The 144,179-nt window shown below is 44.3% G+C and overlaps 1 protein-coding gene across 3 annotated transcripts; it reads right to left on the reverse strand.

Annotated features, from left to right (window-relative positions):
- Nucleotides 1–6,015: 6,015 nt before the first annotated feature.
- Nucleotides 6,016–94,200, reverse strand: PDE7A (phosphodiesterase 7A). 3 transcript variants are annotated; one of them, XM_038766436.1, is made up of 13 exons: nt 94,032–94,200; nt 51,685–51,745; nt 44,004–44,087; nt 24,997–25,148; nt 23,755–23,818; nt 19,067–19,162; nt 16,461–16,561; nt 13,079–13,210; nt 12,765–12,856; nt 12,094–12,238; nt 8,775–8,871; nt 6,787–6,867; nt 6,016–6,429 (listed from the first exon to the last, which is right to left on the reverse strand). In XM_038766436.1, the coding sequence occupies exons 1-13, from the start codon at nt 94,167–94,169 to the stop codon at nt 6,221–6,223; spliced, it is 1,452 nt and encodes a 483-aa protein (XP_038622364.1). In that variant the 5' UTR covers nt 94,170–94,200; the 3' UTR covers nt 6,016–6,220. The 3 variants fall into 3 exon arrangements, with proteins under 3 accessions (XP_038622364.1, XP_038622365.1, XP_038622367.1); XM_038766437.1 differs by lacking the exon at nt 94,032–94,200 and adding an exon at nt 59,613–59,734; XM_038766439.1 differs by lacking the exon at nt 44,004–44,087.
- Nucleotides 94,201–144,179: the final 49,979 nt, after the last annotated feature.

A 144,179-nucleotide genomic window follows, 5' to 3' on the forward strand; every position in this document is an offset into this window, starting at 1 on the left:
GGGCTTCTCTGGTGGGCAGGTCGGGTAACATCCAGAGCCACGAAGGAGGCTGGTTTTATAAAGCTAAGACAAGACGTTTCTAAAATTACATCCTGTATAACCAGCCGCCCCCAACACCACGATGGAAAATAGTGATGCTCTAATCTCTCCCACAGTGGGACATGACATCAAGAGGGGGAAAAAAAAAATTGGTTGTCAAATCTTGCTTGCCCTTTAAAAACGATTAGGTGTCCTGTCAGTAACTGATGAGTATTTTTAAAAATCCTACCCAAGTGTCTTTGAGGCAAAGATCCAAGGAGTGCTTATGGAGAAGGTCAGGGATAAAAAAGAACTGAGAGCGAGGGGGGCGGGGGGTGTTCCAGAATAGCCCCCAGACCTTCACCCTCAGGGCAAAAAGTTTGTCATTCCACTCCTCCCTACTTACTGTGCCAGGTACCGTCGTCATCTATCTCAGAGCCATTAATTGTCTGGATTTACAGTAGGGTTGGGCCAGGACTTCCAACTTTCCATTCTGTCAGCACCACGCCGCCTCTTACAGGCTGGCTCCACCCTAGACTGGGCTCTTTCCCCAGGAATAACAGGCTGCCTTAGCTCAGCACTGAACAGTACCACAATTTTCATCCATTCCTTTTCTATTGTATTAAGTGCTTCCTATGTGCCAGGCACTGCACTAAGCCCTGGGGTAAGATACAAGACCATCCATTATCCCACATGGGGCTCATAGCTTTAATTCCCATTTTAAAGATGAGGCACGGAGAAATTAAGTGACTTGTCTAAGGTCACACAGCAGACAAGAGGCAGAGCTGGAGTTAGAACTCGGGTCTTCTGAGTCCCAGACCTGCACACTCTCCACTAGGCCATACTGTGTGATTAAAACATGAAATAGTTTTTATTCCTGAATTTTTTAAAAAAATAGTATTTGCTAAGCGCTTACTATCTACCAGATACTGTTAAGTGCTGGGGTAGATACAAGGTAATCACAGTCCATGTCCTGCATGGGAAGCTCACAATTTCAATCCCCATTGCGCAGATGAGGTAACAGAGGTCCTGAGAAGTCAAACGACTTGCCCAAGGTCACACGGCAGACAAATGGTGGAGCCAGGACTACAACTCAGGTCCTTCTGCTTCCCAGGCCCGTGCTCTATCCACTAGGCCATGCTGCTTCTCTGAATTAAGAGAACAAATTTGGCATTATCATCCCTCACATTCCTGTCGGTCTTATTTCACAATCCAATCTGAAACAGAGACAGGTGTTTTGGCATTTGCAGCTAAATTAAGAATAAAACCTTTATGCCAAGGAGAGTTTCTGCATCTATCTCGTAAATAATTCTACTCCACTCTTTATAAAAAACTCTTACATTTTCCTTAGTTTTGCTGAGTGATTAAGGGGTCAAATTATTTAAAAGAATATCTGAGAGCAGTCAGAAGGATCTGGGTTCAAATCCCAGCTCCGCCATACATCTGCTATGTGACCTGGGGCAAGTGACTCAACTTTTCTGTGCCTCAGTTACCTCATCTGTAAAATGGGGGTTAAGAGTGTGAACGCTATGTGCACAGGGACAACATCCAACCTATTTAACGTGTATCTACTCCAGTGCTTGGAGCAGGGCTTGGCACAGAGTGAAGCGCTTAATGGACACCATTATTATGGTCCACAATGACCGCATCCTACCACTACCACCGAGAACAAATCCAAACTTCCAGCCTCTTATTTCCCATTCTGCCACCACAGTAACCAGTCAGAATTTTGTATCACCATCTTCATGAGCCTCTGCCGTTCCTCATTTAAGGGACAGTGATTTCAGTTAGGGTAACGGCCAATCCACGTATCTAATGTCACTTTCACCGCCTGCTAGTTGCCAAGCCTTACCAAATGGCCATTTGGAAACGGTCGGGATGCCACTCCCGAGACGAGGTGTTGGGTCCTGCCAGCCTAATACTCCACACTAGGGAGTGACAGTGGTGGCTTCCTTGACATCCAACCACATGGCAGGAGATGACCGGCCTACCTCAATTTCCCTCTAATCATTTATTCTAGGCCTCTTGCCCACCTACCTATTTAGATTTAATTGTTCCTACTAACATTTCAACCGCAAATCCATTTGCTCCACTAAAGAATGTCACCCAACCTCCCCGCATTATCTCCCTTTCTCCCATATTTCCATCTTCAAAACCACACCCTGCCAAGCTCTCCTATGCTGTTCTATATAATCCTCCTTACCAATCAATCATATTTATTGAGCGCTTACTGTGTGCAGAGCACTGTTCTAAGCGTTTGGGAAGTACAAGTCGGCAACATATAGAGACAGTCCCTACCCAACGGTGGGCTCACAGTCTAAAAGGGGGAGACAGAGAACAAAACAAAACATACTAACAAAATAAAATAAATAGAATAGATATGTACCACATTTCTAGCTGCCACTGGCCCCTCCGCCGCCGCCTCCTGACTTCCTTTCTAAAGCCTGTTTCTCCTCAACGGCACACACTTTTCCTTCAGCCTGGAGCCTCATGGGCACTTGAAAACATCATCACCGTCAGGCTACTGACTGCTTGGGCCCCGAACACCAAAAACAGAAACCTCAGCAGCTTTGTGCAGATTTTGTACATATTAAGCCTCTTTATCCTCCAATAGGCAAGTCATTTAAACCTCATCCTCAACTCAGCAATGGCAAGAGAGGGGTCCTAACTATGGTCTGAATCAAGCAGCTCAATAGCCCCTCCCTACCAGCACCCCCACCCAAATTTATTACCAACCCTTTGTACAACTGACAATAAACTTTACCAGATGGAGATGTAGAGGGGAGGCCAAGTTAGTACAAACTAACAGGCGCTGGTAGAATTTCACAATAGATGGTGTCTGTGCCCACTTGGCAGCAGCAGGGACATCTCTCTCTCTCTCTCTCTCTCACCTACCTCCTGGAGGCCCACTGCAACCGTAACGCAATTAGGAAAGAGGTGTCATGTGGGTTCCCAAGGTTGTTAGTGTTGGCATCTCTGGCTCCAGACACAAATACACTGCTCACATTTGCAAAAAAAATACCCCACTTGATGAGGTTATTAATGGATATGGGAAAACATCCAACTCCTGCCGCTTTTCTTGCCGCCCCACTCAGAAGGGAGAAACACCAGATCACAGCAATGTTAAGGGCCCATGTTACGTGAGCAAGCTGAAGGACCCTACCCAAAGCCTAGGACTTTTTTTTTTAATGGCATTTATTAAGCGCTTACTCTGTGCAAACCACTGCTCTAAGCGCTGGCTGGGGGGACGATTTTATTTTATTTTGTTAGTATGTTTGGTTTTGTTCTCTGTCTCCCCCTTTTAGACTGTGAGCCCACTGTTGGGTAGGGACTGTCTCTATATGTTGCCAACTTGTACTTCCCAAGCGCTTAGTACAGTGCTCTGCACACAGTAAGCGCTCAATAAATACGACTGATGATGATGATGGTGACACAAGGTGATCAGGTTGTCCCACGTGGGGCTCACAGTCTTCACCCCCATTTTCCAGATGAGGTAACTGAGGCCCAGAGAAGTTCAGTGACTTGCCCGAAGTCACACAGCTGACGAGTGGCAGAGCCGGGATTTGAACCAACGACCTCCGACTCCAAAGCCCGGGCTCTTTCCACTGAGCCACGCTGCTTCTCTTGCAGCTTCTCTTCCCTTTAAGAGGAGTCCCCAAACTTACCGGCACCCCAGGGCGAGGCATACCCCTTCATCTTGTACACTGCTCTGCTTAATCAGACTGGCACAAACATTCTCTACAACCACAACTTACTCTAGCAAGGATGTCTGATCCCAGACAGGTGTGATGTAGCTCACCTCCTCCAGGAGGCCTTCCCAGACTGAGCCCCTTCCTTCCTCTCCCCCTTGCCCCCCTCTCCATCCCCCCCATCTTACCTTCTTCCCTTCCCCACAGCACCTGTATATATGTATATATGTTTGTACATATTTATTACTCTATTTTACTTGTACATATCTATCCTATTTATTTTATTTTGTTAGTAGGTTTGGTTTTGTTCTCTGTCTCCCCCTTTAAGACTGTGAGCCCACTGTTGGGTAGGGACTGTCTCCATATGTTGCCAATTTGTACTTCCCAAGCGCTTAGTACAGTGCTCTGCACATAGTAAGCGCTCAATAAATACGATTGATGATGATGATCCCCCCGATCACGCCACTGCATGATCCATCCATCGTTCCTCTCTCACTGGCTGTCTCTTCCCCTCTATTCAGAACATATTCTCATTCCCTTTTAGACTGTGAGCCCACTGCTGGGTAGGGACTGTCTCTATATGTTGCCAACTTGTACTTCCCAAGCGCTTAGTACAGTGCTCTGCACACAGTAAGCGCTCAATAAATACATTTGATTGATTGATTGATTCTCCCAACCCCTCCCACCGCCTTCCCCCAGGACACCAGCTCCGATGTTTCTCTTTTCTCTTGCCCCCCTCCCCAGAATGTCTGCCCCAGACAGGAGAGGTGCCCAACCCCAGGGTAGCTATCCCCAAAAAACAACCGGCTCTAAACCTCTTACCTTCTGCGTGCCAAGACACCACGCCGACCGTGGTCACTGGTGCACCCCCACCGCCGTGGTCTCCTCTGACAAACGCTCGGCGTCGGAGTGAAAAGATAGGTTTTTATTCATCAAAAGTTAACAGCAACAGGCACATATTAAAATGAGTGTGGCAAAGCCGTTACAAATGGCTTTACACTGTGAAGCTTTCTCCCTCAAACGGCTGTTGCGACAAACTGTAAACGGAATTAAAAACAGTCTTACAGTAAGTAACCGGGGAAATACGAATGAACTAAAAGAAGCACCAATTTCTCGTCCGACTAGATTTACCGTTGTGCTTACTGTACAGAGAACGATTGAAAACAAATTACAAAAATGGAATGTCTTCCGTCGAAAATTAGTCTTAAAATTTTGACCTACAAAAACATCTCCTTTTTCACATCGAAGGGCCCAGCGACCGGGTCGGCACGTTTCACCACGGGAGGGACAAGGAAACGATGCACTTTCAAATCAAAACAACGAGTTTGGTCACTTAGCTTTGTGCATAGTTTAAGGCCTCTGTAGCGTTTTGTTACAGCTCCCGCCTGCCCTCCCTCCCTACCCGCTCAGTCGCCCCAAGGTGTGGCTGCTCGTGAAATTGTCACATTCTAAAAGAATAAATAAAAGTTGCTGTTGAAACTCCCCTTTCCCCTCCCTCCCGCCCCTCCCCAACTCCTGCCACACGCACACACGCATTCCCTGGCCCCTTCCCCCAACACACACACACACACACACACACACACACACACACACACACACACACACAATATCTCCCTCTCTCACTGCAGCGAAAGGGGCATTGGTTTGTACCCTTTGTTGGGAAGAACACAGTCTCCCACCCCACGCGATTGCGGATTGGCATTACCCTGAGCTGATGGCGTTTGGACACATTTCTCCTTTCCTTCGCGTGTGGAGGCAGCGTGCGACGTCTCCACCGCAGAACGGCCACTTGGCCAGAGCCCAGGGCTTCCTCCCGCCCCTTCCCCCGGCTCCCAAGCGGGCATCCCTCCCGCTCGCCCTGGGGCGGGAGCTTGGCCAGGCCCTGGTGACGGCTCGGGTCCCGGTGTGAGCAACAAAGCTATGGCGAATGGGAGGCTTCTGTGGCATCCAAAGAAAAGGGGGTCGGGGTTGGGGGGGGGGGGGAGGAATCCCCCAATCAAACCGGACAAAAGCTGCAGTCTCAGACCGGATCTCAGAGATTTAAAAAAAAAACCCAACGCTAGTGGTTCCTTCACCATCGTGCTCCCAGGCAAAGTCGGAAACAACGGTTTCCAAGTCAATTTGTAAACATCGAGTCTCACCGGGGGTGGCAGAGAATGGGGCGTTTCACATTGGGCAGCCCAAAGGGGCCTGGGGAGGGACGGTTCAAGACCCCGCGGTGGCCCGCCGCCCCCTGCCACCCCCCTCTGGCCTTCCCACCTCGGAAGCCCGCACAACCCCGCTCCCGCCATCCCGCCCCTGCCCGGCGTCTTCACTGCTCCGCCCCACCCCGGGCTTCCCCCACGGCCAGATATTGCTCCGCAGTCAGGCCCGGGAATTGGAGAGTTGGGCGGCGGTGAGCCGGAGGTGGTCACCTCGGGAAAACGGGACGCCGGCGTGGTTCAGGACTCTCGGCCCGCCGCCGAGGCCGCACCCTCTCTCCTTCTCCCCAGACCCCCGCGCCGCCCGTGCGGTCACGACAGCCGGTTTTCCTGAGGTAATAAGTCAGAGTCCACCTCCTCCGCGGCAGCGTCGGCGTCTTCACCGCCCGACTGCTCGCGCTGCATCCCCTTCCAGCTGGCCTTGTTCAGGCCCACGTGGCCGAGCATCGTCTGCGAGAGCTGCGTGTTGGAAAAGCGGGCCCACTCGGCGAACAGGGGCTCCACTAGGTAGGTCATGAACCCTGTTGGAGGGGAGAGCGGGGAGGGAGGAGACGAGAGACGGGAACGTCAGGCCCGAGGGGAACGGTGACGCATTGAGATCCGGTCGCGCGTTCTCCCAAGAAGGGCTTGCCCGGACGGACAGTCCCTGCCACCCGGTTCGGCATTCCTGGCCACAACAGGACCCGCGCTTGGTCAACGGGAGGGTCGACTAGATGGGAGTGCATGAGTAGAAATGGAAATGTTCCAGAAGAAGTCCCCCGCAAACCGACGGACGCATCGTCCTCGCCTCCCGGAGATCCTCCGGCCCCTAGAAAGGTCAGCCGCGGAAGGGAGCAGAGAGAGCTTTCTCCCCAGTCACGTGCCCACGCCACACTTACCAATCTGGATGTTGGCTATGGATTCAGTCTGCCGGTCACAGAGTGGGCTCACCCCCAAATGGTATCTTTTTTCGATGTCCCCTTCAGAGAAAAGAAAACAAAAGAAGCACGTTAGAGGCATGAATTGACCTCATGGACTCATACTTGTGCAGGCCTGGTCATCTGAAAGGGTAAGCAGCTCCACTGATCCTCGCTACAGCTCAAACGGTGGCTTCCCGCCCAGAGACCCATCTTCCCCGGAAACAGTTCAGCAGACAGAAAACACTGGCAGCGGTGTCCCAAAATTGCCTCAAGCCTTTTTAAAAAGAAAAAAAAAATTCAGTAGGAAGTGGCTGGGGATAAAGGAAGAGCTCCGCCATATCTCTCCAAGAAGTGGGGAGAAGGGAAGTCCTCTGTGCATCTTCTTGGCTTCCCCTTGCTGGGGGACAAAATGATCGGAGGGCGGTGGTGCTCCATTCCTCTCCTGATGGACAGGATGGGATCTGGGGGCTTCCAGGGACTGCCGGTCCCACGTCAGCCTCTGCAAGCCCACCCCCGCCGGTAGCGTCAATCATACTGATCGTGGCCTCACCCTGGAACGCCAAGGACCGCTGTGCAGATAATAATAATAATAATAATAATAATAATAATAATGGCATTTGTTAAGCGCTTACTATGTGCAAAGCACTGTTCTAAGCGCTGGGGGGGATACAATGTGATCATGTTGTCAATCAATCAATCAATCGTATTTATTGAGCGCTTACTATGTGCAGAGCACTGTACTAAGCGCTTGGGAAGTACAAATTGGCAACACATAGAGACAGTCCCTACCCAACAGTGGGCTCACAGTCTAAAAGGGGGAGACAGAGAACAGAACCAAACATACCAACAAAATAAAATAAATAGGATAGAAATGTACAAGCAAAATAAATAAATAAATAAATAAATAAGTAAGTAAATACATAAATAAATATGTACAGCCATATATACATATATACAGGTGCTGTGGGGAAGGGAAGGAGGTAAGATGGGGGGATGGAGAGGGGGACGAGGGGGAGAGGAAGGAAGGGGACTGTGGGACTGTGTCCCACGTGGGGCTCACAGTCTTAATCCCCATTTTTACAGACGAGGGAACTGAGGCTCAGAGAAGTTAAGTGACTTGCCCAAGGTCACACAGCAGACTTGTGGTGGAGCCGGAATTCGAACCCCTGACCTCTGACTCCAAAGTCCATGCTCTTTCCACTGAGCCACGCAAAGCCACCCTGGAGCTCATGGCTTTAAAAAAAAATAACAATGATAATAACTGTGGTATTTTTTTTAAGGGCGTAGTAGGTGCCAGACACTGTTCTAAGCACAGGAACAGACGCAAGGTAATCAGGTTGGACACAGTCCCTGTCCCACATGGAGCTCACAGTTTTAATTCCCATTTTACAGTTGAGGTAACTGAAGCCCAGAAAAGTGAAGTGACTTCCCCAAGGTCACACAGCAGACAAGTGGAGGAGTCAGGATTAGAACTCAGGTCCTTCTGACTCCCAGGCACGTGCTCTACCCACTAGGCCACTCTGCTTCTCCACTTCCAAAATGAAACTTCCTGGTTTGCTCCAGGTCTGTCTTTGACGGCTGAGAACCACGCAACCTGGCTTCCCAGCCCTGAGGATTTACCACTAATAATAATAATAATAAAGGCATTTATTAAGCGCTTACTATGTGCAAAGCACTGTTCTAAGCGCCGGGGAGGTTACAAGGTGATCAGGTTGTCCCACGGGGGGCTCACAGTCTTAATCCCCATTTTACAGATGAGGGAACTGAGGCCCAGAGAAGTGAAGTGACTTGCCCAAAGTCACACAGCTGACAGTTGGCAGAGCCGGGATTCGAACCCCTGACCTCTGAGTCCAAAGCCCGGGCTCTTTCCACTGAGCCACGCTGCTTCTCTAAGACCTTCCCTCCCTACCTCGCACATGCCCCCTCCATCTAAGAAAACACCCATCCCCGCTTCCGCCTTCACATACCTTGATGGAAGAATTCCTCCGTTACTTTTTCACTCCATTGTTTGCTTAGTTCCCAGGTCCGGCATGGATTACAGATATCAGCACATTTCAGAGCCATCTAGGAAAGCCAGCACACATTAAAATTAAAATTAAAACATTAAAATCACTAGGCAAATAATAATAATAATGATGGTATTTGTTAAGCGCTTACTATGTGCCAAGCACTGTTCTGAGCCCTGGGGTAGATACAAGGTAAGCAGGGAGTCCCACGGGGGCTCACAGTCTTAATCGCCATTTTACAGATGAGGTAACTGAGGCCCAGAGAAGTTAAGTGGCTTGCCCAACGGGGTCACACAGCAGACAAGTGGCAGAGCCAGGATTAGAACCCATGACCTCTGACTGCCAAGCCCATGCTCTTGCGTCTAGACCACGCTGCAAATGAGGATGATGATGTTGGTATTTGTTAAGCGCTTACTATGTGCAAAGCACTGTTCTAAGCGCTGGGGGGAACACAAGGAGATGAGGTTGTCCCATGTGGGGCTCACAGTCTTAATCCCCATTTTCCAGATGAGGGAACTGAGGCCCAGAGAAGTGAAGTGACTCGCCCAAGGTCACACAGCAGACATGTGGGGGAGGTGGGATTCGAACCCATGACCTCTGACTCCCAAGCCCACGCTCTTTCCACTGAGCCACGCTGCAAAGCCCGGAGGCATCCTCTGCCCAACTGCCACAAAGGGCTGGTGGGCTCTGGGATGCCGAGCCGGCCCAACGATCTCGCTCAGAGCAGGGGAGCCGGCCCCACTTCACAAATCATCATCATCATCATCAATCGTATTTATTGAGCGCTTACTATGCGCAGAGCACTCTACTAAGCGCTTGGGAAGTACAAATTGGCAACGTATAGAGACAGTCCCTACCCAACAGTGGGCTCACAGTCTAAAAGGGGGAGACAAACGTGTTCATCTCTACAGTTGAGGCGTTTTTTTCACTCCGTGGCCCTGGTTCGCCATCTCAGATCTCCATTTCGAAACCTTTAACCTAACCTACTGCAGACATAACCCCTTTCAGCGTCCCTGACCGCACCTAACCTCTGCAGCTAGTGTTTCAGGGTGCCCGTCCAGCCAAGGAGACCACCCTAAGGGTTCTGGGAAACTCAACGAGGGGGAGGGAGCACACAAAACACACGCAGGAGGAGCGAGTGGTTCATCCACCGGGTCAAACACAGCTAGCTGCCACCCCATGGTGCGTCTGGGAGGCCGTGGATGGGGCCCAGGAGCCAGAAAGGAGGGAAGCCGAGGAGCAGCAGCCCCTTGCTTCCCCGAAGCCGGTGGGGGCCCTGGCCTCCACGCCACTCAGCTGTCCTCTCGGCAGCGCCGAAGCCCACTACGCTTTAGACCTGAGGAACCTCTGGTTGTCCCGCCTCCGTGAGTGCCTGGGCCCTGAACACCCCTCCCCACTCCACCGGCAACAAAGGGGTTGCAGTTCTCACTGGTCCAAGGTGGCTGGCGGCGGGGGAGGATCTTAGCTACCTCGCTTCTGTCCCAATTTAAACCCACTTCCTTTTGCCGTGGACTCTGCATGCTGCTGCCCGGATTATCTTTGTCCAGAAACGCTCTGGGCGTATCACTCCCCTCCTCAAAAATCTCCAGTGGCTACCGATCAATCTGCGCATCAGGCAGAAACTCCTCACCCTGGGCTTCAAGGCTGTCCATCCCCTCGCCCCCCCACCTCACCTCCCTTCTCTCCTTCTACAGCCCAGCCCGCACCCTCCGCTCCTCCACCGCTGATCTCCTCACCGTACCTCGCTCTCGCCTGTCCCGCCATCGACCCCCGGCCCACGTCATCCCCCGGGCCTGGAATGTCCTCCCTCTGCCCATCTGCCAAGCTAGCTCTCTTCCTCCCTTCAAGGCCCTGCTGAGAGCTCACCTCCTCCAGGAGGCCTTCCCAGACTGAGCCCCTTCCTTCCTCTCCCCCTCGTCCCCCACTCCATCCCCCCATCTTACCTCCCTCCCTTCCCCACAGCACCCGTATATATGTATATATGTTTGTACATATTTTTTTTACTCTATTTATTTAATTTATTTGTACATATCTATTCTATTTATTTTATTTTGTTAGTACGTTTGGTTTTGTTCTCTGTCTCCCCCTTTTAGACTGTGAGCCCACTGTTGGGTAGGGACTGTCCCTATATGTTGCCAATTTGTACTTCCTAAGCGCTTAGTACAGTGCTCTGCACATAGTAAGCGCTCAATAAATACAATTGATGATGATGATGACTCTGGAGAACCAGTCCCAGAAACCCAGCAGACATCTGAAGAAAGCTGACAACTCTTCAGGTTGCCCGCTTCCCCCTTATCTACAGGGCTGGTCCTCACCAGAAAGAGAAAGAATATGTTCTTCACACAGCCACGTTTGATGCTCCCTGGTCTCTTATGACCTTCTAGGTGGCTACAAATCAACTGTCGGATAGTTTATTTTCCAGTTTGCTGATGTCAAACTGGCAAACCTCTAATCCCAGGGCTCTTGGTTTTTGGCTTCTTCTGAAGTTGGCCTCAATATTTCAGACTGCCGGCCTTTCAGGAATCCCACAGACCGTAACAAGATGAACGCCGCAACTGCCAGTCCCTTCGATTCTCTGAGATGTACAACCCTCCAGGTGGGCTGCATTTTGCTTCAGATAACCACTTCGTCTCCTGTTTCACTTTGGCTTTGCAATCGCAAATCGCAAATCAGACTGACTCTGTTCTGAATATTCCCCCCACACCAAGCAGAACGCCCTGTCCCTAGCAGATGTTCAATGAATATTAATTACGATGAAAAAAGAGGAAGAGATGGGGTTATTCCGCATTCCATGCATCCTAATTGGAACATTTTCCCCTGAGGAGATTGGAAAAAGGGGGTGCATTGCCCAAGCTCACCTTCTAACTGTGACTCTCCTTCGACTCTCCCGTCTCTGTCCCCTTGCTCGTGTTTTTCCCTTGGCTTAGAACAGCTCTCCCTCCCCCTAAACCTGCCAACCCTCCCCATTTTCATATCCCTCTTAAAATCCTAATATCTCCCAAAAGCCTTCCCAGCACCCCAGTCAGTACAGGCTATCTGCCAACTCTACAACACACATACTTATGTCTACCCAACCTCAGCACTTCATTTTGTATATGTTTATTCAACTGCGCCTTCAAGCACTCATTCTGATTAACTACTTGTATATATTTTGTATATTTTTTATATCTGTCTCCCCTGTGTGGGCTCTCTGCGGGCAGGGGACACGTCACTTCTTTGTCTTCTCGGTAATTCTCGTTAAGCCGATTTTCTTAGAAATGCTAACTGTCCAAAACCTCACCTGTAAAATGAAATGACGGTGGCGAGGATCTTCTAAACACAAATCTCCTCTGTCCAGATGGGACCGGAATAAGGAGAGGTACTCGTTCTGGCGACTGATGTCTGTGGCGAGAATCAAAGCACCTATCTGGTTCTCCATTTGCTGCCTGAAGTTAAGAGGCCGAAAAAACACAATCCCCGAATTTCAAAAGGGTTTAGAAAAGCAACACAGTTCCACATTTTTCAAACTTACAAGCTTTGGAAAACCTGAAGTTTAGACTTTTAATTTTTACTTAAATAGTGGTGATGGGCAGGGGGACAGTCCGTGTTTGAAAATAGTTAATTAAAAATATACACGAAAATCATCTTGCTTGGGACTTGAGACTATTATGATCAATTTCTGGAGACCATTCAAGAAAATAATACAAGTTTCCCAAGCCAAGAAAGCCATCCAGTCTTTATTATAAAATGCATCCTCATGTCCCTCGGCTGTGTAACGAACAGCACGAGACAGTATAAGGTACTTGTGTGCGCGTGAGCACACGCACGCCTTTGTGTGAGATCAGTACCCGTCGTAAGGTTAAAACTAGGCATCCAAACCTAAAATGTACCAAACCACTTAGTTACCAAGTAATTGTCAGGCAATAGTTTTAACAAAGACATAACACTCCCTACAGTTGCCCTGCAACGTACCTGTTTTCTATTGGCAGATGTGCAAATAAACCAGATTCTCGCAATAACCCCACCGCTGATCTCCAGTGGTGATTTTCTAATACTGAGGTATTCTACAAGCAAAATCAGATCACTGAGTTACTGGGCAGAATTTGGGAGTCATTTCCAAACCAATCTCATGCTCAGCAGAGAGAGCGCCCAGGTCACACTCTCAAGGACTAAGAATCCTGCCAGTCGGTGTCTCACAGTCATAACGCTAGTCATTCGAAACATAACAGCCCTGGCTCGCGAAGGCGGATCGGCGATCGATTTGGCTGAGGAACGGTAGCGCTCACCTTGTATAAAGTTGCTAGGTAATGGTTCGTTTTAATAAGGAAAGGCTGGTTAACCCCTGGGTGATCCAGATCGTGAGTGGCAGCTGCGATTAAACTGAGCAGGACATCCCACGGAGTTACAGAATTGGCAAGCTGTAATTTGACAAAAACACAGGATCAGTCGCAGGAATTAAAGACCTGAAATTGGAATCGCTACTCTAACTAGATGTTGGCTAATGATGGGTATCTTGTCAACACAGTTGAGAGGCACGATCAGATAATTCCCCTAGAGAACAGTAACTACAAAAATTCATTTTGGATCAGCCAAACTAACAGGAAAACTGCACTCCCTTGGTACTGAGCTGCCACCTAGAATCAGGGGCAAGGCAGGCCTAAGATCCCAATTTTTCACACCATCATCATCATCATCAGTGGTATTTACTGACCACTTAGTGTGCAGAGTACTCTACTAAACACTTGGGAGAGTAAAATACACAGTTGAGAGACATGTTCCCTGTCCACAACGAACTACCAGTCTAGAGGGGGAGAGAGACGTTGATATAAATCAATAACTTAAAATCTGCATAACCAAGGAATGGTTTATATGCCCAATTTCCTGATTTACAAAGAGGCTTTCTTGAAACAAAAACTTCACGATCACAACAATGACTATTCAATGTGTTTAGTTTTTGTTCCATTACCAGCTAGAATAAAAACGGCTTTCGGAACTTTTGACATGGATCATTATATCTTTCAATTAGTTTTCACAACTTTTTCATATTAGCGACGACCTAGGGCACAAAATAGATTCCTTGGAAAAAAACAAATCTTATAACTATTCCCTGAGATTATATATGGTGTAGGTGTCTGAAAGAAACCCCATGGAGTAAAAACGGTTAACGGTGGGTTGATGAATTCTGAAGGGTTTAGACATGATTGTTCACCAAATCCACAGTACCAGGAAAAGCAAGTTGACCACCAGGTCGAGACAAACAAAAGGAGAGTATCAGGGGGTGGTCAGCATATAACCGTCCTCACCTCGGTAAGGTGGGCAGGTAGAAAACATCCATCGACTCACACAAGGTTTACATAAATTCTCAATGCTGGGTCCGAAATGGATTATTAAAAGGAAAAGTCAGGTGTAACAGGTTACTCGAGAGAAAAATCAGGGCATTTGGAATGTCCATTCCTAATGGCTAGTACGGATGCAAGAAGGACAGCTGTCCGTTCTACAATTTTGAAAATTGTACTGCATAGCATCAATAATAATAATAATTATAACAATTGCGGCATCTGGCCCAGTCTTGAGCACAATGCTTGGCATCAGCAATGCTTGGCCTCAAGACGCAAGCTCGTTATGTGCAGGGAACATGTCTGCTAATTCACTTGTATTTTACTCTCCCATTCAGTGCTCTGCACATAGTAAGCGCTCAGTAAATACCACTGATTGATCTTGTTAAGCAAATTGCCTGGGATTTAGGACACTTCCAAGATTCTAAAAATCAAGTGTTTTTGACTCAGTTATAGGGTGAGGGGAGGAGGAGCGGCTGTCTTGTGATGATCCAGATGTATGCTCCTTGTGGGCAGGGACTGTGGAAGCCAACTCAGCTACACTGTACTCTTCCAAGGACTCAGTACAATGATCTGCACATAGAAAGTCCTCAATATGACTGGTTGGTCACTGAAATTAGCTCCTCACCGTGGAAAAAAAACCTCAGAAGTTGCTAGAACAGGCAGAAACATATTCCTGAGGAGGCCATCCCTGAGGGAAAATTAATCTGTTTAAATACCAGGTAGACAGCCAACCACAGAGGAGGATTTGGATAAATTGAGGGGGAAAGAAGCCCTGTGGCCCATTTTAAGTTAGAGGTGAAACTGAATGACCCTGGGACAGGACACCAAAGGATCAACAGTAGTTTCACCCTGGCAGCCGAAAATCCTTAGAGAAAGATCCAGAAGGAGAGAACCTGAAAGCTGGAATTTATCGGGCGAGGTTGAAGAATGAGTACAGCAGGAAGATAGAAAGGATCCTGCAGTGGAAAGTGTAGAGACATGGAAGGACATCTTGGATCCTAGGTCTGTCCTTGCTATTTATTTGTTAAGATGGTTTCGATTTTCCACTCAAAGCCAATTAGAGCTCTAACCTCGGTGTCTGAATTCAGAAAGGGACTCCTGGTTGTCGGTGAGATGTGTCTGCCTGAGAAGCTGCGGTTGTGAGAAGGTGGTTTTTGCTGCGCACTTACAATATACCAGGCACTGGGGCAGAGACTGGATGATCAGGTCGGACACAGTCCCCGTCCCACACTGGGCTCCTGGTCTAAGTAGGAGGGAGAACGGGTATTCCTCCATGTTTCCTGCAGCTGGCTTCAGGATGAAGGGTGGCTGGCTGGCCCCCAAATGACCCCCTTACTGTTTGGGGGTGCTTCTCTGACAGCCATGTGGTGGTGGTACTGACCAAGGGAGTGGAGGACTACGGATTGCTTGGTGAAGGTCGTCCCCAATCTTCATCCATTCCTGGAATGGAAAAACCAGAGGGCTTTCGGGCCTCATGGACCCTGGGTGTCCAAACACTCCTACTGACTGAGAATGCCCCACCTAGTGCCATGAGGGCCTTTCATCTAGTTTTCAGATTCTTCTCCTATCTGGCTTCTCCACCATAATCCCCTCCTGCTGTTTGTCTAATTGTTCTACTGCTGCTGCAGAATAAGCCCAGGAAGGGAAGTCTGACAGAAGGAAATCAATGGTGAAAAATGCATTTTTGAATCGATTGTGGGTTTCTTTTTTTTATTTCATCCATCTCTTCTAATCAAGGAAAATCAATTTGGGTGGATGGGATATATAGAATGTTGGCATTCGCTCTGGAAATGTTACTTAAGAGAAAATAGTATTTAAAATGATAAACGTGAACATGTACAGTGCTTTGTACATGGCAGATGCTCAGTAAATATCACTGAATGAATGAACACATGACCTATATGTATATATGTTTGTACATATTTTTTTACTCTATTTATTTATTTATTTTATTTGTACATATCTATTCTATTTATTTTATTTTGTTAGTATGTTTGGTTTTGTTCTCTGTCTCCCCCTTTTAGACTGTGAGCCCACTGTTGGGTAGGGACTGTCTCTATATGTTGCCAATTTGTACTTCCCAAGTGCTTAGTACAGTGCTCTGCACATAGTAAGTGCTCAATAAATACGATTGATGATGATGATGACCTCATATCCGATGCCCATTCTGAATTCGACTGTCGATTTCTAAAATACAGGGCGCATAGCTGAAGTCCCACATTATCACAGTTCTAATAGCTGAAGACAAACCTAAGGTGCCATACATCCTGAGAAGAAACTCAGTAAGGTAAATATTCAAAAGTAATGGAGCAACATAAAAGATCCTTACCTTAGGTTCTTTTAAATAACAGTGCATGGCCTGAGTCACGTCGGCAGCGTGAACTGCATTGTGATACGGATTTTGACTGTGGTAGTCTTCTTGAATCATTACTTCAAAAACAAAAAAAAAAGGAACAGTGAATAGGTTTAGAAGGGAATACAGAGTGACAATCATAGATCTCTGACCGATTTATGCATTTCAAATGATGACAGACAGACAGCGGAAATTTTAGAAGTCAGAAATACAAATATCAATTTATATTTACTAAGGTTAAACACAATCCATGGGAGAAAAGAATATAAGGAAACAAATGCCCACATTCCCAACCACTCCCCTGAAGAACCAAGGAATAAATGAAATCATTTCCATTCTGGTTTTCTGGTGTGATCTCGGGAGCATTTCTGCCCTTTGCATTTATCCGAGAAGTGGACTAATCGGAAAGGAGAAGGAAGGTGGAAGAGATGGAAAAGTGGGAGGGGAGAGGGGCGTAAGGTGGGGTAAAAGAGGAAAGACGTGGTCTCTTATTTTGCCCTCTCCATCCTCTTTCTCCTTTGTACTCCCCTATGGCTTCAGCCCTCTGCCAGTTTCCAGAGTTACGAGTGGCGAAGGCCTCAACAACTCTGACCTGCGTTTGAATGGGCCAGGACAATACCATCCTTACTCCTTCTCCAGCTCCCCGGAGCTGGCATCAGCACGCGGGCCGAGGCCAGGGACACAAGCCCCCGACTAAGCTCCCGGGGACTATGTTTAAAATGGTTCCTGCACTGTCAGACACAGGAGCATTCACTTTCCCACCATGATAGTCTGGTATCCACCCGAGAGAAACCTCCTGCACCTCAGCCTCGGACGGCCCGCGTTGTGCCCTCTTTACAACTGTCCCGTTCCAGATGCTGAGGCTGGAACCTTCTGAGAATGGGGCAGGGGGAAGCCTTGTCCCCAAAACTGACAGAACAAAGAGGGGGGCTGGGAGTCACCACGGGTGATTGGACAGGCTACGTGTGAACCACAGCTCAAGGTCTAAGTCCCTACTTTTCCTGTGTTCAAGCGCCTCTTTGTTACCACACTTTATTTGGGAATTAAAACTTACGAGGGAAAGAATAAAAGGCTCGAGAACAATTTAAAAGTACTTTTCTTTCCTAGTTGTGAATGCATATGGGATTAGGATATATTTACATTCTTATTTCAGTGGCTTGATACACGTATCACTTGGGGACACAGAACTCCCACTATTACTGTCTTCATAATCTTGTCTGGGCTGATCATACAAGAGGGGTTGTGTGGGTGGGGTGGAGGTGGAGGCGGCCATAGTTGACCACTCTGTAGGGGTGGACTTCTAGCCTCATTCATCCCAGGTTCCTGACATCACCTCGAGTTGCCAATCAGGGCTGCAAAGACCCAGAATGGTGGCTTTCGGGCCTTTTCGCTCTTCAAAGCCTGTCCTCTTCCAGTCCACGGTCCCCCTAAAATCCCCGCTCCCCTTACGATCCCACACTTGAAATGAAAAGCTCCCACCTAGAAGGACTGCAGTTAACAGTACAGTGAAAGGCACTGCCTTTCGAGAAACCTTTCTCTGCCCCAAAGTATGATTTACAGGATACTCTATTTTTCCCAAGATGATTCTACTTACAGGTAGAGACGAGCTGCAAAGTCCTCTGGGACATGAAAAGATTGCCCTTGGCTGGGGCTGCTGTTGCTTGTCAATCTCAAGTATTCGTGTCTGATTTCAAGACCGCCTTTAGGCATCAAATAGTCTTCAAAAAGAGCAGTCCTTCTCCTGACTGCCACCACGCAGCAGGCTGCAACTGTCGCCCAGCACGCACTGCTCTCCTACCACCTTGAAACCCTCACCTTGCCTCCCCCTCTTTCACATGCCTCAGTTTCGGCTCTTCACGCAGCAACTGCCTGCCTGGGAGTCATCCTAACTTCCAATCTCAGCACCCATTGAGCCCAGGAAGGCTGTGTTACCACAAACACTGCCTCCATGCCGGTGACCAGGCAGCTGGCCGGGGCCTCCTTGCTGGGAAATCTATCTTGTCACCTGATGACCGCTCAAGTCACCAGAGGTACACCTAGGGGATTGGCCTCAGAGCCAAATAGAAGGCTGGATACTTCCTTTTTAACCAGCTTTGTCTATTAATTTCCCAAATGGTACCTGCCACTCGACTCGCTTTTCTTTTCTTCTGCCCATCCATCACGGGACGGTGCCTTGCCAACTTAGCAGAATTTCGGGACCGTGTTAAATTCCCTGTATATATGTTTGTACATATTTATTGCTCTATTTTACTTGTACATATCTATTCTATTTATTTTATTTTGTTAGTATGTTTGGTTTTGTTCTCTGTCTCCCCCTTCTAGATTGTGAGCCCACTGTTGGGTAGGGACTGTCTCTATATCTTGCCAACTTGTACTTCCCAAGCGTGTAGTACAGTGCTCTGCACACAGTAAGCGCGCAATAAATACGATTGATGATGATGATGATGATGATGAAATTCCCGGTTGCCAATGAGTCGCGGGTGAATCAAAACCTCTGCTAGTCAAACACCCTGGATACAAAAACCAAACAAGTCTCCATTGCACATCTGGTAATCACCCCCAAACCAAATAGGATTGCTCACCTAAAAATCTACGAAGTTTCATCATATCTAAGTGGAAGTATTCTATTAGTCCATGAAGACTAAACAAGTGGAAGGTTAAGCTCACTAGACTGTTTCCTAAAAAAAAAGAGAAAGATGTTGGACACAGATGAAACAGAACAAAATTGAATATTTTACATTTATAAATATACTCATTTATATTTAATCCAGCAAATAAATATGTATTTCCATAAATGAGACCTAAAAGATTGGACTACTTTTAAGTTTTTCAACTCATTTTTTTTTTTCCAGGTGTGAATCTGGGAGGAAAACTTACATCCTTAAATCTTACTTCCAAGGAAAAACCAACTTTGAGTTGTAAGTTTCTTCATATGAAAAGGGATGGAGGCAATTCTTTTTCAACACATGGCTTCCTTTTCAGAATGAGAAAGCAGCAATGAGACAGGTGGGCTCCAACAAGGATCATATTGGGATATCATTATCCCAAATTGATGATATGAATTCAGGGCAAAGTGTTTTTCTAAATTATTTTAAGTGGCACACTTAATTAGTCAAAAGCAGCATGGCAAAGTGGATAGAGCACAGGCCTGGGAATCAGAAGGACCTGGGTTCTAATCCCAGCTCTGCCACTTGTTTGCTGTGTGACCTTGGTCAAGTAAGAATTCATATCTTCCACAAATACTGCGTTAAGTACTGGGAAAAGTCTAATACAATAGAGTTGGTAGACACAAGCCCTTCCCACAAGGAAGTAACAGTATGCAGGAGAAAGAGATATTACAATCAGTTACAGATAGAGACAACTGCACAGTTTAAGGACACTACAGAAGTGCTGTGGGGCTCCGGTGGTGTTTTCATGCCAACTCAAAGCACATGTCTACACCAGGTGACCATGGCACTATCCTGGTAAAATCTGTCTATTTCTTATCAGATCAAACATGGCCTGACCCGTTCTCTTGTTAATAAATGAGGCCATGGTATTTGGAACGTTTTACGCAATTGAGCCTGAAGGGGTTGGAAATTGCTAGCTGAGGCTCAGGCAAATAAAGAAAATGATGGAAGCGACAGCGATACAATGCTTGGAGTGGCATTACGGATTAACAGAATGATGATGATGATAATAATAATAATAGATTTTTTTTTTTGAGCTCACACTGTGCCCAGCACTGGATTCAGTGCAGTAGCAGATATGAGATGATCAGGCTGGACAGAGGATCAAACCCCCTTTGGGTTCACAGTCCAAGGAGAACAGAGAACCGGAATCTCATCTCCATTTTACATTTGAGGAAACTGAGGTACTGAAGTCAAGTGACTTTCTCACGGTCACACAGCAGTCAAGTGGCAGAGCCGGGATTAGAACCCAGGTCCTCTGACTCCCAGGTGGTTGCTCCTTCCACTAGGCCACGCTGTTTACAGTATGGGGAGTGAAGACTGTTAGCCAAAAGGACCGAAGTATCACAGAAGAAGCCACTGTTGGAAGCAGGAGAGCATCTCCAGCCCACAGGAAGGCAGTAAATGCAAGAGGGAGGTTCTCCCAACTACAGAAAGGTAACTTTCTTCCAAAAGTGGCCTCTGCAGACAGGTGGAAATGGTGAGGACTACTTTCCCAGAGCCGGCTTGGGGATGTGGCAGGTGGCTTTGCATGCAGCATGTTGGTTTGGTCTGCATGGCACAGGCACCGCCAAAGGTAAAAAGGCACTCAAAATGCTGTTGCTCAGTTTCAGGGCAAAAAAACCCAAAAACTCTCAATAACCCCTTAAAGGAGTTGCTATATTTTTTTCCAAGACACAAATTTTGGTGTGTATTCAAGAGCCCAAGTTTGTGTGCCTCTGAAAGAGGAAGACATAACACAAATCAAAATAAAGAGTTTATTTACAGCAACCCTTCCTTTGAGGTATATAAGAGAGAAGTTGACTTTCTCAAAATATATGCAGAAATGACGGCATACGCGAACTGGGCTGAAATCTCGAGTATACTAAATTTTCTCATTTTCCCACTGTAAATTTGGTGATAATGAAACATTTCAAACTGGACTGTGTTTAATCTCAGTAGAGTCACCAGAGTAAGGCCCACCAATGCTTTTCAAAGGTGACGAGGGTAAACAGTGTCGGCGGCAGGAAAAGGGTGGATCTTTGAACTCGCGCACATTGGCTGTAATGACTCCAACTTCTCATGTTAAATTTGGCTCATCAGAGATATCTGGTTTTCTAAAACTCCTGCAAATACCTCAAAAGTGTCTGGCCAATCAACTCAAAGAGTGGCCAAAAGCCCCTCTAGACTGTAAGCTTGTTGCGGGCAGGGTTGTTCTATTGTACTCTCCAAATATTTAGTCCAGTGCTCTGCACACAGTAAGCACTCAATAAATAATGACTGACTGAGATGTCGGCAGAGTCTCGGCCAGTACCAGGCTTCTTTTCCAGGTTCCTCAGTGGTCCCCAGCGGTGTTCCCAACAGCCTCCATTTAGGGCAGAGGCATCAAGGCATTAGAGAGCTCGCCTTCGCAGACACTGAACAAAGCCATGATGACAAGCCACGTATGTGAAATGGAAGGTGCTTGGCTGGCAATTAGACTTTTTAAACAATTTTGTTTTTCAGCCCGGAGGAAAATTGTAGTGATTATCCATCCTCTTATTAGCATACCTCTAAAAAGTAGGCTAAAAGAAACCGGGTTACAAAGCCAGGGACAGGGCTATATTTTCCTGGGTGTTAAAAAGGGAATCCTAAGCAAACACGGAAAATTCACTTTCCCAACGGTTCTTCACGAACCCACTGCCTAGCAGTGGGCTGATCAGGAGACATTCCGATATTCATATCCGGTTATACTATTGCACTTCTGGGAAACTGGAGTGAGCTGGGCTCCACAGTGTGCACTTACTGACAAAGCATTGTCATACTGCTCATAATTATAATAATAATTATTACTATGGTATTTGTTAAGTGTTTACTATATGCTGAGCACTGTTCTTAGCGCTGGAATGTCACGGTAACGAGAAATGAGGCCCTTTAAAACACCTATCACCCACACATAGTTTACAAAAAAGAATGTTACTTCTGTTATATTGTGCTCTTCCAAAGAGTACAGCGCTCTGCACAATAAGTGCTCAATAAATACAACTGACTAATTGTAACATCAATTTTCAAACAGATGGGACTATGGGTGGCCCACCCCTTTGACAAGCTACAGCTGCACATCATGGAAATTGAGCTACAGAAACAACCAAGTTTCTTTTCAAGTGCTTTAGAGAGTACACGATTTGAAGGAAAGGAAAAGATTTCTTTTAGTAATAACGAGAATTGCAAGAACAAGGAAAGAACAAAATATTCTATCCATGAAACTGCAGGTAGGAGGGCTGACTGATCACCCACCGGTAAAAATTTATCCTTGGAAAATTAAGGCTGCAAGCTTAAATGTTTCCCTCAATAACTGCAAAATGCTAGGATTACCTAGGAAAATGTAAAAATGGTAATAGATAAAACTCTGAATATTCAAAGAAGGACAATCTGAAAGGCCTAAAGGGCACAGATTAAGAAATCAACTTCCCCAACAGAGTCTTCAGGTGCAATTCCCAGAAATGTTTACAGGACACTCAATTTTATGGGAATGAGAACCCAAGCATTACTCCATCTGGTAATATATTTGGTAACCACAGACCAAGCTCATTCCTTCAACACTGACTGAATAAAAGCATTCCATTCCCACAAATGCCACATATAAGGCCATCCATCCATCCATCAGCAAAGGAAGCAAAAACTGGGTTAGACAACAATCTCAATCACTTAATTCTATTTACTTTCTGACTCAACTATTGTACATTCAACAATTTCTGTCTATTGACTCTTCAGTTAGGTTGTAAGATCCTTGGAGGCCAGGGATCACGGCTTTCACTCCTTTGTTCACCCTGTTAAGTGCTCTGCTTACAGGTCAGGCTCAAATACTGTTGTTGATGAGGGGATATTTGTTATATAACCACAAAAAGGTATTTGGAGATTGCCAGAGTATCAGAAATTCCATCCGTTTAGAGGACCGGGTAACTTGGGGGACTTGGTCTGTGCTGCGGTCATAAGCTTGATCAATCAATCAAATCAATGGTATTTAACGAGCGCTAACTGCGTGGACAGAGGTTATAAAGTGCTCTAGAGAATATATTACAATCAGTGCTTAGAACAGTGCTTGGCACATAAGCGCTTAACAAATACCATCTTTTTTGAATACCACAGAGTTGACAGATACGCTCCCTACCCACAAGGAGCTTATAGTCTAAAGGGTGAAACGTGGCCTATCACTTGTTGGGCAGAGGGTGGACTGCCAAACTTCCAGGTCTTTGCCAAAAACGCTGCCTTGAGGTGAAAGGGCAGTCTTTTGACTATGAAGGAATTAGGCTCCCAGTTCACCTAGCTTCTTAAACATGTCCCTGACACCTCCCCTCATGCCAGAAGAAAATCTGAAGCCTCATGATGTCTTGCTATCTGTTACCTTGACAAAGACTTTTAAAGAGGGGGCGAGAAGGAAAAGCAAAAAATCTGAGACGCTCTCTGAGATTGAACCCTTGCCCTGCCACCTTTATTGGGAGGTAGACCATATTTGGAACCATTTCAAGATCCCTCGAAACCCCAGTAAGGGCACTTCCAAGAGGCAATCCACTACTATGGTCAACTACTGAAAGCTTGAACTACATTTTTAAGAGTGGGCTAAAAAAAAAGTCTTCACTTACCATTTGTTAATCTATCAAAGAGAAAGATATCAAAATTCCAGTTTCCAACTTTTTCCAGCATACACTGAAATCAAAACCAAACATTCCCATTGAAAATTACTTTAATTCAAACAACATTTTCAGGTATTTGCACACCTTTCATAGCAAAGGAAGCAGAACTGAAAAATGATTGATTTTGGTACTAAAATAGGGTACTACTACTCCAAGTTCTCTTTAGGCCATCATTTGATCTAGGCAGTTCAGAAAAAAAAAGAATCAAAATGACTCAGTGTAAAAACTCATCAATTCATTTCTTTAATTAGGGTTAGCTCTACATGCAACTTAAAGTCATGGAATTATATGAGTGCAGTCAAATTCTAGACAATTGAATGAACAGGCATAAAATATTAATATAATAGCCCTCTTCAAATTGGGAGTCTCATTTTTACCTCCTCTGATGATTCTGATCAAATGATTAACATTTACAGCTCTGGAACATTTACCACTGCGATGGCATCTAACTACAGAAAAGAACTGCAAAGACAACAGCAAAAGGTTTCGAGCCACATAGTATTTGTCCTCCAAAACAGGGATCCAACGACAATATTTAGATAGCTTTGAACCCCCTTTTCATTTTATCTTCAAGATAACAGATTGATCTGTTTTATAGCTATGTTAAGACCAGTGTAAATTTAGCATTTGATGTATCTGTAGTCGTTTCAGCTGGGCTAATAAATACTTGTGAAGTGAAACTAATCTGACGAACATGGTTTCTAGCCCCATAAGCATAGCCCAAGCCTAGAGGGTCTGTCAATTCATCCAATGGGAGTGATATAGGTGGGGGAAATATTTTTTGCCAAAATCTTTCCAGGTCATTTTACCTAATTTAAAGTTACGACAAACTACTGAATATCTGTGTCCTCCTGGCTCTCTCATTTGGGTACTTTAAGATAAGGACAGCTACTTTGTTTACCAACAACAGCAACAAATACTTTCACCAACTCTTGGGTATTAAAATACTCACACCCTCAGTTTCTGCTTAAATTGAAAACATTTAACTTGGGGATATTAAGAAGAGACTACTATGGTTCTGGTAATTACACCTTTATAAGATGCTCTAATGAAAGCAACTTCCCAGCGTGGCGTAGATTTTAAAAAAATACACGTGTTAGCAGCATCCAATACAGCAACGCACAAAGGAAAAACATTCTGACTGAATCTGTTCTAAAATTTTCCGTCAGTTCCAAAAGAAATTTTACTTACCTTGGCTTGTCCATTATAATCGTCATCTAAAATGTTTAAAGAACTTGAAACTGCAATACCGCGGAAAAAGCGAGAGGATCTAAAGTACCGCTGGAAACTTAATAGTCTTCTGATATTCCTTGCGGACACGGAGACTTCAATTTCAGAATGTGCTAGAGAATAAATAAAAAAATGAGTCAATATTCAAACTCAAAACAAGGTTTCCAGAGGAAAAACATGGCCACTCTGCTTCTACCGGTATTTTATATTCTAGGAGCCATTCTTTACTCTAACACTCTAATTAATTCTATTTATATGCTAAAACAGAGTTGCTACCTGAGGTACCTCCACTAATAGTTTAAGTTCCCAACTAGCCAAGAGACTATGTGTACTCCATCAGTTATTTTCCATGGGAGCCCAAGCGAACCACAACTTTCCAATTCCAATATCAATAGCACTACTTGCCATTTATTTACCTCTCAGGGACACAGAAGAAAATGAGATTTGTTTGTTAGGCATATTAGGTGTCTCCTTCAGCCAATGAATTAATATAAAAATCTCAAATGCATTCTATTGAACGCCCTCCCCAAATACCATGTTAAATTACATTACCAGAACAGCAGCAGCCTTTCCCCTCAACATTACAAAAGCAGCGTGGCTAGAAGTCGGAAGGAACTGGGTTCTAGTTCTGGCTCTGCCACTTGTCTGCTGTGTGACCTTGGAGAAGTAACTTTCTCTTCATTTCTGACAAAATTACTCTCCCAACCTTCAAAGCCTTATTGAAGGCACATCTCCTCCAAAGGGCCTTCCCTTATTTCCTTTTCTTCCACTCCTTTCTGCACCGCCCTGATTTGCTCCCTTTATTTACCCCACTCCCAGTTCCACAGCCTTAATTAACATATCTGAAACTTATTTATCTTAATTTCTGTTTCCTCCTCTAGAGCGTAAGTTTGCTGTGGGCAGGGAATGTGTCTGTTACAGTGTAATCTCCCAAGGGCTTAATACAGCGCTCTGGACGCAGCAAGCGCTCAATAAATGACTGATTAACAACTTCTCTGTGTCTCACCTCACCTGTAAAATGGGGATTAAGACTGTGAGCCCTATGTGGGACAGAGACTGTGTCCAACCTGATTAACTTGTACCTACTCCAGAACTTAAGACACTGTCTGGCACATTGTAAGCACTTAACAAATGCCATTAAAAAAAAATCAGCTTATCTAAGACCTGTTCCCTGGTTCAAGTTTTATCTTTCCAAAAGGAAGATTCCCCACATTTCCCTCAACAGACTGATCCAGCCAATTTAGAAGGGAAAGTTTCTTTAGCTTAGCCAACATGATAAAGCAAAACTGTTGAAAAGGTTACTATGGTAACTCTGTACAGAAGTACAGAACCACAGAGTTAGATGTCTAGGTGTCATCTTATCCATGTTTCTGTGTCCAGGCAGAAAGGACTGTCCCTAACCAACCAAGGCAGACTGTAGGGAAATTTAAAAAACACATCCAAGAAAAGTGGTTCCAAAATGTTAGTTTAAGATCTGGCATCTTAACTGGTATACTACCTTGCCCTCTAGAGATTTACAAACTAATGGAGGGAGATACGCAGACAAATTATATACAGAGAGGAGGGGAGCAGGAACAAGAACAATCACTGAATAATTAAATGAATATTCAACTTAACATCTATGTGTACGTAAGAGTGGAGAGTGGGTATAAAACCATGGGCTGATACTGAGAATAAGCTCTTCAACACAAAATGTCTCCCCAGAAGTTGGAGGACTAATTCCCTGAAGTTGGAAAAACAACACGGCTTGAGATTCACAGTTCTCCGAACACAGCAAGGCTCCTGGTCTGACTCAACTGCTTCAGACAAGAAGCTTCATGTTTCAGAGCTGGATTTGCCAACAAGTGCATGTGGACATTTTGTTGCAAAGACTGCTGATGTTGTCAGAGGGGTGTCTGTGTGATAGACGGGAAGTTGTGGAGGGCATGGGCAGGAGCCTGCTCGGCTCCTGTTAAGGCAATAACACAAATAGCTCTCCGGAGCACTAGATTAGACCCCCACCCTGCCTCCCACTCCAATCCCATACCACGAGCTCTCAGAGCTGGCTTCCTCCAATGAGCAAAATGAACTTCCCTGGGGCTCGGGACTGGAAGAAGACTCCCTCACTCAAACTCCAATCAAATCCATCAATTGAGGACCTGGGTTCTAATCCCAGCTCTGCCACTTGTGTGGGCAGGCCAAACCAATTAACTTCTCTGTGCCTCAGTTACCTCATCTGTAAAATGGGGACTAAATCCTACTTAGACTGTGAACCCTATATGGGAACTGGACTGTGTCCAACCTGATTACCTTGTATTTACCACAGTGTTTAGTACAGTGCTGGGCACATGGTAAGCACTGAACAAATACCATTTAAAAAACTGGTATTTTTTGTGCACTCAGAGTGCACAGTACTAAGCACTTGGGAAACTACAATATAAAGCCCTGTACCAAATCCCCAGCCTGCCCTTCACCAGCTGGGTGATGATCCCTGAGAAACTGCTAGCAAACCATTTATCGGGAGGCTGCCCAAGGGTGGAAGCCTGGTTTCATGCCAGGTTAGTAGGAAGAGCCATTTCTAGCCTCACATGTAATTTCCATGTTTGAATTCCATCTAAAAGGGCAGGAACTGACAAGGAGAGGAAGGGACGCAGAATAAACCGGAGCTTGGGCAGAGCCTCTCCGATGGGCTCTGATCACCTTCATGCCTGTCCTCAGATGGAGGCTATTCCCTCCCACCAGATTTTTGTGGGGAGGGCATGGAGAGGAGCTGGCAAATCAATCCACCCTTGTCTGACTGGCACACCACCGAAGGAAACCGAGTTAAGGCAAACTTAACTCAGAATGGAACTTTTGCCCGACCCAAAAGATGCACTGCAGAGCTCCGACAGACAGGGACTTTTAAAATGCATTTCCAGTATAGGCCAGGGTCAAGTTACGGTAGTTTGCCTCCATAACACTCTCTAAAATGCGGGCGTAATTTTGGACTGGCTGCAGAAGAACACGGAAATCTAAATATGGCTTTGGACAAAGTACAGCAGGCATGAGTTTTACTGAGCGCTAAACTGGAAAGTAGAAGGAACATCAAGACTTCTACATGAATGTACGCTTGACAAAAACACACTTTAAACAACATCTGGGGTGGCTACTGGGCAAAATAAACTGAGAATCTATGGCTACCTATTCACTAACGGTGTAGCTGGTTGTGTCTGAGATGAAATGCCTCATCTGACCCTTTTTAAAGAGAAAGCAGCATGGTCTAGTGGATAGAGTAGTAATAATAATAATAATAATAATAATGGCATTTATTAAGTGCTTACTATGTGCAAAGCACTGTTCTAAGCGCTGACGAGGTTATAAGGTGATCAGGCTGTCCCACGGGGGGCTCACAGTCTTAATCCCCATTTTCCAGATGAGGTAACTGAGCCACAGAGAAGTTAAGTGACTTGCCCAAGGTCACACAGCTGACAATTTGCAGAGCAGGGGTTTGAACCCATGACCTCTGACTCCAAAGCCCGTGCTCTTTTCCACTGAGCCACACTGCTTCTCTTTGGCCTGGGAGTATGGGCCTGGGAATCAGAAAGTCATGGGTTCTAATCCCGGCTCCGTCACTTGCCTGCTGTGTGATCTTGGGTAAGTCACCTCACTTCTCTGGGCCTCAGTCACCTCATCTGGAAAACGGGGATTGAGAATGTGAGCCCTATGTGGCACAGGGACTGCGTCCAACCTGATTAGAGAAGCAGCATGGCTCAGTGGAAAGAGCCCGGGCTTTGGAGTCAGAGGTCCTGGGTTCAAATCCCAGCTCCGCCAATTGTCAGCTGTGTGACTTTGGGAAAGTCACTTCACTTCTCTGTGCCTCAATTCCCTATCTGTAAAATGGGGATTAAGACTGTGAGCCCCCCATGGGACAACCTGATCACCTTGTAACCTCCCCAATGCTTAGAACAGTGCTTTGCACATAGTGCTTAATAAATGCCATCATCATTATTATTATTAGCTTGTATCTACCCCTGTGCTTAGAACAGTACTTGGCACATAGAAAGCACTTAACAAGTACCATTATTACTGTTATTATATTACATTCAATTAACCCTATTCTATGGGGTCATGCTTGAGGAGACAGGAGATCTGGAAAGCTGCTGGTGGAAAAGTTTCCTGGAGGATCAGAAAAAAATATTCTACCCTGATAAGCTACCATCACTATCAAACATCCTTGAGATTGGGGCCTCCAGAGATGCTACCATCACCCTACGGTATGCCCTGGGTCACAATGTTAGTGCCAGGCTCTGGGTGGCCACGATCTGATACATCAGAAAACCCTTCCATCCACCTGAAGATTTACATAACACAAAACAAAAAGTCATTAGTGTATTCTGGCCAACAACATGTGGCTAGACAAAGGAGAAGAAAACACAGATAAGAAGACCAGCACATCCTTTTTCAGCACACCGTCTCAGTCTTCCAACACGGGACTGAGTTTCACGGCAATCTGCCTTTCTGCATGGTGACCAAAATCAGACCTTCCCGCTGAAGTTCCCTCAGATTTCTCAATCATTTCACCAGAATTCCTCATATGCCATACTTATCTAATGACAAGCCAGAATCACAAGCACCACAATCCTAGGACAGACAGTCAAACCACAAGGAAGCAATGGCCAAAGTAATATAATTCCCCTATACGAGATGGGTGTTGAGAATGGATGACAGCAGTACACTCAAGCAGCTTCCTCATGTTAAGTTCAGACATGGTGACAACCAGGGAAGACAGAAACAGAACACATTTTAAGAACAACGTTTCAAGTGTGGCACCGCAGTAATAATAATAATAATGGCATTGGTTAAGCACTTACTATGTGCAAAGCACTGTTCTAAGCGCTGGGGAGGATACAAGGTGATCAGGGTGTCCCACATGGGGCTCACAGTCTTAATCCCCATTTTACACATGAGGTAACTGAGGCACAGAGAAGTTAAGAGACTTGCTCAAAACCACACAGCTGCAATTGGCAGAGCCGGGATTTGAGCCCATGACCTTTTACTCCTAAACCCGGGCTCTTTCCACTGAGCCACGCTGCTTCTCAAGTTCACAGCTACGGAAGCAAATGATATCTCTAAATACACACAGAATCTTTCCTTGGCACATGGCAGTAATGAGGATTCGGTATCTTCACATCCTTGCAGGCGAGGGAATTTCCAAATGAAAAATGAGTAATCTGGCATAAATTTGGGGGATGTTAAAATGTACTCAATCCAGTCAAATATATGAATTATATTAGAGGGTTTGGGTTCTAATACTGACTCGTCCAAATGCCCGCTGTATGACCGTGGGCAAGTCACTTAACTTCTCTGTGCCTCAGTTCCCTCAACGGCAAAATGAAAATGAAATATCTGTTCTCCCTCCCACTTAGATCGGGAGCTCCATGTGGTATAAGGATGCTATCGAACCTGATTACCCCAGCACTTAGCACAGTGCTTAAAAAATACTACTATTACTATTTCTAATTCAAATGAATTCGTTGTCATCCTAAGTCCAAGGACTAGCTTTTCTCAGATGGACAGGAGTAGAACCACTTGTCAGGCAAGCCTTTCTAGCTTCATAGTAAAATGAACAAGACTGCTATAAGGAGTACTCAGTCAAGTAATCAATCAGTAGTACTTACTGAGCACCTACTATGTACGGTGCACTGGACTAAGTACTTGGGAAAGTACAAAAGAGTTAAATGACACGGTCCCTGCCTTTAATTTTTATAACTGATGACCACATCAAGAAGAGAACTGAGTGGGGGGAAGCTGAAGGCTTTAGTAGGTGAGAGGTCTGTGTGTGTTCACAGAACACTGAGCACTGTAGTCTTCCAGGAAAGGAGCTATTAAAAGGTTACTTACTTACTAGATGTTGCAATCTCCTGATGGTGACTTCTGAGACCTAAATAGGACTCTCAAAATAATGTACTTGTTCTACTCCTGGGGCTTTCCAGATCAGAAGTCCACCTTCTCCATTACGGTATTTGAAAGTCTGCTGAATTGATCTATCGCTCATATTTACAGAGCGCTTACTGTGCGTGCGGAGTACTAGACTGAATGCTTGGGAGAGTACAATTTAACAGAGTTAGTAGACACGTTCCCTGCCCCCAACAAGCTTATGGTCTAGAGGACAATGGACATATAGCCTTCAAATATCACTAAAGCCCTCAAACACGATTTTACAAGCCTATGCAAAGCTTTGCTGGCCATCCTCAGAGGTAAAGAATGTCGCTGAAAAGGTTCAGGGCGTTTTGGAAAACCACTACTAGAATCATTTTGTTTTTTTACGTGAATCTACAAATTCATTCATTCATTCATTCAATCGTATTTATTGAGCGATTAATGTGTGCAGAGCATTGTACTAAGTGCTTGGAAAGTACAGTTCGGCAACAAATAGAGGCAATCCCTACCCAACAACAGGCTCACAGTCTAGATGCCTTAATGCTAAATGCCAAGTCAATATTAATGGGAATCATGCCATTCAGAAGGGATTAACAATTTTGGAGCCAGACAGAACTAGTTCTTGTTTTGACCCCATCCCGAGGACCTCATCAACACGTCTGCTTCATTGATCCACACACATATCTAGCTTTTCCGCCCCTCACAACGCAACAACGCAACCCTGTCCCACACACTGCTACTCCGGCAGGGGTGTGTGTCCTATAAGGTCCAGGGAGATGGGTGTCAGGTTGGAGGGAATGCAGGGCCAATAGGCTCTGTGGATCCGACTGTCAGTCACCTAGTCTCCAGAATCAATTAGAAGTCAAGCCAGGAAAGCAAGCTAACGCTAAAATTACCTGTCTGCATACTCCTGACTCGGCCTTTCCAGCCATGCGCCGCTGAACTGTGAGTTCTTTAACATCATACAGTACCAATAAGACATCAAGTCATCATCCATTTCAAGAAGAATTGAAAAAAGACTGTGGCAACTACTAGAGTATCTCTCAACTCGCCACTCTTGACAAAACCGAAGCCATGATCTTTCGGGACCAGTTAATATACAGCACTGTCAGTTGTGTCTTACCGATAAGCCCTGCCGCACACAAGGACCACGATTTAGATCTCAGTGTTGTACTCAAACTGAAAAAAACATTTGACACCATCAGTGAGCTTGGACCTTGGCAGTCTAAATAAGTGTGGCAACCCCAAATTTATCAAGATTCCAGAGTTACTTCAGGAAACTGGTCAGGTCTGAGTTGTTTTTTGTTTTTTTTTAGAATGATGACGATGGCATTTGTTCAGCGCTCACTACGTGCCAAGCACCATTCTAAGCACTGGAAAAATGATCCAGGCAGCAGAGGGAAGTATTGGAGAAGGGGGAGACAGAAGGCAGGGAGGTGAGCGAGGAGACCGAGGCAGTAGTCAAGGTGGGATATGGTAAGCGTTTGGATCAGCGGGGTAGCTGATGGAGAGGAGAGGGTGGATCCTACAGATGTTAGGATGGTGGAACCCACCAGATTTCTTGACATATTGAATGTGTGGCTGATTGAGAGAGATGAGTTAAGGATCATGCCAAGGCTTAGGGTTTGTGAGATGAGGAGGGATGGTGGTGTTTTCTACAGCGATGGAAAGTTGCGGGGAGAACACGGTTTGGGTGGGAGGATGATGAGATCCACAGCTCCACTTGTGGATCACTACAGAGCATCATAATGATCCACAAGCGGAGTCAGGCAGAGGTATAGATTTGATCCCTTTTTAATAAATACACTTTGCTCAATAGAGCTCCTGGATAGAACACAATATTTGAAAACTAGTGTTGTCCGGATTCAGAGCTCTGGGAAACACTCAAGGGTCATCAGAAGTTCTAGAGCAGTTCTTTAAAAGCTTTCAGCGCTGGTGTCTTCCCTCTTCAAATGCATATGCAAAGTGATGTGGAACAGATTACGGAATCACTTGATCCGCAGGAGATTAGCCTGAAGACAGCAAGGTCAGATCCAAGCCTGCACTCTGTGGGCATTCAAAATCAGAACGAGATTTTTATTGACAATAAGAAGCTAAAAGCTATCCCCAGACTCAGCTAACTCTATAGCACACTGCTGAAAAAATCTATAAAGGGAAAGAAATAGAAAATCAATTAAGTAGCAAAGCAAAGGAGAAAGATCAACGTATCCTTGAGGGAGCTGGCAGGATATGGCGCCAGGATGGCGTTGAGCTCTGGATGAAAGCTACCCCAGACACCACGGCCTGCTTCCCACGAGCATCATTTTTCTGAGCCACACTTGCCATTTAGGGGCTAGTCACCAGGATGCCCCAGAAGAGAAGTGAGCCACACTCACTGCCATGCAGTTCCACGTGAGTGACCATGTGCTCTGTACAAAATAAAGCACCTCAGGACTCAATGAACCGCTGACCGTGTGCTGCAGACAAGGCAGGCCAAAAGTGTTGTAAGGCTACGGTGAGGTACAACTTCCAACCACAGAACTGAGAAATGTGAGACTCTCTGGCTGCTCTTCAGATGGGATTCAGTTTCAGCAAAGGCACTGGGCTGCCTGCGTGGCAAAGACGCCCCGAGTAGCAACAGGCCCTGCAGAAACCAGCTCTAGCCATGGAAGCAGCGTGGCTCAGTGGAAAGAGCACGGGCTTTGGACTCAGGAGTCATGGGTTCGAATCCCGGCTCTGTCAACTGTCAGCTGTGTGACTTTGGGCAAGTCACTTAACATCCCTGTGCCTCAGTTCCCTCATCTGTAAAATCGGGATTAAGACTGTGAGCCCCCCATGGGACAACCTGATCTCCTTGTAACCTCCCCCGGCGCTTAGAACAGTGCTTTGCACATCGTAAGCGCTTAATAAATGCCATTATTGTTATTATGGATTAAAGGCAACCACTTCCATATGTACTATGGAAATGGTTGTAGCTTACACACTAAGGTTTTGCACATTCTCTCTCTCTCTTCGCCTTATCACAATATCCCTAGAATCCAACCTTTCCTCTCTGTTCAAACTGTTACCACGCTGATCCAAGCACTTATCATACCCGATCTTGACTACTACATCTGTTCCCTCGCTGACCTCCCTCTGCCTTCCATCTCTCCCCTCTGCAGGCCATACTTCGATCTGCTGCTTGGATCATTTTTCTAAAAAAACACGTGCATGTCATGCCTCCCCATTCCTCAAAATCTTCCAATAGTTGCCCATCCCTCTCCGCATCCAACAGAAATTCCTTACCATTGGTTTTAATGCACTCAATAGGCTCTCCCCATTCTACCTCACCTCACAGATCTCCTACTACAACCCAACCCGCAGACTTCACTCCTCTAACACCCACCTTCTCACTGTACTTCAGTCCCATCTTTCTTGTCACCGATCAGTTGCCACCTCATCCTTCTGGCTTGGAACATCTTCTCACATCACATCAATCAATCCAAATTTAACAACTATCAATTTCACTACATCAGTGGGCAAAACCAATTAAAATGACAATTTGGGTGACATGTGCTATGCAAATGCAAAGAGTTATAGAGCTTTAGTTGCCTAAGTACACATTCGATACCACCCTTCATATTTTTAGCAAGGAACAAGTGTAGTTAATCCACTGGTGACATATGAGAACACTCCCATGGGTGACCACTTTGCCTCATGACCATAAGCAATCACCAGATCCCAGCAAGGTTTCTCCCTACTCTCTAGTCTTTCAGTTGAGGACAGAGAACAAGGAAGAGGAGGGGTCCTCCCAAATCCACAGCCCTGACAATTCAGGAAAAATAGAATGGGAAGAAATAAGAATGGGGGAGTTAGGGTCCCTGCAGAGACCACCGATCTCCAAATAAACTCCACCTAGCCCAGGCTAACATGTGCCATTTGGATCCCCTATCCAACCTCCCCTCTCAAAGCATAAATCCACGCCCAACTCATCTTCACTCCCTCACTCTCCTTGTTTATCTCGCATCAGGAAACCTCAGCCCCATCCAAACATTCTTCCTTAAGTTGCTTCTGGGTTCTCTTCTCTTTGAAGGGCTATTTGGGGATCCACTGGTAACACTACCTAGGGTTTGGCTCCCAGGGCTGGAACAGGTGCCTGGGCAGGGAGGGACCAGGTGCTTGCTTGCTTGGTGACTGCTGTGTGCGGAGGTGTGGGCTGTGTCTCCAAAGTCAGTGGCTTCCACCCACCTGTTGAACAAAGCTCTGAGGCATTATGTTACAGGACATTATAGAGCACACAGAAAGGGGAACCCTTAATGAGAATTCTATAAAGACAAGTTATGTGCCAAGCGGGAGGTCTTCGATTGTCATCTTAAATCAAGGATTGAGAGAGAAGCTTTTTTAATGTTAAAAAATCGACCCCCGGCCCACATCATCCCCCGGGCCTGGAATGCCCTCCCTCTGCCCATCCGCCAAGCTAGGTCTCTTCCTCCCTTCAAGGCCCTACTGAGAGCTCACCTCCTCCAGGAGGCCTTCCCAGACTGAGCCCCTTCCTTCCTCTCTCCCTCGTCCCCCTCTCCATCCCCTCATCTTACCTCCTTCCCTTCCCCACAGCACCTGTATATATGTATATATGTTTGTACATATTTATTACTCTATTTATTTTACTTGTACATATCTATCCTATTTGTTTTCTTTTGTTAGTATGTTTGGTTTTGCTTTCTGTCTCCCCCTTTTAGACTGTGAGCCCACTGTTGGGTATATATTGCCAACTTGTACCTCCCAAGCGCTTAGTACAGTGCTCTGCACACAGTAAGCGCTCAATAAATATGATTGATTGATCGATTAAAATGCTTAACATTAAACATTTATGAATATTACCCTTTAGATATTACACTTCATGCTAGAGAAGCAGCGTGGCTCAGTGGAAAGAGCACGGGCTTTGGAGTCAGAGGTCATGGGTTCGAATCCCGGCTCCGCCCCATGTCTGCTGTGTGACCTTGGGCAAGTCACTTAACTTCTCTGAGCCTCAGTTACCTCATCTGTAAAATGGGGATTAAGACTGTGAGCCCCACGTGGGGCAACCTGATCACTTTGTATCCCCCCAAGCGCTTAGAACAGTGCTTTGCACATAGTAAGTGCTTAACAAATGCCAACATTATTATTATTATTTATACTGTACTCTCCCTCAAGCGCTTAGTACAGTGCTCTGCACAGAGTAAGTGCTCAATAAGTACAACCGACTGATTAGACTGATACAAAGAATCCCTGGGAACTTCCTAAGGATTTCACAGTCACTAAGTAGTTCCACTATCGACCATCAGAGGGAGCTCTACACCCAACACAACCATGGCTCATGACAGGATCCTATTTACCCTCATTTCTTTCAACCTTATAATGAAAGCAGTTCAAAGATGGTGTAAAAAGAAGGTCACCTGCTAACCATGGAAACATCACATAGTACGAGAGGCACTGGGAAACCCATTTACTAACCTCTAATCTGTTGGCTGGCTTTCTGTACCTCTCTCACCAAGGACTCCCTCTAGAATATAAAATCATTGCGGGCAGGGAATATCACTGTTTATTGTTGTGTTGTACTTTCCCTATTAGTGCAGTGCTCTGCACACAGTAAGCGCCCTATCAATAAAACTGAATGATGAATGACTTCTCAGTCCCTCCCTTCTGCTGGAAACTCCCTCCCCCTTCTCATCCAACAGACCACTGCCCCCAACCCCCCAACTTCAAAGCCTTTCTAATAATAATAATGATAGTATTTATTAAGCGCTTACTATGTGCAAAGCACTGTTCTAAGCGCTGGGGAGGTTACAAGGTGATCAGGTTGTCCCACAGGGGGCTCACAGTTTTAATCCTCATTTTCCAGATGAGGGAACTGAGGCCCAGAGAAGTGAAGTGACTTGCCCAAAGTCACAAAGCTGACAATTGGCGGAGCCGGGATTTGAACCCATGACCTCTGACTCCAAAGCCCGGGCTCTTTCCACTGAGCCACGCTGCTTCTTTCTGAAATTGTACCTCCTGCATATCCTCTTCTCTGATTAATCTTTCTTCCCCCCACCAACTTCCACATCACTTAAGCACTTGGGGACCCAAAGCATATAGGTACATTCTTTAAACACTGTTGCTTCCCTCTTCTTGCAATTTATTTTAGGATTTTGTCTCCCCATCTACAGTCTAAGCTCCATGAGGGCAGAGAATGTGTCTACTAATTCTATGGTATTGTACTCTCCCAAATAAACAGTATTGAATGATTTGTCACCTCATTTTTAGGAGAGAAACCAACCACACAACTCCCGACTTCTCAATGTGATTTCTGCACTGCAATAGAGACAGGAGGGGTTCAGCTGCTGGAGCAAGATTAACTTTGTAGTCTTATTGGTGGCTGAACCCTTACTTGGAGAACTGTAAAACAGTAAGTGAAAAACAAGTCAACACATGGCACAAGGCCCTTCTACCTCAACACCTTTAGACTGATACCTGCTGTTTCTGGGCTGCTTTTGCTTGAAGCAGTTTTAACTAAGGTTTTATATTTCGCACTAGTGGCCTGAAGTGATTTATTCAAAAGGACCACATCTTGAGAACTGAAAAAGAAATAAATTACGGGACTAGGAACACACATAGGAGTGGACCAAGGAGATTAGGATGAGTGGGACAGGAAAACTGCAGAGGTCAGAGGAAGCTGGGGGGAGTGGAAAGGGGGGGGAGGGAGGGAGGGAGAGAGAGGGAGAGAGGGAGAGGGGGGAGAGAGAGAGAGAGAGAGAGAGTGTGTGTGTGTGTGTGTGTGTGTGTGTGTGTGTGTGTGTGTGTTTGGGGGAAGAGGGTTACAGTGTAATTTTTTACTACTCTGTCATGTTCGGCCCATCACCTTGGAGCTAATTTTGGAAAGAATCCTAACTAATTGTACATAAGTAAATGGCAAAAAGTACCACACAATTAAACCCTTCACCAAATAACCACATTTACATGGAATACAACCTGTGTATTGTGACTACATTTTAACTCTGTCCTGAGCTACAATTCCACTCGATCCCAGAATCTTAGGTTGTCTCACAAAGCTAGAAATGACTTAGTTCTAAGAATAAATATAGTTCTGAACCTCACCACAGAAGGGGAATCACCAATTACTGAACCCAGGAAGAAACAGTTGTTTTCAGTGTTGGGCTGCTAGGGTTCCAGAGCAGCCTACTGTGATTCACCTTAAGAGAAAGGAAAACAGATCACTGGAGAGCTGAAAGGCAGAAGAAACATGCTCTTGACCTCTGGACCACCAAGAGATTTCTACAAGTTCTGCTCTTAGTTTAACCTTACCAACTCTTAAAAGCAAAAGGTCTGAACCTCTCCCTGTAGAGAACCACAGATCTGGGAGTTTTACCAGTTAGGACACTCACTGAACCCTGGGATAGTTAACCTGGTGGGTGGCTGATCCCTGGGAAACTAGCAGTCTTTCAGCAAGAGGAGCCAAGTGGCATCAAATGGGTGCCCAAAATAGTGGGATAGGCAGAGGAGGAGCTTTGGGAGTTTGTTTCAACTCACTGCTTTACTGTTCCCTTTATCCTTCGAGCAACTTCTCAATGCTTGGATCCCACTGCTCCAAACCCAGAATATGGAGAAAGGAGCAAAGAGAAGAAACGTAAAGAAGCAGAACTGAGGCTCAACAATGGTTGTTCAGAGATGGAAAACGTAAAGAACAACGCACAGCACAGAGCAGGCAGAGCACTTAGGTAAAAACCATCACTGTAAACCAGGTCATTGGTTGAAGCAGGCTAAATCTCCTGGGAGTTCGAAGCCAGTAGCCTCGCCCCCACAATCTTTAAGGGTAGGTGGGTGGGGAATTGAAGGGGTCAGAGAGAGGGAGAGAGAGTTGAGGATAGAGAGAAGGGGGAAGGGAAGGGAAGGATAAAGAGGGAGGGAGGGAAGGGGAGAGAGAGAACACACAAAAGCACACTCACAAGGTGGAGATAGGATGCTCTGGGAAGAGCCCCAAATGGAAGCCATGCTCTATAAGCTCCCTTATGGCTCTTATTGTGAAAGCTCAGAAGTCAGGCCCATTAGATTTCTTGGTTTGCTTGTTTTTTCATAGAAATGGGAGGAGCCCCTAGCCTGGGAGCAATTAGGCAGGGATTCTTTCGTGAAACTTCTTTTTCTACTGCCCATGGATCCAAGTGATCTTGTGCCTTAGCATGCAGAATCTAGAGCCGGCTGCCACTCCATAGGATACAAGCCAACGGAAAAATGGACCATTCAGTTGCCGGCAAGTGATGTTCTCCTGTCCCCTGGAATGGAATTTTGTGACCCCATCTGCTTTTTGATGCTTAAGTTATGTATGCTCCTCCGAGAAAAGTTATGACTTTCTGCCTAGAAATAGGGTGTGGATATCAGGGAAGCATGTTCTCAACCCTGGATTGAATTTCAGATTGCTTCATGACCTCCTGAATTGCAACTCTGTTTCCCCAGCTTGATAAAATGTTGGGCTACTTATTCTGTACCACAATATCTTTGGCTGCCAAAAGAAAAGAGACTGCAAGCTGGAGATCATTATAAAAGGTGAAGGGAAAAATTGTTCCGAACTCCAGTACTGATCCTTTGGGGAACATAAAAGGATGACAGGAAGAGATACCCGTAAACAAACCAAACCTGCTTTTACTTACGTCAGAATGAGTGAGGAGAACAAAAAAGTGATGGTGAACTACATGAGTACTCGGTGGGAACTATTCAACAAAAGCGTCTATTTAAGAATCACATCAAGATGAAAATAGCTAGAGACAAGCCCACTAGAAATTTGGGGATGGGATGAAAGTAAACATTCACAATACTTTCTTTGTCCAAAATCAGGTATATAATAAAGGATACTGAGAGTTGCTACCAGCTGTTTCCATTATAAAACTTTCAGATGTTACAGCTTAAAAAGCCAGTTATAGATAACAGAATGTTTTCAAAATTTGGATTTTCCTCATCTGAGAATTTCTACCGTGCAGCAAGGAGCCAAAGAGCACAGTGGCCTAGTGGATAGGCCTGGAAGTCAGAAGGATCTGGGTTCTAATCTCAGCTCCATCATTTATCTGTTCTGTGGCCTTGGGTAAGTCACTTCACTTCTCTGTGCCTCAGTTACCTCATCTGTAAAACGGGGATTAAGGGTGTGAGCCTAATGTGGGACACGGATCGTGTCCAACCTGATTACTTTGTATCTACCCCAGCACTTAGAACAGTGCCTGGCACATAGTAAGTGCTTAACAAATACCATAAAAAAAGATTTTAAATTAGGAGCCAGCAAGAGTCCAACCAAAACACACTCAGCTCTACCTCAGGGCGTGTTTTCACTACACATTTCGGGTGGAGCGTTGTTTGGGAATCTGACGACACAAGCCTCTTTGGGGACAGGATGCCATGGGAACAGAAGAAATGGTTGTTCCTGCGAAGTTGGAAGTGGGGGGAATACTACAGCCGGAGTTTTCCTTAACCTAGCGTGTGGCAAGCACCCAATTCCCATGCTTTAGGAGAACTGGGTGTGCCCCATTTGCAGTAGGTCTCTAGGAGGCGATTAGAAAGAAGGCTGCCAGTGCTGGCGGGAAGCAGAAGGAAGTTGTAGAAAGGGTAGGACAGGTAATGCGATGAAAGGGAACTAAAGCAAAGTTGGGTAACCTGACTCCACAAAACCCAGGGAACTTCTGTTTCTCAGTTGTGACACTGGAATGGAGGGGAACAGCAACGGGGAGAAGAAAAGTCTTGTGTTCTGATAAACACAGGTCTTGCACTAATCTGCAAGCCCGTTGTGGACAGGGAATATGTCTTTTTATTGTTATATTGTTCTCTCCCAAATACTTAGTACAGTGCTCTGCACATAGTAAGCTCTCAATAAATACGACTGAATGAATGAATGAATGCTGCTTAGATGGCATGAGACCAAAATTCAAGTCCACAGCCCTCGTCTGAGAGCCGAGCTGTGGGTCAACCACCTCCCATAAAGCCTTTCAACCAGGAAATAATAATAATAATAGTTGTTAAATGCTTACTATGTGCCAAGCACTGTATTAGGCACTGGGGTAGATACAAGATAATCAGGTCTCATGTGGAGTTCCCAGTCCTAACAGGAGGGAGAACAGGTATCAAATCCCCATTTTGCAGACGAGGGATCTGAGGCATGGTGAAGTCAAGTGACTTTGCTTAAGGTCACACAGCAGACAAGTGGCGGAGCCAGGATTAGAACCTAGGTGCTCTAACTCCCAAGCCCATGTTCTTTCCACTAGGCCATGCTGCTACCTTAAAGAAAAGACCAAGAGCCCCAGCAAATGACACTTCCTGCCAGAATAGGTGAGAGCGCTTGCCTGTCATCTACCTTAGGGGTTCTCGAGCCCCCACTTTGTATTGGAGGTGGGAGCAAGCAGGGGCCTCCAGACACCAAAATTGGATGATGTAGGTCAGGTCTAACTGAGGCCTCCAAATATTCCCCGCACACCCCCTGCCCGCTTTGATAAGTTTTGCTTTGGTGATCGAAACCCCTCCCCGTGCCACAGCTAGCCACAGCCGCCAAACTATGACCAGGGCTCTGGCCTGGCTGGCCGGGCTGCGCAGAGGGGAGATGAAGTTTTATATTTGCTCTCTGTTCCCCTTAGGGGTAGACAGGTACTCACAAAGAGAAGCACGACAGGCAGGAAGGGGAAGACAAAGGGAAGAGATTGATAAGCAGTACTCTGTCCACCTAGACCTGTGAGCCTGGTGTGGGCAGGGACTGTCTCTCTTTATTGCTAAATTGTACTTTCCAACCGCTTAGTCCAGTGCTCTGCCCACAGTAAGCGCTCAATAAATACGACTGACTGAATGAATGAATGAAAGAACAGGGATCTCTGTTGGCATTCTCTGAAGGCAAGACCTTACAAGGGGGCTGGGCTTTTCCCAGTAGTACTGGGTATGGAATGGAGGTCTGCAAACTGCTTGGCCATTTCCTAGGTATCAGTGAGCAGGACTTGGATGTGCTTGACTGAAGGTGTTGAGTCACTTGGGTTAAGATTTCAATTTCCTTTTTTGTTTTGTTTTTAATGCATTCTTACCTTAACTCCTTTTATTTTTTAATTTCCACCTAACAAGCCAAATCAATATAGTGTGGTTCCAGGAATGCCCTCCTCCCACTCTCTTGCCCTCACCGGTAGATCATGCAAAGATGAGACTGCAAAAGTTGAACCTCCATATTGGTAGCCTGACCACCACCCCCTTCTCCTCCCCCCCCCCCCCGCCCCATACACTCACACACACACACACTCCCCTAGAAGAGCGAATGGTTCACTAACTTCTCACTTTTGGTTCTAGCTCTTCAACACTGCCCCTCCCGTGTCAACACCGGTGATAGCAGATCATTCTGACAAAAGAGTAACTTAAAAACAACAGACTTCATTTTAACCCTAAGCAAAATGGTTGCCCTCAGTTGGAACTGTCTGGGGGGAGAGTTGAACTCATTCTTAGCATGATAAAAAGAGGATAAGAATGCCATTATGGAGTCAGATCAGTGAGCTAATATTCTGTCTCCGAGGAAGACAAGGGCAACACTGCGGTGACATCCACCTTAACGTCTGGAGACAAAACTCCTAATATCCCAAACTTTCTTTAGAGTCACCCATAATGGGACTCTCAAACATGAATTTTTCCCAACTCATCCTGAACCTACTATTTTCTAATTGCACCTCTTCCTGGGGTAACAAATTCCACTGTGAAGGTAGTTTGAACCATTTGAACCATTTGGCCATATCAACATAAGCCCTCTCAAATACAGTTAAAAATTAAGTGTGAATCCATGGAAAAGTGGCCTACACTACCATATTCTTGGATTCCCCACTGAATCTGGAAAGAATGAGGCCATTAAACTGCCAGTCCCTTCACATAACTGCATTATCTTACTGCTTAAAATTCAAAATGCCGTGACTATGGGACACGCTGCCATTTTCAGGTAAATAAAAGACAGTACAAAGCAATTATTTAGGCTAACATCCACCCCATTCTCTCAAAGTTTTATTTTGCAAATGCCAGCTTAATTTTTTTTGAGAGTATTTGTTGAGCGCTTACTATGTGCCAGGCTCTGTTCTAAGCACTTGGGTAGATAAAAAGTAATCAGGTTGGACATAGTCCACATCCCACTTGGGACTCACAGTCTTAATCCCCATTTGACAGGTGAGGAAACTGAGGCACAGAGAAGTGAAGTGACTTGCCCAAGGTCATTCAGCAGACAAGCAACAGAGCTAGAATTAGAACGCAGGTCCTTCTAATTCCCATGCCTGTACTCTACCCACTTGGCCACGTCACTTTGCTAAGGCCAATGAGAAGATATGGATGAATGGTTGGAAAATTCTAAAACTAGATTTGTTTTGGTGTCCAGCAGCAAACTGTAAAATTCAAGAGCTTTTTCTTTTCCCCACTCAGATGCCCAATAACATTAACTGCTTGTTCGGTTTGCGGGGGTGGGTAGAGAAGAAAAGAAAGTGGGGCTATGGGTCTTAAAATGTTTCACATAGGCAAAAAGGAAAAAACCCTGCGTATGTTTTCAAACATATGTTTGCCCCCAAACAATTTGTTTGGCCTACTGAAGAAGTCTGAGAGCTTCTTTTCCAATTATACTATAAAAGTTTGAATCCTGGCTGCTTTGTGCTGAAATAATGAAGTTCCCCCACGCCCTTATTAAATTATGCTTGTCATTGCCTGGAATCAACCCCTCTGAACTCTCTACCACCGCCGGAAGAGGCCAACTGCTGCTTTTAACCCAAGGTCTGATTAAGCTCTATTCTCCCATATTTTGTTGGGTTTAGATCAGATCCAGAAGGTTGTGTCGGGCAAGACGGCAGATGAGAATACAGAGGTGGATCACATGCATTTAATAAAAACTACATTTGGTCCTCATATTCCCAGACCTAAGTGGGTGTCTTTCCAAACAGAATCACGCTTACTGACAGAGTTTATAAAAAAAAAAAAAAATCCCCGAACACAAAGGTAGAAATATGCTTAAAGAATGAACTTACAATTTGTTGAACTGAACTGAGTGGCAAAATATCAGAGATTTACAAATTCAAAAGCTAAAACAGAAGTATCTGTGTTTCCTTCTGCTAAGAAATACTTACAGTGAAAAATACGAAAATCAATGTATGGGTGAGAACCTCTTCTTTCTGATTCAAATCCTGCCCGACTTCTTACTCGTACATCTCCTAGAAATAGGGTCAAGAATGAAATAGAAGCTTGGAAGAGCTGCAGAGATAAAATGCAATTGAAAAGAAACTGCTTTAAGGTTTAAATGCCTACCATGCCACTAAAGCTTTGAAAATCTCCACTTGCACATTTGCCCTGGAAGGTGACAAGCAAGTGTTAAGGAACCTCCCACAGTGAAATGTTTTCAAAGGAATTAATTTTAGTTTATCATTTGATCAGTTGCCATTAGATCCAAAGACCGATTATTGTCAAGCAAATGTGTATTTCAATTAATTCACTACCTAGGTGCCTCCTGAGAGAAAGTCGAGAGAAATGGAAACCGTTGAGGACTAGAAAAATGTTTTCTACTTATCTGTAAGGCTGCATGGGGGAATCTTTTTGAACCTACCCAATCTACTACTCCTTGTCTGAAACTAACACTAAACCTGCAAGTTTGAAGAGTTAAGACTCACATGACTAATTTACATCTGGTATTTTACAAAAAAGCGGACATTAACAGAACCATAGTCAACACCCGAAAGTGAACCCTACACCATTTTAACTATTTCTACATGCATTCTGTCAGAAAACAAAAAAAAACAAAACCTAAATCAAATTTTCCTTGAACAAGTTATAAAACAGTGAATAGCATAGAAAATTCCTTTTCAAAATACTCTGGCTTGAAACTTAAACTAGCTGTAACTTTGCATTAAACAGCATTTCATTCACTACTGCTTGTTTTTTATCACTTGGTATTTTAATGAGCATAACATATAAAAATGCAATAAGCAACTTCATAGTATATAGAACTGCAGCTACTCCAAAACCTGATAACTGAATAATTCTTAAGTGACTAAATTTTTTCAGCTGATTTCGAATATTCAGAAGGTGTGTGCATTATTTAGAAATACTGCCCCATCTGTGATGTGTCCGAGAAAAGAAGTGTAAAGATTTTTTTAAAAAAGCATATTAAACAGTTAATGGTAAAATATGGTACAAGTCACAGAAAAGAACATCATTTGTTTACTTACAAATCTGTGCCCTGTAAGAACAGGGAACTTATTTTCAGTAGGTTAGAGAAATACATTTCAGGACTCTCCAATTTCTATTTAAAAAATAAGACCACTGCTAAGTTACGTGTTAACTCGTCTACTGAAAACTTTCAGAATGGTATAGAGATCAGATCCAATGGTGACAAAATGTGCTAAAATCACACTATGCATTCAGTCAACTGTTGAAAGTTAGCAATGACAGTTAAAAGAAAGTGAAACAAGAATATGATATTCTCCAAAGCAAACAGGTGTCAACTATTATCATAGCTACTAAAATGCAAAATATTGTCCTGGGCAAAAACCAGCTGAACGATGGGACTTACGCTGGTCTATTTACAAAACCTGAACTCAAATAGAACATGCTTCTCTTCCTGTTACCTGATCCAAGACCCACCAGATGTTAGCTGCTTAACCCTCTGTTTAATAGAATCTCCCCACAAAGCAATTCTAAGATTAATCCAAGAATGAAAAATGAGCCTAGGTCTTCCTACTCCATGGGGGTTAAGTGCTTGCTGAGTCCCACATTAAGGACGGGTCATTTTGTAGGGCTCGATCCACATTTGATGCTATACGCACACACAAGACTTTTTTTCTTCTAACATCACATCGCACCATGTCCAGACAAACTCACGTTGTGAGAACATCCCCTAATTCTGCTGTCGCCCTCTGTCCGAAATGTGTCATGTAAAAACGCGTTCTAGCAGAACTGAGATTATCCATATGCAATAAAACATAAAAGTAATAAAACAGAGTAAAATAGGAAACGATTCTGGAAGACCAGAACCAGAGTAAACCAAGACTGGGAAGCCGAAATACCACCCCCTCTCCAGGGTGGCCAGCCTCCTACTGTAATTGCCAATGGGCCATCAGTTGGCTAGCCACAAAAAACATCCACAGGTGGGTCAGGCACCCAACTGTTCAGAGCCTCCAGGCCCATACCAAGATGCTCCAGCCACAGCAGCTTCCCTGAGCCCTGCCCAAGTCTTGGCCCAAGTCCCTGGGCCATCTGTGATCTCCAAGAAGCCCCCTTCACCCCCTACTTGGGGGACTCAGGCTAAGTCACTCTGCAGATTGATTTTGCTAGAATGCAGTTACTCTGCGTGCAGCCAGGTCTCCAGAAAGCACCACACACTGATCCACCGCCATAAGAAATTAAGGTAAAGAAACCAAAAGGTACAACGTCAAGCTTGGAGCTCTCCTAGGACAAACCATGAGACTGCTTGGGAAGAACTGTTTACACACATCCTGGGATTACCTGCAGAACGACTCAGTGGTTTCAAAAGCATCTTATATTGCAGTTTTGACTGGCACTTGTTTAAAGTAACAAGAGACCACCTTCAAATTTACACCACAAAATCAAGGCAAGAGATAACTGTGATATGGGTGGATGGATAAGGTTAATGTTGATAATAACTGGCAGGTCCCGAGTACTATTAGCATGCAATAATTTGGGACATTATAGGAAGACATGGCCTTGAAGGTCTCTAGAACAGAAGGGAGGTCGTGTTGGAGACGTTAAAAGAACAGTCGGATTGGAAGCTGTTAAGGACGGTACTTGGAGTCAACGGAGCACTCTAATCAGAAAGGAGTCTGAGAATAGCTCTTTTCATTTCAGTGTTCTGGGGCTCTATTTTGTTTACCATTGTTCTTGTCTCACATAATTTTGTCTTTGTGTGCTGCAGGCACACTCCTAGTGACCTCTTCAGACTGTAAGCCCTCTAAGGGTGAGGAACTGAGCCTCATTTATCCCTTACTGTATTCTTTCCCAGGGTTTAGGTCAGTGCTTTGCACATGGGAGGCAGGACACTCAATAAATATCACTGAATGCATGAACGGATGCCCATGAGCCCAGATTTTTTTTTCTGGTATTTGTTAAACACTTACAATAACGCAGGCACTGTCCTAAACACTGGGGTAGATACAAGCTAATCAGGTTGGACACAGTCCCTGTCCCACATGGGGCTCCAAATCTTAATCCTCTTTTGACAGATGAGGTAACTGAGGCAAAGACAAGTTAAGTGACTTGCCCAAGGTCACACTGCTGACAAGTGACATAGCCAGGATTAGAACCCAGTTCCTCCTGATTCCCAGGCCTGGGATCTATCCACTAGTCCAAACTGCTTCTCTGATTAAGAGAGTAAGCTAATTAAGCAAGCAAGCAGGCAACCATCAAGTATGTCAACTGAATATCAGTTATTTCAGTTGGCCAGCAGAGCAAAGGTTCTGGCGGATAAACATAAAATCAGACGGACACCTTAAGATAAGAGACATAGCTGGATAAAATTGTTTTTACCTAGTCAAACATCATTTATTTGACTTTTCTCAGTCCCAATTAGCTCTAGTAATTAGCTATCTGAGACACTGCCAGAATTTTCCTCCCTCGATGATGGTCCTGCAAAATAATCACATTTTTGCCTCTTTGTTCTGCTTTTACTTGGCTCACCAAATAAATGTATCAAAACCCACCAACCACCTCTTCCTGCATGGGACTCACCTCTGCTTCCTGCAGGAGTGCGATAACCCCCAGTTTCAAGACCTTTCTCTCTCTTCCCTTTACTCAAATGCCGCCGTGGCTTGGAAACTTGACAATCTTCGTGAGCCTACCGACTGGGGAGCCAATGCTCATCTCTCTCATACAGCTCCTCCTGGGCTGCGGGGCGTGTATCTACTTTAACCTTTTCTGTATTAAATAATCATAATCATAATAATAATAATGGCATTTGTTAAGTGCTTACTATGAGCAAAGCACTTTTCTAAGCGCCGATCTTGGCAGCGGGGCCACTGCAAAAACAGTTTAACCAATTTCTTTGACCCAGGCCCAGGACCTTCTGGTGTTGCAATCAATTTACCCAGTATTGCATTGCTACTTGGGTCTGTGCAGCTATGAAGCCTTAGGTCAAGAACTTGCAGGATGAAAACCCATGTCAGTAACACTGCGTTCTTGCTGGCCAACGTGTCCCAGAAGTCTCCTTTCCCACCCACCTCCTCACCTCCTGCACACCAAGACCCATCTGAAACACTTAAATTTCTGGCTCAAGCAAAGACTTCTTGACCTTCTCCTCAAACCTGTACAGCCTCTTAATTGTATACACCACAGTGTACTAGCAATCAAACCTATTTACTGAGCACTTACTGTGTGCACTAAGCTCATACTACTCTTGCAGTTCTTTTCAAAGGAAGGTAAAGGCCCAGAACCAAACAGTGATGGGCTGGATTCCAGGACTACAAACTCTGCTACTCAGGGGGACCAGGTGGGTTTCTGTTCTGGGGAAGAACTACATACTGTGGGCCCTGGAAATCATGGGAGCCCTGAAACTCCTGAACACATGGGGTTTCTCAAAACCTCTCCAGTTCGGGTGTCTCAGTCTCCCACAGGATTGGGGGGGGACACTTACCAGGAAAAATGGCACCCCAATTGCAGTCCCAATCAGGTTTTGGCCTCCTCCCACCCAGCCCTCAGCTCTTTGGCCCTTGTAGACTTCTGCCATTATATAGCCCTTCAAAAAGAGGGAGGAGACAAACTGTCCTTTATTTCTGATGAAGAATATAAAATCCACACTCATTCATCAAGCAGATAATGCACTCAAAAACTGACTTATCTCCCAGTGCGAAATTAGAACCAAATTTCTTAGAAGCTCAAATTCTAAATTTAACTGGCTTTCTACCCCTTCTCAAGAGATTGGTTTTCTTTGGTTAGAAAAAAAAATCATGTTTTTCACTTTTGTGACAGCTGAAGGAAGGCCGAAGCTCCTTTACTTTCACACAGCCATAGAGAGGGTGATGATGGTGATGATGATGATATTTATTAAGCACTTAGTAACTGTGGTATTTGTTAAAAACTTTCTATGTGCTAAGCACTATACTATAGGTGCTGGGGTATAGTCAAGATAATCAGGTTCCACGTGGGGCTCAAGTCAGTCAGAAAACAGGCACTGAATTGCCGTTTTGCAGATGAGGGAACTGAGGCGCAGAAAATTTAAGTGATTTGCCCAGGGGCACAGAGCAGGTAAGTGGTGGAGCTGAGATTAGAACCCAGGTCCTCTAACTCCCTGGTCCCATACTCCTTCCACTAGGCCACATTGCTTAATATGCCAAGCACTGTACTAAGCACTGGGGAAGATACAAATGAATCAGGTAAGACACAGTCCCTGTCCCACGTGGGGATCACAGTCTAAGGAAGGCACTGAAAACAATATAATAATTGATTCCACTTGGTGAGGAAGCCTCTCTTTACTACAGGAATTAAAAGATGACTTTTGGCAAAGTCAGAATAAGTGCATTTCTGATCTATTACTTACGGAAAAAGAATTATGTTGTCTAACAAAACTCAATAAATTTGATTTGCTTTAAAATATGAAGGGCAATCAATTTTATTACCATAAAATTTGATCTTGGCATTTCTAGACTCTCTCTCACTAGGACTAGATGTTCACAAAAGATTGTCATGTGAGTTCGAGAAGCAGTGTTGCCTAGTGGATACAGCATGGGCCTCGGCGGCAGAAAGACTGGGTTCTAATCCCGGCTCCGCCGTATGTCTGCTATGTGACCTTGGGCTAGTCACTTCACTTCTCTGTGCCTCAGTTTCCTCATCTGTGAAACGGGGATTACGTCTGTGAGCCCTATTTGGGACAGGGACTGTGTCCAACCTGATTAGCTTGTATCTACCGCAGTGCTTAGTACAGTGCCTGGCACAAAGTAAGCACTTTACAAATACCATTAAAAAAAGCAAAAAATTATCTTGGCAATGAGGGTATGTAACAATCCAATTTGGTGACCAGGGCGGTTGAAGTTTAAGGCTAGGATATGAGCCTTTCATCTTGGAATCTGATCATTTTTAGAAGCCCAGAACTCTTGAACAAGGGTTCTGTTAATCATCTTAAACCTTGGAAGAGTTCGATCACCAGTTATCAAAAAATATTGAGAAAGGAAAACTGCCACCTAGACACATTCGCAGTTGATTAATTATCCAATGAATACTCTTTCAACCCTGGCCCACTCAGGGTCCTCGAGAAGGAAATGTTTGAGCTTTGTGGCTGGAGGCCCCTCCACCCCAACCTTCAGCAGCAGGTTTAGACCGTAAGGCCTGACCTGGGAGGCTGAAGGCTACATCTGACTGTCACAGTTCCAAGGCTTGGGTCAGATTCCTCCTCCAGACATATGGGTTTCAGATGAGAGGGCAATCCTAGCACATCGCTGTGGTTGCTAGTCAGAGCACATGGGCCGGGCTCTCGTATATGGACAGATGTCCAACTAGCTACTGGGAATTAGCCCAGGCTTGCTTCCTGGGCTTAAGTTCGGAGGGTAGAACGCTATGCTCTGAGCACAGGGTGGACATATCAAAACAGGCTCCCAACAATTTCCAGCCACTGCGGGGCTTCGCCCTATATCAGTCATATTCTCTGGACCAGTCTCAAGGGGGCAGGTGAAGCTTACTGCTTTAAGTATAGATTACAGATGCTGACAGAATCGCAAGGCAGTCTGATCAGAAAACTGATGTGGGGGGGTTTGGCCAGGCAAAAAAGGAAGAGAGGCATCCATCTCTGTTGCCAGGATCTAGCTGTGTATACTTGGGCCCTCAAGGGAGATAGAAACTGTGACCATAGAGGACTGAGGGAGGAATGGAAAACCTATTCAATCAATCAATCATATTTATTGAGCGCTTACTGTGTGCACAGCACTGTACTAAGCGCTTGGGAAGTACAAGTTGGCAACATATAGAGACAGTGGGCTCACAGTCTAGAAGGGGGTTCCTGTAAACCACCTCACTTCTGGTCACCCTCTCCCTCCTTCTCCTTTCTCCTATTGATTTTTTTCACAGTTCCTCTAGGCTCATAATTGACTCACTTGCCCAAAGTACCTGGATCACTAGTATGATACTGTGGTGGAAACCAAAAGGTTTTGAAGAAAGTCAAGCATTCTCCACCTGAAAACTCTGCAGCAATGATAAAAGTCTCTTATTTATTTGGTTCCTTTAAAAAGCTACTAACCCATATTTCTGTTTTTATAAGCAATCACTTACTTTGAGGCTGTCTAGCACCCTGTTAGGAGCCAATGATGCTTAATAATAGCCTTCAGCCTGCATACTTATTTCTAGAATTGCTGGGAGAAAAGGCGTTAAAGTTCCAAGTGATAACAATTACTGTTCACAAAACAACTTCCTCAAACCACAAACTGGGAAATTCACAGTTTGAGATAAGTTTCTCTAAAAATTGTTGATAGCTAGCAGATTTTAGTCGTTCTGAAATTCTTTGCCTCTTATTTTGCATGCTGCATTCTAAAAGCACCCAAGAGAGAGTGGACATTTCTTACAAATGACTTTCCCCGAAAGGACACATCTATATCATTGCATATAAGGTTTCAACTCTCGCATCCTCTCTCCCCACTTAAATGAACAGTCATACTGGAAATAAAGCTTTACAAAGCAAACCCAATCAAAGCAGACCTTATAAGGTGATAACTGAATACATTTAATAAGTTCTTGGGTTATTTCCAATTTTCAAACCGAACCCCGGCAAATATCCACCAAAGAATTAAGGAAGTGAGAACCAAGAATTGTGATGCTTACCTAGCATACGAATGTACAACGCGGTCTGATCCGAACTGTCATAAGAAATCGCCCCACGTCGCTGCCAAAACAAGAAGAAAAATGTTATTCAAATGGGTCAGAACTTCATCTGCTTCAATATTAATGCTTTAAAACAAGTTCTGAAAATCTGAGCACCACTCACTGTACAATGAGAAGCAATTTACTCTAAAGTGACACATTAGTAGTTTTTCATTTCTTCCACTGCTTCAATAGCTTCAGTATATCCATTTCCTCTTTCAGGCTAACAACTGTGCAATAACATGTGATTACTATAATGTGAAACAAAACATTCTAACAATACACTGAAGAGGAAAGTGGACCAAAATCGGGCAGTTGTAGAGCCATTTTTTTTTGTTGTTGAGAAGAAAAGTGAACTTTGGTCGTCGGATGCATTCCTCTCGACGAGCCATTTTTCGGCCGCTGGGAAGATTTGAAATTTCATTTGATTAGGTTTTTAAGGTTATTTAAGTTTTTAATGGCATTCATTAAGTATATGGCATTTATCAAGCAATGTGTTATACAAGAGATTTATATCAGACCTACTCCCTGTCCCACACATGGCTCACAATTTTAGGAGGACTGAAAGCAGGCATCTTATCCCCATCTTTCCAGATGAGGAAACTGTGATCCAGAGAGATGAAATGACAAAGGCACACATCAAGCCAGTGGCAAAGATGGCACTCAACCCCCAAGTCTCCAGACTTCCAGTCCCAAGCAATTTCTACCAAGCCACGCTGCCTCCCGCTTTTGAGGCTTAACTCAATCTCAAGCCTTTTTCAAATTCAATAAATTAGCAGCTGATCTCCTACAGCAATGGCTCTCAATTATTTTCATTTTGCATCTTCTCTACAAACCAAGAGGACGATGGTAATGTTCACTCTCACATTCCAGAAACCCCAGCTCCTCCTCCATATAAGAAACACAGAGGAGATGCTGCAGGATCTCAAAGAGACCGCCCTCTTTACTATCTTAAAAAGAAGCATGGCCTAGTGGAAAGAGTACCGGCCTGAGAGACTGAGGACATGGATTCTAATCCTGGCTCTACCACTTACCTGCTGTGTGACCCCGGGCACGTCATTTCACATTTCTGTGCCCAGTTTCCTCATCTATAAAATGAGGATTAAATACTAGTCTCTCTCCTCCTTAGAATGTGAACCCTGTATGGGGCAGGGATTGTGTTTGGCCCAAATACCTTCTATCTACCCCAGCACTCAGGGCAGTGCTTGGCACAAACCAAGCACGTAAGTACCAAAACTTATTTTTGTTATTCAAAAGGAAGTACAAAGGACTAGACTGCAGCAGAGGCGTCTCATAGCTTCCAACTGAAAACAAGATCTTAGAGCACCACTGAACTGGCTACTAGAGAACATTACCGATCGAACGCCCCAGGAATTAAAATGTGATTTGAGATCACAGTTTGGCAGAGCGGACATGATCTTTGCAGCACCTCAGACATAGGAGAAGTACAGGGCGGCACACCAAGACTTCCAATCAGTCCCAAAGAAACCACTTGACACCACTATCAGAACTGAAAACCCATGAACTCATACCTACCCCAGCGGGTACGTAATGGGGTGCAGCGGCAGAGTGGGTCTTAGGCTCCAGAACAAGAGGTCTAGAAGCAAGTAATGATGTTTATTGAGCACTTACTGCGTGCAGAGCACTGTACAAAGCGCTGGGGAAAGTTCAATACAATAGAGGGTTGGTAAATATGACCCCTGCCCACAAGGAACTTATTACAGTCTGGAGGGAGACAGACACTAAAATAAATTTCAGATAGGGGAATGGCAGAGCATAAGGACTTGTAAATAAATGTCGTGGGGCTGAGGATGGAGTGAATATGAAGTGCTTAAAGGACAAAGCACTCAAGTACATATCTGTAATTTTATTTATTTGTATTGGTGTCTGTCTCCCCCGCTCTAGACTGTGAGCTCATTGTGGGCAGGGAACGACACTGTTTATTGTTGGATTGTACTTTCCCAAACAGTACAGTGCTTTGCACACATTAAACGCTCAATATATACAGCTGAACGAATGAATGACACAGATCCAAGTGCACAGGTGATGCAAAAGTAGGGACTAATACGGGAAGTGAAGAGACTTGGGTGCTAGCTTGGGTCCACCTCTTTCCTGCTATGTGATTATGGACAATCCACCATACCTTTGTTGTGCCTTGTTTTCCTCATATTTACAATGGAGATACAATACCAGCTTTCCCTTTCTCCTAGACTGAGCGCTACCTGGGGGCCAGGGACTGTGTCTGATCTGTATCTTGTAGATACACAGCACTGTACTAAGCCACTGGGAGAGTACAACAGGGTTGGCAGGTATGATACCGAGCTTTCAACTTCCAAGTTGGACGATGTCATGCTCCCCAGACTTAGCCTGCCCTTTCACTTTGACAGTAACCCAAACCAAGGGGCTAACCAGGCCCAATCATACAGACATCAATCGTGGAAGTGCCAGTAAAACCAGAGAGTCAGAGGCGGGGAGCCTCAATGGAGGCGTGGCTGCCCCTTCCCACCCCAGGCCAGTTCTTCCTGGACCCCACGGGGCAGAGGTCGGTTGGCAGCCAGTGACCACGGGGATTGGGAAGCTGTTATCATATTTGTTTTCTGTACCTATTATTGCTCCAGGCCACTCGGCGCTAAAAACCTTGGGAGAAAAAGTTCATCAACCTCACTTAAGGGGCACCGAATGCCTGAGAGGTTGCCTGTTCTATTCCCCACGGCCCCAGAGCCTCCTAGATTGTTTTCCTCTGTCTCCTCCTCTTCCTCCACTCACACCAAAAGGAGAATGGGTCTTTATGGAAAGAGTTCCATCTATTTTCTGGGCCTCCATTCTTGGTGTGCATGGGTGTGTGTAATAACAATAATAATAATAATGGTATTTGTTAAGCAATATGTGCCAAAGACTGGGGTCGATACAAGTTAAGCAGGTTGGACACAGGCCCTGTCCCACATGGAGCTCACACTCTTAATCCCCCTTTTCCAGAAGAGGCAACTGAGGCTCAGAGAAGTTAAGTGACTTACCCCAGGTCACACAGCACACATGAGGCTGAGCTGGGATTAGAACCCAGGTCCTTCTGACTGCCAGGCCTGTGCTCTAAGCACTAGGTCACACTGCTTCTCTGTAAGAGTGTTTGACAGTTATTTCACATCTTAGAAGATGACCTAAATTCTTTGCCTTCCACCTGCTATGAAGTGTTACCTTCCTTTGCTTAGCAATAACAGAATCCACTCGAAAGTGAGATTCACTCCTTTCATTAGAATGTATCTATCAATGCTTGTATTTATTTGTGTTTAAAGGTCTTGTCTACTATAAATACATAAAGGCCAAAGGTCTGAGGATATATTATGTATCAACAGGATTTAGACTGTTCACTTCTTGCACCTTCCATGACTGACCTATCCAATTCCAAATCCCAAACAAAACTGAATTTCTTAGACTTGTATTTTCACATCTGTGAGCAATGGAATTCTTTCAAGGTCAAATTAAGTTAGGATACAGAAATACAAAGAGAAAGGCACCAAGACAACTTCTAAAATACATGATATTCCAAATATTACTGCACTGTGATGCTGCTTCGAGTGTTTCAACTTTTTGTGAATGAATTTTTTGAGAAGCAGTATGGCCTAAGTGGACAGAGCACAGGCCTGGGAGTCAGAAGGACCTGGGTTCTAATCCTGACTCCGCCACTTGCACTTGCCTGTTGTGTGACCCTGGGCAAGTCACTTAACTTCTTTGTGCCTCAAATTACCTCATCTGTAAAAATGGGATTAAGACTGTGAGCCCCATGTAGAACAACCTGATTACCTTATACCTCCCCTAGCACTTAGAACAGTGCTTGGCATCTCATACGTGCTTAATATTATTATTATTATTATTATTATTATTATTATTATTATTATTATTATTACCATGTTGGACAGGGACAGTGTCCATCCTGATTTGCTTGTATCCACCCCAGAGCTTAGTAAAGAGCTTGGCATAGTAAGCGCTTAACAAATACCACAGTAATAATACTGTTGCTATTATCATTATTATTATTATTAGCTTCAACCAAACAAAATGGACCAGGTAATCCAATGCCAGGCTTCATTTTAAACTTGTATCATTTCTTCTGGGGTAAACCACTTTTGTCAGTTGGTGCTAAAAGCAATAAATTGCACCTGCTGTTTCCATTCCCTACCACAATGTGGTCAACATTATTAGGTTTCAGCCCCATACTTACTAATAACAGGAAAGATCCAATACTACAAGACAAAGCATGTAAAGAAAGTATTTCTTTGAATCAAATACGGTTAATCTACATTTAAAGTTCCTTTTGGCTTTGTCCTGTAAGAATGTTCAACTTTCTACCCTGAAATACATTTATTAAGTGAATGATTAATATTATGGCTGATCCGTTTTTAAATGGAGTACTACAGTTTCATATCATTATTCAATTTTGAGTCTATTCATTGCAAAAAGCAACGTTTTTATCAAGTCAACTAGTACGGAAATTAGAAACCTGACAACAGCTTCATAAATTAATTTCAACTTGTCTATTAGGACCTCCCAAACAACATTAAATCATGCATGACATCAAATTGTGAGGGATATATACAACACACCTTATGTTCAGCCTCGTTGACCTCACGTTGACAGAAAAATCACAAAAGGCCCCCCATTTCATAAAAACGAACGTCCCTCATTGAAATAACAGTGCAAATCATGTCTCCGTTTAAAAATTCCAATCAAGATTGCAGAAAGAGTGCTCCAAAACTAAGGTGGGCTATGATACATGCACCTATTGGCAGATTTTTTAAAATGCCTGACGTAGGAAAAAAAAACTATTGCTATTAAATGGTCTGCACATAAAGAAAAATAATTGGTCATCTCTATTTTTGTTGGCAAAGCAGGGTTTTAATGAAACTCTCAATCACAGCTACAGTGAGAAAACACACCCTTAGTTGTTTTATCCGCATTCTCTGCTCTCCAGTGAAGGGACATTACTGAATGATTTCCTTACCCGTGACTTTCCACACTGGGAACAGCTCATAAAGTAAATTAGCCTAGGTCACACTGTAGGCAGGGATAAGCTAATCAAAAATTACTTGCAGCTCCTGAACAAACTAAACTAGAGGTTCCGGAGGATCCCACCCAAAACTTAACAGGGACTTGAACCCTATACTGGTTACTTCGGGCAAAGTGGTAGTGGAGTTTTCCTCTGCCCCTTTGAAACCACATGAATCATCCTCCTCTTAATTAGATTTCACTTCAGAAATCAATCCAAAGAGCTCCTCTGGAAATACAAATCACCTCACCTAACACCAGAAACTGAAGACCTGAGCCGCGGAACAAACTGTCTAGACTCAAGACACTGCGAAAATGAAGTCCCTGGAAATACTGAAAGAGAAATTTTGAATAATGATTTTTCCTGAAGACAGGCTACTTCAAGTAATTTCACATATGCTTCAGAGAATGCTATCTGTGGGTGCAATGTAGTAAACATGAGGCACTCTGAAAGGGAAAAGTACAGAGACTGGGGAAACAATATTAAAAAAAAAAGGAGGGGAGCATAAAGGGAAATACAGTTTGTAGGTCTGTAGAAAGGATTAAGAAGTCCTGGCTGTGGAACTGTGACATGGAAACAAAGGTTAACCACAGCAAAATTGGGGTCTTTGTCAAAATTCAGACATCACTGCAATTTATTAAGTTCAATAAATTAATACTGCAATTTAAAAATTCCATGAAAAATAGGGCCACATATGAAAGTGGACTGAAAATTTAAACCAAACTAGACATTTAAAATGTAAAAAGCTTTCCTAAATTAACAAAGAAAACTTGATTGCCAAACACACACACACACACACACACACACACACACACAATATCTTTCTTTGGCAACTCTGCACATAAAAGTAAATTGTTTCTCAAATATAAATGAAATCCTGCCAATTAAGTCTCAGAGTTGAAATTTTTCCCATTTTGAGGCCAAGCAAGTGAGCTATAAAGGTAAACATACGCACATTGCCTAGGGGATAGGGCCCGGGACAGGAGTCAGAAGGACCTAGGCTTTAATCCTGGCTCTGCCACTTGTCTGATGTGTGACCTTGGGCAAGTCACTTCTCTGTGCCTCGAATCCCCATCTGCAAAATGGGGATTATGACTATGAGCCCCATATGAGACAGGTATGTACCCAACCTGATTACCTTGTACCTATTCCAGCACTTAATACAATGCCTGGCATAAAGTCAGCACTCAACAATTTTTTTTAAAAGTAAACATATGCACACACACATCTTTTATCTACCAGGAAATACATAAACACCCTAAAAGTTTCCATACAACTAACTTTCTGTTAACATTAACTTGACCTTCATACACTGGTCACTTAGAAAGTCCCTTAAAAAATGTACTTTCAGGAAGGTGAGCAATACTAGCTACCAAGCCAACAAAATGAAATTTTAAAACTGCAAATTCTTCATTTTAGTGCACTTTCTTTCACAACATGGTGATGAAAGAATATTACCTTAAATGCAAATAAGACACTTCAGTAATAAAATCTACCTTTAAAAATATTCTTGAAGCTATTTCTCATGACATGCTTTTCACAACAGCATTTTTTTCTGATATTCTAAGAGTTCACTGCATGATCAAATTTAGTCATTCTTAGCCCAATTAGTCAACACCATAAGGGAAAATGCCTCATATGAAACACAATTTGGGAAGACTCACTCACCACAATAATTTTAATAGCATAATTATTGAGATCTATTTCCTAATCACCAAAACAGATCGGCCTCCAAAAGGCAATATTTGGGCCTTAAATGTCCAAATCAAAAAAAATCTCACTCTACTGAATACTGACCTCGCAGTTCATCAAATTTCTTATTCTGAATGTGGCTGGGATTTAGCAAAGATTGTTCAAAACCAAAACTAAAAGAGACATTAATTGCAGAAGTCTAAAATCCTGTTTCAAGATTGTATTAGACTGGTATTATGGTCACTAATGTTAGTTCACGATTAAACAAAACCACCAATTTATACCAGTAGTTTGTCCGGTAAAACTTGTACAGGTCTAACAGCAATTGGCAAACATGCCAGATTCTCACAGTCTGCAGACAGACTGTCATTTGGGAGAAAGCAAATCAGAGAATACAAGCACTCATGGGATAGATGAGGGTCAGCAATATGAAAAAATGTCCTTTTAAAGAAAATTCAAGGAGACTACCTTTGTTTATATGAAACAGTGCTGTTTATAATGAAAATAAATTTAGGTCTTTGTTGCTGAAATCCCCTCCCCACCCCCCATAAAACTCAAAATAAGAACACCTGCAACCAAACTGTTGATTTCACAGAATTTAGTGGCGAAATTTCTGCAGCAAATCTGTCCAGACTGTGAGCCTATTGTTGGGTAGGGATGGCCTCTGTATATTGCCAAATTGTACTTTCCAAGCACTTAGTACAGTGCTCTGCACACAGTTAAGAAGTGCTCAATAAATATGACTGAATGAATGAATCTATAGGGAAAGCAAAGACGCTATTAGAATACTTGGCCAGATGATTCTCCTTGGATGTAAGACCACTTCTTTTAACAATTCTACAAAATTACAGTAGTGGGATTTCACCTGTATGAAAACATCTAATTTATTAAACAGTATTTTTAAAAATGAGTTTACTCAGCGTTCGCTCCCAGCCAAGCCTAAGAAAACTGTTGAAAATGTAAAAAAAGTACTCAAATTTCAATTTCCTTTAGTTAAAAATCAATCCTGATTTATTAAAGTAAAAAAAAAAGGAAGAAATAGCTTGCAATGCATTTAGCTACTGCATCCCACCAGTTTTACACACCACAGGTGATAGTTCAAGCCATATATGTGTATCTATATAGTCACGTGCATATTTATGAACCAGGAGCCTACCTTAGAGGTGATCCACTTGATAAGAAATAAGGCCAAACACCAAATCAATGTAATTCCCATTGGATCACCCAAAAGGCTGACGCATAATTTCTTTCCTTAACCCGGGCAGTGCTGAAAGCTGTCTGGGTATTTAGGAGCTTGATAAACAACCAGCAGCAATCCTGTGACAGAAGACAGAGGGGCACTGGCTGACTTGAACCTCAAGTAGCTGCTTTAACGCAACAATCACCTGACCTCTTTGGGAACATAGTCTGCACAGGAATGTCCTGCCTGGAGGTCTCATTACACAGCACTCACTAAACACCACACTACTGGACGGGGTAGGGGGTGGGGGAGAAAAAGATTAAATTTACCAGTGTTGGGAAGAAGCTGGACAGACGGTCTGCCTCAACTGTAGGCATCCCAGAGAACAGACAGTATCTACCTCACTCAGTTTACTTGAGCCAAGGAGGTTTTTAAACCCTTAATGGGCTTTCTGCTTAGAATCCCAAACAACAAAAATGGTTAACAACCACAGAAAAGCTTCTGAGCCTCCAAAAAATGTCAACAGACTTGAAAGCTTTCCCCGGACCTTTCTATACAGAGAATGGGGTGGAGGGATGTTGTTGCGGATAGACTCAATCAGTAGCCTGAAGAAATACAGTAAAATGAATGGTGTTTTCTTTAGGACTGGGATCATTTCTTTGAAGCCCTTAAATTCTGGATCTGTGCTAATGCGTATGGCTGAGTTAGAGGGCTGCATAAACTGTGTCTGTCATTGTTTGGCTAAAATTTCAAACAGCCTGCATTAACACATAAACAAAAATGGCAGGGAATGGACTTACACGCCAAACTTGACCAATTACTTATTCTTTCCAACTCTTACATTTGGTTTATTTTTTCACCAGTTGTCTAACCCTCATATTTTCTATCACTGCTCCGCAAGTCCTCCAACTGTTTCTTCTGAATTAATTCTAGTAGGTACAACCTTACTTGCTAGCCATACCAAAGCCCCACATGGAGCATGTGGAATTTAAAAGCTTATTAAGTGTCAAGCAATGTATTACACGCTTGGATGGACAGATGATAATCACATCGGCCACGGTCACTGTCCCCCCATGGGTCTTACAGTCTAAGTAACGGGGAGAATGGGCACTGAATCCTCATTTTACAGAAGCGGAAACTAAGGCTAAGAGAGTGATTGCCCAAGGTCACAAGGTGGGCAAACAGCACAGCCAGTATTAGAACCCAGTAACTCTGGCTCCTATACCTATGTGCTTTCCACTAGGCCATGGCTGCTTCTTCATATTTTGCATCAGCACCCTGATCATTTTGCATAACCACCACAATCAATCAATAGTATTTACTGAGTGGATTCCTCTACACAGAGCACTGCACTATGTGTTTGAAAGAGTACATTAGTTAGTGACATGATCCCTGCCCTCAGGGACTTTACATTCTAGCAAGGCAGACAGACATTAAAATAAATTACAAGCAAGGAAAGCAACGGAACTTACGTATACATAGGTAAGTGCTTAGGGAGAGAAGGGGCAGAGTACAACCAAGTGCATGGGTGTCAGGGAAGTACTGAAGTGGTAAAAGGTTTCTGTGCTATTCAACATTTTCTGTGCTGATTAGTTATCTTCCTGGTCAAGTTATTCCCTCAGCCATCCTTGGCATTTAAATGTGTGTCAATTATTTCCACATATTTATTCATTTTTGCTTATTGTTCTGTAAATCTTTATCTTCCCTCTTATTCCCACTGTAGGTACAATCAGGGTCTGCCCATCAGCTCAATTAGATTGTAAACTCCAAGGGCAGGGACCGTGACCTCAACTTTTAATGGATGCTACCATATGCCTAGTGCAGTACTCTGCCCCAGAAGGTGCTCAATAAGTTCCGATAACTGGCTAATGTCCCCATCCAGGGACTCTCCTCTGGCACCCAAATCCTACCCTTTCCCTTGCTCCAAGTTTCAGGGGCTATTTTTTAGCCTCGGGATCCTGTGATAGGGTTCAGCCTGGACTTTGATGTGGCACTTTGGAAATGTGGAAGGCTTTTTTTCCTTCATTTTGTGTTCATGTCCTATGTCAAGTACACACTCTTGACAACACAGTCAGTTCTGATGCATATTTTTGTTCCACTGGGTGATGTTCAAGATAAACAATGGTGTAGCCCTGCCTATGCCAGAAGTAGCTTTTAGAGTCATCACAATCAAAGGCCTGTGCAGTGATCTTTTCAGTCATCTCTTGGAACAAACCTTAACTACAAAACAAGTCATTTCCCTACCTGCAAATCCCTAGGCACATTGATCCCAAGAAACCTATTCTAGTGACCTAAGTTTACATCTTCAGATCCTTTAAGATACATACAGTACTCACGGGTCTATCTGTTTTACACTTATTGTCAAAGCAAAGACATACAATTAATAAGGGCAGTATTTACTTGCCCCAATCCTTCTTAGATGTTGTCACATCTCTTTTAAAATAAGCTATCTGGTTTAGTTCAATTAATGCACTCTCTAAGCAAAATTAAGCTCCTCCATTCAAAAGTAAATGAAATTTAAAACACTACCTTAGCAACCCATTATCACTTTAAACTTCAAAAGTAAGTGATTGATTATTTTACCACCATCTTGAGATTCTCAAAGGTAGGTATCAAAGTGACGCCTGCATTTTGCATCTTCCAACATACTCCTTTTCGACTTTGAAGAAAAATGAAGTATTGAAAGGTTCAAGATGCTTTTTACAGATTACAAGCATCATTACTGGCATTGGCTTAGAAGAAAAGTCAACACTGTAACTTCTGTTTGGATTAGGAGTCCACCTAGCAAGAGGGAGGTTCTGCAACCAAGCAGACTTCACATGGCAGGTGCTTGCGGGAATGAAGGGGGGAAGGGGGGCTTGTATACAGGACCATTCCTATTTTAGTGCCGTCTTGATTTCACTGAGAACACAGAGGCATGAGGGTACAGTCCCCGGACACTCTAACGTGGCCTTATTCAATACTCATATATAAAAAAAAAATCTCACATTATCTTAGCTTCAAAAAAAATGCACCAAAATTAAGAAACGCAAAAAGGACAATTCAAACAACTGAAATTCCGAAGCAGTGACATGTTCCAGGAGTTTAAAAATTCAGAAAATTGGAATCATTTCATAAGTAGACACCCTGTAGAAGTATGGAAACTACTGTATGTGACATCAATGGTTTCTGATAAAATTATTTTTTCCTTTCTTCTCTTCCCACACAAGCCCATTTTGGTGACTAAAATCTTACCTGTCCTATTTTGGATAAGGCAATTGCTATGACCACATTATTTTACCTTCTAATGCTTTATTATTTGCTGTTGAGTATTTGGGGGTCTTAGCTGGCTACAATTTTGTAAAAAAATGTTTTTAAAAATGTGTGAGGCTTCTTAAATGGGAAAGATGCTAATTCTCCTTTTTCTTAGAGAAGTGTCTGTACTAGAGTAATATTTTCCCATTTCCTCAGGTGACTCACTGTTAATAATAAGTTAGTATAAGTGCTCCCCTCTCCGCCCCCCGCCCAAAACACTTTGACATCTATGATCTCATTCTGTCCTCATAACATCCCCGTGAGGTGAGGAGGAGATCCTTACTTTACAGATGAGGCTAAGGGACTTCCATCAAGTCATTTGGCAGAATTGGGATCACAAACCTCACTCTTTCCATTAAACTACACTAAACTGTCAGCCCTGAAGTGCGAGTGTTCCTTCAGGTGTGGTTTTGGGGGCACCGGGTGTACTTGAGATGATCAAATATCCTTAATCCCCAAGCTCACTGGTCCCAGATGTTTTGCCCTTGCCACGGGGTTATCACCAGACTACAGGTCAGGAGATGTGGGTTCTAAACTTGACTCCACTACTTGTCTGTTGCGTGATCTCAGACAAGTCACTTAACTTCTCTGTACCTCAGTTTCGTCATCTGCAAAATGGGGAAAAGATATTATTCTCCCTCCTCCTTAGACTATGGGCTCCAAATGGGACAGAGATTGGGTCTGCTCTGATTCACTGAGCACAGTGCTTGGCAAAAAGTAAGCACTTAACAAGTACCCCAGTAATGCTCACTTGTCTCATAAAGCCTGCCTTATCTGGACTCTTGGAATAGGAAGGACTCACGTGCCAAACTGAAAGAATGATAGTCATTTGTACCAACTAATATTTCAATTGGCAAAATGTCTTCACTCCCAATAATAGCAGACTTGGCGAGGGTAATAAGGCAAGCCCACCTGAGTTGATTTGGTTAGCATCCAACTAAGACAACTTCAGTTCCAATGTAATAAAGTTCTGGCCAACAAAGACTGATTGTTTTGTTGACATGAAGTTCCCCAAACTTGGTTCTCAAGATGCCTTGTTTACTGAACTCTAGCTTTCAAATTATATTCGTTGTCCTCTAATTTGAGCTCTACATCACATTCTAATAGTCTGAGAAGCTTTCTCTTTATGAACTGAAGAAGTTTGTGGAACGACAGACAATTCCAAATAATAAGTGTAAACCTCAAGACAAACAAGACAAACAGCACTTGGAAAGGAAAAATGCGACTTTGTTGGGGCTTCTTTCTTTTTTAAAATATGGATCCAGGCCAAAGTCTTGAAACTTCTTTACATTAACACTTTCTACAGAAATTTTACAGGAATTATTTAGTCTGTAAAGAAGGCTTTTTTAAAAAAAATCAAAAATAATTTATCATGCTATCCCATTTAGAAGGTTTTCATTCAGCCGGTTTCTTGTTCGTTTTTCATTTTCCTTGAAAATGAAAGCAAATTCTATGTACTATGCTTCTGATATCCTAAACATGTATTCCAGAATTCCATCAAACTTCATTAAAATCATCACTTTTACACTTATAACCAGAATAAGAGTTCATTATCAAATATACAATAGATTCATCTTTAAATATGATGTGGAAGGATTTTCTTTTCAAGTTTTAAGGACAGAATCTGAAACTGAGCAGCAATACTCAAATTTATGGACGATCCACTTGGTGCTCTGCTCTCTACTAGGCACCTGGGAAGTACAAAATAACCCAGTAGCATGTTCCCTACCACAATGAGCTAACACTCAATGGGAGAGATATGCATAAAAGCATTTAAACTAGAAAAGTCAAAAATAAAACAGACATGTATACATGAGAATTATGGAGGGAGGGAATACATTTATATGAGCCAGAGTTGGCTGAAGGGGTGATATGGCTCAGGATGCTCAGAGATTAACTGGGGAAAGCTTGTTGGAGAAGGTGGGATTTGAGGAGAGCTGGAAGTCTGTTTGATCATCATCAATTGTATGTATTGAGCGCTTACTGTGTGCAGAGCACTGTACTAAGCGCTTGGGAAGTACAAGTTTGCAACATATAGGGACAGTCCCTACCCAACAGTGGGCTCACAGTCTGTTTGGTGTGTGGAGGGAAGGAATTCTGGCAGAGGACTGCTTAAGCAAGGGAACAGAGGTGGAAGAGTTGAGAGTGAGGTAGAGTTAGAAGGTTGGCTTTGAAGGAATGAAGCCAGAGAGTTGGGGAATAGCGGGAGAACAGAGCAGATGGGTAAGGTGGAGCCAGATGGTGGAGAGCCTTAAAGCCAACTGTGAGGAGCTTTTGTTTGATGTGAAGAGACACAGGGAGCCAGCAGGGGGTTTTGAAAAGAACTAAGTATTAGTACTTTGCCTACTGAAGCTTATTTCAAAAATCTAATTTAAATATGGTACTTTATTTTATTCAAAAACTGGGGGAGCGAGGGGGCAAGATTTTACCTTTGGTCATATTGTTTCTTAATGAAGCAAGAACTGAAGCAATGATAGCAGTAAATTTTATCCCTGAGGCTCCATGCCACCCACAGGACACCTGTCAGCCTTGGCACTGGCCTCTATCTGTCCATGTAGAGAAGACTTAGCATGCATGTCCCTCTCTTGACCAAATTAGGCCAACCTCATCTGCATTGACATCAGTGCCTATAATTTTGGAATCCCAACGACAGAAATAGCCCATCGCGGGCCGCAGAACGACAAATGAAATGTCCATGGAGGATGGTGCTGAGTTTAGGGAACAGTGATGCAAAATACTACAGCAGAAATTCTTCAACTGCTCTCACAAGTGAGGGTTGACCCCCTCAAAGCTCCCAGAGGTTGCTTTCATTGCAGTGAAAGAAGCAGCAATTTTTTTTAGGGGGGGGAGAGGGAGTGGGGGCACACGGCCTGCCAGAAACGTCAATCACTGCTACTGGATTCATTCAATAGTATTTATTGAGTGCTTACTGTGTGCAGAGCACTGTACTAAGCACTTGGGAAGTACAATTCTTGGATCATCCCCAGTATAAACCTTAGGATTCTGGGGCTGGTTCCAGTATCCCTCAAAATTCCTCTGTGTCAGCACGATGTTGGGGCCAGGCTCCCAACGGGGGGGGCTCTACTTCGAATCCCAGGGAATCCTTGCTTCACAGGACCTGGCATCTCACAGCTGTTCAGGCATTTTGCTTGTGAGGGTCAGAATGCTATACTGCCTTGAGTGGAAGGAGCATGGGCCTGAGCGTCAGAAGATCCTGGCTCTGCCACCTGCCTGCCAGGTGACCTTGGGCAAGTCACAACTTCCCTGTGCCTCACTTTCCTTCATCTGTAAAATGGGGATTCAATGCCTGTTTTCTCTCTCACTTAGACTGTGAGCCCCAAGTGGAACAGAGATGGTGCCTGACATGATAATCTTGCACCTATCCCAATCCTTAGTACAGTAATTGGCACATAGCAAGCACTTAAATACCACAGGTATTATTATTCTTATTATTATTATCACATCTTTAACAAGACATTGAACTTCAGCCAGGCAGGCTTAAAATATATTAACAGACTTTGTTAAAGATGGTATTGAGAGTGTACCTCCTCTCTCAAAGCCATGTTAATGGAAAACATTAAAATGTCAAGGTATAGGAAAGTAAGAAAAAGAACATAGTGCTTCTGTGAATGCTTTCACAGTCTAAAACTAGTGTGCAGGAGTTAACCTTTCATTGGAAGAAAATGTTATTCTACTTCAGACCTCTCAACTCAGCTCTAAAATCATATGTTTCATGCTAATGGCTCTTTACTACCCTCAATTTTAACTTATGACTACTTTAGCCATAGTCAAACTGATTCTTTTGGTCTTACAATTTTACTAAGTTCAAGCTTTGATCAAAGCCAAGAAATCTTCTGCTATTTTTATTCATTACAAAACAGTTTCTCCCTGACAAGTTAAAGGTAATGGTAGAACATAATGGAACGATGTCCTAACACCACCACTGCTTAGCACAATCAATCAGTCAATGGTATTTACTAAGCGTTTATTGTGTGCAGAGCACAGTACTAAGCGCTTGGGAGAGTACAATATAACAGACTTGGTAGATATGTTCCCTGCCCACAATGTGCTTAATACGCCACAAAATTAATAAACCCTTATGAACAGATAGCGAGTTTAAGAAAGTAATTTCTATTAATTAGGATACAGAAAAGGAATTAGAAGTTCGAATTAGAAAGAGGTGATCATCTCCCTCAAATCTACCCATTAAGATTTTGATGGGAGGCAGCCTGGCCTAGAGGAAAGAGCATGGGAGGGGGAGTCAGTCCAGCTCTGCACTTGCTTACTGGGTAAACTTGGGCAAATCGATCCACTTCTCTAAAGCTTTGGTTTCCTCATTTGGTAAAATTGGGACAAAACACCTCTTCCCTCTCCTTCTTAAACTGGGAGCCCTATGTGAGCAGGGACTCTGAGCTTGGCACAAGGTAAGCAAATAATGAATCCTGCTATCATCTTAACCCAGAAGGACATCTACAAAGCAAGTTGCCAGATCCAGTCCTTATTATACAATAGATCGCTTCCAAGAAGGGAGAAAAAACACTCCTCTAAGACTCTCAACAGTTTCCACTTATGGCTGACCATTTAGACTATCCGTGATGTTATGGTATAAAGGTGGAATCTTAAAGTACGCAAGGGTGGGAGAGAGCTGTGCCATTTTATAAGGCTGCCCCTCTGGCAGGTCAAAAGGCTCGAGTGTTGGGAGGGTCAGTAGGAGACGAGACAAGCCCCGTCCTGGGGTGCTATGAAGGACGCTCCTTGTCTTTTCCTCTGGTTCTCCATCCTATAAGGAGGCATCTCAATCTCTGTGGAGAGCCTTTTTTTTTCCATCTTTTCAGGGTCCACGAATACCTCATTTACTCTCATGAGTGCCCCACTGTTTTGCAAAATTTCTATATCCCAATGACAAGGGAGAAGCTACAGCATGGGGAATAAGTTTATCAATAAGGGAAGCAGGAGGGAAAAGAAAGAAAGAAAGAAAGAAAGAAAGAAAGAAAGAAAGAAAGAAAGAAAGGAAGGAAGGAAGGAAGGAAGGAAGGAAGGAAGAAAGAAAGGAAGAAAGGAAGGAAGGAAGGAAGGAAGGAAGGAAGGAAGGAAGGAAGAAAGAAAGGAAGAAAGGAAGAAAGGAGGAAAGGAAGGAAGAAAGGAAGAAAGGAAGAAAGGAAGAAAGGAAGAAAGGAAGAAAGAAAGAAAGAAAGAAAGAAAGAAAGAAAGAAAGAAAGAAAGAAAGAAAGAAAGAAAGAAAGAAAGAAAGAAAGAAAGAAAGAAAGAAAGAAGACAAAAGAATGTACTTGATACTGCCTTCTTAGATGGTGAGCTCCCTGAGGCTCAAGACTCTAATTCACACCTGGTTTTTTTAATGGTATTTGTTAAGCACTTCTCATGTGCCAGGCACTGTTCTAAGCCCTGGGGTAGATAGAAGATAATCAAGTTGGACACAGTCCTTAATCCACATTGGGCTTGCAATATTAGTCCCCATTTTTCAGATGAGGTAACAGGCACAGAGAAGTGATTTGCCCAAGGTCACCCAGTAGACAAGTGGCAGAGCCAGAATTAGCACCCAGGTCCGTGCTCTACCTACTAGGCCACACTGTTTCTCTTCCAGCACTTAGTACATTCTTCCAAGTGCAGCATATAATAGGCATTGAATGAATTAACCCCTGCTTCTCCTCTTCCTACTCTAGAGTCCCCACACCTCAGTGAAGAAACTCCCCTGCATGAGCCTGTTTCTGCATTTTGTCTGTTCTGGTCTTCCTCTTCTTCCTACCCGGGCACGTCAATGAAGAGCTCTGCCTCTCTGAACCTTACCAGCATGGGAAGCAGTGTGGCCTAATTGATAGAGCACTGACCTGGGACTCAGAGGACCTGGGTTCTAATCCCGGCTCTGCCACTTGTCTATGTGACTCTGGGCAAGTCACTTAGCTTCTCTGTGCCTGAGGTTCCTCACCTGTAAAATGGGGACTAATACTGCAAGCCCAATGTGGATTAAGGACTGTGTCCAACTTGATTATCTTCTATCTACCCCAAGGCTTAGAACAGTGCCTGGCACATGAGAAGTGCTTAACAAATACCATTAAAAAAAACAGGTGTGAATTAGAGTCTTGAGCCTCAGGGAGCTATCTATCATTAGCACAGTGTGCAACAATGACTTACTCTCTCCTCTACTGTAATTAAAGCACGGCTTTAATAAGCATATATCTCCTACTTCATTTTTGTGATCTTATGTAAATAATGGATTTGAGCATTTTCTGTGCAGATCAATCCATGGTATTCATTCGGTGCTTACTGTGTGTAGAGCACTGTACTAAGTGCTCGAGAGAGTAAAATACAAAGAGTTGGCAGATATGGTCCTTGCCCACAAAGCACAATAACAAACCATTTGTCCTCTGTATACTTCATTTCTTCATTACTGTCTACTCTTGATTATAAAATAGGGGGTGGGGGGAAAGCCCCAATATTACATTTTTTAATTTCACCAACTTCAGAAGCCCAGGCCAGATCTTAAAATAATTCAGAATGAGTCTAAATGAGGATGATTGCAAGAATCTCAAAATTGAAAAATATAAACCCACAATTCTAAAATAAACTAATTTTAACAAACCTCTCAGGAGTCCCTGGAATTGGGTATATTAGTCTGAAAGTGTTATTCTGAAACTACCTCATTTTTTAACACATTCTTAGAGACTAAGCTTGGATTTTGGTATTTTTAGGAAAAGAGTTGACTGATGTACTTTTTGCATAAGCAACAGTAGTTTCACAGTCTCCAATGGGTGGGAACAGCTGATGTAAATATGGGCAGTTGCTCAACAGATTGACAGTTGCTATCTGTGAGGTTGTTCTATGGTGAGCTGAACTTGACCATAACTTAGGACTGACTGCAATACTATTTTGGGTGACGTTACCAACTAAGAAAGTTTGACACTGTGCAGACAAAAGAAGCTCTCCTCCTAAATTAACATCCTTCATGTACATTCAGTAAAAGGCAGGGAACAAAGAAGTTTGTTTTCAACAGCTGTAACTATGATGCTTTGTTTAAACAGACAAAGGTGGGGAGGAGACAAAAATAATTTCTAAATTTGCATTGACGCACACCATACTCCTTGTTCATCAGAAGTGCATTTGTAATCAACACTGTAAATATAATGGTAGGGTTATTAAAAACATTACCCCTACAATCACTCGAGCCTACATTACAATGCTTGGATGAGGTATCCAGGGGAAAAAGAAGGCATAGGTAAAGGCTTTGTACCATTTACATAAGGATACCCTGCACACTTCTTGGTTTGCAATCTATACCCAATTTTGTGTGTGTGTGACCACTAAGAAGAATGAGAACACGAATAACTGACATCTACAAAATAGGTTAATGTTCAATTTGTCTTCTATTTCAACCCCACCATACAATGATTTCTAGTTACATAGCAAAGTTGGCTGAAGTCCACCTCCCTCTCTTGGTTCCTGCAGCCGGGACACAGCATACTAAGAACCACAAATACTTCGGACTCTCAAGTCCGTGCACAACATGGCCCGTGGGAAGGGAACAGGAATAGGAGTCAGAATCCGAATTCTGATCCTGGCTCTGCCACTTGCCTGCTGTGCGACCTTGGTTGGGCACGTCACAACCTCTCTGTGCCATGGTTTCCTCAACTGTAAAACGAGGGAAATCAATACTTGTGGACAGGGAATGTGTCCACCAACTCTGTCACATTGTACTCTCCCAAGTGCGTGGTACAGTGCTCTGCACACATTGAGCTGTCAATAATGAGTCCCATGTGGAACAGGGACTTTGTCCAGTGTGATTCTCTTGCACCTACCCTGGCACTTAGTACAGTGCTTGACACATCACAGTGCCTAACAAATACCACAATTATTAAGAGTGGAAAATTCCTCAAAGTCTAAGAGGAACTAGAAGCTCTGATCAGTGGAAGGGAGGGCCAATGGCTCCAGAAACAGCAAGGCCTCATCAGGAAGGCAAATACACGATCTGCAGACATATACATGTGGCTTCCTGTCTTTAATAAGATTCTATCCCACAGGTAGACAAATTTTTATCCTTGCACCCAACCCATATACACTCCTCAAAATCATGCTTTGAGACACCCTGGTTGGTAGCCAAAATGTCTCCAAACCAATTTTGGCATGGGGACAAGATGATAATAATAATCATGGTATTTGCTAAGCGCTTACTATGTGCCAGGCACCGTACCCAAACCATTTTTTGCCTGAGGACAAGATAATAATAATAACTGTGGTATTTGCTAAGTGTTTACCATGTGCCAGGCACTGTACTGAACGCAGGGGTAGATACAACTTTATCAGGTTGGCCACAGTCCCTGTCCCACATGGGGATTACATTTCAGTCCCCGTTATACAGATGAGGTAATAGGCACAGAGAAGTGAAGTAACTTACTCAAGGTCATAGAGCAGACAAGTGGCAAAGCCAGTATCAGATGCATGACCTTCTGACTCCTGGGCTATCCACTACCCCAATGTGCTTCTTTAGATTGGACTGGAGATGGAACTACAATTCCTTTAATGTTTTAAACCCTAGCAACATCACAAATGGGATCCAGGTGTCCTCTCAGCCCCAATCCACTGCACCAATACTATTTTTAGCTCATCTCCTACCCCAAATCCCTGACTACCTCTGTTACTGAGGTATAAACAGCAGCCCTCTAGGTGCTATATTATAGATACATTCCAGAAAGGCTTGCAGATGTTCCAATTCAGGGCTCGTATATTGTCTATGCTAAACTAGCGCTAAGACACTGCCTGACAAGAGGAGAGATAGGGAGGGATTTTTTCTGAAGCATCATAATAAATATTTATTGAATAATAACCTACAATATAAGACAAAGTACCTGCCCTCAAGGAGCTTAAAGTCTAACGGATAAGAAAGGCAAATGCAATGGGAACATGAGTAAGAATATTGAATCAATTTTTTTTTTAAAAAAAGCAGGCCAGGTAAATACAATGAGAGCTATAAACGGGAACTCAATACCTTTTCTCCCTCCTCATTATACTGTGAGCATCATTTGAAACAGGGACCTGATTATCTTTTATCTGTCCCAGCACTTAGTACAGTGCTTGGCATACATACAGTTGGCACTTCAATACACTACTATTATTATTTGAGTGCTAAGGATGACTGAAAGGATAGCCTGACCACCTATTTAGGGATTGGTCAGGAATGCTTCTTGGAAAAGGTAGCTTTTTACGAGAGTGTTGAAGATGGAGGAATTATGGTTCGGTGTAGTTGATTGCCATGAGTTCCACGTAGAGGGAAAGGAACGCATAATAGGTTGACACTAGGAGAGTTGAGAGCAACGAACGAACAGAACATTAGCTTGGCTAGCATGAAGATTGTGAGTTGGGGTGAACAGATCCTTAAGCCAGAACTAGGAAAAGTTTTATCTTAGTGGGAAAATGCCTGCCCTTGCAGTTTACATGCAACTGTGATAGAATGAACAAGAACATTTGTTTTTTCAGTGAGAATACTGTTATTTTTAACATTTGATTTAATCTGTAGGTGACGGCAACAAAATTCAGCTGGCATTTGAATGCATCACTTGATAATTGTCCTCCCACCAACTACACACACATATATATGTACACACACACACACACACACACACACACACACAGAGCACTCAATCATCTTGCCCCCTCTTACCTCACCTCGCTACTCTCCTATTACCACCCAGCTGGCACACATCGTTTCTCTAATGCCAACCTACTCACTGTACCTCCATCTCATCTATCTCACCGCTGACTTCTCGCCCACATCCTGCCTCTGGCCTGGAATGCCCTCCCTCTTCATACCCAATAGGCAATTACTCTCCCTACCTTCAAAGCCTTATTGAAGTTATATCTCCTCCAAGAGGCCTTCCTTAACTAAACCCTCTTTTCTTTTACTTCCACTCTCTTCTGCGTCACCCTGATTTGCTCCCTTTATTCATCCTCACTCCCAGCCCCACAGCACTTTATGTTCATATCCGTTTATGTATATTAAAGTCTGTCTCCCTCTCTAGCCTCTAAGTTTATGGGCAGAGAATGCATCTGTTGCTGTTATACTGTACTCTCCCAATCACTTAATACAGTGCTCTGCACACAGTAAGCGCTCAATGAATGTGACTAATGAGGTAAAAGTAACTTGGCTAAGGCCACATAGCAGACAAGTGGTGGAGCCAGGATTAGAACCCAGGTCCTTCCACTCCCAGGCCCATGCTCTATCCACTAGGCCATACTGCTTCCATTTAATCTTCACTCTTCTGGAAGGAAAAAAAACGGCAAAAAATTGGATATCTTGCTCCACTCCACATCTCAAATACACTTTTCTTAATATTATTTTGGAGACTGGGCTGCTGTGCTCGCTATTGATACTGAGAAATGCATAATTGGCTAGGTCTGCACAGTTTAAATAAGGTACTGAGAAGTGTTGATTTGTTCTACACGTGCAGTCCAAACAAGACATTCACACCCCAAAACCCAAACTGGGTGGATAACATGGGGTAATTACTCCAACGGATGTGGGGGTCGGGGGGGGGGGGGGGGGGGGGGGGGGGGGTTCCAGCCACTGTAGGCTAGAAATTGGGGTTCTAGTTTGACCAGTAGCTGATTACTGCATCAGCAGCCTCTCTGATCTCCCATTCTCCTGTCTCTCCCCACTTCAATCTATACTTCACACTGCTGCCCTGATCATCTTTGTGCAGAAACGCTCTGGACGTGTTACTCCCCTCCTCAAAAATCTCCAGTGACTACCAATCAACCTACGCATCAGGCAAAAACTCCTCACCCTGGGCTTCAAGGCTGTCCATCACCTCGCCCCCTCCTACCTCACCTCCCTTCTTTCCTTCTACAGCCCAGCCTGCACCCTCCACTCCTCTGCCTCTAGCCTCCTCACTGTGCCTCGTTCTCGCCCGTCCCGCCGTCGACCCCTTGCCCACGTCCTTCCCCTGGCCTGGAATGCCCTCCCTCTGCACATCCGCCAAGCTAGCTCTCTTCCTCCCTTCAAAGCCCTACTGAGAGCTCACCTCCTCCAGGAGGCCTTCCCTGACTGAGTCCCCTCCTTCCTCTCCTCCTCCCCATCCCCCCCACCCTACCTCCTTCCCCTCCCCACAGCACCTGTAAATACGTTTGTACAGATTTATTACTCTATTTACTTTACTTGTACATATTTACTATTCTATTTATTTGATTTTGTTACTATGTTTTGTTTTGTTGTCTGTCTCCCCCTTCTAGACTGTGAGCCCGCTGTTGGGTAGGGACCGTCTCTATATGTTGCCAACTTGTACTTCCCAAGTGCTTAGTACAGTGCTCTGCACACAGTAAGCGCTCAATAAATACGACTGAATGAATGAATGAAAGCAGTGCTCTAGTGAAAAATTTTATAAGCAACTGCTTCAAAGTTAAGCCTGCCCTTATACTTGATATTCTTTCAGAATCTAGTGACAGTTCTTTCACAGGTTTCTGTAACCAAATAAAATTAGATAAAAAAAAAACCTCTGGTCCTCCCATCTTCATTTGAAATTTTATTTACAAGGAAGTGTGAAGCTGTACAAATGTCTACAGTACTCTCCTGGACCTGCCCTTCTACCTCTGGGACAAAATCTGAAGAAGAGCCCCAAGGCCCAGGGAAAATCAACTCCTCAAAACATGCCCTTTTAGTCAGATTCCTTTAACCATCAGAATAAACACTTGAAGAGGAACTCAAGAGGATGCCATTTCTACCCTGGCCAAGTCAAATGCATCACTTCAGAGCACTCCAGAAATGCAGTGCTTCCTTCAGCTATTTGGTGGATAGTTTATTAGCATCCTTACAATAGGATTAAGTAGCATTCTCTAGAGATTTCGGCACAAATTACACTCCACTTAGCTGCTTCTAAACGAATTCAGAATGCTAGTTCATAGATTTTTAGACAATAAACATAAAATGTAGGGAAAACAAACCTGGCTGTCAATGAAGCCAAGGTAATCACGATAAACCAGGAGGGCCAGAGAGGGGCCTGTTCACCAGGGGTCCAGCTCAACCTGTTACTCTCTGTCACACTCTTTCCCACTGCCCCAACACACCAAACACTCCTCTCCAAAACTCACCACAGTAACACTCTCCCCGGACCTCCTGTATGCTCCTCAAGAGAGGAGCAGGATCGATGCTCAAGGAAACAGCTCTGGCAAAAATGCACAGGCAACCACCGTTAACACATCATGCACCTCAAATGAGAATATGACCCTCTCCAGCCCTAGAAGACCTCTGCAATTCCTGGCTTCGTTACAAGAAAACGAGACATTTTCCAGTGGTTTCTGCCCTAGGCTTCCTACTTAAAGTGAAAAGCCACCACTACAGTGATGTCTGTGTACGAAACTAGATTCATCGAGGAATTGCACAACTTAACGTTCACCTATGTATAAAAAAACAACAAAAAACAAAAACACCACCTTTCACCAAGCCAATGAGCCCTCCAGGCTTAGGCAGGTTGGAAAGGGGCCATCCACCAGTGCTCCTGGCCCCCTTACCTACTCTGCCTGCAAGAGGCTAAGGGTGTCCCCTTCCTGGGTTTCCTTTACTTGTTCATGCTGTGCCAGAGCAGCAATGCAGTGACTGGCACATAGTAAGCGCTTAACAAATTCCACCATTATTATTAATGCAGACCCTATGTATAAACCTCACTTTAGGGGGCTCCTTTGATTTTATTTTTGACTCATACATATAAGTTTCCGCTTCTTCAACAGGCAGAAGGCTGACACAGAAAGATGAGGAACTTGCCAGAAAAGAAGCAGTGTGGTCCAATGGAAAAAGCCCAAGCCTGGGAGTCAGGGAACTTGGGTTCTAACCCCAGCTCCACCACTTGTCTGCTGGGTGCCTCTGAGGAAGTAACGGCACTTCTCTGTGCCTCCGTTTCATCATCAGTAAAATGGGGATTAAATCCTACTTCCTCCTACTTAGACTGAGTCCCATGTGATACGGGGACTAAGTCCAACCTGATTATCTTTTATCTACCCCAGAACTTTAGTATGGTTCTCGCCACACATTAAGTGATTAACAAATACCACCGTTATAATGAAAACAAATCTGGGGGAAGGAGGCACCCCAGATTGGAGGGCTCTGGGGCATATACCGGAACCCAGCCCCAGGATTTCCTGCCAAGGGGACAAAACAGAAATAAAAGGAGACAAATCTAATGAGGAGATGGGATCAATCGATGGTATTTACTGAGAGCTTACTGTGTGCTGAGCACTGTACTATGCACTTGGGAGAATAGAGTTGGCAAATATATTCCCTGCCCACAAAGAGTTTACAGCCTAGTCCAGTTCCAACAGACTGACAATATGTAATAATCATGAAGGCTCACATGCACTTGAGGCTAAATTACTTGACCCCCAACCCCCCACCAAGCCAAGCACTTATTCCTCCACCCACCCTCTGCATTGCCTTCATTCTCAGATCTGTACCCCTTAAGCACTTGCTATTTACCACCACCCCAACCAGCCCCAAAACATCTGTGTACATTTCCTTACATGCTGCCATTTACCTAGCTGCAATTTATTTTAATGTCTGTCTCCCCTGTAGACTGTAAATTCACTGTGGGGAGGAACCCTGTCTACCAACTCTATGGCATTTTCCTAGGCACTTAGTACCGTGCTCTGCCCTCAGTAAGTGCTCAATGAATGCCATTGATCAACTGATTGTAGATCACTGCATAAAGCTCCACCCCAAATCAAGAACTTCCAGAAGGGTGGCAAAATCCATTCAATAGCTGAGAGTTGAACTTCCATCACACCCAACTTGTGTCACTTCACCAGTCAACTATGAGGGGACCATCAGAAAGCAACACTCATTCATCAACCATGTGGCCCTAGGATGCAGCCCATCTCTCATCTCTCCAAACCCTAGGGGTCTAACAATGCCCACAGAAAAGATCACTGGGGCAGCTGCTAAACAGGGAGCCTAAGTGAGATGATTACAAGCAAAAGAAACCCAAGAACTCACAAAAGTGCAACTTAAAAAAAAATTCAGCTGAAAGACAGAGATCCAACCAGGCTGAAATGATGTAGTCGAAAATGGCGAGAACCCCTTTCGCAGCCTACGAAAAAAGGCCTTGAACAGGGTTGTGCCTTGCCAATGGTGACCACAACCTCAATCTAAGGAGCAGTAATGTTCACACATACACTGTGTGGCAAGGATTGCTGGTTACACGAGTCTTTTCAGCTGCAACCTCAGACTTAGACCGTAACGCGGTGAGCAGCACCTCTGTAGCTGGAGGAACATGATGGATTATTTTCATTATGTTCTTTGTAGCTTGAAACTTTAAGATTTTTATTTTCCTTAATTTTGGGGAACAAAAGGGGACTAAGTGAAAATGGATCATGTCTGCATTTTGGGCCGCAATACGGTTCAAGAGCTTTATGGACAGTAATCATTAACAATGACTCCACAGCAGTCTGAAGTACTGTGACTGTGAAAACTAAACATGTGTGTTCTTCAGATGTCACCATCACGGTTCAAGCTTCAAGACTGTTAGTACAGAAATATCTTTAAAAGCAGAAACTTGCAATTTATCCAAAGGTCATTTTGAAAGAAAAATTTCCATTAAATACTTAGTTCCAACTAGCACTTTCTTGAATCACACATAAACACAAAAAGCTCTTCTTACGAGTGTGTACTATAGTCATCCTTTAAAAAAAATTGTAAAATGAGGTTTTGTTTATTTGGCAAGTTACTGTCAAATGCCATTTGGGAAAAAAATTACAAGCAGCCAAGGATTGTGATGACTGAACAAAGGAAATGCTCCATCAGCAAAAAGGTGCTGAATTGCCAAAGCTATTGTATCTGTTCTCAGATCCATAAGCCGCCCGACTCATCATCGTTTTACCTTAAAGTCTGCTCTCAATTTCGGCATTAGCAAATCTGCTAACTGAATTCTGAATTTTACTGTTTGTCGCTATCACCATTTGTATTATACCGCTGATGGCACCTTAATTTAATCAGGCAGCCAATATTAAACCGTAATTCGGCAAGCTTACAAAAACAAATGCTCAGACTGTCCCTGGTAAGGAAAGTGAAAGGGAACGGGGAGGGAAAGGAGAGGCAGAGATGTTGGCTGATCGCTGAAAATCCACCCCTTAAACAAAAGAAGCCATAAGCAGCAGGATAACGCTCGAGACCACACAGGGTGTAGTCCTTTCCAACTCTGCCAAAAGCCATTCCCACCAGTAGATGGAGGCAGGAGGCAGCATTAGGAAAACCTGCAGAATAAAATTCAAAGCACAGATCCATTTGGTGACAGGTGAGACAGCAGCTACACAACAATCAGGGCTCACACTTCAACACCAGGGACGATTCCCTACGACGAAGCCAGTCCGGGTTACGGGAGCAATAATAATAATTAAGCACTTACTATGTGCCAGGCACTGAACTAAGCACTGGGGTGGATACAAGCAAATCAGGCCGGACACCGTCCCTTGTCCCACGTGGGGCTCACTCTCAATCCCCATTTTACAGATGAGGTCACTGAGGCCCAGGGTCACAGAGCAGACAAGTGGCAGAATCAGAATTAGAACCCATTACCATCTGACTACCAAGCCTGTGCTTCTCCTTAGAATGAATGGCTGAGGAAACAGAGGGGAGGAGCGGAGGTAACTCTCAAAGCTCAGAATCAAGTCAGGGGTCAGTCACATGGGGACACGATGGTTCCAGTCCACTCGAGAACCCGACGGGGTCACTGTTCCAGTCTTAAAAAGAAAATTCTCTACTACGAAGTAGTTCCTTCTGAAAACCACCACATGAATTCTAGAGTGAAACCTCAAATGGTTCTGGACAAAAATACTCCCCCACTTGGGAAAAGGCAAATCCAAACTGAGTTCTAGTCACGTCCCGCGGTAACCATAAGCTGAGACTAAGGAAATGATGCAGGAACAGAGGGAAAGCATCTACAATGCTGCTTATCGGCTTCAGTGGAATATTTAGTTCTCCAGTCCCTAAGTACAATTTTTCAAAATGCAAGTTATTCCCCATAGCTAACTCATACTGTACATGGGATCTTTTCACTGAGCATTTTAAGTCTGCTCATCATCATATTTTGGGCTCTGCTGCTTTCCTTAGTATCATCTAGCCCACTAACTGCCCAAAAGCCCCACACAATTCTGACCACAACTTTCTCATCTGCCTTCTTTCCCACTCATCTCCTCCCTGCAAATCTGTCCTGTGCCCCCACTGAAGCCTCCAATCTTTTGACCCGATCCAATTTTCTCAGCATCATGCCCCATTTAGCCTCCATATCGAAACTATGTTCCCTTGATGACCAAACTGACACCTTCAACACCACTCTCTCCATTGAACACAACTCTCTCACCCCCAATCCCTTCATCGATCTCATATCACTAAAACCACAGCTCTGGATCACCTCCACAGTCAGCTCCCTTATCTCCTGGGTAAGAGCCACAGAGCACTGCTGGCAGAAATCTAGATATCAGGCCGACCTTATCTACCACAACTTCATCCTTGCATGCTTTAACTCTGCCCTCTTCTCTGCCCAGCAAAATTATTTCTCCATCCTTACTGACACCCATGCCCATTGTTTCAGAATTTAACTCCCTCCTCAAGCCCCCTGCCCCCCATCCCTTGCCCCTAATGACCTGGCTATGTATTTCATTGAGAAAACAAACTATCAGGGGTAATCTTCCTAAAATCTCCCCTGCTCCTCTCCAGTCCCTCCCAAATGAACTGGCTATGTACTTCATTGAGAAAACAAACTATCAGGGGCAATCTTCCTAAAATCTCCCCTGCTCCTCTCCAGTCCCTCCCTCAACTTTCCCATCTATCCCAGCAGTATCTCGAGATCTCCTGTCTTCTCTCAAAATCCAGGCTTTCCACCTGCACATCTGACCCCATTCCTTTGCACCTTACACTTGCTCCCTTCCTTCCTTCTTTCCTTCCCAATCATCTTCAACTGTTCACTCTCCAATGGCTTCTTCCCCAATGTTTTCAAGCACACTCATGTCTCCTCTCTCCTAAAAACACCTTCCTGTTATCACTCACCTCCCTCCTACCATTCCTCTCCAAACTCCTTCAGCGAGTTGTCTACACACGCTGTTTCAAGTTCCTCTTATCCAATTCTCTGCTTAACCCTCCTCCCCCACCAAACTGGCTTCCATCCTCTTCATTTCACAGAAGCCGCCCTCTTGTAGGTCACAAATGGCCTCCTTCTTGCCAAACCCAACGGCTTCTACTCTATCCTAATCTCCCTTGACTGTTCAGCTGTCTTCAGTGCTGCTGTAGACCACCCCCTTATCCAACCTCAGCCACACTGATCCTGTCCTCTCCTGGTTCTCCTCCTATCTCTCCGGCTGCTCATTCTCAGTCACTTGAACGGGATCTTCCTCTGCCTCCCACCCCCTAAGTGTGGGAGTTCCTGAAGGTTCAGTTCAGGGTCCCCCTCTGTTCTCCATCTACACCCACTCCGTGGGAGAACTCATTCACCCCCATCGCTTCAACTTTTACCTCTATGCAGACAATTCCCAACTCTACATCTCCAGCCTTTATCGCTCTCCCTCTTGGCAGCCTCACATTTCTTCCTGCCTTCAGGACATCTCTTCTTGGATGTCTTGCCATTACCGCAAACTTAATGTCCAAAACAGAACTCCTTATTTTCCCACCCAAATCCTGCCCTCCCCCGACTTTCCCATCACTGTAGACAGCACCACCATCCTTCCTGTCTCACAAGCCCATAATCTAGGAATTATCCTTGACTGCTCTCTCTCATTTAACCCACATACTCAGTCTTATTCAATCCTGTCCATTCAATCTTCACAACATCACTAAAATACACCCTTTCCTCTCCATCCAAACTGCTACCACATTAATCCAAGCACTTATCCTACCCTGCCTTGATTACTTTATCCTGTCTCTCCCCACTCCAGTCCATACTTTGCTCTGCTGCCCAGATCACGTTTCTACAAAAACATTCAGTCCATGCTTCCCCACTCCTCAAATATCTCCAGTGGTTGCCCATCCACCTCCATATCACAATGAAACTCCTTTACCATTGGCCTTGAAGCACTTAATCACCTTGACTCCTCCTACCTCACCTCGCTGTTCTCCAACAAACCAGCCGGCACACTTTGCTCTTCTAATGCCAACCTACTCACTGTACCTCAATCTCTTCTACACTGCTGCCAACTTCTCACTCACATCCTGCCTCTGGCTTGGAATGCCCTCCCTCGTCATATCCAACAATCACTCTCCCCATCTTCAAAGCCTCACTGAAGGCACATCTCCTCCAAAGTTTTCCCTGACTAAGCCCTCATTTCCTTTTCTCCCATTCCTTTCTGAGTCTCCCTGATTTGCTCCCTTTATTCACCTCCACTTTCTCTCCTTCCAAACTCCTACAAAACTGGCTCAAGGACTTATTTCCCATCTTGACCACTGCATCAGTCTCCTTGCTGACCCTCTAGACTGTAGGCTCATTGTGGGCAGAGAATGTGTCTACTCATTGTTATAGTGTACTCTCCCAAGCACTTAGTACAGTGCTCTGCACACAGTAAACGCTCAATAAATACAAGTGAATGGATGACCTTCCTGCCTCCTGACTCTCTAGTCCATACTTCACTCTGCAGCCCAGATCATTTTTCTGAAAAGCCATTCAGTCCACCTCAACACCTCAAAACCTCCCATGGTTTCTCATCCACCTCTGAAATAAACAGAAACTCCTTACCATCGGCTTCAATGTGCTCAAATCCGCTCACCCCCTTCTACCTTACCTCACTGATCTCCTACAACTCAATCTGCACCTTCTGCTCCCGTGATACCAGCCTTCTCTCCGGTACCTCAGTCTTGTCTATCTCACCGTTGATCCCTTGCCCACATCCTCCCTTGGGCCTGGAACTCCCTCCTCAATATCCATTAGTCCACTCCCATCCCCACCTTCAAATCCCTCCTAAAAATCACATCTCCTCCAAGAGGCCTTCCCTCACTAAGTCCTCATATCCCCTACGCACCCTCCCCTCTGTGTTGACTAAGCTCTGTACCCTTGAAGCACTTTGATACTCACCCCTGCCCCACAGCACTTATGTATATTTCCTTCCTTATACTCTATTATTTCCCTATAGACTGTAAGCTACTAGTGGGGAGGGAACATACCTACCAACTCTATTTTACTGTACTCTTCCAAGTGTTTAGAACAGTTTAGCACCCAGTAATCTCTCCAATACCATTGATTAATAACATCAATGTCGCCAGGTTCTTGTTGAACCATTTGAAAGGTACAAATGCTTTCATTGTAACCAATCCACAGGCGTTTAATCAGGTTCATGTAAAAAAAAAATAACCTAGATGGCTGCTTCCCTCAAGGAGCTTACAACAGGATGAGAAATATGTACAAGTGACATTATGCACAAGTAAATCAGACAGGGATGTGTCTAACCCCTACCTAGGTATTCTCTCCCAGCACTCAGCACTGTGCCCTGCACACAGCTAAGTGCTTGATAAATACAATTACCACAACTACTACCTCTGTTTCTTACTTCCTAATAATAATAATAATAATAATAATAATGGCATTTGTTAAGCGCTTACTCCAAAGCGCTTGACTCCAAAGCAGCATGACTCCAAAGCCCGTGCTCTTTCCACTGAGCCATGCTGCTTTGCCCAATCCCCCTCGGTTCCCTTTATTGGGTAATTTTTAAAAGACAGTGAGGAGGCAAGTACCCCATAAACAATTCAAGAACTGAAAGCACAGTATCATTGCAATCTAAGCCATAAATTCACACTTAAGAGTAATGGAAAGTCTAGTCACCCAGAATTTAGAAATGGAAATTGGCTCAAAATCATGTTCCTGAAAAGCGCAGTTTCAAATTCAAGTAATTTTCCAAACATGATCAGTATTTTCCTTTAAAATTTTGGGATTTGGGAGGTTGTGTGTATGGAGAATGATGGAAGACAGCTGGTGTGTGTGTGTGTGTGTGGTGGGGGTTAGAAGGACTCAGGAGGGATGATGAGAGCACCCTCCCCATGTTTCTCACCTCCTTTTGTCAATTGCCCAACCCACCCTATCACAATTGAAGCAGCATGGCTTAGTGGAAAGAGTACAGGCTTGGGAGTCAGAGGAGGTGGGTTCTAATCTCAGCTCTGCCACTTGTCTGCTGTGTGGGCTTGGGCAAGTCACTTAACTTCTCTGTGCCTCAATTACTTCATCTGTAAAATGGGGATAAAGACTGTGATCCCCATGTGGGACAATCTGATTACCTTGTACCTACCCCAGTGCTTAGAACAGTGCTTGGCACATAGCAAGCGCTTAACAAATGCCATCATTATTATTATTGATTACTTCATAATAAAAATATTTTAAAATAAAAACCCACAGAATCTCTTCAAGCCATGATTCAACTCTGAAACCAGCAACTCACATTCTCAGTTTGAGACACTGTGCAGACAGAAGGAATGAACGCACAGGAAGTTGTGTGAGAAAAAAGGCCTGAATTACAAGGAGTGCTACACCACGTAGTGTAACTTCCAGTTTGCCAGCTCAGTTTCCCAGCACTTTGGAAATAAAAATGCATACCTTCATTATGAGAACTGGCCAGAAACTGGGATCTCGTGCATTTGTCAAGAGTTTCTGACAAGTCAGTATTCCTCCTGCTTCTGCTTCCCAAGGAACAAGAGGGGTAAGGGGAAAAACTGGCCTGAAGAACTTCAACAAGAAACAGCAAGGCAGGTGGAGTCTGGTAAAACCAACCTCCCCTCGGTCTCTCTCCTTTAAACCTTCATGGGCCCTGCCTTTCCCACCTTCAGAGTTCTGGTCTCCGTTCCCCAATGCAGGATAAATATTTTTCAAATATTAAACTTGAGCTAAATCTTTTAGAAATAACAAAATTGAAAGGGTCCACCCCTGACCCCACCAGAAAGATCTTCGTTGAGACTAGCTGGGTTTTTGAAAGCCTCACCTGTACAAGAAAAAGGCTAACTTTTCAGCACTTAAGAATTACCTAACATTTTTCCCCCACCAGAGTTGCACATTTAACACAATACTCCCTCTCACTCATTTCCTTCACTCCCTCTCGCATCACCCTTGCACTTAGATTTTGTCAGCCCCACAGTACTTATGTACACATCTGTAATTTATTTATATTAATGTCCACCTCCCCCTCCAGACTGTAAGCTCCTTGTGGGCAGGGAGTGTGTATAGTGCTATGGTGTACTCTCCCAAGTGCCTAGTAGAGTGCTCTGCACAGAGTAAGCCCTCAATTTATGTGACATTGAATAGTAGGCATTCACTTCTGGAGGAGATGCTTCTTCATATTGATCCTATTGCTCAAATGAGTTAAGGCAGATCATCTGGAAAAAACAAGGTTCAGGTTCATAAAAACCTAGTTCCTTTGTAAAGGCACAAGTTGTTCCCAGATGACTGGGACATTTGTATAGCAAAATCTTATTCAACACCCCAAATGGAATGACAATAGAAAACGGATGGGAGTTAGGTAGGGCAAGGCAACATTTCAGTTCCTCTTAAGAAAAATACAGGGTTACCCTAGGTTGATCGTCCCACAAGATGCAAAACCCAAGGATATATGCTACGCCACTTTCATTCAAACCTATTTACTGAGCGCTTACTGTGTGCAAAGCACTGTACTAAGCACTTGGGAGAGTGTGATACAACAATAAAAGGACACATTCCCTGCCCAGACAGAGCTTTTTGTTGATGCCCCCCAGAATGTCACCTCCACCTTCATTTTCCACATGATTTGCCCTCCCTCTGGCTCATCTATGTACTTGGGACTGAACCCCTTAAGCACTGGATCTCACCTCCAAACCCACAGCATATCATATATATATATATATATAATGTATAATGTAATATATGAATTACAGATAGGGAAGGGGCAGAGTATAAGGAATTATATGTAATTGTATAATTGTATAATATATAATACATCTGAATCGATGGTACTTACTGAGCAGTTTCTATGGCCAGTGCACTATACTATAAGCACTTGGTAGAGTACAACAGAGCACCTCTGCAATTTATTTTTATGTCTGTCTCTCCCACTAGATTATAAACTACTTGAGGGGCAGGGATAGTGTCTTCTATTAACTTTACCATACTGTTCTCTCCTAGTAAAGTGTTCTGTAAGCAGTAAGCACTCAATAAATTCCTTCGATGGATTCAATCCCTGCAGGTAAGATCTTCTCCCTGCCCCTGCAAAAGCCTCCCCCATTCCCAGCCTCTTTTCTGCACCTGCCTCTCTCCCCTTTGAACCCAAATGAGCTGGGTGATAGGTTTTTTTTGTTGTTGTTCCTTCACCATTCATTCTAACCTCAACAGCCCTCATCAAAGCCTTTGCCTCTTCCTCTGGGCCCCCACTAGCCCTGTCCATCTGGCAGCCCTGTTCCTGGGCTGCAGGGACAGAGTCAGCAGAGCATCAAGGGCAGGATGGGAGGGAGCAGCAACCACCTCCTAAGCCACTATCCGCTGCCTCTGTCCCAGTAACACTAGTGGGGGAAAATACTGATGCAAACTGGAGAATGGCAAGTGGCAGGATCGGGGGAGAAAGGGAAGAATCAGTTCTCAGGGCTGCTCCTAGGTTTAAAATTGAAGGTGAAAGAATGGAAAAATGGTCCTGGTCAGCACAAAGGAGGCACGGGAGGGGCAGAAAAGCAGCAGGAAGGAGGGGAGGCCGGGATGGTACTCTTCACCTAGTCTGAGAGCGCATCCTGAGCAACAGCACAGGGAAGGTCCCAGGGCTGTTGGATCACTGCATAGTGCTAGGATTCAGGAATTGAAGCCCCACTGCATTACGTGTTATACGCTTTAATATTTCAGAGGATTTCTTTTTGGAGTTTGGGTTAAAGTGTCACTGTTGAAATACTATGTTTTGAATTACTTATACAAATACTAACTAGCTTAGTGATGTTCAACATTGTAGCATATATCATGTAAAGACGTTTCCTGTTTTTTCTGCTGAGTTTTGGAACGGATCCTAATTTTTGCCATGTAAAAACCTTTGGGAAAGTGTACCCCACAATAAAGCTATTTTCACAATACAACTGCATTTTCCAGGAACGCGACCCTGCTGTGATATGAGGTACGCTTATAACGTTCTGTATCCACAAACTTTCTAAACAAGTCTGATCATAACTGGGTTCCATTAAATTATCTCTATCTTCTGAACTATTTGCTGAGGATTCTACTCAGAAGCTCTCTTCCCAACATTATCTACAAAACTCTGAACAGAAAATTCTGCGGTGTACTTAATTCAGTTTAGCCAATACAAGTTCTCAATCTGCAGCCAAAGGCAAATATAGAAAATTACCTATTCTTTCAGTTTTATTCAATCTTACTAGATCCTGCTAATGAAGACAAAACACTCTATGCAGAGTAGCACAATAAATAGCATTAGCAGTGGTGGTTTCAGCACTACTAGCATTACTAACAATCTCCACCATTTTATTCAATGCTAAAGGCACCACAGTCTTCCCAAAGTGTTGCTATGCTAATTTTTTTTTTAAGTTCTGATCCATTTCAGTCAATTATAAAGGAAATACAGCCCTGCAAATTAAAATAAAAGTTTAACCTGTTTGGGTTTTTGTTGGTTTTTTTTTTTTTTTTTGCCCAGAGACAATTCAAAAACAGTTCAAAGAATTCCACTGCACATTTAAACTGCCTGTAGAAGAGATGAATAGTGGCTCAAAGGTCTCAGAATTGGTCTCTTCAACTCTTCTGGAGCTCAGAAGAGTCTACTGTCAGAGCAGTGAGACAACAGGTTTTCGGAGACGAACTTCAATTTAGAAAGGATGACACCAAAGCCACTGGCCACTAATGCCCATCATCCAAGCTTTTCACACCCACAAATTGATTTCATCATTTATTCTGAAAAACTGAGAATGCTTCTAGCACCAACTCAATTTAATAAACAGGAAAGACAAACCATTGATTTCTCCGTAGGTATTAAATGTTAAGAATGGAGCTGTAATGAAGCACACTGAGAAAAATGCAACCAGTAGCACAGTAATTATTTTAGAGCTTGCCCTTCACCAATTAGTCCAAATGAGGCTCTATTTCCACCCGTTAAAAAACAGTATGATTTACATTTTAAACGATGGGGTGGAAAATTGATACTGTACTCTTTTGGCAGATGCTTTGGCCAAATGAAGCAACTGAAAAAGTGACCACAGAAAGAGACAATCTGCTCTAAAGTTCCACTTTCAGAGCATGTATACTGTCCCCTTAGGGGACAAAAGGTCATCTGGGAGGCCACTCAGATAAGATGTAAAATAGGAAATAAAGTTCTCCTTTGTTTCACTAGCAAAGCTTGTACTTTTCTATCAGAATCTAATGAAATCTGCCAGGCTATTTGCCATATAAGTTAACAGACCATAAGGCAATTAGGTCTCCAGGGCAAAATATATTTAAGAATCGGTATCTTTACTACACAATATTTTCCTGTTTAAAGCGTCCTCACTAACTTCTCCCATCCTCTATTCCTTCCTTCCTTCCCACCACACTCAACTGAACACTTTGTGACCAACTGTCACAAAAGGGGAAGCTTGGTAGAGATGGTGAGGATAAAAAGGAAGGTGAGGGGTGAACCAGGGAAGGAAAGAAGGAGAAATGGGAAGGAAAATATTCAAATATTATGGGCCTCATCCCACGAAAGGGCAAGAAGGGAACTTGCGGGGGGGGGGCGTCCACAAAGGGGTCACAAAAAGGACACCATGCTATTAAATGGAGTTTGAGGAGTTTCCCCTGGCCGACCAGAGTTCACTCCCAAGGGACAAGGGGACAAGGGAAGCGGCATAGCCTTGGGAGTCAGAGGTCCTGAGTTCTAACCCTGGCTCCTCCACTTGGCTGCTGTGTGACTCTGTTCAAGCCACTTAACTTCACTGTGCCTCAGTGACCTCATCTGTAAAAATGAGGGTGAAGATTGGGAGCCCCACGTGGGACAACCCGATTACCTTGTATCTACCCCCGCGCTTAATACAGTGCTTAACAAATACCACAACTATTATTATTATTAAGGGGAGGTTGGAGAAGGGATTCCTCCAGTAACACGGCGGGTTGGGGACAGAGATGAGAAAGGAGGACGGAGGCGGAGAAAGGGAATGGGAGGCAGATGAAGGGAATTTAGGGAAATGATGTCCCTCGCTGGAAATAACGGCGGGGGTGGAGGGGAAGGAAAAAGCGGGGTCTGTGGGGGCTACCCTGGCTTTGGGCGCTAAAGAAGGGCGCTGAAGACTGTCAGCTCGCCAGGGGCAGGGACCGTGTCTGCTCCTTCTGGTGAGCTGTCTTCTCCGAGACAACTCCCCCTTTTAGACTGTGAGCCCACTGTTGGGTAGGGACTGTCTCTATATGCTGCCAACTTGTACTTCCCAAGCGCTTAGTACAGTGCTCTGCACACAGTAAGCGCTCAATAAATACGATTGATTGATTGATTGAGACGCATAGTGAAGCAGCGCGGCTCAGTGGCAAGAGCCCGGGCTTGGGAGTCGGAGGTCGTGGGTTCTAATCCCGGCTCCGCCACTTGTCAGCAGTGTGACTTTGGGCAAGTCACTTCACTGGGCCTCAGTGACCTCATCTGGAAAACGGGGATGAAGACCGTGAGCCCCACGTGGGCCAACCTCATTATCTTGCATTTCCCCCAGGCCCACGTGGGACAACCTCATTATCTTTTAGACTGTGAGCCCACTGTTGGGTAGGGACTGTCTCTATATGTTGCCAACTTGTACTTCCCAAGCGCTTAGTACAGTGCTCTGCACACAGTAAGCGCTCAATAAATACGATTGATTGATTATCTTGTATCTCCCCCAGCGCTTGGCACATTGTCGGCGCTTAGCAAATACCAACATTATTATTATAGTACAGTGCACCGCACACGGTCTGCCAGAGCTCACTAAACACCATTCACCGGTTGACGGTGAATGTTGCCAACTTGTACTTCCCAAGCGCTTAGTACAGTGCTCTGCACACAGTAAGCGCTCAAGAAATACGATTGACTGATTATCTTGTATCTCCCCCAGCACTTGGGACAGCGCTTGGCACACTGTCGGCGCTTAGCAAATACCAACATTATTATTATAGTACAGTGCGCCGCACACGGTTCTGCCGGTTGACGGTGAATGTTGCCAACTTGTACTTCCCAAGCGCTTAGTACAGCGCTCTGCACACAGTAAGCATTCAATAAATATGATTGATGATGATGTTGCCAACTTGTACTTCCCAAGCGCTTAGTACAGTGCTCTGCACACAGTAAGTGCTCAATAAATACGATTGATTGATTATCTTGCATCTCCCCCAGCGCTTGGGACAGCGCTTGGCACACTGTCGGCGCTTAGCAAATACCAACATTATTTTTATAGTACAGTGCGCCGCACACGGTTCGGCCGGTTGACAGTGAATGTTGCCAACTTGTACTTCCCAAGCGCTTAGTACAGTGTTCTGCACACAGTAAGTGCTCAATAAATACGACTGATTGATTATCTTGTATCTCCCCCAGCGCTTGGGCCAGCGCTTGGGCCAGCGCTTGGCACACTGTCGGAGCTTAGCAAATACCAACATTATTATTATAGTACAGTGCGCCGCACACGGTCTGCAAGAGCTCGGTGAATGTTGCCAACCTGCACTTCCCAAGCGCTTAGTACAGCGCTCTGCACACAGTAAGCGCTCAATAAATATGACTGATAATGATGTTGCCAACTTGTACTTCCCAAGCGCTTAGTACAGTGCCCTGCACACAGTAAGCGCTCAATAAATACGACTGATTGATTACCTTGTATCTCCCCCAGCGCTTGGGACAGCGCTTGGCACACTGTCAGCGTTTAGTAAATACCAACATTATTATTATAGTACAGTGCGCCGCACAGGGTCTGCCAGAGCTCGCTAAACACCATTCACCGGTTGATGGTGAATGTTGCCAACTTGTACTTCCCAAGCGCTTAGTACAGTGCTCTGCACGCAGTAAGCACTCAATAAATACGATTGATTGATTATCTTGTATCTACCCCAGCGCTTGGGACAGCGCTTGGCACATTGTCGGTGCTTAGCAAATACCAACATTATTATTATAGTACAGTGCGCCGCACACGGTTCTGCCAGAGCTCGCTGAACACCATTCACCGGTTGACGGTGAATGTTGCCAACCTGTACTTCCCAAGAGCTTAGTACAGTGCTCTGCACGCAGTAAGCGCTCAATAAATACGATTGATTGATTATCTTGAATCTACCCCAGCGCTTGGTACACTGTCGGCGCTTAGCAAATACCAACATTATTATGATAGTACAGTGCGCCGCACACGGTTCTGCCAGAGCTCGGTGAATGTTGCCAACCTGTACTTCCCAAGCGCTTAGTACAGTGCTCTGCACGCAGTAAGCGCTCAATAAATACAATTGATTACCTTGTATCTCCCCCAGCGCTTGGGACAGCGCTTGGCACGTTGTCGGCACTTAGCAAATACCAACATTATTATGATAGTACAGTGCGCCGCACACGGTTCTGCCAGAGCTCGCTAAGCACCAATTACCGGTTGATGGTGAACGTTGCCAACTTGTACTTCCCAAGCGCTTAGTACAGTGCTCTGCAGACAGTAAGCGCTCAATAAATACGATGATGATGTTGCCAACTTGTACTTCCCAAGCGCTTAGTACAGTGCTCTGCACACAGTAAGCGCTCAATAAATACAATTGATTGATTATCTTGCATCTCCCCAGTGCTCGGGACAGCGCTTGGCACGCTGTCGGTGCTTAGCAAGTACCAACATTATTATTATAGTACAGTGCGCCGCACACGGTCTGCTAGAGCTCGGTGAATGTTGCCAACCTGTACTTCCCAAGCGCTTAGTACAGTGCTCTGCACGCAGTAAGCGCTCAGTAAATACGATTGATTGATTATCTTGCATCTCCCCCAGCGCTTGGGACAGCGCTTGGCACACTGTCGGCGCTTAGCAGATACCAACATTATTATTATAGTACAGTGTGCCGCACACGGTTCTGGTGGTTAAGAGTGAATGTTGCCAATTTGTACTTCCCAAGCGCTTAGTACAGTGCTCTGCACATAGTAAGCGCTGAATAAATACGATTGATTGATTATCTTGTATCTCCCCCAGCGCTTGGGACAGCGCTTGGCACATTGACGGCGCTTAGCAAATACCAACATTATTATTATAGTACAGTGCGCCGCACACGGTTCGGCCAGAGCTCGGTGAATGTTGCCAACCTATACTTCCCAAGTGCTTAGTACAGTGCTCTGCACGCAGTAAGCGCTCAATACATAAATGCGATTGATCATCATCATCAGTCATATTTATTGAGCGCTTACTATGTGCAGAGCACTGTACTAAGCGCTTGGGAAGTCCAAATTGGCAACACATAGAGACTGTGAGCCTTTTAGACTGTGAGCCCACTGCTGGGTAGCGACTATCTCTAGATGTTGCCAGCTTGTACTTCCCAAGCGCTTAGTACAGTGTTCTGCACACACTAAGCGCTCAATAAATATGATTGACTGATTATCTTGTATCTCCCCCAGCGCTTGGGACAGCGCTTGGCACATTGTCAGCACTTAACAAATACCAACATTATTATTATAGTACAGTGCGCTGCACAGGGTCTGCCAGAGCTCGCTAAACACCATTCACCGGTTGATGGTGATGTTGCCAACCTGTACTTCCCAAGCGCTTAGTACAGTGCTCTGCACGCAGTAAGCGCTCAATAAATACGATTGATTGATTATCTTGCATCTCCCCCAGCGCTTGGGACAGCGCTTGGCACACTGTCGGCGCTTAGCAAATACCAACATTATTATTATAGTACAGTGCGCCGCACACGGTTCTGCCAGAGCTCGGTGAATGTTGCCAACCTGTACTTCCCAAGCGCTTAGTACAGTGCTCTGCACGCAGTAAGCGCTCAATAAATACAATTGATTACCTTGTATCTCCCCCAGCGCTTGGGACAGCGCTTGGCACGTTGTCGGCGCTTAGCAAATACCAACATTATTATGATAGTACAGTGCGCCGCACACGGTTCTGCCAGAGCTCGGTGAATGTTGCCAACCTGTACTTCCCAAGCGCTTAGTACAGTGCTCTGCACTCAGCAAGCGCTCAGTAAATACGATTGATTGATTATTTTACATCTCCCCCAACGCTTGGGACAGCGCTTGGCACACTGTCGGCGCTTAGCAAATACCAACATTATTATTATAGTACAGTGCACCGCACACGGTTCTGCCGGTTAACAGTGAATGTTGCCAACTTGTACTTCCCAAGCGCTTAGTACAACGCTCTGCACGCAGTAAGTGCTCAATAAATACGATTGATGATGATGTTGCCAACCTGTACTTCCCAAGCGCTTAGTACAGTGCTCTGCACACAGTAAGCGCTCAATAAATACGATTGATTGATTGATTACCTTGTATCTCCCCTAGCGCTTGGCACACTGTCGGCGCTTAGCAAATACCAACATTATTATTATAGTACAGTGCGCCGCACACGGTTCGGCCAGAGCTCGGTGAATGTTGCCAACCTGTACTTCCCAAGCGCTTAGTACAGTGCTCTGCACACAGTAAGCGCTCAATAAATACGATTGATTGATTATCTTGTATCCCCCCCCCAGCGCTTTGCACATTGTCGGCGCTTAGCAAATACCAACATTATTATTATAGTACAGTGCGCCGCACACGGTTCTGCCAGAGCTCGGTGAATGTTGCCAACCTGTACTTCCCAAGCGCTTAGTACAGCGCTCTGCACGCAGTAAGCGCTCAATAAATAAATACGATTGATCATCATCATCATCAGTCGTATTTATTGAGCGCTTACTCTGTGCAGAGCGCTGTACTGAGCGCTTGGGAAGTCCAAATTGGCAACACACAGAGACTGTGAACCTACTGTTGGGTAGGGACTGTCTCTATATGTTGCCAATTTGGACTTCCCAAGCGCTTAGTACGGTGCTCTGCACGCAGTAAGCGCTCAATAAATACGATTGATCATCATCAGTCGTATTTATCGCGCGCTTACTCTGTGCAGAGCACTGCACTAAGCGCTCGGGAAGTCCAAATTGGCAACACACAGAGACTGTGAGCCCACTGCTGGGTAGGGACTGTCTCTAGATGTTGCCGACTTGGACTTCCCAAGCGCTTAGTACAGTGCTCTGCACGCAGTAAGCGCTCAATAAATACGATTGATCATCATCAGTCGTATTTATCGCGCGCTTACTCTGTGCAGAGCACTGTACTAAGCGCTCGGGAAGTCCAAATTGGCAACACATAGAGACTGTGAGCCCACAGCTGGGTAGGGACTGTCTCTATATGTTGCCAATTTGGACTTCCCAAGCGCTTAGTACAGTGCTCTGCACGCAGTAAGCGCTCAATAAATACGATTGATCATCATCAGTCGTATTTATCGCGCGCTTACTCTGTGCAGAGCACTGTACTAAGCGCTCGGGAAGTCCAAATTGGCAACAGATAGAGACTGTGAGCCCACTGCTGGGTAGGGACTGTCCCCATATGTTGCCAATTTGGACTTCCCAAGCGCTTAGTACAGTGCTCTGCACGCAGTAAGCGCTCAATAAATACGATTGATCATCATCAGTCGTATTTATCGCGCGCTTACTCTGTGCAGAGCACTGTACTAAGCGCTCGGGAAGTCCAAATTGGCAACACATAGAGACTGTGAGCCCACAGCTGGGTAGGGACTGTCTCTAGATGTTGCCGACTTGGACTTCCCAAGCGCTTAGTACAGTGCTCTGCACGCAGTAAGCGCTCAATAAATACGATTGATCATCATCAGTCGTATTTATCGCGCGCTTACTCTGTGCAGAGCACTGTACTAAGCGCTTGGGAAGTCCAAATTGGCAACACACAGAGACAGTGAGCCCACTGCTGGGTAGGGACTGCCTCTAGATGTTGCCGACTTGGACTTCCCAAGCGCTTAGTACAGTGCTCCGCACATAGTAAGCGCTCAATCAATACGATTGATGATGATGATGATGATAGAGACAGTCCCTACCCAACAGTGGGCTCACAGTCTAAAAGGGGGATTGATGATGACGGAGGGATAGGGAGGACTCCAAGCGCCGGGTCCGGTGGGCGCTCAGTAAATAGGCACGGGGGGGGCGGGGGGGTCACCTGCGAGAGCTGTCGGGGGTTGGGGCAGCCGAAGAGCGCGGAGCTGGAGCTGAAGCTGATGGCTCCTCGGCGGCTGAGGACGTGCTGAGGGACCGGCCTGTCCAGGGGCAGCACCGGCAGCTGGTAGCATACTGCCATCGAAGACGGACGCCCCGGGACGACGACGACGACGACGACGACGCCGCCGGGCCCTGCGCCCTGAGGCGCGGACCCCGCACACCGACGGCCCCGCCGGCCCGCGGGGGCTGCGCCGGGCGACGACGACGAGGGGACAGGGAGCCCCTCACCGCGCCGACGGCAGACGCCGACTGACGGACGGACGGACGGACTGTGAGGAAAACGGCGGGCGCGCGCGTGCGCGCGGGCTGGCGGCGGCCGCGAGGCGCGCGCCCCCCCCTCCAGTCGGCCGCCGGCGCGAGCCCAGCGCAATTCACACTTCGCAGCCGGGCCCTCGCGCCAACCACCGCCGCCGCCGCCGTGACGTCAGACGTCGCGCCGCCGGCCCCGCGCCGAGGCCGCGCCTCCCCCACCACACACACACAATCACACACACACACACACACACACACACACACACACACACACCGCCCAAGGCGCATGCGCAGGATCCCTCCCTTCCCACCCCGCCCCCCCACACACAATCACACACACACACACACCGCCCAAGGCGCATGCGCAGGATCCCTCCCTTCCCACCCCGCCCCCCCCCACACACAATCACACACGCACACCGCCCAAGGCGCACGCGCAGGATCCCTCCCTTCCCACCCCGCCCCCACCCCACACACACACAATCACACACGCACACCGCCCAAGGCGCATGCGCAGGATCCCTCCCTTCATCATCATCAATTGTATTTATTGAGCGCTTACTATCAATCAATCAATCGTATTTATTGAGCGCTTACTATGTGCAGAGCACTGGACTAAGCGCTTGGGAAGTACAAATTGGCAACACATAGAGACAGTCCCTACCTAACAGTGGGCTCACAGTCTAAAAGGGGGAGACAGAGAACAGAACCAGACATACCAACAAAATAAAATAAATAGGATAGAAATGTACAAGTAAAATAAATAAATAAATAGAGTAATAAAAATGTGCAGAGCACTGTACTAAGCGCTTGGGAAGTACAAATTGGCAGTATATATACACATACGCACACCGCCCAAGGCGCATGCGCTGGATCCCTCCCATCATCATCATCAATCGTATTTATTGAGCGCTTACTATGTGCACAGCACTGTACTAAGCGCTTGGGAAGTACAAGTTGGCAACATATAGAGACAGTCCCTACCCAACAGTGGGCTCACAGTCTAGAAGGGGGAGACAGACAACAAAACCAAACATACTAACAAAATAAAATAAATAGAATAGATATGTACAAATAAAATAAATAAATAAATAAATAGAGTAAAAAAAATGTACAAACATATACACATATATACAGGTGCTGTGGGGAAGGGAAGGAGGTAAGATGGGGGGATGGAGAGGGGGATGAGGGGGAGAGGAAGGAAGGTGCTCAGTCTGGGAAGGCCTCCTTCCTCCTAGTGTGGGAAGGCCTTTCCAACCCGCCCCCCCGATACACACACAATCACACACGCACACCGCCCAAGGCGCATGCGCAGCATCCCTCCCTTCCCACCCCGCCCCCCCAAGTGGGGGACACCCATCATCATCATGATCGTCATAATGATGGCATTTATTTAGCGCTTACTATGTGCAAAGCGCTGTTCTAAGCTCTGGGGGAGATTACAGCAGCGTGGCTCAGTGGAAAGAGCCCGGGCTTTGGAGTCGGAGGTCTTGGGTTCGAATCCCGCCTCCACCACATGTCTGTTGTGTGACCTTGGGCAGGTCACTTAACTTCTCTGAGCCTCAGTTACCTCATCTGTAAAAATGGGGATTGAGACTGTGAGCCCCACGTGGGACAACTTAATCACCTTGTATCCCCCCAGCGCTTAGAACAGTGCTTTGCACATAGTAAGCGTTTAACAAATGCCATTATTATGATTATTATTATTACAGGGTATATATATGGAGAGGGAGAGAGGGAGAGAGAGGGAGAGAGAGAGAGAGAGAGAAAATAAAATAAATAGAATAGATATGTACAAGTAAAATAAATAGAGTAATAAATATGTACAAACATATATACATATATACAGGTGTGTGTATATACGCTTACTGTGTGCAGGGCACTGTACCAAGTGCTTGGGAAGTACAAGTCGGCAACATATAGAGACAGTCCCTACCCAACAGTGGGCTCACAGTCTAAAAGGGGGAGACAGAAAACAAAACCAAACATACTAACAAAATAAAATAAATAGAATAGATATGTACAAGTAAAATAAATAAATAGAGTAACAAATATGTACAAACATATATACAGGTGTGTGTATATACACTTACTGTGTGCAGGGCATTGTACCAAGCGCTTGGGAAGTACAAGTCGGCAACATATATGATGATGGCATTTTTAAGCACTTACTATGTGCAGAGCACTGTTCTAAGCGCTGGGGGGGGGAAACAAGGTGATCAAGTTGTCCCACGTGGGGCTCCCAGTCTTCATCCCCATTTTACAGATGAGGTAACTGAGGCTCAGAGAAGTTAAGTGACTTGCCCAAGGTCACACAGCAGACAGGCGGCAGAGTCGGGATTGGAACCCATGACCTCTGACTCCGAAGCCCGGGCTCTTTCCACTGAGCCACGCTGCTTCTCCAACAGTCCCTACCCAACAGTGGGCTCTCACAGTCTAAAAGGGGGAGACAGGGCACAAAACCAAACATACTAACAAAATATAATCAATAGAATAGATATGTACAAGTAAAATAGAGTAATAAATATGTACATACATATATACAGGTGCTGTGGGTAGCTCACCTCCTCCAGGAGGCCTTCCCAGACTGAGCCCCTTCCTTCCTCTCCCCCTCGTCTCCCTCTCCATCCCCCCATCTTACCTCCTTCCCTTCCCCACAGCACCTGTATAGATGTATATATATTTGTACATATTTATTACTCTATTTATTTATTTTACTTGTACATATCTATCCTACTTACTTTATTTTGTTAGTAGGTTTGGTTTTGTTCTCTGTCTCCCCCTTTTATATATATTTGTACATATTTATTACTCTATTTATTCATTTATTTTACTTGTACATATCTATCCTACTTACTTTATTTTGTTAGTAGGTTTGGTTTTGTTCTCTGTCTCCCCCTTTTATATATATTTGTACATATTTATTACTCTATTCATTTATTTTACTTGTACATATCTATCCTACTTACTTTATTTTGTTAGTAGGTTTGGTTTTGTTCTCTGTCTCCCCCTTTTATATATATTTGTACATATTTATTACTCTATTTATTTATTCATTTATTTTACTTGTACATATCTATCCTACTTTATTTTGTTAGTAGGTTTGGTTCTGTTCTCTGTCTCCCCCTTTTAGACTGTGAGCCCACTGTTGGGTAGGGGCTGTCTCTCTATGTTGCCAATTTGGACTTCCCAAGCGCTTAGTCCAGTGCTCTGCACATAGTGAGCGCTCAATAAATACGATTGATTGATTGATTGTGGGGGAGGGGAGGAGGTAAGATGGGGGGATGGAGAGGGGGACCCATGCTTTTGGTCCGAGGGGGGTTCGGCTCTCCATCTCTCTTGTCTAAGCGGGGTGGACCGTCCTCAGAGGCCCAGGACCCCCCCGCGAAGTCCGCGATGGTACAGGCCGCTCCGGCCCCGGCCCTGCGGCGGGAACCCACCGCTGGCGTGACGTCACCGAGGGGGGGGGGGCCGGGCCTCTCGCCTCATGGCGTCGATGGTGGCCTCAGCGTAGGCCGCTCACCAAAGGAAAAGCTGAGGAAAGAGCGAGACACTGGGGCAAAGGAGGGGATGGGGAAAACCCCCTCCATTACCATCATCATCAATCGTATTTATTGAGCGCTTACTATGTGCAGAGCACTGGACTAAGCGCTTGGGAAGTCCAAGTTGGCAACATAGAGAGACAGTCCCTACCCCACAGTGGGCTCACAGTCTAAAAGGGGGAGACAGAGAACAGAACCAAACATACCAACAAAATAAAATAAATAGGATAGAAATGTGCAAGTTAAATAAATAAATAAATAGAGTAATAAATATGTACAACCATATATACATATATACAGGATACATATATACAGGAAAACCTACTTCATTATCATCATCATCAATCGTATTTATTGAGCGCTTACTGTGTGCAGAGCACTGGACTAAGCGCTTGGGAAGTCCAAGTTGGCAACATACAGAGACAGTCCCTACCCCACAGTGGGCTCACAGTCTAAAAGGGGGAGACAGAGAACAAAACCAATCAATCAATCAATCGTATTTATTGAGCGCTTACTATGTGCAGAGCACTGGACTAAGCGCTTGGGAAGTACAAATTGGCAACACATAGAGACAGTCCCTACCCAACAGTGGGCTCACAGTCTAAAAGGGGGAGACAGAGAACAGAACCAAACATACCAACAAAATAAAATAAATAGGATAGAAATGTACAAGTAAAATAAATAAAAATAAATAAATAGAGTAATAAATATGTACAACCATATATACATATATACAGGATACATATATACAGGAAAACCTACTTCATTATCTTCATCATCAATCGTATTTATTGAGCGCTTACTGTGTGCAGAGCACTGGACTAAGCGCTTGGGAAGTCCAAGTTGGCAACATAGTCCCTACCCAACAGTGGGCTCACAGTCTAAAAGGGGGAGACAGAGAACAAAACCAAACAGACTAACAAAATAAAATAAGTAGAATAAATAGAATTACCAGAATCCGGCCCTGAAACCTAAAGCCCTAACTGCCTCAGTCGCTTTCATAAATAAAACAGAGAAAAAGCCCGACTCCCTCGTCCCCTTCTCCATCCCCCCATTTTACCTCCTTCCCTTCCCCACAGCACCTGTATATATGTTTGTATATATTTATTACTCTATTTATCTTACTTGCGCATATCTATTCTATTTATTTTATTTTGTTAGTATGTTTGGTTTTGTTCTCTGTCTCCCCCTTCTAGACTGTGAGCCCACTGTTGGGTAGGGACTGTCTCTATATGTTGCCAAATTGTACTTCCCAAGCGCTTAGTACAGTGCTCTGCACACAGTAAGCGCTCAATAAATATGATTGATGATGATGATGATGTCTCCCCCTTCTAGACTGTGAGCCCACTGTTGGGTAGGGACTGTCTCTATATGTTGCCAATTTGTACTTCCCAAGCGCTTAGTACAGTGCTCTGCACATAGTAAGTGCTCAATAAATACGATTGATTGATTGATTGATTGGGATTTGCATGTTACTCAGTTAAAGGCCGGGCCTCGGAATTCCCCAGTTCCGCCTCCTTCCCCCCAACACCCACCATCTCCAGTTGTGTCGGATTGGGGCCTGCCGAACACACTGTGGGAAAAAAAAAAAAACCCTTCACAGGGCTCCACCCTCAAGTGACAACAACTAGCGGTTGGCAGAGTGCAACTTGCATCTGTGCGGTCCACCCTGGGAATAATAATAATAATAATAGCATTTGTAAAGCGCTTACTATGTGCCAAGTACTATTCTAAGCGCTGGGGGAATATGAGGTGATCAAGTTGTCCCATGTGGGGCTCAGTCTTAATCCCCATAATAACAATAAGGGTATTTATTAAGCGCTTACAATGTGCAAAACACAGCCTCAGAGAAGTTAAGTGACTTGCCCAAAGTCACACAGCAGACATGTGGCAGAGCCGGGATTAGAACCCATGACCTCTGACTCCTAAACCCGGGCTCTTTCCACTGGGCCACGCTGCTTCTCTAGTAATAATAGTATTTGTAATAATATAATATAATAATAATAGCATTTATAAAGCGCTTACTATGTGCCAAGCACTGTTCTAAGCGCTGAATCATGATGGTATCTGCTAAGCACTTACTATGTGCCAAGCACTGTTCTAAGTGCTGAATCATGATGGTATCTGCTAAGCACTTACTATGTGCCAAGCACTTTTCTAAGCGCTGAATCATGATGGTATCTGCTAAGCACTTACTATGTGCCAAGCACTGTTCTAAGCACTGAATCATGATGGTATCTGCTAAGCACTTACTATGTGCCAAGCACTATTCTAAGCGCTGAATCATGATGGTATCTGCTAAGCACTTACTATGTGCCAAGCACTGTTCTAAGCGCTGAATCATGATGGTATCTGCTAAGCACTTACTATGTGCCAAGCACTGTTCTAAGCGCTGAATCATGATGGTATCTACTAAGCACTTACTATGTGCCAAGCAATGTTCTAAGCACTGGGGTAGATACAAGATTATCAGGTTGCCCCACATGGGGCTCCCAGTCTTAATCCCCATTTTACAGATGAGATAACTGAGGCACAGAGAAATTAAGTGACTTGCCCAAAGTCACATAGCTGACAAGTGGCGGAGTCGGGATTAGAACCCATGACCTCTGACTTCCAAGCCCGGGATCTTTCTACTATGCCATGCTGTGGATCAATGGGATGATGAATGCTTTAAGCCTATTCCGAGTCCAATTAGAGTGGCAACTTTGGGATCCAAGACACTGGCTTTCAACAGAGGGAAAGAACAGTCAAGGAACAGAAGCGTAACCAGATCTCTGCTGTATTTATCTGTTTTTGATGCTGTCTCTACATATTGCCAACTTGTACTTCCCAAGCGCTTAGTACAGTGCTCTGCACACAGTAAGCGCTCAATAAATATGATTGATTGATTGATTGATTGATGCCTGTCTACTTGTTTTGTTTTGTTGTCTGTCTCCCCCTTCTAGACTGTAAGCCCATTGTGGGGTAGGGACCGTCTCTATATGTTGCTGATTTGTACTTTCCAAGCGCTTAGTACAGTGCTCTGCACACAGTAAGCACTCAATAAATACAATTGGATGAGTGGGAAATTTCACTGTCATCTTGCGATCTCTTTCATTTGCTGAATTGGGGGAGACCTTTCATGGTGCACCTATGAGTGAGTACATGGCCCCTTCTTCAAAACATACTATGGTAAACTGCAAGCTCGTTGTGGGCAGAGAATGTCACTGTGCTTTCCCAAGCCCTTAGTACAGTACTCTGCACACATTAAGTGCTCAATAAATATGATTGAATGAATCAAAGTACATTGAAATACTTTCCCTGGTTAGGAATTAAGATCAGGAAAAACTGAACGGACAGATCAGTGAAACTTATTACTGTCAAATTTTTATGATCACATCTCACAAGAACACACTTAAAATGTGATGTCTGCAACCTTCCTCAAAAACTGGTGTGAAGACATCACTACCTTTGCCACTAAACTGTGCCTACAGGTATGTGAAGATTGAGAACTCTCATCCTGACCTGTCCCTTTGATGTTTTAACAAACAAGTATCTCCATACAACGCAGCAGCCTCCTCATGCACCTGAAAAACTACGCCACAATCTACACCAGTGAAAACACTGAAAGGAAAGGGACCCAAAAATTATTTGCAGGCAATGCAACTGGGACTGTTGATCCTACATTAGTCTTTTCAGCTCCAGAGCAGGCTCACTTGGAACAGCGTCCGTGTTAAGAATGAAGGATGGTTATGGTAAGATCATGATTATTCTAACCTCTGAAACTACGAATCTCTGAATACTCTGAATATTGTGTCCAATCTGATTATCTTGTATCTACCCCAGGGATTAGTCCAGTGCTCGAAACACGCTCCCTCTTCATACCCAACATATGATTACTCTCTTCCCCTTTCAAAGCCTTATGGAAGGCCCATCTCCAACAAGAGGCCCTCCCTGACTTTGCCCTTTTCCTTTTCTTGCACTCCCTTGTGTCACCCTGTTTTGCTCCCTATATTCATCCCTCTAACCAGCCCCACAGTGCTTACGTACATATCTGTAGTTTATTTATTCATTTATATTAATGTCTGTCTCCACCCCTAGACCATAAGTTCATTGTAGGAAGGGATTGTGTCTGTTATATTTCACTCTCTCAAGAGCTTAGTACAGTGCTATGCACACTGCAAATGCTCAATAAACACGACTGTCTGGCACACTCCTTTCTGCATCACTCTTGCACCCGTTATTCACTCCTCCCTCATCATCATCATCATCATCATCAATCGTATCCCTCGGCCCACAGCACTAATATCCATACCAGTAATTTATTTATTTATATTAACATCTGTTTCCCCAGCTAGGCTGTAAGCTCACTGTGGGCAAGGGAACGTTTCTACCAACTCTTATGTTGCACTCTCCCAAGAGCTTAATACGGTGCTCTGCAAACAGTCAACACTCAATAAATAAGACTGATTGATAGTAAGCACTCAACAAATAACATTTTTTAAAAGAACCAAAAAAACCCCCAGCTTTTGTTGAGTACTGAGAACCAAAGAAAACAGTGCCATGGGAGTTTTTGGGACAGCATTGCTATTATTAATCCTGCTGTTAATAGTAAAACCATATTTATTAAGTGCAAAGTGCCAAGCACTCTCCCACACTCTATGCTAGATACAAAAGAATTAGATCAGACACAGTCCCTGTCCCACATGGGGCTCAAAGATTAACTTTGAGTGTGCTCCTGCTCTGTACATAAATTGAATGGGCAGCGGAGAGTTTGGGGTGGGCATGACTTCCTCAGCCCATAGTGCTCCCAACAGTGTGCTTCCGCACTGCAACTCTGAGCCACCTGGAGAAACAAGAAACAGCAGACCTGGGTTCTAATCCTGACTCTGCCACTTGTCTGCTGTGTGACCTGAGACAAGTCACTTCACATCTCTGTGCCCCAGGTACCTCATTGGTAAAATGGTAATTAAGACTTTGAGCCCCACGTGGGACGTGGACTCCATCTAACCTGATTAGCTTGTATCCACCCTAATACTTAATACAGTGCCTGGCACATAGTAAGCGCTTAAATACCATTTTAAAAAAAAGAAAAGATAGGGAGGCAGGTATGTATATATGATTGAAACTAAAGAAGCAAAAAAGGGCTATTATTTTGCCCATCATCAATATTTAATAGTTTGAGAATGATCATCCTTTCCATGTGAGTAATTTATGAGTTCACACGAGACAAATAAGGCTGATCGGAGACCACAGGGTTTGCTACAAACATTTCAACAAGGGAACCATGGGTTAGGTTGCTCGACCCACTGCGTCCACGGTTCTCTTCTCTCCATGTCCGTCTGACAACAAAAAGACCAGCTGATGGTTGCATCTGGGGCAAGAGATACCGTTTTTGTGTTCCCACACAAAAGCTGTAGGAGCAGTCATCCCCCGCCTCATTCTGGGGACAGATGGAGGTAGCCCCTGTCCCGTGTAGACCCCATGCTCCCCCTTTGACCTGTTTTCTCCTTTACCTGCCCCTCTCAGGAACCAAGGGGAGCAGCCTGAGAGGGTGGCTACAATGCACAATTTGTCCCCAGAACAGAAGAGGGATAGGTGGGGACAATTCCCAGCCCCACTCCAAACTCATAAGGCACTGGGGCTGCTGCTGGTATTGCAGATAAATCCCTGAAGTGCCCCAAAGTCATAGCAGTCACTGTGCATGGGGTAGGGCCAGGATGGTACCAGCTCCCGGACTGATGTTGATGTGGGGATTTGCACCTGGAGGACTTTCCCCAGTCCAGAGTCACTTTCCCCTTCACTTTTCCCCAGCAAACCCAGGAAGGAAAGAGATTTGTGAAGAAGCAGTGCCCACTGGGCTTGCATGAGAGAGAAGCGCCCTTCTTGGACCCTTCTAGCTGTACCTTTTAATACCTAGCCACAGTACTTATGTATATGTTTACTCAACCAATCAATCAATAGTATTTATTGAGTGCTTACTGTGTGCAGAGCACTCCTAAGCCCTTAGGAGAGTAGAACAGAATGAACAGACAATCCCTATCCTCGAGGATCTTACAAAGAGGGAAGACAGGCACTGAAAAAATTTCTGGTAAGTGAAAACAACAGAGTATAAAGATACATACATCAGTGCTACAGGTGTGGGGGTGTTGGAGGATGCCAGGGTTTAGGGAACACAGAAGGACTGAAGACCTCCTGGAAATATTACTTTAGAAAGGTTTGAAGATGGGGAGAGAGTCTTCCAAATGTGAAAGGGGAGGGAGTTTCAGGCAGGAGGGAGGGTGTGAACAAGAGATAGGTAATTAGAGAGACAAGAACGAGACACAGTGAATAGGTGGTTTGAGAGGAGCCAGTTGTGCCAGCTGGGGTGTAGAGCTGATTGAGTGCTGAAAAATTGGTGCTCAGGAGTTTATGTTTGATGCAGAGAGGTATAGGCAACTATTGGAGGGTTTTGAGGAGACATGCACAGAAGGATGTTTTAGAAAATTGATCTAGGCAGAAGAATGAACTATGAACTGCAGGGAGAGAAACTGTTGGCAGACAGTCAGGGAGGAGACAGATGCAAGTCGGGATATGACACGGGGATGGACCACTGTGGTAACTGTTTGGATGGAGGGGAAGAGGCAGATTCTGGACATGTAGAGGAAGAATCAATAGACTTGGCGATAGACTGAGAGAAGGGGTGAGGCTAATGTTAAGGTTCTGGCCTGAGAGATGAGAAGCATAGTGGCATTGTCAATTGTGATGGGAAAGTTAGGTAAAGGAAATTGGGCTCACAGTCTAAGTGGTGTGAGAACAGATACTTAATCCTCATTTCACATTCAAGGAAACTGGGGCCCAGAGAAGCTAAGTGAATTGTTCAAGGACACACAGCAGGTAAGTGGCAGAGTCAGGATTTGAATTCAGGTCCTCTGACTCCCAGACTCGAGTTTTTTCCACTAGGCCTTGCTGCTTTCAGCAGCTCTGGACAAGTTGAGCTCGAGGTGCCATTGGGACATCCACGTAGTGAAGTCCTGGAAGCAGGAGGGGATGTAAGATTGCTGAGAAGGAGGAAGGCGGGGCTAGGTAGAGAGGTAGTCTAGGGAGTCATCCACATAGAGGTGATAATTGAAACCATTGGAGTAGATGAGTTCCCCAAGGCAGCAAGAATAGATTGAGAAGAGGTTGACAGTTAGGAAGTGTGATGCAGAGGAAGAGAAGGAAAAAAAAAAACTGAAAAGGATCAGTCAGTGAAGTAGGACGAGGCATTCTATGACCACGACATTGCAATGGTTTGACAGTACATTTATATTAGGATTGAGAACTGCTTGAAAATCTTTTCTCCAATCCTTCCCCATCGGGGTCTTTTTCTTGTCACAACTGAGGGAGAGCAGGAGAAAAGAAATCCAAAACTAAGCACAAAAGGATTTGGTCAGGGGATGATTTTATTTCAAACAGTAATAGTGCATATGAACCAGCAAGTTTCTGAAGTGGTGAAACTTGTAGTTGCTCACAGTTTTTAACCTTGAGATCAATTCTTCCTCTATGAACAAACTGAGACGTAATAACACTTTCTAATGAGAGATCCTGGAATAAATAAAATCTGGACGAGGGCCATGCACCATGGAAGTTCCAAGTTTCAGGAATACATTTCCATCTTGAGGTTTTAAACAACAAAACAAAACAAAAAACCTCATCGACAACAATTCAAGTTTTCTGGTTTTTAGGGCACAGTGCAAAGCCCATCTGTTCAATTTGCCATTTTCCTGGCAATGTGGGAGGACTGGCAAATGTAAAATCCCATATTTCCAATTATAGATATTTAAGGATGTACTCGGTCACTACACGCAAGTGCAGAGCCTCACTAAGATTTACATTTACATTTTTCAGAAACTACCCGATCACCCACAGCAATCTTTGATTGCTGCTGTTGGCCCGGTAGAAAGAGTTCGGTTCTGTGACTCAGGACCCCTGAGCATTGTTCTCCGTTCGTCCTGCTGAGACCATGCCATTAGTGGTGAAGGTTTCTGACCCAAGAACCACTCAGGCCATCCCAAGAGGTGGAATCCTCAATAATAGCTGGCTGAAGCGGGCAGGGAAGACCACAGAATTCGCTGTGACACAACAACAGCACGATGCTCGATGCCGTAGTCATTTGGCCATAAATGGGTCCTGACTGTAAATAAACATTGTGGGCATTTCTCAATGTGATGTGCCCCTGCCTGCCTAAGTTACTTCTTGCAATCTTTGCCTCAGTGGGAACGTGTCTGGCGAGGACAGGAGTGCAAACCCTAAAACCCATAAAAATCTCCTTCCCTCTGGTTCTCGGCCCTGAAGTCTTAGAACCAAATTCCATCTGATGTCCCCAGTGGAAGAACCAGTTATTTTGGATGTAAAATAATTCCATGGTCTAGATGAACGTAAGATTTCAAAAAGAGCTGAAGATAACAAATATTTTTTCAGAGCATAACAGAATCTCAAAGACAGGTTGAAATGTGATAGGCAGAAATTACAGACCTAGCATCATCCTTTGGGCTCAGAGGTGGCAATCCCAATGGGAAGACTGTAGGCAGCAACTAGAAAATCAATCAATAGTGTTTACAGATTATTGGGAGGCTGACTAGAGGGTGGGGATTACGGGGTCACGGTGAGGTCAGGGCAATTTAAGGGTTGTAGGTGAGATGGGATGAGATGGATGCCTGCCTACCTGTTTTGTTTTGTTGTCTGTCTCCCCCTTCTAGACTGTGAGCCCATTGGGTAGGGACTGTCTCTGTTGCCAAATTGTACTTTCCAAGCACTTAGTACAAAGCTCTGCACACAGTAACCGCTCAATAAATACAATTTAATGAATGAATGACTGATAACTTGGATGATAACTGGAGGCTGCCGCGGAGTCAAGGGAGTGTTTTTTTTCTGATAAGGAATTCATGGGTATAGCTGAAAGCAATGGAGATGGAGCCTTTGGAGATTGAGAGGTTGAAGGGAGATCAAGAAGAGGAAATGGGAGGGGGAAAAAGTTGCAATGAGGTGTTAAGGAATAAGGTCAGAGGCCAGTTGGAGGGGGATAGAATTTAAGAGGAGGCAAGAGATTTCCTCTTGAGCTACTGCTGGGAAGGTTGGTGAGTGTTGAAGAGGAGGCAGAAGGGACAGATGCAGTGGAGATTTTAGGGAATTGGTTTCAATTTTTTGATGGAATGGGTGGCAAGGCTATTAGAGGCAAGGGAAGGAGGGGCTGGAAGACAGAGGGTTTAAAGATGTATTTAAAAGTCTGAAACAGCTGAAGCTGGCAATGGGTGCGGGAGTCAACAAGGGTGGGGAAATAGACTATCATGAAAATCTCTTAACCAAATATAAATATTTCTCTTCAAATCTGTCAAATTAGAGAGCTACTTTATCTTTAAAGCATTAGCAATTTCTACAGAGAGGCCAAAATGCTAAAAAAAAGTATCAAGGAGAAAGAAAATCATTTCATCATCTAAAAGCATTTATTGGGAACCTTCAGTTCTAGGTGCGGCAGTTATAATGTAAGGAAGAAGACACAGTCCTGAAACAGGACCTAACGTCCTATATGCGTGGACCAAAAAAAACAGACAAATAATAATTGCCAATACACACCCTCAGTCATCAGGAAAATATTCATCGAATGGAATGTTTTTCAACACCTTCTGTAGCATAGTATCAAAAGTAGTAAAGACACACAACAGAAAACTACATTTAGAGCTTTTAAAATACTGGAAGATGTCATTGTGTAAATTGAGACAACTATTAAAATTAAAGAGGATTGGGTTTGAAATCGACTCCTGGTACCCTTCCCCAGTGCTTGGTATAGTGCTTTGCACAAAACAAGTATCAAGAATAGCAATCATAATTGTAGTTGGTCTAAATTTAAGTATTTTAGAACACAGTGGCAGAGCTAAATAATCCATTTATTACTTGAAAATCCTACTCACATGGGACAATACAACTGTGGGCAAAACAGTAAGCAAACTTAATTAGTAAGCTTAATCGTTACTTTCTTGAGGGTAACGATTGTTTCTTTTTTCATCAATCAATGACATTTACTGAACCTTTACAGTGTATAGAGCCCTATACTAAGCACTTGGGAGAGACAATACAACAGAGCTGGTAGGTTACCTGCCCACCAGGAGATTACAGTCTAATATAGTCTCCTAAGCACTTAGACCCTTGGGTCTCCTACGACCCAAGAACCACTCAAGCCATCCCAGGAGGTGGAATCCTCAATAATAGCCGGCTGAAGCGGGCAGGGAGGACCACAGAATTCTGACTCCCACGATCGTGCTCTATCCACAACACCATGCTACTTCTCATCAATCATCATCAATCGTATTTATTGAGTGCTTACTATGTGCAGAGCACTGTACTAAGTGCTTGGGAAATACAAATTGGCAACATATAGAGACAGTCCCTACCCAACAGTGGGCTCACAGTCTAAAAGACTTCTCTGCGACATACACATTTAAAGAAAGATTGTAAACTCCTTGGGGACAGGGACTGTATCTACCTATACTATTGTTTTCTCCCAAGTGCTTAGTAATAATAATAACATAATAATAATGGTATTTGTTAAGCACTTAATATGTGCCAAGCACTGTTCTAAGCGCTGGAATAGATGCAGGATAATCAGGTTGTCCCACGTGGGGCTCACACTTTTAATCCCTATTTTACAGATGAGGGAACTGCAGCACAGAGAAGTTAAGTGACTTGCCCAAGGTCACACGGCAGACAAGTGGTGGAGTCGGGATTAGAACCCACATCCTCTGACTCTCAAACCCATGCTCTTTCCACTGAGACATGCTGTGTCTCTAAGGGCTCTGCTCCTCAGTAAAGAAAAAGGACAAAGATACAGCAGAAAGCATTACAAATATATCAGGCTGACATAGCTAAACTGAAACTGCAAATAGATACATAATGATACATATGAATAAAAATGCAGTAATGTACATAAGGGCTAGCCCTCTCAGCACAAAGTAGGTGCTCTTTCATGATGAAGTGTGTTATTACAAATGAACTTTTAGGAAGCTGAAGCTGTGGGGAATAATTGAAGTATGACTTTAGATGAGGCTTGTTGAAGGTAACAGTTCTAGAAAGCAGTAAAGCTTGAGGAGGGGGTGAGGAAGCATCATTGGCTTTGTCCGAACAAGAAAGGAGTTACTGATTCAGATCACTGAAAATCACAAGACGCTGCAGGTCAATGAAGTTCAGGACTGCATGTTCTTTCCTCTCTAGCTAGCTCAAGCGTAATCGCTCCTTCTTTCCTTTCTCATAATAAGCATCTTTCATCCAATTAATTTCACCCAAAGTATTTCTTTCATGTCTTCTTTCCCCCATCCTGGGGGTTCACTGCTCTGTTGCCCAGAGCTGCCAGTTTATGGTGATTGGGAAGTTGGTTGAATTGAAGCACCATGGAGATGGGCATTTGCAGGTCAGGCCTCCCAGGATTAGTTAGGAAGCCCAGAAAGGCAGGGCATAAAACATACAGAGGATCGTAAAATGAATCTGTTTCCTTTTGGCTCTTAGGCAGTGATAATAATAGGAGTAGTACTTGTTAAGTGCTTACTATGTGCACAGCACTGTATTAAGCTCTGGGAAGGAACACACGGTTGGTCATTACACATGGTCCTTAACCCTCAAGAGGATCACAATCAATCAATCAATCAGTCATATGCATTGAGTGCATACTCTGCAGAGCCCTGTACTAAGCACATGGGAGTGTACAATATGACAGAGTTGGTAGATATGTTCCCTACCCACAACGAGCTTACAGACTAGAGGGGGAGATAGCTATTAATATAAACAAATGAATTACAGATATGTATGTAAGTGCTGTGGACTGAGGGAGGGGTGACTAAAGGGCCTAAGAATTTAAGAAACTAATGTGGGGAGAGGGGAGTGGAAAAAGCACAGACCTAGGATCTTCCACTTTTCTGCTGCATGACCTTGGGCAAGTCACTTAACTTCTCTGTGCCTCAGTTACCACATCTATTAACTGGGGATTAAAAATATGAGACCTACGTGGGCCATGGACTGTACCCGATCTGATGATCTTGTCTTCACCCCAGCACTTATTACAGTGCCTGTAACCTACTAAGTACTTAACAAATACCACAAAAAAAACCCAAGAAAAAATGAAGCAATAAAATGCTAAACCAACATAAAAATCAAAGGTAAACGCAAAAAATAAAAAACAAAAGCAGTAGGGTTCTGTGGTTGGAGGGGCAGAATTTCAGACTCCTCACAGCTCAGAGTCCACAGTCACCACCACAGTCACAGTGAATACTACAGCAGTCACTACAGTCTTCCTGAGATTTTAACTTTTGTGGAGACCTCGTTGCCTGCTTCTGCCCGTCCTGCCAGGGTGGTAAAAGGAAGGTCAAGATTGAGAGGTTCCAGGTACAATTGCGGTGTTGGAGACGGCAATCTTTTATGTCCCCAGGAACATAGGACTGAAAGACCACCGTTCTCAGTACACTGAAGCACAACAATGGCTTCAGTTATTGTCTTCCAGGGTTGAACATCTAGGAACTTCCTTTTGGAATATTTTTCAGGTAATGAATACACCAAGAGCCAAGTTTGGGGGTTTTCCTCATTCTTCTTGGGGAAGTTCTAGTTTGTCTTCGTTTTGAATGGGAATTATATTTCTGTGCCCTGGTTGCTGCCCTGAACACTGTTTTTCTTTTACAGATTCTGTTTTCTTGTTTTGGTCTAATTACTTGCCACCGAAGATATTTTCGGCAGTATCAACGGAAGTTCTGTTTCGTGCTACCCACCGAGAGTCGTTTTGGTCTCTTTTTTTCAACAGTTGTAAATAGGGCCTAGACACCACGGCATCAGATGCCTTATAAATTAGCGAAAGCAGTGAACAAGTGCTATTGCGCACGTAAAAGTATGTTTGTCCATAACAAGCCAGGAAAAATATTTCTGTTCTATGGAAAGGCTACGCTCTGAGAAAATGAAGGGATTTCAAGTTATAACAAGATAATCCCATTAAAAGGCCTGTGGATTACCACATGAATAGATCACCCTTAGGGCCAAAGTCACAAGTGATACATACCAAGTCATGAACATATCCCCTTCTTCTTCCTCCTGTCTGTGATTTATTTTAGTGATGGACTCTCATATCTGATTGTAGGCTCCTTGAGGACAGAAGCATGTTTTTGATTCTACTGTTCTCTCCCGGGGGCTTATCAATCAATCAATCAATCAATCATTCAATCAATGGTATTTGAGTGCATATTATGTGCAGAGCACTGTATTAGCACTGGGGTGAGTATAAGAGAACTGACAGACATGATTCTTGCTCTCATGAAGCTTACAATACAGTGGTAGACAAACATTAAAATTATTTATAGAGAGAGGAAGCAAGAGAGAGTAAGGATTAGAATAAGGGGTGGGGTGAGTATCCAAGTGTTTAGGGGGTATAATAATAATAATAATAATAATGATGACATTTGTTAAGCGCTTACTATGTGCAAACTGTTCTAAGTGCTGGCGGGAATACAAGGTGATCAGGTTGTCCCACATGGGGCTCAGAGTCTTAATCCCCATTTTACAGATGAGGTAACTAAGGCACAGAGAAGTTGAGTGACTTGTCCAAAGTCACACTGCTGACAGGCGGCAGAGTCAGGATTAGAACCCATGACCTCTGACTCCTAAGCCTGGGCTCTTTCCACTGAGCCTCGCTGTTTCCCCAAGTGCAGTGGCAGTATAGGCCCAAGCACACTGGTGATGTAGCTCAGCACCCAGTAAGTGCTCAAATGATATTCTAATTGATCCATATTTTTAAGTCTACTTGTTAAACGCTTACTTCTGTGCCAAGCACTGTTCTAAATGCTGAAGTAGATACTAGAAAATCGGGGTGGACATAGTTCGTATCGCATATGAGGCTCACAGCAGGAGGGAGTCAGGATGAATCCCAAGGGTACATAGGAGACGAGTGGAGAAGCTGACATTAGAACCCAGGTCCAGGCTCTTTCCACTAGATCTTACTGCTTCCCAAGCAAGTAGAACTATCCCTTCCCCTAAAGCCAGCAAATTACTAGGGTCTTCCTGTATTTGTGTTTGTTGAATTTTTCATTTTTTTTTTCTTGTTAGATGTCCATTTAAAGATAAAATCTGCATGAGGCATATTGAATGTTCCACATTAACTGCCATGATTTTGGTCATCCGTTGCAGACAGTGTCCTGTACTAGTCTCTACCAGAATCCCAATTTCCGCAAATCACCTGATTGGCAGATGACATTTTAGCTCTTCCCTATCCCTCTGCCTTGTTGTTTTTGTTGTTGTTGTTTACCATGGGAGGTTTCAGGGTGGTACACAGAGATGTGGCAGGCTGGAGGTGGGATCAAAGAGACAAGCAAATCAAATCAAAACAAATGCAATTTCACCACAAAAATTCCCAGTCTCCATACAGCTGGCCTTTGTGTTTTACAATGAAGCCACTGGCAGTGAGATCCTATTCATTCATGTGGCTGTGGCTGAGATGGAAACACATTCCCACTCTGTATATAGAGGTAGTCTCTTGCCACACTGATGCTTTTTCCTCTAGATTGTAAACCCCTTAAGGGCAGAGAACACGTCTACCAGCTCTGTATATTGTCCTCTCCCAAGCTCTTAGTACAGTGTTCTGCGCACAATAAGTGCTCAATAAATATCACTGATTGGCTTGCCACTGGTTGTTTTCTAATCTGTCTCTTGCACCCCTAGCTTCTCCAAGACTCTGCTCAAGGAGACCAACCCCACTCAATTGCTCCATCAACTGATCCATGAATCAATAATACTGCTACTGGGAACAGAAAACTGTACTATACGCTTGGTAGAATTCAATAGAGATGAAGCAAGTCTCTAGGAGACTTGCAAGCAAGCAAGTCTCAAGGAGATCATAACTGAATGAGGGAGATGACTAAATTTCCCTGCTGTTGCTGTCTCAGCAGGTTCTACATACTATAATGATATTCAAATAATGGTACTACTTGAAATTGGGCTTCTCTGGGTATTGCTCACCCCTCCTTGCATGTTCCATTTCAATTCACCACCCATTCTCCTCTACAGACAATTAACTCTCCCATCTCTTCAAAGCCTTACTGAAGGCACATCTTCTCCAAGAGGACTTCCCCGACAAAGCCCTCCTCTTCTCCCACTCCCTTTGGCATCACCCTGGCTTCCTCCCTTTATTCATCCCCCTTCCCAGCCACACAGCACTTATGTATATATCTGTAATTTATTTATTTGTATTAATGTCTGTCTCCCCCTCTAGACTTTATGTTCATTGTGGGCAGAGAAGGTGTCTGTTGTATTGTTCTACTGTACTCTCCCAAGTGCTTAGTACCATGTTTCGCACACAGTAAGCGCTCAATACATATGGCTGAATGATTGAATGAACGTCCCACCCACAGAAGCCGTGTTGGGATGAGCACTGGCTCCAGGCTGCTCCTTCTGAACCGCAGATTGATCCGCTTAAATCGCTCAATCAATCAATCAGTGGTATTTATTGAGCACTTACTGTATGCAAAGCACTGTACTAAGTGCTTGGGAGAGTACAGTATAACAGAGTTGGTAGATACGTTCCTTGCCCACAAGGAGCTTACAGTCTGCAGTCTAAAACAAGTCCCATGGAATTCGATGTGCTTTTATGAGAACTGCCCTAAGTGGGCTACCCTGTATGTCAGGATCTTCCAGTTTGCAGTGGAGCAGATAGCTGAGATAAGTGCCTCCCACCTTGCTTGATTTTGCGATGTGATGTAAATACAAGGAGTGGTCTGAGGACATGGACACATACACACACACATTCTCTCTCTCTCTCTCTCTCTCTCTCTCTCTCTCTCTCTCTTTTTCTCTCTCTCAATCTGTCAGAGGTCCGTGGAATACAGAGGAACCAGGGACTCACCGACTGCTCTTCCTGCCTCAAGGGACCCTGAGAACAACAACCCCAGGCTTGCCCTGCACCCACCTGCAAAATCTGCCCACAGGGCAGCTCCGGGCCGCCCTACCGTGTTTCGAACAAGGAGATCCAAGGGACCATCTAGCCAGCAGAGTAAAACGATGGCATCATGGACATCATTTTCCAGAAGAGTGTGGATTTTCCATGATTCCCACAGCACTTCCCCAGGGGGTCCCTGCACTGTCCTATTTGCTCCAGAGTCTCCGTGTTCCCTCCTAGGTCAGTGTCAAGCCTGGCACATTGCCTGAACTGTGGAACTTGGCAGCAGGAAATGGCAGAGGGAGGTTTAGTGCCTCCAAATTGTAAAACCAACAGAAAAATGTCCTGTATTGGAACCTGACAGGGACAGGCCAGCTGAAAACCAGGTGGTTCAGTACAAAACAAAATAACTGGCCTCCCTCTTTGTAGGTCACCCTGGGTGCTAAAGTCTACCAGCTGGAGTCTTCTGGCCTGGATTTTAACTATCATCTTGGGAGCAGAGACCTAAGGAAGGGCCTTCCCTCTCCCCCGCCCAAAATCCCTGTCCATTTCTCATCCCCGCCCCCTGCACTCTAGTGGAAAAGTTGGCAACCTGGCTTGTGTTCCAGTTGGAGTATCGTTGAGGGAAAACACCAATATTCAGAAACCTGTTGCAGTTTGCATAGCCTTTCCCATATGATCTAGCAGTTGGCATTTTTTTTTGTGCTCAGACTTTGCATTTTTGTTTTAATATTCGCTTTTTACTCATTTATAAAAGGGTAGCAATAGATAGAACACTACCAAAAACTTTCTGAGCTCAGAAATCATTGTGAACAGAATACAAAAAACAGGAATAGCTTTCCCCTACCTGATAATAGGCTGGCATCAGTTGTCATGGAAGGAATGACATCATTCGGGAAATGAATGCCCAAAACATGTTAGGTATCACATATTTAAAAAGAATGAAAGGTTATCTGTAATTTACTATAGTGTTGAATGTCCTTGGTAAAAGAAATAGTCACTGCTTAAGTTTGAGATAATTTGATTAAAATAAAAATGGATGTATTCCATCGGCCAATTAAATAATTAGTATTTGCTTTGCAAGTTCTAGAGAATAATATGTTTTCTGCATTGAATTTTCTGATAGTAGCAGTAATCTGGCCAGGTGATAATAATAATAATAATAACAATATTTGTTAAGCCCTTACTATGTGCCAGGCACTGTACTAAGCACTGGGGTGGGTACAAGTAAATCAGTTTGTTCACAGTCCATGTTCCACAAGGGGCTCACAGTCTTAATCTCTTTTTTATAGATGAGATAACTGAGGCACAGAGAAGTGAAGTGACTTGCCCAAGGTCATACAGCAGGCAATTGGCAGAGCTGGGATTAAAACCCAGGTTCTTCTGACTCTCAGGTACAAGCTTTATCCACTAGGTCACGTGCTGCTTCTCCAGACTGTTAAGCAAAAGCATGCTAAATAAAATCCAGTTTCCCAAGATCCAAAAACTTACCCAAAACATTAAAAATGTCTTTAAAAGAGTGATAACACAGTATAGTTACACAGTCAAGTAGCAAATAAAGTAAAATCCTGTTGTGTCCAAGATGCAGCTACTCTGTGATAAATGGTAATGCTAATAATAATAATTCAGTACCTGGAATTTATTTAGTGTCTTACTACAAGGATATCAAAGGGCTTGACACATCTAACCTTGCCAGGCTGAGATTGGAGTTTGTTGAAGAGCAGGCAGTAACTTGGGACCAAGGGCAATTCACATGGGGACCAGCTATCATCATCATCATCAATCGTATTTATTGAGCGCTTACTATGTGCAGAGCACTGTACTAAGCGCTTGGGAAGTACAAATTGGCAACATATAGAGACAGTCCCTACCCAACAGTGGGCTCACAGTCTAAAAGCTATCTTTCGCTGATCATAAAGTAAATATATAGAGAGGTGAGATGACATTCCCAAGGACACAAAAAATTTCAGTGGTTGAGCCAGGAACAAATATTCGGACTCGTTGACTGTACTGTACTTGATATTATTATATTTGTTAAGTGCTTAATGTAATAATAATAATAGTGGTATTTGTTAAATGCTTACTATGTGCCAAGCACTGTTCTAATATGCACCAAGCACTGTATTAAGAACTCGGATAGATACAAGATAATCAAGTTGGACACAGTCTCTGTCCCACATGGGGCTCCCAGTCTAAATAAGAAGGCTAACCGGTATTTAGCCCCCATTTTACAAATGAAGAAACTGAGGCAGAGAGAAATAAGTGACTTACCCAAGGTCATCCACCAGGCAAGTGACAAAGCTGAAGATTAGAACCCAGGTCTTCTAACTCCCAGGCCTGTGCTCTCTCCTCTAGGCCTGCTCTACCTCCTATTTAGACTGTGAGCTCCATATGGGGCAGGGACCGGGACCAATCGGGTTAATCTTGTATCTACCCCAGTGCTTAGTACAGTGCTTGGCACAGAAAACCCCCCCGCTTATTATTATTATTTCATTCTGAGTCCCTGCCCAATGCAGGGCTCATAATCTAAGAAAATACCTAAAACAAAATATACTGTCCTGCATTCTGCTAAATTTTAAAAGTCGTCTGTATTTTATTTTGTAATCCTGTACATACACAATGGGGTTTTCTTTGATCTATGCCTTGGCTGGATCGAAGGAAAGCGTCAGTGGAGATTCATGACATAATAAGGTAGTGTGAATTACTTTCTGTAGTTTGAAATATGACACCAGGCCAGATCTTGTCCCCAAATCCTTTCAAACAAATCTCGTAATGGCAAAGGCCGGCACACACTCCAGTTTATCAAGTCAAAAACCTTCATACATACATGCAAGCTACATATAAGTATTGGGGGAGGGGGCAGAAGAATCTGCCTTAACCATATCTACTGTGCATTTTAATCACAGAAACTTTATTTTGGTAACCTATCCAAAATGCACAAACGATCAGAAAACACTGCTCATTTAACCCCTTTAGTCAAAGATTCTGGCAAATCATTAGCCCTGATGTTAAATGGTTTGTGGGTTACAACTTTATCTGGGACACTAGGAATACATTTTCATTTTTAAACCTGTCAATTCTTTTACTTCAAAATAATTCTTAAAGTTCAAATCTTTGGAATTAGCATAGAAGCATTTCTTCATTATATAGAGTGCTTTTTGCTTTAATACGTTTCCTAAATTTTGTTTACTTCAGAAGTCACAGCTACTAACAGAAATGGAAATCCTAATTTTCACTCAGCTGATACTATAGATATTTCCTTATTTGAATAACTAAAACCTTATTCCCTTCACCAATACTCAGGTCCCTATTTCTTCTACAGTGCAAGAGCAGGGAGGTCCTTTACTTTTGTACTTATGGAAGGTAAACCCTAACCCTCCCCTCATTGATATTAAATAATTATCAGTCGTTTCTGCCAATGGGCACACAGAATGCAATCAGCATAGCCTTTCTGTATTTACTTCAATGCTCCGGGTTTGAAGCCGAAAAAGACTTGCCTGGTTAGAAGGAGCTCACTCAATACATCCTACTCAAGAAATGACATCCTACTCAATACATCCTAATCAAGGGTGGGTGGGAATATTCATTCATTCATTCAATCGTATTTATTGAGCATTTACTGTGTGCAGAGCACTGTACTAAGCACTTGGGAAGTACAAGTTGGCAACATATAGAGACGGCCCCTACCCAACAACGGGCTCACAGTCTAGAAGGGGGAGACAGACAACAGAACAAAACATGTGGACAGGTGTCAAGTCGTCAGAACAATTAGAATTAAGGGGCTATGTGTCTTCCCACCACCTCACAATTAAAGCAGAATTAGGGTCTCCAATGGGAGGGGTATCTAGGAAGTGGACTGTGTTTTCCTGAACGCTTGTTTAAAAGGACGTTACTCTATATGCAACTTCTTCTCCCTTTAAATTGAAAGAGCGGAGTGGGCTGGAATAACAATCATAATAATAATAACTGTGGTATTTGTTAAGCTATTACTATATGCCAGGCACTGAACAAAGGTAATTGGGTTGGATAGCCCCATCTTACCTCCTTCCCTTCCCCACAGCACCTGTATATATGTATATATGTCTGTACATATTTATTACTCTATTTATTTATTTTACTTGTACATATCTATTCTATTTATTTTATTTTGTTAGTATGTTTGGTTTTGTTCTCTGTCTCCCCCTTTTAGACTGTGAGCCCAATGTTGGGTAGGGACTGTCTCTATATGTTGCCAATTTGTCCTTCCCAAGCGCTTAGTACAGTGCTCTGCACATAGTAAGCGCTCAACAAATACGATTGATGATGATGATGATATAGTCCCCATCCCACGTAGGATTCACAGTCTTAATCCCCATTTTACAGATGAGGTAACTGAGGCCCAGAGAACTGAAATGACTCACCCAAGGTCACACAGCACACATAAGTGGCAGAGCCAGGATTAGAACCCAGGTCCTTCTGACTACAAAGGCTTTTACTCCATCCACTAGACCACGCTGGACCCACTGAAGCCCACCCAAGATAGAAGCTTATGAAGACAGACTCCTCAATTTTTTTCCTTCTTTCCTAGCAAGAGCTATATTTCGGTTCATTCTTCCAGACCACCGAAAGTTTTCAACGCTTCTCCGTGGTGAAATCTCTGCTGCTACCAACGTGCCGCCAAGCCCCCGCCAAGCAGGGAAATTTCACATCTGCACTTTTTAAGAAGTCACTGACACTAGGTAAAATAGCCCCAGGGTTTTCATACTTGCTGGCCAGCCCCGCGGAGAAGGGAGCTACTCTGCAGATAATAATAATAATAATAATAATGATGTTGGCATTTTTTAAGCGCTTACTATGTGCAAAGCACTGTTCTAAGGACTTGGGGGGATGCAAAGTGATCAGGTTGTCCCCACGTGGGGCTCACAGTCTTAATCCCCATTTTACAGATGAGGGAACTGAGGCTCAGAGAAGTTAAGTGACTTGCCCAAGGTCACACAGCAGACATGTGGCGGAGCCGGGATTCGAACCCATGACCTCTGACTCCAAAGCCCATGCTCTCTCCACTGAGCCACGCTGCTTCTACTCAGCCACGCTGCGCAGATACATCTCATATCTGAATTGGGTAAGACGGGGCTGAAGAGAAACTGTGGGTCAGTGGAAAGAGCCTGGGCTTTGGAGTCAGAGGTCATGGGTTCAAATCCCGGCTCTGCCAACTGTCAGCTGTGTGACTTTGGGCAAGTCACTTAACTTCTCTGTGCCTCAGTTACCTCATCTGTAAAACTGGGGATTAAAACTGTGAGCCCCCCCCGTGGGACAACCTGATCACCTTGTAATCTCCCCAGTGCTTAGAACAGTGCTTTGCACATAGTAAGTGCTTAATAAATGCTATCATTATTATAGAAGCAGCGTGGCTCAGTGGAAAGGGCACGGGCTTTGGAGTCAGAGGTCATGGGTTCAAATCCCGGCTCCGCCGCTTGCCAGCTGTGTGACTTTGGGCAAGTCACTTCACTTCTCTGTGCCTCAGTTACCTCCACTGTAAAATGGGGATTAAGACTGTGAGCCCCCCGTGGGACAACCTGATCACCTTGTAACCTCCCCAGCGCTTAGAACAGTGCTTTGCACATAGTAAGCGCTTAATAAATGCCATTTTTTTTAAAAAAAGGAACTCAGCTGCATTTTGGCTTAGTGATCTGCCGCCTAGAATTAATGCTGTTCTGGCCTCTTCGGAGAGGCGGTGCTGGGATCCAACAGGATTTTGCTACGGCTCCAGAGCTGGAGGAGGGAAAGAGACTGTGGGCGGGGGGACTGGATCCGAGGAATTGATCTAGCGTGGCCTAATAATAGTAAGGTATGTGCCAAGCACTGTTCTAAGTGCTGCCTAATGAAACAAACATCATCATCAATCGTATTTACTGAGCGCTTACTGTGTGCAGAGCACTGTACTAAGCCCTTGGGAAGTACAAATTGGCAACATATAGAGACAGTCCCTACCCAACAGTGGGCTCACAGTCTAAAACATGGGCTTGGGAGTCAGAAAGACCTGCGTTCTAATCCCGGCCCCACCGCTTGTCTGCTGTGTGACCTTGGGGAAGTCATTTCACTTCTCTAGGCCTCAGTTTCCTCATCTGTAAAATGGGAATTAGGACTGAGTGCCCCATGAGGGACATGGACTGTGTCCAACCTGATTAGCTTGTATCTACACCAGAGCTTTGTATGGGAAGAAACATGGCCTAGTGGATAGAGCACTGGACTGGATAGAGCACTCTTTTAGACTGTGAGCCCACTGTTGGGTAGGGACTGTCTCTATATGTTGCCAATTTGTACTTCCCAAGCACTTAGTACAGTGCTCTGCACATAGTAAGCGCTCAATAAATACGATTGATTGATTGATTGACTGGGAGTCAGAAGGACCTGGGTTCTAATTCTGGCCCCACCACATGTCTGCTGTGTGAACTTGGGGAAGTCACTTCACCTCTCTGGGCCTCAGTTTCCTCATCTGTAAAATGGGGATTAAGACTGTAAGGCCTATTAGGAACAGGGAACTCAGTCCAACCTGATTAGCTTGTATCTATCCCAGTGCTTAGAACAATGCTTGATGCATAGTAAGAGCTTAATAAATACCAACATTATTATTCTCACAGTGCCTGGCAAGCACGGAAAGTGCTTAACAAATTCTGTATTTAACAAAAACCGAGAGCAGGGCTGTCAGTTGAACGTTCCCTAAGTGAGTGAATTCAGGCTGCTGTGCGTGTGAGCCCAGGCAGAAAGATGCTGGGTTTCCTAAAGGACGTGATGGATGCTGATCAGCATTGCTTGGCCACTGCTAGTGGCCATAATTGTACATACTGAGCACCCACAGGGTGCCATGAACTGTACTAAGTTCTTGGGAAAGTACGACCCAAAGGACTGATGTGTTTCCTGTCATAAGGAGGTTCACACTGAAATAATAATAATAATAATAATGGCATTTATTAAGCGCTTACTATGTGCAAAGCACTGTTCTAAGCACTGGGAAGGTTACAAGGTGATCAGGTTGTCCCACGGGGGGCTCACAGTCTTCATCCCCATTTTACAGATGAGGTAACTGAGGCACAGAGAAGTTAAGTGACTTGCCCAAAGTCACACAGCTGACAATTGGCGGAGCCAGGATTTGAACCCATGAACTCTGACTCCAAAGCCCGTGCTCACTGTAAGAGGGCAAATAGACATAAAAATGTTTACAACAGGAATGAACAAAATCAAAAAACAAATGGACCATTAACTATACATATATGTACAAAAATCATCATTGTTATCATCAACAATATTTACTGCGCATCTTTTTTTGTTCAAAGGAAAGATTTCTTTTCTCAAAGATATGCAAGGCTGAAAGTGGCAGCATCAAGGATTTAAAAATATTCAAATATATGAATTACTAAAGAATTAAAGAAAGTACGCCCCTGACTCAGAACGGTAAAGCTACTCTCGTTAAGCACTGTATAGCTGCCTCTGCTTTACGATTATTTGCCCATCCTCACAACAGCCATGTGAGGCAAACGTTATGGTTGCTATTTTGCAGAGTGAAAAACTGGAAGGTCAAAGTGGCTAAAAGTCTTGCTGGGTGGGGGGGTGTCGGCGAGTCAGGGGTAGCATTGAGACTGAAAGCTTAACTGGATGCATTAGACTGGTCTAGGGGCAGAATTAATGGTGTACCATCATCATCATCATCATCAATCGTATTTATTGAGCGCTTACTATGTGCAGAGCACTGTACTAAGCGCTTGGGAAGTACAAATTGGCAACATATAGAGACAGTCCCTACCCAACAGTGGGCTCAATGGGTCACCTGCCCAACCCAAACCCCTTCTTTGTTGACTAATCTCCAACAGAGCGGTTTATGAAGTGAGTGGAGCAGGAAGTTTTCAGGGACCGCCAATCTAGGGGGAAAAAATTGAGGCAGGAGCCCGGGAAGAAAAAGTTCCCAGGCTCGGCCTGGGGGAGGCTTGAAGGAGCAAACCCTCCTCCAAGAGGCCTTCCCTGACTATCCTCTCATTTCCCCTCCCCAGACTCTCCTCTGTGTCACTTGGTTGTGTACCCTTTAGGTACTTTGATATTCAGTCCAGTCCCACAGCACTTACTTACAGACCCTTAGATTCTACTATTTCCCCTATCTGTGATTTATTTTAATGTCCATCTCCTCGCCTCGCCCCCCCGGCAGTAGACTGTAAGCTCCTCCTGGGCAGGAATCACTGTGTCCACCAATTCTATTGCATTATACGTTCTCAAGTGCTTAGTACAGTGCTCTGCATACAGTTAAGCACTCAATAAATATGACTGATCGATTGACTGATCGAACACATCAAGTGGTCTCGCTTCCAAATCGACTATATCGTACTCTCCCAAGTGCTTAGTACTGTGCTCGGCACACAGTAAGTGCTCAATAAATATGATTGAATGATTAAAACACCTCCCTCCCAACTTCGGGAAAGCAGCCCTAGCCCAAACCTCTCATGTCAGTTCTAGTGCCAAACGTTAGATTCCCAGGTGAATTTGACAGTAGCGGAATTTTACTGTCGGAAAAATAGAATTGCCTGGTCTAATCACTCTCTTAAGAATGAAGAAAAAGCACTTTAATAGTGAAACATTCCAATTTTGTTGGTTATGAACCCAGAAGTTTACGGAGCTGATTTAGGATGCTAAGCATTTCTTCCGGAACATTTTGACTCAGTTATGAATTTCATTCATTCATTCAATCATATTTATTGAGTGCTTATTGTGTGCAGAGCACTGTACTAAGCATTAATGAATGCCCCCTCCCTCCCTTTCTGGAAATGCTGTGATATCCTCATTCAGAAATACTGGATGGATGGCATACTGATTTTGGCTTCTCAATTATTTAGAGAGAATCGGCAAATATGTAATTATATGAATTACCATTATTGGGTTTTAAGTGTAACTGTTCTCCTGATGAAAAGCTAAGGGTGTTTCCTAATTAAAGTTTTTTTATTCACAAAGATATTTGTAGAATTGAGATGCTGTAATTATGTTTAAATAAATTCTCAGTGCTGGAGGGAACATATGGCTATTTGAAAAGATAATAATGTTGCTAGAATTGTTTTGGTAGTTATTTTATGATGCAATGGTGTATGTAATGTCAATGTACAGGTACAACTGGTTAACAACATGATGGTTGAAAACAGTAAGCAAAGTTATTAAAAAATCCCTCCACTTCTGGGTAATCTGTATTTCAGAACGTACGCTAAAGTAGTATTTCTTCCCAAATCAAATAGTAAACATGCTTCTTTGATGCATGTTATCTACATAAATAAACTACAAATTAAACTTTCGAAAGACTACACTTGGTGCATATTCAGAATGTGCCCACCCGACGAATGAACCCACACAACACACATTTCTGGGTATTTCATGTTTTACTCCTTTATTTCATGCCAACAATTATTGTGACTCTCCCTAAATCTGGGCAAAGCTGATCATCTCTATATCTTCGGCCTTATTAGATCTTATAGAATGTGTGAGGAATACGTATGAAGTAAATACAATGCTTAAAAAATAACTTTAGCCAAAATATTGGCTTTCTCTGCTAAATTATGAATCCACACTTCCCAGAATATAGTCACATCCAGACACTTTGGCTAGTCTCACTTAATTCCAAAGTGGGCAGAGCCATAGAAAATCTACTAAGACTGGGGTACACCTCCCTGGACCTCCAAAATAATAATAATAATTGTTATCATTATATTTATTAAGCACTTACTATGTGCCAAGCCCTGTTCTAAGCAATGGGGTGTGTACAAGTTAATCAGGTTGGGCTCATGGGCTAAGCAGGGGGAAGAATAGGCATTGCATCCCCATTTTACAGAGGAGGAAACTGAGGCACAGAGCAGTTAAGTGACTAGTCCAAGGTCACACAGCAGGCAAATAGCATAGTCAGAATTAAAACCCAGGTCCCCTGATTCCCAGGTCCTTGATCTTTCCAGTCAATTAATCATATTTACTGAGTGCTTACTTTATGCAGAGCACTGTACTAAGCATTTGGGAGAACAATGCAATATAACAATGTAACAGAGGCATTCCCTACCCACCATGATCTTGCACTCTCGAGGATTAGACCGTACTTTGCCGAGCCCTAGCATTCTAGGGATCAGAGGTCATGTTTCCCTGCACAGCTCTGGGAAAGAGTTGGAGGTCAGATCCAAGTGAGAGCAGCAATCTCTCTTCTCTGCAGCTAGCTCTCCCACCAGTCATTCCTTTAAAAGAACGCTTGCTCTCAAAATTTCTCCCACCCCAGTCCACAGTGGGTCAGGTTACAACTCTCCCTACCTTCAAAGCTCACCTGAGAGCCCACCTCCTCCAGGAAGCATTCCCAGGTTGCACTTCACCCTCCCAGGTTATGTGTTTCAAACTCCTGCTTAGTACCTGATGACATACACACATCCTTTACATTCACGTGCTCTGCTCATTAACTCATTTATTCCCCAACCATTTTTTCTTACTCTATCTGTTGCCTCTTTATCTTTCCTCCCCTCAATAACTGCAAATAATCTAGGTCTGCTCTGCTCATTAACTCATTTATTCCCCATCCATTTTTTCTTACTCTATCTGTTGCCTCTTTATCTTTCCTCCCCTCAATAACTGCAAATAATCTAGGTCTGCATGCCTTACCCCTGTTCTCTTTCCCCCTCAGACTGTGAGCCCCAAGTGGGACAGGGATTGCAGCTGACCTGATTATCTTAGTACAGTCCTTGACACATAGTAAATGATTAACAAATACCATTATTATTAGTAGTAGTATAATTATCTTCCTCATAAGATAACTCCTTGAAGGCCAAGGTTATGTCTTTTACTTCTATTACACTCCCTCAAGTGCTTAGTACAGTGCTCGCTCCACAACTACTATTACAGCTCCAATCTGTAATACCGCCTGCCTCCCCCACGAGACTGTAAGTTTTTGGAGGGCAGGGATCATGTCTACTAATTGTAGTATATTTTTCCACATGCTTAGTACAGTGCTTAACACCCAGTAGATGTTCAATAAATATTACTGACTGTTCCTTTCCCTAGGCTTGTTATTTTTCTTGTGCTTTGATATGAAGGAAAAAAATAACACGGACAGTAGTAACAATGGTATATTTGGAGCATCAAAATTGCAACTCACTCTCACATTCCCCAGTATAACCAGTAAATATGTAATGGGTGATTCCTTATTGAAGGTGAACTTGATGGACGATTCCTAGTTCTTATCCTTCCAACTCTCCATTTCAGTGAGGGGGCTTGAGGATAGACCACTAGTATTCCCCCTTCTAGACTGTGAGCCCATTGTTGGGTAGGGGCTGTTTCTATATGTTGCCTATTTGTACTTCCCAAGCACTTAGTACAGTGCTCTGCACACAGTAAGTGCTCAATAAATATGAATGAATGAATGAACCCCCCCTCCCCCCAGTTTATCACTTGAGTGGGAAATTGGAAGCCTGATTATCAATTCCTTCCCTCAAAAGGGCTACAATATTATTAAACAGTTGAATCCTGGCCTATCTTCATTTAAACATCTCCATTGGGAAATAGCCCTCAAAGGAACAAGGCCAGACTTCTGGGTGGCAAATTTTAAAGAATCTTTACAGGACCTTCCCGGGTTTCACCTACACTTGCAGGAACGGGGGAGAAAAAAAAAAAGAAAAGAAAACCAGCACTTGGCACTTGTACATTTCCCCTCCATACTTCTAAATGCACAACGGATCCGGGGAATGACGCAAATGTAAATGTGGCTATAAAAAGTTACAATTATGAATAATTGCTACTGTCAGTTACTGATCCTGATAAATTGCTGGTATGTAGAGTCGTGAAGGTAATTGGCAGAGGAACGGTGTAAGTCAGATACTGCTTCTCTGAGAGATTATTGATGGGGGATGGGGGTGTCATTGGAAGAGAAAATGAGGCTAATTTTATTTGGGCTTTACTGTATTTTCCTGGGCATGTATAATGCATAGCACTTCATGATGTCACCTTCTAGGGGTTTAGTTTAAGGGGCAAAGGAAGGGGCCATTCTGCAAAACAGAAAGCATGTCAAAAGCCAACAGAGAGCATCACATTTTAGAAAATTGCTCCACTTTGTCTCTGATTTTATTCTTCTGGAGCCCAATGGGAAAGTTTAGCTTTAGAAATGTAAGTTTTTGCATTTTTAGATTCAGAAACCATTTGATTGTAAGCCCCCTGAGGGCAGATGCTGTCTTTGCTTCCCATGCACTCTCCCAAGCATTTAGCACAATGCTCTAGGAGGAGGAGGAGGCATTCAGTACAAACTATTAATTGATGGTGGATAAGCAGTGTCTTTTGAGATCATTAGGGCAGCAGCAATGCTTACAGTAGAGCTGTTCAATGTCATGGTCTAAGATGAAGCCCTAAGTTGTTTAGAAACAGAGATGGAACAGTAAGCCGCCACATCAGTATTAGTAACTGTGGGCAGAGCACTGTAGGCTTAGAGAACATACCAAAGGAGTAAAAGACACAATCCCTGCCTTCAAGGAGTTGATAATCTAAAGGGGAGGTTATTAGCCATAAACAGATAAATACGCCATAGTTAAGAGGGAGAAAATGGATAAAAGTTATGACAGACACAAATGAATCAATGAATGTCCTCTAAACAAATAAGCTTTATACTTTTTCCTTCTTTTAAGCCTTGGTAGCTTTGACAATGGGAATGATCTTTTCTACTGTACTGAACTGGTAAGTGTACCCAGAGGCTAATGGCCAAAGGATATATCCAGTAAATTCAGTCTTGGTGAAAACATAAACTGCAGAAATTGGCATGGTCTCCAATCACAAGCATGAACACAATCCTACGTACTCGGTATTTATATGTCTCTTATGTTCGGAGCTCAGAGCTTTGAGCATCACCTAATACTTCATACATCTCCTAAGAGGCAAGGGTGATCCCCACTAGAAAAGCACAAAACTTGGGGTAACAATCTACTGGTGGCTTAAATTGGTCCTCCTCCCTGAAGCAGGGAAAAATCTGCCAAGTCTTCCACGCCATACATCATCACATTAGGTTGGACCTACAGACCACCATCTGTATGATGTCATCATATTACATAACATAATGACATCATGTGGAAGCTCATTGGAACCACCAAAAAACTAAGGGCATTTCTCTGAGGGGCACCCCTGATGCTCCCCCATTGCTCCAGGGTAGTTGTGCCCCCCACCCAGGTACCCATTAAAACTGTACTCCCGATTTGGGTTTCAATAGTTGTCATCCTGTGGCCACCCCCCAAGAGCTCTCCTTGAAGTGCTTGCTTAGCTCAAGTACCGTCTGAAGCCAATAGGAACACTGGCCACTTAGCATAGCCCTCTGCATGTGCTAGGCCCTCAATAAACATTGCTGAATCAATCAATCAATCAATCAGAGGTATTTACAAGCGCTTGTGAGAGCGCAATGCAACAGAGTTGGTAGAATATTCCCTGACTACAAAGAATTTACAGAGTAGAGGGGGAGACAGTCGTTCATGTAAATACATAAATTACAGATATGGACACAAGTGCTGCTGGACTGAGAGTGGGGTGACTATCAAGCGCTTCAAAGGGACAGATCCAAGTGCAGAGGTGACAGGAAAGGGTTAGGGAGTAGGTGAAAAGAGGTTTTAATCAAGGAAGGCCTCCTGGAGGTGATGTGATTTTAATAAGGCTTTGAAAGTGGGGAGAGGTGACCGACCAATCAATCAGTACTATTTGTTGAACAAATATTGTGTTCCGAGGACTGTACTTAGCACATAGGAGGGTGCAATAGAACTAGAAGACAAGGTCCCGGTCCTCATGGAGTTTACAACCTAGCAGGCGAGTCAAACACTAAAATAAATTATATATGAGAGGAAGGAAGGAAAGGAGATTTGATGACCCAGATAGCTCATTCCAATCAGGTATATTGGAAAGAGGTAAAGTTGAGGGACCAACTGTTCCAGGAGAAAATACTCAGGAATTTCAGAGAATGTACACTGGATTTTAAATGATGCACCCAAAGTCACACAGTAAATTGCCTAATCTCACTTGCATAACACATCATCTGACAAGCCATGCAGTGTCTCTTCATACAAGAACGATTTTCACATCAGAAGACATATTTGCCATAATAGACTGTGAGCTTGTTGTACGTAGTGATCATGTCTACCAACCCTGCTGTACTGTGTTTTCCCAAGTGCTTAGTACAGTGTTCTGCACACAGTGAGTACTCAATAAATACCATTGATGATGATTTAATTCTACAGTTCCAACATAAATTATGGTTTGGCAAATATTGATATCTGGAGAGGTTCTTCACAACGTCTAGGAATTGGAGAGTGGAGGATAGGATCTCAGAAAACTCTTTTTTTGCAGAGGAATGTATTTCCTGTCACTTGCTAATGCCCTCCTTGCATGTCTACTTAAAAGTAACTATTAATTAGTTGGCAACTCTTAGGTGAGAGATTAGTCCACATTCTCTCCTGCTTTGATCTATGGCAGTTAGAGGTTTCAGATGATTCTGGTTTTCACTGATGGAATGAAATATGATGAATTTGCATTGCATTTGACACTAGCAACCTTGGTCCTGAGACTCAGGACTGAGAACCCAGGCAAGGAACTGACAATAGTGCTAGTGTTCTTTGCAAAGCCACTTGCACTCTCTCATTACTGTAAGTGGTGTTTCTGCTTGGTAGTTTAACATCCCAGTGTTTTATCATCCTCTAAAACCTCCAAACCCTGGCATTTGACTCTTGCAAACTGACTGATTAAACTGCCTAGACAGGGTGAGGCCCACATGCTTCCTCTCTCACCCATCCGCCTAGAATCATTTTTCTTCATATCCGATTGTTTGGGGGGCAGGGTTAAAAGACTACTTACTGCATACCATTTGGGGACATTATATTTGTTTTTACTGAAAAACTCTCCAGGTCCTTTTCAGTCTTGACATGTGATGATTCCATATTGTCTTTTATTTCTCCCAACCTTGCTCTCTCCGCTAGGACAGAGGGAGAGCTGAGAATCAAGAAACGTGGGTTCTAGTCCCGACTCTGCAAGGAAGGGGGTTGGGGGAGTTTATCAAAACATCAAAAAGAATGACAAACTTCTACTGAAAAAAAATGCTTACTTACTTCCTCTATGCAGATTCAATAACGGTATTTGTTAAGCGCTTCTGATATGCCAAGCGCTGAACTAAATACTTGAGTAGATAAAAGATAATCAGGTCAGACTGAGTTCCTGTCCCATACGGGGTTCATAATCTAAGTAGGAAGAAGAACAGATATTGAATCTCCACGTTCTAGCTGAGGAAACTGAGGCATTGAGAATTTAAGTGACTTGCCCGAGATCACCCAGCAGGCAAGGGGCAGCATCAGGATTAGAATCCAAGTCCAAGAACCTGAGTGGGACAACACTAAGGTAAGGCTTAGGGAAAGCCTGTCAGTTAGCCAGACCTGAGTTTTTGGAGTCTACCGCTCCTTTCAGAGTACCTTCATTTGTCACGGCTGGTCAGAAAGAGCAGAGATGACTCTAGTAGGGCTGAGTCCTAGGCTGAGGCCAGGGCTGCGGTCAGGGGCCGACAGCGGGGTCAGGATCAGGAGCGATACTGGGATTCATTGAGGGCTTGTCCCCACCCTAATGGGTGCCTGTGACGTCCATCTCAGAGGCTCCTCCCTCCTCATGGCCCTGTTCCAACGAGGCCATTTGAGAGTATTTTGGGGCTGAGTTAAAAATAACAGAAACTACTTCAGAGACTTCAATTAGTTAGCAGAAGCGTTGGTGCTTAGAATGGGTTTTATATATATACATACATAAACCCAGTTGTATTTCGGCTATTATCAGCCCACACCAATGCAATTTTCTGTTCCAACCAGATCAGTGACCCGAGTTGGCATGCTTCAGGAATGACAAAAGCAGAACACCCCTAGACAAGTTTGTATTTCCTAGGATTGAATGTCATTTGTGTTGGTGCACACAACCTGTTCTAAGGTTGCTGTCTAGAAGAGCTAATGATTTTGGAAACATTCTAAATCCGGGATGAATACAGGCTTTACAGAGTGTGACGTCCGTATCCTCAATAAATGTTTATTCATCCCAGCACTCTTACTCATCACCTGTGGCCTGTTTGGAACATAATGGGTTTGATTCTCCCCTTGAAGCTATGGACCCGCCCAAAGCACACAGTCTTGGGGAGTGGCAGTTTTAGGACTCAATGGACCTGAGCAAGAGAAACAAGGGGTCCCCCTTTGTGAAAGAGCACCCCACCCTGAAGTGCTTCCTCCTGTTTCTGTCTTCTCCCTCCTCTCCCAGCTCCAGGGGCGTTTAGTTGATTTGAGGTAGGGAAGAGGAGTACCAGTACACCAACCTACTCGCTGTACCTCAATCTCATCTATCCCAACACAGACCCCCTGGAAATCCCTCCCTGTCCACATCCGACAGTCCACCGCTTTCCCCACCTTCAGAGCCTTAATCAAGTCACATCTCCTCCAACAGGCCTTCTCTGACTAAGCCTCCATTTTCCCTCTCCTGCACCTCCCCTCTGCATGACCTATGCACTTGAATCTGTAGCCCTTAATAATAATAATGGCATTTGTTAAGCGCTTACTATGTGCAAAGCACTGTTCTAAGCGCTGGTTAAGTACTCAGTTACTCACATCAGTCCCAGAGCACTTATGTACCTATCAAGCGCTTAGTACAGTGCTCTGCACACAGTAAGAGCTCAATAAATATGACAATGAATATTCTTATACTTTATTTCCCCTATCTGTAATTTATTTTAATGTCGGTCACCCCCTGTAGTCCGAACAAAAGCTCCTTGTGAGCAGAGATAACGTCTACCAATTCTACTGCATTGTACTTTCCCAAGCGCTTAGTGCAATGTTCTGCACATAAGCACTCAGTTAGTGCCACTGATTGATTAACTGATCGATTGGACGTTCAGATGAGTCCAATACAACAAAGTTGCTAGACGCGATCCCAGCCCATAAAGAGCTTACAAGTACCTATATAGAGGGATGTTTTCCCCATATGCTTTCAGGATATAAATTAGGATCTACTCCAGAACATCTGGAAAAATAACATCCTTCTAAATACCATATTCTGAACTAAAAAATGTCATTACACTACGATTTAATCTTTATTAAAGTAATTCAAAGCATAACTTCGCGGTGTTCAATAATTGAAAGATTCTGTGAGCATGAAGAGTCTTAGTAGGAGGCTGCAAAAGTCGAAGTTTGCCTGCTGACTGAGGTGGTGGTTTCACAACTTTAGAAAAGAATGTTCTAACTTGGGTTGAACACGAGCATCGTTTTTTTTTTTCATAAAGCACCTCCAACAGAAGGACTCCTGGACACATCTATGCACTTTTGAACTCTTCTCTCCATGAAGGTCTTTCTTCAGTTTCATTTATAAATTCATCCTCTTCCCTGAAAACTGATGCAGGGCTTTTAACGATATTTTAACAAGGGGTGGAGAAACCACAATAATTTCATCTGTTTGAGCACCTTGCACCAATTCACTGGATTGCCAAATTTTGTTGAAGGCTTATTGGACAATTCTTACTCTTACAAATGAGGTGTTAATAATAATAATAATGGGTTAATTGCTTACTATATGCCAAGCCCTGTACTAAGTGCTAGGGTAAATCCCATGTAGGTAAGGGATTGTGCATATCTATCTCAGCACTCAGTACCATGCTTAGCACATGTATGAAGCACTTAAATATCCCAATTATTATTATTTATTAAATCATCAGCATCTGCCTCATCCAATTCTAAATTAACTGGCCTCCAGAATTTCTTTGGTTTTCTTTCCTAAGGAATCTCTTCGAAGGCCTTGAGGATCTGACACCAACTGTGAGGAGAGCTCCATCCTGGATCATTCATTGTTAACTGCTTAATCCCAGCCCAGGTGGAGACTGGGCAGGAAGGGATTTACTTCCCTGTGGCCCAGGGCTGGAACACAGACTGGTTCAGCGCTAAGTCATCAAACACTACAGGTTATAGCCTAGGGATGGTTGGATCATGGAGGTGACTAACCTGGGGAATACCAGTATTTGTAATTAATGTGTCAGCCTGTTTTCTCCTATTAGAGTATATGATCCTAGAAGACAGGGACCGTGTTTTTTTTTCTGGTGTACTTTCCCAAGCACTTAGTTAACAGTGTTCTCTGCAGATCAGGCATTCAATAAATACCACTGACAATGATGAGATCTGTAACAGCTCTCAAGGGCTACCCTACTGAGTTCTGGGAAACAGCTTCATCTAGTGGATGGAAAACGGACCCGGGAGCCAGAAGGAGCCGGGTTCTAATCCCGGCTCCACCACTGGTCTGCTGTGTGACCTTGATCAAATCACTTAACTTTTCTGGGCATCAGTTACCTCATCTGTAAAATGGGGATTAAGACTGTGAGCCCCATGTGGGACAGGGACTGTATCCAACCTGAAAAACTTATATCTACCCCAGTGTTTAGAACAATGCTTGACACATAGTAAGCGCTTAAAAAATACCATCATTATTATTATCTTGGGGCTGGGATGGGTTTTTTCACTCAGTGCCAAAAAGTGATGATGGGTGAGCTTCCAGAGAAGAGTGGAGAGAGGAAGGGTCAGGAAAAGGAGGTCTGGATCCCTGAACTGTGATGAGGTGAGAGTCCAGAAACGAGAACCTGAGTCTGGATTACAGCCACCTGGTATTCCTGGCGCTCTAAGCGGGGGAAACAGGACCTCACTGAGTCTCAGCTTTTCAAATCCAGGAAGCGGCTCGGCACAGAGTTCCCAGCTGTGGTGATGCTGAACGAGAGCCTGCGACACAATTTGCTTGCACTGCTTCCGCTGACTTTGGGAGGCTCCCCACATCCGGGGAGGCAGCATGGATCTCCAATTACCCTTCACTTACGTATTCTAAACTCTGTGATGGTACAAGTCTTATAAGTGAGCTTAGCATGGTTTCCTGGCTTCTCCTGGCCAATGGTTACTCAGTCACTGGTGATTCATTTCCTATTCCTTTCCCACTCCCTTGTTTTAGACTCATAGTCAAGCTGCCTCCTAAAGCCCCAGATGCCTTGGTTTCAGTAATCTCTCTCTCTCCCTCCCTCTCCTTCATCGGAACTCCCTTCGACGGCTGGTTTTAATGTCACTTTCAATCTGAACCAGCTCAAAACTTGGATTCCTTCACCCTTCAGTAATTTAAAAGAAAGCTTTCATCTCTTCTGGTTTCTCTCTTTCTGTCTCTGGGGGACAACGTGCAAATTCCACATCAAATTTACCTTCCATCAGTCTTAGTTCCTTCCAATTTAAAGCCCTTATGAGTTTTCTTATGCCTTACTGTTAGCCATAACTATGCTTTATCTTTTTGCAAAAATCAACCGTCAACTTCCTTTTCCATCCTTTTCTGCTATCTGCCTCAGGATCTTCACCCAAAGTTTATCTTTTTTTTAATTTGTACTTCCAGCAAAGTATGGGTCCTGAATGACTTTCACCTTTGGAAAGCTGCAAAAAATGTGTCACTTTCAATTAAAGTTTCAATATCAGTGCAGGAATGCTCTTGTTTCTGAGCCTTTAACTTGAGGATTTCAAACGCCGCAGTTCTCTCACCCATCGAGCACTGTGCTCTTCTGAAAGCCAAGCCTCCGGAGCATTTGTTGGTACAGTCGACTGACGAGGGCAGCAGATCTCCGGATGCTGTTGCAACGTCAGATGTGGCCAGTAACATCCTGTATTTGCAAGAGCAGATGCTGCTGCTTTTATGCTGCAACAGTATATTTGCAAGAGCAGATGCTGCTGCTTTTATGCTGCAACAGTAGGAGCTCCTCATCATGGGCAGGGAACGTGTCTGCTAATTTGGTTGGATTGCCCTCTCCCATGCATTTAGTACAGTGCTCTGTATAGAGGAAGCACTTGATAAATGCCATTCAATTGACTGATTGGTTGAGTGGTGGGAAAGTAATGGCTAGCGACCTAAAGACCAGGCCTGAGTACCTTACCCTTGAAGCCATGGTTACTAGCAACAGCACACAAAAAACAAATCATCAAACTCAAACTAGCCCATCCCTCCCACACATACTCGAAGACGTGAACCCGCCAGCTTCAGAACCCCAAGAGGCCATTTCTTACGCTGTTAGGTCGTGTATATCAGGAAAGGCATGGCAAATGGGGCTTGATTAATCAATCAATCAAAGTACTGCTCTAAGTGCTAGGGTGAGTACAATGCCACAGAATTAGCAAACACAGTCCCTGCCGGTAATAAGCTTACAGTCTAGATAATAATAATAATAATAATGGCATTTTTAAGCACTTACTAAGTGCAAAGCACTTTTCTAAGTGCTGGGGAGGTTACAAGGTGATCAGGTTGTCCCACATGGGGCTCACAGTCTTAATCCCCATTTTACAGATGAGGTAACTGAGGCACAGAGAAGTTAAGTTACTTGTCCGAAGTCACACTGCTGACAAGTGGCGGAGCTGGGATTTGAACCCATGACCTCTGACTCCAAAGCTCGTGTTCTTTCCACTGAGCCACGCTGCTTCAGTGTTGTTCTCAGCCTTGGACAAAAGTAGTAGGAAGAGCAGTTTCTGAATGACCAATGGGTGCAGTGCACTGGTCCTAAGCACATGGGAAATACAAAATGAAAAAGGGACACTTTCCTTGCCCACAAAAAGCTGACACTCCAATGGATAAACAAATCATAAATGTTAAGAGTGGGTGAAGGCCCTTGACAACATTCCTAAAATCCAGCCTTCCCTCTCTATCCAAACTGCTACTATGCTGATCCAAGCACTTATCCTATCCCCCAGTCATCAGCCTCCTGTCTCTCCCCACGCCAGTCCTCACTTCACTAGGCTGCCCAGATCACTGTTTCTAAAAAGAATCCAGTTCGCATTTCTCCACTCAAAAAACTTTCAGTGGTTGTCCATCCACCTCTGCAACAAAGAGAAACCCCTTACCCCTGGCTTTAAAACACTCAACCAGTTCTCTCCCTCCTATCTTACCTCACTGATTTCCTGCAACACAGACCACCCACTTCCCTCTTCAACACCAACCGACACACTGAACCGATTCACCTCGTCTACCTTGCCACCATCCATGTCCTCCTTCTGGCCTGGAACTCTCTCTGCTTCATCTATGACAGGCCACCACTCTCCTCACCTTCAAAGCCTTATTAAAATCATATGTTTTCCAAGAAGCCATCCCCCGACTAAGCCCCTGTTTCCCCTGCTTCCTCTCCCTTCTGCGTCATCTGTGCCATTGGATCTATACCCTTTAAGTACTTGATACTCACCTCCCCCCTCAACCCCGAGGCACTTGTGTATATATATCTGTAATTTATTTTAATGTCTCTCCTCCTCTTGACCATAAGCTCCTTGTGGGTAGGGAATGTATCAAGCAAGTCTGTTGTACTCTCCCACGTGTACTCTGCACACAGTAAGGGCTCAAAAATTGCCTGATTGTCGGCCAGTCATATTTATTGCTTGGGAGAGTAATGGGGAATTAATATACATGATCCCTTCCTCCAAGAAGCTCACAATTTGGACATGGAGAGCATCATTCAAGTAGTTCTTAGCTAAGCCTGTCTTGTGCCAACAGAGACGCTTATGTTTCACCGATTCTTGACTGTGAGCTCGTTGTGTGCCCAGAATGTCACTGTTTATTGTTGTGGTGTGCTTTCCCAAGTGCTTTGCCCAGTGCTCTGCACGCAGTAAGTGCTCAATAATTACGACTGAATGAATGACTGAGAAATGGGAGTGGACAGCTGGATTGAAAAAGCGTAACAGGGAACAACCCCCAGAAATCCAGCTGTTACAAAACAAGCCAGGTTAACCTCAACCTCCCTGAAAAAGCAAGCACTTCTGTGGTTTACCTAAGAGACTCAGACCAGTAGTAACTGAAAGAGACTGAGAGAGCCACCCAGGATTTTATCCATGCCAAGGACATAGATTGGACATGGAGCTTAAGAAGTGATGCCAACTAGAGATGAGAGTCAGTCAGTCAGTCAATCATATTTATTGAGCGCTTACTGTGTGCAGAGCACTGTACTAAGCACTTGGAAGAGTACAATACAGCAATATAACAGACACATTCCCTGCCCACGAGTTTACAGCCTACAGAGTCAGATCAGGATGGACCCATAACCTGTAGTTACCAGGCTATACCATGGGATGCCTTGCTTTTCCCAACACTCGATCAGTAAATTGAATTTATTGAGGGCTTAACTGTGTGAAGAGCACTGTACTAAGCACTTGGGAAAGTACAATATAACAGAGTCGGTAGGCACCCTCCCTGCCCATAGGCTTTCAAGCCACAGCAAACTTTTTCTGGCTGCAAAGCTAAGTGGAGGAGAAAAATGTTCCCGCCCATGTAGACTGTAAAGTCTAATTTTTAATCGTGTGGATGGATCAGGAAGTTGGATTGGTTTTCAAAGTTATTAAAATGGTTTACTCGAACAAGGACTCAGGCAGTAGGTACAGTAAAGCGAGGAAATACTTCGCCCTCCTCAAGGACATTAAAAGAGAATGCACTAAGGCAGGGGGTAATCTCTCAGAAGAATAATCTAATCAACAGAGTGCTGTAAAAAGGAATATAATGAATGTGCTCTCTGAATTTCTTTTTAGTGCAACTTGAGATTCAAGTTCAGGTTTCTCGGTGAACTCCTGGACAATGAGTCAGAATTAATTCCTAAGTCCAATTTCCTCCATTTAGCCTCCGAGACAGGTAACAACAAGCTGGCGATGGTTACTCCATGCCCTTGAGAGATTATATCAAGGAGAGTGAAGAACGGTACAATTTTTACCTGGTCCTATGTTACCTACTGAAGGGAGAATCACACAGAGCAAGAGCGGTTTGGCTCCTGTAAAACTATACAATTCAGGGAATCCCGCAGCAGGGCATAGTGGATAAAGCACGGGCCTGGGAGCCAGTTGGTTGTGGGTTCTAATCCCGGCTCCGCCATTTGTCTGCTGTGTGACCTTGGGCAAGTCCCTTCACTTCTCTGTGCCCCAGTTTCCTCATCTGTAAAATGGGGATGAAGACTGTGAGCCCCATGAGGGACAGGGACTGTGTCCAACCCAATTTGTTTGTATCCACCCCAGCGCTTAATACAGTGTCTGGCATGCAGTAAGCACAAAACAAATACCAGAATTATTATTAGTAGTATTATTACTATTATTATTTCTGGCAGGAAGAAGATGGCACTTCCAATGGAGCTTTTCCAATAATGGCTGGATTAGGGGTTTCCAGAGACACTTTGGCAGGTGTGGGGCATAATGAGGAAAGTAGAGTTCAAATTGGGTTATGGGTAGATGTTATCACAGTGTCACCGGCTCGTTCGGTAAAAGCGGTTCTTTAGGAGAGGTAGACAATTTCTCTCCCATCAGGAAGTGACTCATCAAAACCAAAACTAAATCTGGTGCTTCTCAAGCCCAAACGTCAGCAAGAGTTGGGCCCAGATGGCTCAGGACCCAAGCACTTTGGAACCCTATCTCCCACTTTGCTCCGGGTTCCAAGAAACTTGAGTTTTCAGGCCATTTGGCATTTGCGTCGGTGGTGGATGATGAGATCCCGGTTGCCGACTCCCTGTGAAAGTTGTTGGAGGGGCAAGCTGATGCCTGACCCCTGACAAGAAAAATTCTTATGTCCCCATAATAATAATAATAACAATAATAATAATAATGGGTCTTTTCCTTGCCAGAGAGCTTTCTGCACAGAAAACTGCGGGCAAGGTTCTACTTCGGTGAATCCTTGAGAAAAGAGCATGAGCCTGAGAATCGGAAGACCTGGGCTCCAGTCCTGGTTCTGCCACATGTCTGCTGTGTGACCTTGAGCAAGTCACTTCACTTCTCTGGGCTTCAATTTCCTCATCTGGAAGATAGGGAATAAATATCTGTTCTCCTGCTCCCTTTGACTGTGAGCTCCACATGGGACATAAACTGTGCCTGACCTATCTCATATCGACCTCAGTGCTTTGTGCACTGGTTGGCACCTAGTAAGTGCTTAGCAAATACCATTATTATTATCATAATCATTATTATGTCACTCCAACAGTAATAATAATAATAATGATGACGGCATTTGTTAAGTGCTTACTATGTGCCAAGCACTGATCTAAGCACTGGGGAAGATACAAGGTAATCAGGGTGTACCACGAGAGGCTCACGGGCTTCATCCCCATTTTACAGATGAGGGAACTGAGGCACAGAGAAGTTAAACGACTTGTCCAAGGTCACACAGCAAACAAATAGCAGAGCCGGGATTAGAACCCATGACTTCTGACTCCCAAGCCCCTTGTGAATACAGGAAAGGGGCCCATTTCCTTCATCTTCACAACTGTGGTTTGAATCCCTGCTGATAAGATAAAGATGTGGTACTCAGGGAGAAAAACCTGCCTATCAAGTCTCAGAGTGCACCAACTGCTGTTCCTATAATCTCTGGCTGAATCCTGGGGTTGCGGGGGGGGGGGGGCCTCCCCATACCCAGAAAATCCTGAGGGCTTTCTGATAAACCTTCCCTACTACCTCCTGAGATTACTGATGCTACACTACCACCTCAGGGGGCAATCAATGATATTTACTGAGCACCTACCAAGGGCACTGTACTAGGCACTTGGGAGAATACAACAGAAGCAAGACTCATTCCCCGCCCTCAACATGTTCACACTCTAATAGAAAGATGGAATCTGTGGACGCTCAGCCAACCTTCTAGACTGTGAGCCCACTGTTGGGTAGGGACCGTCTGTATATGTTGCCAACTTGTACTTCCCAAGCGCTTAGTACAGTGCTCTGCACACAGTAAGTGCTCAATAAATATGACTGAATGAATGAATGAACCTCTGCGTTAGAGAGACAGGCACCCAATGGGTTAAGCCTTTGCATTCTAAGGCTTAGCACCCAATCAATCAGTCCATCAGTAGTATTTACTGAGTGCTCACTCTTGTGCAGAGCACCAGAGAAGAATGAGCTGCCCTTTTCTGAGAGTAGGCAGGGGGATGGAAGAAAGGGGGAAGGGGGGGCTCACAGCCATCCTTGGGAAAGTATTCCAAAGTTTCACAACCTTTGTTGTCAAGAAATCTTCATTATCTAACCAAAACCACTCCTCCTACCTTGGAAGGATGGTAATTATTTTAATCAAATACCTTTCAACGAGCATCACAAACAATGCCTGGAAAATATGGCCAAGAGGGTTCCAGCTGACTGAACTGTGGGTTGTTGCTCGAGGACTTGCCCCACAAGGCCTGTACTGTGAAAACCACTTTCCTCACAGACTAATTTCCTGAGCACTGATTTTCTTTTATCTAAAGTCAGGTGTGTGGAAACCGTTTTGGAGTCCTCCTGTCTAGGTGACTCTACATATTGTTGCCAGCATGCATTAATGGGTGAAATAATGAAACACTAACAGACCCCTCCCTGTCCACTGAATTTGCTAGAAAGCTTCCAAAGCCCACTATTACATCTTCAGAGGAAGCCAGGTTCCATTAAGAGTCCCTAGATCTTGGAGCCACCTAAAGTGACCTCAAAAGTGACCTTGGGACACATGCAGTGATATGTCCTAAGCCCCCTTAGAAGCTGAATGTAAGCAGAAGGTACTAAATAGTAATAATTATTAAATCTTTATTATGAGCTGAGCGATGGAGTACATAGAAGCTAACTACATTGGACACAGTTCCTGTTCCGCATGCAGCTCACAGTTTAAGAGGAAGGAGAGCAGGGAACACATCCCCATTTTACTGATGAGGAAACTGACACAGAGGGGTTAAATGACGTGACTAAGGTCACATAGCATGTCAGTGGGAGAGCCGGGATTATTGTGTGGGTCTTCTAGCCCCAGTTCACTAGGCCATGAAAGGGAAATGAGATGTTCATTCATTCATTCATTCAACACTCTCAGGAACAGGAGGAAGGAAAACTAATCTGGCCAAAGACCAGTCGTAAATATAATCAACTGTGGTAAAACTCAAATGATCACCATCTCTAAAAGTCCTGAGAAGCTGCTAAAAGAAGAGGAGGAAAATGAAGCCCAGAATTTCCTTGTAAAGATAAGGCTTGAGTTACGAAGCTCTGACAGAAAGCTGAAGTTGGTAGGAATTTTAAGGGAAGGCAAATCATAGAGGGGGTTGAGGAGTCTGCATATTATCATGTTCTGCTCAGAGTGCAGAGAGTGTGGTCACAGGTTGAGGGGGGTAATGCTTCGTCCCTTACACATGGGCAAGGAGACCCCCCCTTCTCCTCGGTTGGAATTTTCAAAATAATTTCTCGTTGCACAATTTGGGGTAAGGAGTGCAACTATACACAAATGCGGTGGGGAAGTGGGAATTTATTTTCATTACATGCGAACCACAGATCTCCTTTATGCACCTAACCTTCCTTTCTAACCCTTCCCAATTGCTTTCATTTTCTATTGTTGCTCTTCGGGGGATTAGACTTTCAAGGGCAGCGAAATGTCCTCCAGAGCCTTTATTTTGGACTAGGATCAGATTGGCTGGCCATCCCAGAACTGACTCTGAAAAACAACACCACTGAGCATCCTGGTGATTATAACTATAGGGCAAACAAGTCTTGGGGTTATGTTCACCCGTCACCACTAACTGTTACATAACCGAGCACACCCATATGAGTTTCTTAATATATAGCTGATGGGTGTTTCGGTCAATAGTTCTTTTGGTTTGCTCCTTGGTGAAAGAGAGAGACAATCTAGTTTTTACCTGAGGATTTAAGTAAACAAGAAGTCTTCTCTGGAAGATATAGATTTAAAGGAGCCGAGCTAATGGGTGGGTGACACTGGTTTCTCTTTTGAGAGAAAAATAACTTGGGTGGTTAATCAATCAGTCGATCAATTAATGGTATTCTCTACACTGTAAGCTCACTGTGGGCAGGGAATGGGGCTGCCACCTCCATTGTTCTCTCTCAAGTCCTTAGTACAGTGCTCTGCACATGGTAAGTGCTCGATAAATACCACTGATTGATTGGAGTGCTTACCGTGTGCAGAGCACTGTACTAAGCACTTGGAGAAGTACATACAGCAACAACAGACTTGATATAAGCCAGTGAGAGGGCCAAACTATTTCTTGTAGCACCTGGCCCCTTCCGAACGCTCTCTCGGACCTCACCTAGGTTTCATTCATTGTGGGTTTCCCCATTTGCAGGAGATGGGAAGGAAAAACCATTTGCTTTCGCTAAGGTCCAGGGTTGTAGCCATGGTCAGACTAACAGTGGTATTTGTTAAGCACTTACCATGTGCCAGGCACCGTACTAAGCTCTGGGGTGGATACCAGAAAATCTAGTTGGACACAGTCCCTGACATACGTGGGGCTCACAGTCTCAAACCTCATTTAACAGAGCAGGTAACTGAGGCACAAAGAAGTGAGGTGACTTCCCCAAGGTCACATGGCAGACAGGTGGTGGAGCCAAAACTCCTCACTCTCGGCTTCAAGGCTCTCCATCACCTCGCCCCCTCCTACCTCAACCTCCCTTCTTTCCTTCTCCAGCCCAGCCCGCACCCTCCACTCCTCTGCCACTAACCTCCTCACTGTGCCTCGTTCTCGCCTGTCCCGCTGTTGACCCCCGGCCCACGTCCTCCCCCTGGCCTGGAATGCCCTCCCTCCGCACATCCGCCAAGCTAGCTCTCCTCCGCCCTTCAAAACCCTACTGAGAGCTCTCCTCCTCCAGGACGCCTTCCCAGACTGAGCCCTCCTTCCTCTCCCCCTCCCCATCCCCCCTGCCTTACCTCCTTCCCTTCCCCACAGCACCTGTATATACGTATATATGTTTGTACGTATTTATTACTCTATTTTACTTGTACATATTTATTCTATTTATTTTATTTTGTTAATATGTTTGTTGTCTATCTCCCCCTTCTAGACTGTGAGCCTGCTGTTGGGTAAGGACCGTCTCTATATGTTGCCAACTTGTACTTCCCAAGCGCTTAGTACAGTGCTGTGCACACTGTAAGCGCTCAATAAATACAACTGAATGAATGAATGAATGAATGAACCCATGATCTTCTGACTCTCAGGCCCTGTGGCTCTACCCACTTTGCCATGCTGCTTCCAGAAGGGCAGCTTCTGAGAAGAGGTGTGCCATCTGGCCGGAATATAGGACTTGGGGGCTGTAGGCTCTTCCTGCTTGACCTTACATGGAGAGGAATGGGAGGCACAGCTTGGATTCCCCAATGGGTATCCCTATTCATCCCCTACAACATGGACCTGCCCACGCACCTCAACGCATTTATCCAAATTTTGGGCAAGTTTGCCAGCACTGTCGCCACTCCAATTTGAAGTTGGGACACCATCTCCCTTCAGGGAGTGACCGGGAATTGAAGCAGCCGGGGCTGGAGAAGCAGAACTGAGAAAGGCCAGTTAAGGCACATCATGTCACTGGCCCTGAGTCCCACACTTTCTCTAGGCAAAATTCTCTCCACTCGATCCAACAGTCTGTCTAAACCCCCCGAATATCGTTGGAGAGGGGGATAGAGCCGTTGCAATCGATTCATCCGCTCTGGACACCGGTTGGATTATCCGGGGTTGGGCCACGTCCAAGTCTGTCTTTCAGTTTTGTCCTCCGAACGCTGTTTGCACTCCCTGACTTATGGTTCTGCAAGCTAGCAAAGTGTTTGAGGTTTCAGTTCCAAGCTAGTGCAATAAGGAATTTTTTAAAAAAGAGAGTAGCACATTTAATTCAATTTCACTTCAGACTGGGTTTGGGACATCAGTGTGATTCTGTTTAAAATGCTCAGTGGCTTCTCCAAATCACTAGGAAATTTTTGGAGGCTTTTAGGGGCCGGGGGCTCAGCCCTGATGGCACAGCCCACTCAGGGCCCGTGGCCGAGGCTCAGTGTCCGACTGGGAAGGCTGTTGAGAATGGCGTGTGGTACCCGGTTCTGCTCTCGGGGGATAAGCGCTCTCGTTCAGGATTCAATTCTCCATAGGTCCTGGCTTCAGGCGCCTGGGTGATCCCTCCCATTCTGTGCCATTTTAGGGGAATCTGTTGGCATCTACATGGACCTAGAACCGATTCCCTTGGGAAGGAGGTCCCCTTAGCTCTGGAAACATTGCATTCCCCTATCAGATCCTTTGGAAAATGAATGCTGCTTCTTACAGGACTAAGGTGGGGTTTTGTATCCCTGCACCCTCTGCTATATCCTCTCTCCCTTACGCAAGCAGGCTTCTCCCCACTCCACAACAGACACAGGAGGTGCCTTTTTATGCCCCCAGGCCCCAGGGGGTGACGACTGTAGCATATATGATTGACTGATTGATTGATTAATGGTATTTTGTTAAGTGCTTACTATGTGCCAGGCCCTGTTCTATGCACTGGAGTAGATACAAACTAATCAGATTGAACACAGGATTTATTTTACTTGTACATATCTATTCTATTTATTTTATTTTGTTAGCATGTTTTGTTTTGTTCTCTGTCTCCCCCTTCTAGACTGTGAACCCACTGTTGGGTAGGGACCGTCACTATATGTTGACAACTTGTACTTCCCAAGCGCTTAGTACAGTGCTCTGCACACAGTAAGCACTCAATAAGTACGATTGATTGATTGATTGATCGATTGAACACAGTCCATATTCCATATGGAGCTCACAATCTTAATCCCTATTTGACAGATGGGGTAATTGAGGCCCAGAGAAGTTAACTGACTTATCCAACGTCACACAGCACTTGAGTGGTGGAGCTGGAATCAGAACCCAGGTCCTTCTAGGCCCACGCTACTTCTCCTGACCACCTTTGCCCTCAGGGCACTTCTGAACTGCCACCCCGCACCCCACCTGCTAAGCAGCAGGGCAGGTTCTTGTGCCAGATCCTGGTTAGCCATTTCCAGTGAGAACCACTGCTTTGGGGAAGCAGCGTGGCTCAGTGGAAAGAGCCAGGGCTTTGGAGTCAGAGTTCATGGGTTCGAATCCCGGCTCCGCCAATTGTCAGCTGTGTGACTTTCGGCAAGTCACTTAACTTCTCTGTGCCTCAGTTACCTCATCTGTAAAATGGGGATTGAGATTGTGAGCCCCCCCGTGGGACAACCTGATCATCTTGTAACCTCCCCAGCGCTTAGAACAGTGCTTTGCACATAGTAAGCGCTTAATAAATGCCATTATTATTATTATTAACCAAAAGCATCCAGCTCTCTTACAGCTCTAAAATACCCTCTGCTTTCCTGCAGGAAACCAACTGGACTCGGAGAATTTACTGTTCAATCGCACTTGTTGAGCGCTTACCGTGTGCAAAGCACTGTACTAAGTGCTTGGGAGAGTACACTGTAATGGCAGACACAATTCTGCCCACAACAAGTTCACAGTCTAGAGGAGTCTACTAGGTGAGAGAAATCAAGAGGTCAAGATAGTTTAGCAGGCCTCTCCTGCCAGACCCTGATGCAACACAATGAGTTACTCTCTCCTACTTGAAGGAACATAATAATGATAATGATAATATTATAGTAAGTGCTTATG

This window comes from Tachyglossus aculeatus, chromosome 25, assembly GCF_015852505.1.
Source record: "Tachyglossus aculeatus isolate mTacAcu1 chromosome 25, mTacAcu1.pri, whole genome shotgun sequence".
NCBI classification, from domain to species: domain Eukaryota; kingdom Metazoa; phylum Chordata; class Mammalia; order Monotremata; family Tachyglossidae; genus Tachyglossus; species Tachyglossus aculeatus.

Coding starts and splice junctions, on each gene's coding strand:
- PDE7A (XM_038766436.1), bottom strand. CDS start 94,169: ATGGCAGTATGCTACCAGCTGCCGGTGCTGCCCCTGGACAGGCCGGTC. Junction 51,746..94,031: donor ACCCCCGACAGCTCTCGCAG/GTGACCCCCCCG, acceptor TTGTTTTGGCAG/CGACGTGGGGCGATTTCTTA. Junction 23,819..24,996: donor ATTATAATGGACAAGCCAAG/GTAAGTAAAATT, acceptor TTTTGATTTCAG/TGTATGCTGGAAAAAGTTGG.